This window comes from Anarhichas minor, unplaced genomic scaffold (assembly GCF_050575085.1).
Source record: "Anarhichas minor isolate MPS153535 unplaced genomic scaffold, ASM5057508v1 ptg000067l, whole genome shotgun sequence".
NCBI classification, from domain to species: Eukaryota; Metazoa; Chordata; class Actinopteri; order Perciformes; family Anarhichadidae; genus Anarhichas; species Anarhichas minor.
This window is the reverse complement of record NW_027466513.1, coordinates 2918851-3050000: the sequence shown is the minus strand read 5'-3', so window position 1 is coordinate 3050000 and position 131150 is coordinate 2918851. Positions and strand designations below refer to the sequence as shown.

The window sequence follows — 131150 nt, the reverse complement described above, 5'->3', positions numbered from 1 at the left end:
ACAATCTGATCTATACATTTATATTTTACTCTGATATAATAAATCATATACCCCATATATAAAAATATTAAGAAGTTACCCTTGAAAGGGTAATTAGCATAATAACTTAAAAAGGTTAACCCAATATGATGTACCTACAATGCAGAGAACGTAACAGAAAACTCACCCTCATTCCTCCTCGTTTGTCTCTGCGCAGACTGATGGCCTCTCTCGCTTTGTCTCTGTCTGCTTGTGTCACTACTGGATTCACCACATTCGTCTCCTTTGGTATCACCCCTCGTTTACGAAGCTCAATCTGGGGGAATATTCAGTTATAGAGTCGCTTCACATGAGATAAAACAGGATGACTGTTAGAAAGGAATAGTTCATACAACACCTTTGATGAATCCTGCCCCTGGCTGAAAATGGTGGGCACCGCGTCCTCCCTCAGAAACTGTTTGCCGTTGTAGTCCCTGAAGCAGTCGGCCCTGAAGTGCTCCGAGCAGAGGCATGTGTTGGCGGTCGGGTTGAAGTTCTTCATCCCCAGGCTGTTTACCCATTTGCCGGCGAGCTGAGGTTTGCTGAGGGGGAACCTTACGCACAGAAGAGAGAGGAGATGGTTTCTAACCAGGATGCATGATTACAATCACACTTCTTAACACAACAGTGAACAGCCTGATGGGAAACCAAAGAAGATGAAAACCAACACGTGTTAAACGCTGTGTATTTTCTGTGTATTGGTGCGTGGCAGTAAACATAGTGCAATAGTAAAAGACATAACTTAAAAATATGATACAATAAAACTTGATAAACAAATTAAGAGTATGTTTAAAACAAGTATGTTATTATGTATATATATTTATTTGTCTTGGTCTAGATGTTTTCCACATCTATAAATTGACTGAGAAAGCTCTTTGTAACCATGTAAATAGAACAAAGCATATCGTCAGGCTAGTTTAAGACTTAAGAACACGTGGTACAATTCAGTAGAGCTGCAACATGCGATCTTATGTGTTATTTGTATTTTCCTAAATAAATTAAACTTGATTTGTGGTAAGACTGTTATCTGCTAACCTATATATATATATATATATATTTGCATACGCACATTATAACGTAACTATGCATTTAAGCCGAATTTAGCCAAAAGATAAAATGCGTTTTAAAATAAACACGTTTGAGTTCAGTTAGCGTTAGCTCGGAGTGTTATAACATCGAGGAACAACTTGTTTTAATGTGTCCTGAAAGAGGAGATATCGTCACTTAAAGTAACGTAAACGCAACGTTATTCGTGTCGGTTATTTTGTTCACTTTAAATGAAGCTAAAATGAAAACGTTGGTGAAAAACGTACCTGTAAAATCGGATTTCCGACCCTTTGACAAACTTATTGTTGCACCCTATAGCAGCACAGATGACCGGCATGGCGTCGTTTTTTGACGAAACTGTGCAATAATGCAGTCTCAAAAAATAAACAATGCAGAAAGAAACGCGACGGTGAAAAAAGTAGTGGTTTGTTGCTGTGTTCTGTCCAACTTCTTCTTCGGCGAAGATAAAAATGTACTTCCGCTTCCACTTCCGGTTCTTTCTCTGAAGATTCCGCCCTCGAGCGGCGGCTCAGGAGAAAACGCGTTAAGCTGCTTCTTCTTCTTCTTCTTCTTCTTCTTCTTCTTCTTCTTCTTCTTCTTCTTCTTCTTCTTCTTCTTCTTCTTCTTCTTCTTCTTCTTTTGTTTTTAATGGCGGTTGGCAAACAACTTTTAGGTGCATTACCGCCACCCACTAATCTGGAGTGTGGACTAAGGAAAGTAATTCTCTAATACGAAAACCAAACAAACAAACACAAAATAAAACAAAATAAAATAAAACAAAACAAAATAAAATAAATATAATTCTCAAATTCTATTCACTAGTCTTGTTGACTCCAAAAACTCCAAAAGAGGCTTCCAACACTCTTCACCAAAGCTTTTCTTTAATATATCAATTATATTCTCCTCTCCCATCTCTCTTAGACCACTTTTTAATACTTCTCTCTCTGCCTCGTACCTCTGACATGACACTAAAATATGGTCCACAGTTTCCTCTTCATCACAAAATTCACACATTCCATTATTCTGTTTTCCAATAACACAGAGGGAACTGTTAAGACCAGTATGTCCATTCCTTAATATTGTCATTACCCTCTCCTCTTTTCTATTTCGTCCACTAGGACCTGCACTCCCAACCAATGGTTTATTTTTAAACAGATATCGTCCTTTGCTCCCTTTATTCCATTCAGTCTGCCATATCTTTTTGATTTGTCCCTTAATCACCACTTACTGTCCCTTCTGACTTACTTATATTTACATTAACAATATTTTTCCCACTCTTCAAAGCCTTTTTTGCTGCTTTATCCGCCTTCTCATTGCCATCGACTCCAACATGGGCAGGGACCCACACAAATTGAACCGCTATCCGCATTTGATGGATTCTGAATAGTGCTTTCATACAGTAAATCCTCTCTGCATCTGGAGTGGCAAAATTTCAAACTCGTCAGTACTGCACATGAATCTGATGCAATCACCACTCTCTCTGGCCTGACGTCCTCTACCCACTGCAAGGCAATAACTATGGCCATCATCTCACATGCCGCTTTAAGCTGCTGCGAGTAGAGAAATGTATAAATCTCAAACGATGGATTTTTTTTAATTGGTCAATGTCGGTGGTTGTAGAAACTGGCATATTTGCTCTTTGAGGTTAGATACTGACATTAATATTACGAGACATTTTTCTCTGTTGTACATGTGCTGAACATATCTCTAGACACATACTGCCTGTGCTCGATCAGGTAAAAGAGAAATACTACATGTAAGATGCTTCACCAGTAGCTGTTTGCTTTTGTGCGTGTTTCTCTGTTTCACAAGAAGGTGGAGTGACGGCCACATGCTCCGCCAGGAGAATTGTATTTTAAATATGAGCTTTAAAATGTAGCATTCTGGTGTACTTTGAGAAGAAAATTAAGTAATAAGACATTTACTTTAAGCAAAAAAACTAATTTATGATTCAGTTATTAATCAGTATTTCAGCTCTATTATTATTAACCTTTATTATCATTTTCAAAAGTTTTAGTCATATAAAAACAAAGATAGCAAGAGTAGCGAGAACCATCGCCTGTACAAAATAAAGTGATTAGTCTTCATTGAACCCTGCTACTGTATGGCTTCATATTAACTTCCACTGTTACTGTAAAGCTGTTAGAATTGTGGCCTATCTTCTATTTGCAATTAATATGCATTCGATCCAGTTCAATTATTTAAATTAAAATGATAATCTACTCTGGCTAAGGTAGAATCAGAATCAGAATCAGAACCGTTTATTGCCATGGCATGTTGAACATACAAGGAATTTGACATGATGGGAGGTGCATAACATTTAACAACAATCAACAACAATCAACAGTGCAAAGTAGAAACATATTAAAATTTACAGAAAAATATAAAATAAAGTAAAATATAAAATAAAGTGCACAAACGAACAGATAACAGCACTATAAACAAGTGAGATGTAAGTGTAGTGTAAAAGTGTTGAGTGTAATAGAAGGGATGTGCAGGGGAGTGACCGGTAGGAAATTGTCCTGGGGATGACAGAGTCAGTGGGGGACCCGGGCTCTGTTAATGAGCCCGACTGCGGACGGGAAGAAACGGTTCATGTGTCATGAGGTCTTGGTCCTGATGGACCTCAGCCTCCTACCAGATGGAAGGGGCACAAACAGTTTGTGTCCAGGGTGAGAGGGGTCGGCTACAATCCTTCTTGCTCGCTTCAGGGTTCTTGAAGTGAACAGGTCCTGGAGGGACGGCAGATTGCAGCCAATCACCCTCTCGGCAGAGCGAATGATGCGCTGCAGCCTGCCCTTGTCCTTTGCAGTGGCTACGGCGTACCAGACCGTGATGGAGGAGCAGAGGATGGACTCAATGATGGTAGTGTAGAAGTGCACCATCATTGTCTTTGGCAGGTTGAATTTCTTCAGCTGCCTCAGGAAGTACATCCTCTGCTGAGCCTTCATGGTGATGGAGCTGATGTTAAGCTCCAACTTGAGGTCCTGGGTTATGATGGAGCCCAGGAAGCGGAAGGACTCCACAGCTTCAACGGGGGAGTCACACACAGTGATAGGGGCTGGTGGGGCTGCATTCTTCCGGAAATCCACAACCATCTCCACTGTCTTTAGAGCGTTGAGCTCTAAGTTGTTCAAACCGCACCAGGTCACCAGATGGTCAGTCGCCCACCTGTAAGCGGACTCATCCCCACCAGAGATGAGTCCAATGAGGGGGGGTGTCATCCGCGAACTTCAGGAGCTTGACGGACTGGTGACTGGAGGTGCAGCTGTTGGTGTACAGGGAGAAGAGCAGAGGGGAAAGAACGCAGCCTTGGGGGGAACTGGTGCTGATGGCCCGAGAGGCTGAGACGTGCTTTCCCAGCTTGACGTGCTGCTTCCTGTCAGACAGGACGTCTGTGGTCCACTTGCAGGTGTAGACGGGCACGTGCAGCTGGGAGAGCTTGTCGTGCAGCAAAGACGGGATGATGGTGTTGAAGGCAGAGCTGAAGTCCACAAACAGGATCCTGGCGTAGGTTCCTGGGGAGTCCAGATGCTGGAGGATGAAATGAAGGGCCAAGTTGACTGCGTCGTCTACAGACCTGTTGGCTCTGTAGGCGAACTGCAGGGGGTCCAGGAGTGGGTCAGTGAGGGTTTTTAGGTGGGACAGGACCAGGCGTTCAAAAGACTGTCAAAGCGACAGTAGAACTCGTTCAGCTCGTCTGCCAGGCGGAGGTCATTCATGGAGTGGGGGGCTCTTGGCTTGTAGTTGGCTTGTAGTTTATCAAGAGTAAAATAATAGCTGTGATCTATACACACCTCTGCATTAGCAACCCGCTGAAATGAAGGTACAGGCGCCTTAACCCTCTCATTACTTCAGGGCCCTTGGGAGCAACTGCACATGGGACTGTTGGGACTGTTTGTTCACTGTAATAACCACAGCCAGTGTACTGTGCCTGGCAGTGTGATGAGAGAGCATGTGAGCCCTTGTTGCTGTAGTTTATCTCCTTGGAGCAGAGGCTGCATTTAGCATACCCTGCCTTATCAATGTATTTAAAATACTGTGACAGCGGGAAGCTGTACTGCTCTCCCTTCACGTCTGTTTAGACCTCCACCTTTATCCAGGCCCAGCTCCACTCACATCTCAGCCCTGCGTCAAGCTGCGCTACACAAACAGCCTCCTCTTCCTGAAGCTCTTTGACCTCATCATCTCATCAGTATCTGGGCCTCATGTTTCGTGGTCATAAAAGTTAACACCACGATATCGCCTCATTCTACTTTGTTTAAAAAAACAAAAAAACAAAAAACCTGAAACCAGATCTCTCTGCAAAGTTTGACTTTGATAAAGTGAAGCAGAACAAAATTAGAGAGGTTTTAGTACAGAGAGGCCAGGCGAGGATGGGCATCATGTGTGCCATTTGAATTTTCTCTTGGACCAAACTATATATATTTCACTTGTATATTACTAATGGTGTTCAATACATCCAAATACATATTTTCCCCATTAAAAAAAAACAACCACACAAACCAACTGAATGTTTCATCCAAATGGAAGAGATTTAATTTGAGCAAACTGTAAACATTTGTTACAATACAAACTGTAAAAACAAAAAGGTAAAACCAACAAACTATTTACATCATTTAGGTCTTGTGGCTGAAGGCCTTTGTCTGGGTGGGGTCTGCTGAGCCTTCAGCAAACTCCAGCATCAGTCGGTCGTACTCGGCAGTGTTCCTTTTTTTTGTCGTTTTCCTCGTCCTCTTATGGGTCACTGAGGTGATGTGACCACATGACACGGGACCGCTTTGAGTCCATTTTGTGGTCACTTCACCTCACCATCATTTAGGTCTTGTGGCTGAAGGCCTTTGTCTGCAGCGCATAGTGAACACAGCTGGAAGGATCATTGGTGCCTCACTCCCCATATATATATATATATATATATATATATATATATATATATATATATATATATATATATATATATATATATATATATATATATATATATATATATATATATATATATATATATATATATATATATATATATATATATATATATATATATATATATATATATATATATATATATATATATATATATATATATATATATATATATATATATATATATATATATATATATATATATATATATATATATATATATATATATATATATATATATATATATATATATATATATATATATATATATATATATATATATATATATATATATATGACACCGGCTCACCCGCAAAGTGACCATGATTGTGCGCACCTCTCACACAGTCTCTTCAGCCTCCTGCCCTCTGGGAGAAGATACCGGAGCCTCCGTGCTCGCACCACCAGACTTTCAAACAGCTTCGTCCACCAGGCTGTTAGGAAGCTGAACTCTCTCCCTCCTCTCTTTTAAGACTCCCCATGTCTGACTGCTGCTAAATACAGAATGATAGTGTTTCTAAATGTTTTTTTAATCTATTTGCACTTTATTATCTGTATTCACTTTATATGTTGGACTGGAGAGAAACGTTTTTTCAACTTGTATGTTCAGTACATAGTGAGAAATTGACAATAAAGCTGACTTTGACTTTTGTCTGGGTGGGGTCCATCTATCAGGAAGTTAATGTCCATCGTGCCACAGCTGGAAGCAGTTCTTTTTGGAGGTGAGGCAGAGAGGAACCTTACACTTCCTGCAACAAGTGGATGTCTTCACCCTCTGCATTCCAGTATCCTGGCACCTCTTGCAATACTTCCTGACCCTTGTATCCTCACTGTCGAAAAACATGGGCATGCAAGTGGTGGAGGGGGAGGAGGTGGTGGTGGTGGAGGGGGGTGCTGAGCCTTTAGCAAACTCCAGCATCTCCTTGGCCAACTGCTCCCTGAAGGCCTTGTGGGTGAAGGGCTCCGTCTGGGTGGGGTCCTGCCTCAACTTGAACAGCTCCTTGTGCAAAAGATAACTGTTCACAACAGCGATGTCCACAAAGTGGTAAAAAAAAGTCATGTACCACGTCATCGTCTTGTGGCGGACGCTGTAAAATTCGACCAGTGCATCGCACAAATCCATACCACCAATGTTGTGATTGTAGTCCACGATGCAGTCCGGAACTGGTATAGACTTGTTCTGCCACACCCCAGCCTCCTTCACCTTTCTCCTCACCGTCTGTCCACTGTAGGCCTGATGCACTGTGGAACACATCATTACCTCTCTCCTGTCCATCCACTTCACGAAGAGGAGTTTGCCACTCCGGATCCAACGCATGTCCCCCCTCTCAGCCTTTTTGGGCAGGTCGTTGGTCTGGGTCTTAGGGAAGCCAGTTCGATTTTTCCTGATGGTCCCACAACAGCCAATGTTCTTTTTGGACAGATCGGTGAAGAGCGCAGGGCTTGTGTAGAAATCGTCTGTGTACAACAAGTAGCCGCCGCCGAGGAGAGGAAAAGGCAAAAGGTCCATCACTGCTGAGTAACTCACACTGTGGCCTGTGGCGGACTCACTTTTGCCTGTGTGGACAAAGAAATTCCATGTATAGCCAATCGACGTATCCGACAGCACAAACAGTTTGTAACCCCACTTTGTGAGCTTGTCCTTCATGCTGGCTGCTTGGCTTAAGACCATCCGCTCATCAATGGACAGATTCTGATGCGGCTGGAAATTGGCTTTGCAGGCGTTCGCAATCTCTGTGTAGAGCGGCTTGATCTTGAACAGGTGGTCGTACTCGGCAGTGTTCCTTTTTTTGTCGTTTTCCTCGTCCTCTTTTGGGTCACTGAGGTGAAGTGACCACAAAATGGACTCAAAGCGGTCCCGTGTCATGTGGTCACCGGGGAACTGGAAGTTGTACGGCCATTTCTTCCTCCAGTAATCTGACCTGTGGTGGACCGTCACAAAGCCAGTGAAAAGGATGACGGCGAGGAACGTGTAGAAGTCCTTCATCGTGAGCACTTCCCAGGTGAATTTTTTCCCAGCTTGCCTTCTTTTGGCAGCGTTGGCATTTGTGTTGTCAATGATTTTTTGGACAACATTTGCAGGGAAAAAAAGCTGGAAGAGGCCGATAGGAGACCATGCTGTGGTGGCATCACATGTGGGGCCTGGGATCCTGGCCGGCATGAACTTGGCAGGGTCAGGTTTGATGCACTTCTCCTCTCTGTCATGCCACCTGTCGTCATCATCGTAGTAGTCATCCTCCTCCTCCTCCTCCTCCTTCACTGTAGAAGCCAACCTACTTTTTACACGCTTGGTAGCTGGAGCAGAAGTTCTCAGAGAGGGGCGTCCTCTCTTCCGCCGAGTGGTCGGGGGAGGTGCTGCTGGGTCCGACTGAGGTGCTAACGACTGGGTGTGTAGAGGCGTGGGGGGAGGAGATGCTTCTGGGCCTGGCTGAGGGTGTGAAGGTTCTGGAGCCGATTGTGGACTTGTTGGCCGTGGGGCACTTGAAGGTTCTGGGACTCTGGCAAGAGGTTCCTCGTCATCCTCATCACTGTAAACCCAAATGTGGAAGAAAAATAAATATATGCATTCAGTGGTCTGGTTCTGAAATTGTAATATATGTAAACATAAATGCAATAAACTTGGCACACACACACACACAGCTAGATAGATATAGAATTCGACACCAATAAATCGATAAATATAACATTTACAAGACAATCCATACCTTTCCGATGATGGAAGACGGTAATCCGATTCACTACTGGTGTCGTGTGTTTTTTCGGGATGCACCAGATCCTCGTCATCCGACGATGAATCACTCAGACAAAGGAGGTTCCCAGGGTCGTCCTCCAGTATTTTCAGGATTTCCACCGGAGTGAACTTTTTCTTTGGTCCTTGTTCCGACATCTTTCACAAAATAAATTTCAACAAAGTTTCTTTGGTCCTTGTTCCGACATCTTTCACAAAATAAATTTCAACAAAGTAGGGAAAAAACAACCGTAAAAGTTAGACACACAATGTTAAAACAAGTGGATGCTGTGCGTTATAGGTCCCAGTGCTCAATAGCGATTTTCGTCTCGCAGGCTGCTTATAAATATGCACGACTATATCTCTGCAACGGATTGGTCGATCTGAGTGAATGATACCCCATTTGAATCAAATTTGTAGCTGGATTTGATGTATATATCCGGAATCTGTGGAGTGTCTGCTTTCTTTTAAGATATCGTGTGTGTATTGTACCACAGCGGTAGAGCTAGATGTGTGGCGAGTGAGTTTACTAGGCGGCGCTATATGGATTTTGATATTTAGTAATTAATTTAGTTGGCGTTTGGAGCATGTAAAGACGGCTTACATATTATTGTAGCACAGGTTCTACCGCTTAATCTGATGTGCAACATTATTATATTCGTTTGTGGTATCACCCCTCGTTTACGAAGATCAATCTGGGGGAATATTCAGTTATAGAATAGCTTCACATGAGATAAAACAGGATGACTGTTAGAAAGGAATAGTTTATACAACACCTTTGATGAATCCTGCCCATGGCTGAAAATGGTGGGTACCGCATCCACCCTCAGAAACTTTTTGCCGTTGAGGTCCCTGAAGCAATCGGCCCTGAAGTGCTCCGAGCAGAGGCATGTGTGGGCGGTCGGGATGAAGTTCTTCACCCCCATGCTGTTTACCCATTCACAGGTGAGCTGAGGTTTTTTGAGGGGGAACCTTACGCACAGAAGAGAGGAGATGGTTTCTAACCAGGATGCATGATTACAATCACACTTCTTAACACAACAGTGAACAGCCTGATGGGAAACCAAAGAAGATGAAAACCAACACGTGTTAAACGCTGTGTATTTTCTTGCACCAAGACACAGCCGTGGGGAGGGAAAACTAGGCTTTATCAGAGATTAGAAACGTTATATTGCCAGTAGTCAAGGTACTAGTTCTGCAAAGACTAATGTGTATAACGTAGTTACATATAGAAGGAATTTGGCTTGGTGATTGGTGCGTGACAGTAAACAATAGTAAAAGACATAACTTAAAAATATGATACAATAAAACTTGATAAACAAATTAAGAGTATGTTTAAATTATCTAAAGTATCTATAAATTGACTGAGAAAGCTCTTTGTAACCATGTAAATAGAACAAAGCATATCGTCAGGCTAGTTTAAGACTTAAGAACACGTGGTACAATTCAGTAGAGCCGCAACATGCGATCTTATGCGTTATTTGTATTTTCCTGAATAAATTAAACTCGTTCATTTGTGGTAAGACTGTTATCTGCTAACCTATATATATATATATTTGCATACGCACATTATAACGTAACTATGCATTTAAGCCGAATTTAGCCAAACGATAAAGTGCGTTTTAAAATAAACACGTTTGAGGTCAGTTAGCGTTAGCTCGGAGTGTTAGCTAGTTATAACATCGAGGAACAACTTGTTTTAATGTGTCCTGAAAGAGGAGATGTCGTCACTTAAAGTAGCGTAAACGCAACGTTATTCGTGTTGGTTATTTTGTTCACTTTAAATGAAGCTAAAATGAAAAGGTTGGTGAAAAACGTACCTGTAAAATCGGAATTCCGACCCTTTGACAAACGTATTGTTGCACCCTATAGCAGCACAGATGACCGGCATGGCGTCGTTTTTTGCCGAAACTGTGCAATAATGCAGTCTCAAAAAATAAACAATGCAGAAAGAAACGCCACGGTGAAAAAAGTGGCGGTTTGTGTTCTGTCCAACTTCTTCTTCTTCTTCTTATTTGTGTCCAACTTCTTCTTCGGCGAAGATAAAAATGTACTTCCGCTACCAACTTCCGGTTCTTTCTCCGAAGATCCGCCCAAGAGCGTCGTTTCAGGAGAAAAAGAGGTGTGGCTGCGAAGAACTGTGAGCGTTATATATTTCAGAGCTTTAAACAATATCATAGATGAAACTACCCAACCTATGGCGATAATAATCCAATAATATAATATGTAAGAATAATGACAGGGACCATTCTTTATTTATTATATCGTTGGATAGCTCACATCTGCAGAGTTAGATTTACCCTATTTGCCTCCAAAATGAAGTGGAGTAGAAGTATAAAGTACCATAAAATGGAAATACACAAGTAAAGTACAGGTACCTCAAAATTGTACTTAAGTATAGTAACGTTAATTGAGTAAAATTAAGCAATTACATTCCTGCACTGCCAGCTACCTGCAAGACTAAACACTGGGCCCTTAACCCATATGAAACAAAATCAGTTTCCTGTTGCACGAGCCCCTTCTCTTGAGCCGCTGGATATATACGTTAACTACGCTGGCTGGCTAGCGAGCTAACATGCTAGCTCCCGTTGTCAGAGCCGCTGTCAACAGCCACAAACGGACGGAGTAGCACACCCGCAACTAACAAGTAATTGCAAATCGCGGAGTCTCCGGCAAGTTAATCAATGTTGCCCCTTCAGTCGGTAGCCATTAGCGCGATATTAAGTTAGCTAAGCTAACGTTTGCTAGGTAAGTTAGCTGTTAAACTTGTTTAAATGGTGTTCCTTTTTGAGTGCGGGGGTGTTTGGCTAACGGCCTTGTTTTGGATTTGACTTTGAAGCTAATCTCACTTTAACATCCACTTGTACGGTTTATACATCAGCAATGTTTGAAGGCTAACCCGGTAACGTTACGTTTGATTGTTGTTGCCGTTAGCTAGCTTATTGTTTGTTTGTTTGTCGGTTAGCTTTCATTACGACTGGTTTATCTCTCTCTCTCTCTATATATATATATATATAATGTTAGCACCAAGTCTGTGGCCTAAACTACAAGCTAGTATCGGCAGTGTCAATTTAAAACTTTGCCAAATGTGTTTATAAGTTGCGACATGCTGGTTCAAGTGTTTAGTTACATAACACGATTGCGAAATGAGCGACCACTAGCTTAAATAAGTAGCCACCGAGGCTAACTGTAAATTAGCTAGTTTGGCCCAGACTGTGTGTTTGGTTTTTACATCTTGTTGCAGCGTATGTTTGTCCCTGGTCCACCTACACGGGTGGTTTCACTTATTTAGTCTAAATAGTCCTCTGTGTTGGCGTGTATTTTTTCACCTGTTGTCAGTGCAGTTTGATTTAATCATTTTTTTAGTAGTGTGGTCACTTCCCATAGTTCCCAGCACAGCTCCTCCCAGTGTTAACCTGAGCAGAGTCTCCAGTCAGAAGAAGTGAAATCATCTGGGTGGGTCTGCAAGACCTTTAAATAACTGAGTGCACTTCTTCTTCTTCCATCACTATGTTTGTGGGAACTTTGACTCGTTCTGAAACCTGTGACTCCTGAAAACACTGACTCTTTGCTTTCACACCAAGTAGTTGCTGAGCAAGGTTGTCCATTTTTTACTTTAGGGTAACATCTGTTGGTCCTTTTTTGAGAATTTTTAGAAAGGGACATTTCCCACTCAGTCATGCTGTCTGTACTTGTACACTGATGCTTGGTTTTTACTGCATTTATGAACACAGCTTTCTCACAATCACTCTGTAACCCGCCAACATGGATCTGACGGTGACAATGTTGACAGTGCCAAAGTTAAATGTTAAAATCGGTTATTTATTCCAACCTGGAGTCCTAAACTCAAAGGCAATCTGTAAAAACATCTGGAAGACTCAGAAAACCATCACACATTCTCATTTGAGGAGCTGGAACCAGTCCTTTTTGCTGTGGATTGAGTAATTGTTTCAGCAATTGTTGCTAAATCATCTGAACTTTGTCTTTATATTTACATTTGCTTGTGTAATAAGTTATCTATTTTGGGGTGTCGGCAAGATCGTGGCACATAAATGTAGTTGAATTATACAAACTTAGGTTTGACTCGTTAAGATAGAACTAGTAAGATTAAAAACTGCTTCTCTCTCTTAAGCTAGATGCTAAAATGTAATATTTGACTTTAGAAGATTATTAATATTATGAGTAAACCAGGTGCATTAGGAGTGTTGTGGCATTTTGTAACATACTGTACATGTAGACCATATACTGTACAGAACATGTCAGTGACGACTGTATGAGTAATAACACGAGGTTGAGAAAAGGTGTTGGATATTTAAGGGGTTTGGGTATAATTCAGTGCTTTATTGACTTGGTTGGTGCGTTCATTTCATTTCCAGCTCTCCAGGAAAACATGCTCATGGACAAAGGTGACTGGCTGATAAGATGCAGGGGACATTGGACTTGTACAGAGAGATCAGCGTGGAGATGACACGGGGTTATAGGCAGAGTAGATTTATGACCAAAGAATGTGAATTCACCCAATAAAACTCGATACCTTTAGAGCGCCGGACCTATTGTGTCTGTGAAACGGACTCCAGAGGTTGTTTTAAGAGAAATCAAAACAGCTTTGACTTATGATCCGCTACGCTGACATGACTTTTTGATGTATTGATTTGTGGTTTGTCTATGTCTGAATATTGGATTTGTTCTAAATCTCGCTAAATGTTTTATTGTTTTGGTAAGAAAGGCTTTGAATGGTATCAACCTTTGCTTCGGGGATCACAATGTTTAATTTTAAAACAACTGGAAAAAAGATGTGGTCATCTTTGGGAGGCTGTTTGAGTAAAACGGGCTGTTTAAAATGTTCAAAGGCGGGGGAAAAAAGTGTGGAGCACCACAGCTCTGTGGGGATTTAAGAGCATCGCAAATGACCAATAGTAACCTCTGGTGTTCCCGCTCTCGCCCTCCCTCCCTTCTCTGTTTTCCCTCCTGTCTCCCATTGGGCACTGCAGAAAGGGACTCATCTTCTTCCCTACTCATTGTCTTCAAGATATCGAGTCATTACATTTCCGCCCAATAAGTCACGGGGGTTTTGGCATCCTCGAGGCTCATCGGGCAAAGCGAGTCCTCCATCAGCGCGGGAGTATCGACAGCCTGAGGTTGAGGACTCTGCTGGGCGGGATGGATCGACGATAAGTAAGACGTCAACTTCAGAGGTAAGGTCAGTCCAACGCTCTGCTTGTCACAGAGTCACCGTCGCAAATTAGTTTGAGCCTAATGAGGCGTGGTATCACAATGTTGTCCTGTAGATTGTGTGTTATCTGGAGCAAAGGGGCTTCTAATAGGCTGTTTTTTTATATGTAAATGTATAGGCTGTTATTGAAAAATCCTGGTAGAATTTCGATCTTTCTTTGCAGCAAATTTGTGACATTTCTGCGTCATGCTGATATTGATATTTTAAAGGCAAACATAGTTAAGGATGCAAAGATTTGTCTTTTTCAGTCCCAATAGTGATACCTGATCTTTGGGTATCGATCAGATGTTTAATCAATACGCTGTGTAAGGAAACATCAGGCTTGACTTCAACATTGCTTTCCTAACTTTGTAAAACAAATGATAGATATAGATTAATAGAATTTTATTTATTCTTGATATAATAAATCGTACAGCAGCAAAAAATAGGAATTACATTCTAAGTTTAAACCTTTTTAATTCAGCAACAGATTGGTCTCAACCGCTTCACTGCTTTGCTGTAGTTTTATCAGCGAGGCTTTGAAAATGACTTTCGTCTCCGCTATCGTGGCCTCTTCATGTGTTGTGTTTTTATTGTAGGTAATAGAGACATTCATCATATTGTGTCATATCTAATCACAGTTCATTTACTTTCTTTTGTCTGTCTAGTGGTGACTTTGATTTCATGATTTTTGTTGCGACTGTCCCGAGTTATCTCACCGGCAACTTTTTCTTCTAATACTTTTACTTTAATACTAAGTTTCAGATATCGCTACCAGACTTTTGAGTTCCACAGTTGACGGAGCAGTTGGCATATTTAAATTGTTAGTAATTAGAGAGATTTTGGGTAAATCATATCTCGTATATTTGTGACGAAGAAGTGACATCACAAACGGTTGCGTAATACAAAGTTTGTTGTTGGTTCCCTCTGCGTCTATCCGTCTCACATGAAACGAGTGGGACCACGCGCAAGAAGCTCATTAGGTGACAGTCGTAGTGATGGACGGACATTAGCAGACCACATTACGTCGTGCATTTTGAAGGCTAAATTCTAATAGATGGATTAATTACCTCCTGCATCCCTGAACTCATTCGTAGTCTGTCGGATTACAGACATTTAGGAAGACAAGGTAAGAAGAAACAAGTCTGTTTAGTAGAACGTTTCAGACGGTCTAAGTGTTTTTAATACTTTATATTTAATTAGCATTTAGTACAAAAGTGGTGTCCAGCAGAGGCAGCAGGACCTCTCACACACAGTCTCAACATCTTTTCTTCTATGCTGTTTACGTTGTTTTGTACAATATATTTGGCTGATATCTGCCCTAAAACATTAAAACCTTCTTTAAAGTTGTATTTATTGCAGGATTTCTGTATCAGAATGCATCATTTTTAATTAGCTTGACCTGATAAACTGGCAATGAAGTTGTCATAACAAGTAAAGCATTTCTATTATATCACATAATCATTTTTATTTGTCTTTATTTTTAAACTGGGGTTTCCGTCTCGCAGGCTGGTTAAGAATAGCCAGGAATCCTGCCTGTGTGTGTGTGTGTTTTGCTGACTCAGTTTCCTGAAATGCACCCGTATGGTGCACATGACTAACTTTCATTTCTGCTTCTGCAGCCAGTCGGCTTTCATGTACACGCATCCTAGATCTCAGTTGATTGTAAGACTTGATATCTGAGCTCTGTCTAAGAACTGCGTTGTGCTGTTTAACCTCATGTTACGTGATGTAATATACCTACATCTGTTCTGGATGTATGCATACAGTGTCAGGAGGTTCACATTCCTTCCCTGTTTATCACCCTTTAATACGCATGTCTATACTTGCCATCATAACTCAGTATGATTGTTCCTTTTGTTGCACAGGTGCACGTTGATTTCGTAATGACAAGCTGCTGTGCAGAAGATGTCCACGCTGTCTGTGACTGATATCCCAGATGTTGGTCATGGTAAGAGGAACCACTTCTCTATCAGGTGTGTGTGTGTGTGTGTGTGTGTGTGTGTGTGAGACCGACCGACCGACCGACCAAACCGGACGGGCTTCAGTTTGTGGTGTATGCTGTAAGGAAGGCTATCCAGCCTGTTTGTTTTTTTTTTAAGAATATTTTTATTCTATCTCTCTGTTATCTATTATGTTGTCCACCTAAAACGATTTATAGCACAACAAAGACCACGCATGGGTGTCTTAAACGCATCCATATGTGAGAGGAATGCTTTGATTTCTCAAGCCTTTCAAACAAAAGAGCACTTTCAGCAGAAATTCATGACTATAAGCTCCACAAAAGTAGTGTTTACCCCGTGAGTATTGCATTATATCGTATGCGTGTTGTGTTGTTTCCCAGCTTTTGGCTCATGAACGTTTGTTTTGGACACCTGTCCCTGTTGAGTTACAGTTTTTTGAATGTGTTTGTGTGTCCTCCGTCAGATGAGAGGAAGGTGTTTGTCGGGACCTCTGAGCTGCAGCTGGACTGCATGGTTGAGGAGAGCGACCGAAGTGGCGCAATGAAGCAGGACGGCCCGCTGTCGCTGGCTGACCTCTCCCCGCCAGAAGACCTCCCCGCCCCCCCCCCACAACGGCCTGCCGCTGACTGACATGAGAAGCCCTCTGCCGGTAGAGCCGAGCGACATTAAGCCGGAACCATCGGCAGGCGACACACCTGGCAGCTTAGGTGAGAGAAAAGTGCTCACGGATGAAATGTTTCTTTCCACAACCGACATTAAATCCGGCCGCCGGGATTGAAAAGCATTGTTTTCTTCAGACAATCACCAAAACACAGTTCATCACAGTCAGTGGCTTTAATAGAACAACGTAATTTCTGTCAGATTTTCATCTTTCCGACTGTCCTTGAACACATCATGTGTGACTAACGCTTCCGTCAGAAAAAGCAGCCAAAATTAAGCTTAAAAATGTCTCATTTAACATCTCGCCCCAAATAAACCGTTTGTAGTAACCAGATCCTGTAAGAAGGGTTAAAGGTTGTAAAAATGTGAATAGCTCAATATCCATAAAGCACATAGAGCCGCCATTCTCTTCCATTTAATTCTTTGATAAATGTGTCGTACTGCACAAAAGACATTTCTGAGTTCTCTCTCCTTCTAGCCGTGATGATTCTGTTTCCATAGAGGTTTTAACTTAAGACCACAGAAAGAGAAAATGTGACCGGAGCAGGAAAAAAAAACGCCCCGAAACTGCTTTGGGGTGTAGAGGGTCAACGAAATATCACACATCCTTTTTTGTGGGAGTGTCCAGTTTCATATGTGGAAAAACAGGTAGTCACTACCATCAATCATCATTTAGGGACAGCTGGACACCACTGCATGTGTCAGCATTCTGAAAATGAAAACAGAAGAAAAAGCTACATTTGACTTTTGGTTAAATGCTGATCATTGAACCGGTGGGACAGCTTCCACAGACGAGACTCGGCAGTATTTCTTTCTGTTGACTTGCTCATATTTTGGCCCTTTGTAATGCTACAGTTGTACTTATTATCTGTTGGGTTATTGTAGTTCCATTTCTTTTGAATCTCTTTAAAAGAATCTTAATTGCAGATTTTCAAATGAATTTGAATATTTACACAATTAGTATTAGTTGGTCAGATACACCTGAACAACGTAATGCGGTCCTATCTATCAGCCCTTATTCTTATTTTTATTAAACTTATGCATCTTAATATGGGGGTGAACAAAATATATTTTTATTAATGAACTTTAAGTATATTATCTATTGAATGTTTTGTGTTGAGGGTTGTCTGTAGCTGATCTGTGCTTTGATTGGACGCCTGGAACAACTTATCTGTTCCTCATTCAAATAAGAGAAGACGAGCAGACGCTGCCGATGCTCCGAATAGCCCTCCGTGTAAACGCTGCTGCCTCAGAGAGTTGTGACTGAACTAGTTGTAGGTTCCTAACATGGTCTGTCACCTCTTATTCTACTGTGCAGATGGTCAGCCGGTGAAGAGAAAGAAGGGCCCCGCGCCCAAGATGCTGGGCAACGAGGTGTGCAGCGTGTGCGGCGACAAGGCCTCCGGTTTCCACTACAACGTGCTGAGCTGCGAGGGCTGCAAGGGCTTCTTTCGACGCAGCGTCATCAAAAGCGCCCAGTACACCTGCAAGAACAACGGCCGCTGCGAGATGGACATGTACATGCGGCGCAAGTGCCAGCAGTGCCGCCTGCGCAAGTGTCGGGAGGCGGGCATGCTGGAGCAGTGTGAGTGTGGAGAGAATTCAGACTCTCACTGCATCGTAGCCCCGAGTGTAAAAAAAGGAACTTCCCGTTAACTCCTCTTTTCACCTGCAGGTGTGCTCTCCGAGGAACAAATCCGACTGAAGAAGATGAAGAAGCACCACGAGGACGAAACGGCCCGCACGTCCACGGTGGTCACGCCGACGCCGCCGCAGGAAATGGTCTCGCTGGCTCCACAGCAGCAGGAGATGATCGAGAAGCTGGTGGCCATGCAGAAGCAGTGCAACAAGAGGTCGTTCCTCGACCGACCGAAAGTGACCGTGAGTGAGCGCCACAGAGGAGACATCGAGGAGCGTGTTTTGATCGTTTTTATTGCTCCAACTAATTGCTGAATTCTGTCAGCCTACTTGGAGACGAGGCCAAAGAAATCAAACATGAAAACCTTAAGAATGAAGGTTGTGCCCTGAAACTAGCAAGAGTACGCTAGATTTAAAAAAAGCATCCAAAAGAAAACCCAGCCCAGTGTTGCCAACTCTTTTCTAACTAAGTAGCTAGCAGCACTAGCTCCAAAAGTTGCCAAATATAGCATGAAAAATGCCAACTCAAAACTGACAGACTGTCCCTTCAGGCCTCCAAAGCCACTCCCCCAAAATCATCAATATGAATTGTAAAAGTGTAGTATTGAGCGTGAACAATGGACATGACTATTGTTTGCTGTTAGCAGCTTGTGGAAGATTCCGGCAATGAGTGCAGAGGCAGAATGTGCACAGCAGGGTAGCTAATGATTGGACAGGCTTTTTTTCTTTTTGTTTGTCAAAGCAAACGATTGATGTAATTTGCATTTCAACAAAAATATAAAGAATGTTTTTAAAAGATTATCAACAGTGCCTTTTAAGAGGCTGGACCTATGAAGAACTTTGTACTCTTGTACACAATTTAATCATAAACTTGTAGGTTGTATAGATAAAGGATGAGATAGGAGTTAGGATTTTAACATCCTAACATTAGGATTAGACTTTATTTATATTTGACAAAATGTTGTTTCTAGAGCAGCAAAGTCACTATATAGAGTCTGTAATAGATCACTAGAATCAAAACTAAAGTCAATAAAATATATCATATTCCTGAGTGAAGATTATAAATAATAAACACAGACATCCGTCCTTCCTCCTGTCTCTGATGTGTAGAGGGGGGGTGGGTGGGTTTGTCTCAGACAGCAGCAACTTGAAACTTGACACAGACTTGAAACAGAACTTGGTTCGTAACAATCGGCTATTAGCCGAGCTAGCATGCTGTGCTGTAAACATAGACTGCAGAATAAAGTATCACTTTCTACATGTTGACATGTTGATGCTGGTTGAACAGATGTATTGATAAAGTATCGGCCGGTACCCAGAGAGTCAGGGACGTCTGTCTTCAATTTCTGGTAAAACCGGACTTGATTTGAGCATCTCTGCAATCCAGGTTAAACCTGAACTATGTGTGTGTGTGTGTCTGTGGGAAGTGTTTACGCCGTGCTAACTAAATCATATATACATGTTTTTTGTTTTTTTTGTGTGAATCTGACAGCCGTGGCCACAGAGTCAGGACCCGCAGAACCGAGAAGTGCGTCAGCAGCGGTTCGCCCACTTCACCGAGCTCGCGATCATGTCGGTCCAGGAGATCGTGGACTTCGCTAAGCAGCTTCCTGGTTTCCTGGAGCTCACGAGGGAGGACCAGATCGCTCTGCTGAAGACGTCAACCATTGAGGTTTGTCTTCACTTACCGTGCGAAATGCAGGAACTTGAACAACGGCCTTATTTATAAATATGTTTGTATGGTCTTTAATTGCAGTTTCAGCAGGCAATATGCAAAATAAGTTCATACTACATTTCGGAATCGATAGCACTGATGGACATTCTACTCCTCAGCAATGCTGTTTGGAAAGCTTCGTTGCTTCCTGCATGATTTTGACAATATCAAATATCCGTTTGTCTTATTTTATCTGTGTGTTAATATTCCACTCTGTCTGTCTCAGATCATGCTGCTGGAGACATCTCGGCGGTACAACCCTGCTATTGATAGCATTACGTTCCTGAAGGACTTCAGCTACAATAAGGAAGATTTCGCCAAAGCAGGTGCATTCACTTGTTTCTGCCCGTCAGAGGTTTATGAAATATGAACATCTGGAAGCACTTGATTGCCTGTATTTCACCTGTCTTATGTGCTGTTTAAATTTAGCCAAGTTCAAATGTTTTATATTCAAAGTGTCCCTAAACTATTGAAACAACTATTCAGCCACCATCGGATATTAAATACAACATATGAAACTCCTAAATACTGTTTGTAGCTTTGACAATAATATATGTTTAATACAGCAAAAGAAATGCGTTTACTTCTTTAAAGTGACTTCTAGTGTCCTTGTTCTTCCTCTCACCTCCTCAGGGCTTCAGTTTGAGTTCATCAACCCCATCTTTGAGTTCTCTAAAGGAATGAACGACCTGCATCTGGACGAGGCAGAATATGCGCTGCTCATTGCCATCAACATCTTTTCTGCAGGTCAGAATTCCTAAACTACACAAACATGCAGTGAATCCTCAAAGTGAGAATGTATTTAGAGTAAAACAACCCTCCTTGTCAAGTCTTTAAGGGTGTTCACTGTCGCATTATCATAAAGTATGAACCGCATTTTACCAAAACAGTCCGTAACAGAAGTGTCTGTCTGGTTTAAAAACTCTGTTCAGATCGGCCAAATGTGCAGGATCACGATCTGGTGGAGCGGCTGCAGCAACCCTACGTGGACGCGCTGCGCTCTTACATCATGATCAAGAGACCAAATGTGAGTTTACGTAACCTCTTCTCTTGTGACCGACGGTGCGTCAGCATAACCTGGTTGTCGTCACCATGGAAGGCACATTGGGTCAGGGCCGGGGGGGTTGAAGCGTTACCAGATCAGTTGTTTGCTTCATGAAAAAGGCCGTTTGGAGAAACGGTTCTACTGTAATGCAGCTATTAGGTGGAAGTGACTTAACTGAAAACAGAGCTACAGGCCAGCATTAAGTCATTCCTGCTGAGGTGATGTTTTTAAACCTGTTTTGATGGTTCCCTCAGGATCATTTGATGTTTCCCCGCATGCTGATGAAGCTGGTGAGCCTCCGTACGCTGAGCAGCGTGCACTCGGAGCAGGTCTTTGCCCTTCGCCTCCAGGACAAGAAGCTTCCCCCGCTGCTCTCTGAAATCTGGGACGTCAACGAGTGACATGACCCCCCCCCCCCCCCCGATGTCACGCTCTCTTTGAGGCCCGAGACGAACGCGGCATTCCAGCAGGAACACTGACTCCTCTCTGCCCGTGTGGTCGGGGATCGGTTATAGCAGTGAGATTGTTTGGTTTTTCTCTCGTGGGAGGAAGAGGAGGAGGAAGAGGAGGAGAGCATCGTCGCCCCTTTGCTCTCAGACAGACTGCTAAATGTTTTTTTGTGTTCACGAGGAGAAACATGAACACCTAGTTGTCTTTGAGCCTTTTTGTTGTCTTTACGTTCGTGTAGATGCTGACATGATTATGGCGATATTAAATACCAGCATAATGAGGCTCTTTAGCCAGTTTGATTTAATATCTGTTGAAAGTTCTATACACATCCTCTCACGGTTATAATCTGAGCAGGTGTTGGCTCCAACGTCAGGATCACAGCTGCACAGTCAGGTGAAATAGGAATAGATATATTTTATTTTTTTGCAGTCGTGCAATAGGTGGACATGGATGCAGAGTTGAGCAAACACACACACACACACACGGTGCTGTTCACTTTGTTGATGTTGGGTATAGTGGTAGGCCATCTGGTTGGTAGTGTGCACGTGATATGGCAGCAGATAGTCTGTGTTCCTGTTCAGAAGCTTGGTGTAGTGCTCAGGTAAAGTGATGTGAAGTCCACCTCTGGGAGTTGGAGGCTTCTTTGATTCCCATTTGAATACTTTAGTGCATAAGGGGGGGGCCCTTTTGGTCATTTATAAACACCCATTAACTTTCATGTAAATTGTATATTTATTATATAGAGCACACACACAGGTTGTACAATCACATACATAAAACTCTTTAGACTGTGCCCTCATTAAGAGGACACTGACGATGAGACTAAATCCTTCTTTCACACAGAGCACCGGAACCGTGAGATCGGTGATACTAACAAGTCTTAAACGTTGGTTAAAAACAGGACGTCACGCTACCATCTCTGTGACCCTCCAAATATATAAGAAATCCATCCTGACGGTTGTATTTATGAATCAAAACAGAAAGAATCGCCTCTATTATCACCTTATTTGTCATTAACGTGTATGTGAGATGTACTTTTTATTCATTTCATTGCAAAGCAGTTTATATTTAGATATTTTTTTTCAGGTTTTTTTTTCACCACTAGCATTTTAAAGGTGTGCGAAATGTATCGACAACATCCACATAGCTTGAGCAGGATGTAGAGGACGGAACAGCCTTTTATTTTTGATAATAGACCGCGTGAATGACACTGAGGGGAACGATCGGGATCTGAAGTATCGTACTGAACACAAACCGCTTTAACTGCTCAGATTTAGGGGGAAAAAAACATACCAAAATCTCTATTAACGGGGAGCAGAGAACAGTGGATGAGTAGAAACATTACAATATTGAGTTATAATAAAGTCTATAACTACAGAGATGTAGGTGTTCGTACTCGTGCTGTGTTTCTCGATGCGTTCTCCTGTTGGGAGTGTGAACTTGAAATGCTTAACGGATGATAAAGAAATGTCGACGCAAATTCATAATTGTGAAGTTTATTTATTTTTAGGGCTGAAAACCAGACGACATAATGCTTGAAGTAGCTTCATGAGCGGTCTGTGCAGTTCCAGGTGTCAGCGTTTAAAATGTCACCCAAAGAAAATCAAGCATTATACTGTATTTTATACAATAAATTATACAATTTAGTTTGGTTTTTTAATTCATAAAGTTGCATTTAACAGCCAACCTTTTTACAGCCGAAGTGGAACATTAATTGAAATGTAAATAGACACAAGAGCTACTCCACTATAATAACAGCCAGGCGTAGTTTTGATTTCATCCCAATTAATTGTGTTTTGATCATTTTAATTTCTATCTTCTTTTCTTTCTCTCTTCATCCAAGAATATGTCTGTATTACATATTTTTGTTTGATTTAACGACCTTTTGTGGATCTCACAAATGGTCTAATCATTCAATTTTTTTTATTGCCAATTAAAATTTTAAATAATTTCTCCACAGCAGACGTTTAGTCTTTCAAACCCAGTCTTAGGAATACTGCGGCACTGCTAATGCAACTTTAATAACGGTCACAGCATAAATTGTTGAGTGAACACTAACGGCCTTGGTTGTGTTTAAGAAAGAGATTTTAATTTTATTTACTGCTTCCTTGTGCATCAGCGTCTCTGATCTCTGACGAAACACCCGGTGAGCTTCACCGGTTGGTTGGTTGAATGAACACAAAGGACGTTTTTCTTCCTCATTCTTTATTGTATTAACAGCGGTCACAGAAACAATAGTAACCAGAGCGTTCGTCCTTCCTCTTCCTAAACGGATGGAGGAAAAAAAAAAAAGGCTGACAAAAGGCTTCTGTTTATAAAAAGGCAACACGAGGAGCTCAGGTTTCATTCCCGTCTTCAGCTGTGTGGGAAATCATTTGCCTGAATTAAAAGTCGAGCTTGATTCTAGTAAAGATCACGCAGAAGAGTTTCCGGAGGCTGGACGGCGTAACAGACATTTTGTGACCGTGTATTATATCGAGACACTTTTTAATTATTTCATTACTTTTTATTGACACTCAATAAATGATTTTGTTATAGATTTTCTTACATCCCTCTAACCCTTAAATAATGTATTTAATTGTGGGTTTTTTGTTGTGACGGGTCAATCAATATGAAAAGAAGCAGAATAATCAGAGTGCAGCATTTTGAGACCATAAGTGATTGTTTTTTGTCATTTCTTTTGGGTTTCTTTTTAAATTAAATGCGTTTTTGTTCTGCTTGCAGGTTATCTCTAGCCAAACACTCACCATTAAGTTGAACAAAAAGGATCTTCTGTATTATTGGGGTGAATTTTTCCACCGTATGAATCCCAGGTCTCCTGACCGTGGAATCATTTAGTCATTTCTGTGATCAAACAAGCAAAAACAAAAGCCCGCCTCTTTCTTTCGTGAGTGTTCATGTTCTGTTAAATCTGTCGGTATCAAAGGTTAATGGTTCTGTATATACTGTAATTGTCATCTCTGATCTCATTTACGTCCCGTCTTCAAAGGGTGACACTGTAAACATTGTTGATGTATAGAAATGCAAACCTATTTTAATACTCGTAACTCATGAAGACCTTCTGTTTTGTATGTACAGTATAAATTAAAGCTATGCTGTAGTGCTGATGTCTTTGGTTTTATTGACGTGTTGATGCTCAGGGACTCAAATCAGACCTCAGTGATTGTCCACATGTACTCAGATTTATTTAGTATTTAAACGGGACACCATCCTGTCTCACTTTATTTGCTATTTTTTATTTGTCCGTAACTCAAGAATTGATATGCTAATTTGAGATTTTTATGTCACTAGATGACATAGGGGCCCTATTTTATATAATTATTTGGAATTTTAACCAATTTTTTATGGATGGTGTACGAAATTTGTATACCAGTGTCTCAAAACCGATACCAGTATAAATATAGCTAGTAATATTTAATTCAACAGCTCAGGGCCCCAAAAAAGCTTTGCAAAACTGTTTTTACTGATTAGTAGTCTGCATTCTTTTCAATTTTTTTGTTAGGTTTGTTTTTCTTCCACGCCAAAACATTACCAGAGTTCCCATTTAGGGTTGTGTGGTGCAATAGAAAGAGTTTGAGATTTAGGGGGATTTTAATTTTAAAAATATTTTAGGATCAGGAAAAACACATTTTATGGTCCCTTTACCAAAATAATACCAGTATCTTTTAGATTATAGATTCAACTGTATTTACGTTGCACAGTACAAATTCTGAGACAGCAACAACATGCAGTTTTGCATCTAACCAAAGTGCAATGTACATATATGTTATGAGTATTTTATTATTACTGTTGTATTTTGGGGGGGGGGGGGGGGGGTTCCTGTTGTGATGTGAGGGTCCTGGGACAGAGGATGTTGGATGAGCACAGATTGTAAAACCCTCTGAGGCAAATTTGTAATTTTGGCGATACAAAATCAATTGAATTGAAACATATAGTGGCAAAATAAATAACAATAAACAGTGAGGGGATATGACTATGCTTGATGGCAGTATGAACAAAAATCTAAAGTTTTAAAGTGATATTAATTGTCATGAATTGAAGTTAATAATTTAAGTTTGTGGGGTTTTATCCGACCCTTTTAGGCGATAAAAACACCTTAAAATACAGTAAAACTGTCCAGACTGATTATCGAGTGAAGCTACAAACACCGCGGTCACTCCCCGTGGAGAGACAGAGAGAGCATTCAGTGGGTTTCGTTAGGTCTCAATATGCGGAACTCCCTGCAGACCGACGATGATGAGGAGGAGGATGTTGTGAAGGAGGCAGGTCTGTGACTGACACACACACTTCGCATCACTTATTTACGCAGCCAGCCCGTTAGAGGAAGTCGCCACCTCTTTTGCAGCCGACATTTCCAACGTTACACCGATGATCTAAAGAAAAGCAAGAAGGCTGAATCCCCCTCTTCTCCCCCCTCTGTGACCGCGGAGGGGTTCCCATCCCACCCAGGTCATCATCATCAGCTGCTGGTCTTTTATTTTTGCAGCGAAACGTTAGCAGCTAACCGGCTAATGCTAGCAGGAGGTAAGGATGCCCTCACTCAACGTCTCTGCTATTTAACGTTAACACAATTCAATACATTTGCGGCTACTGCTTTATGATGTCACCACCGTTGTTGTTGTTTATTTTTTACTTTTGACAGGCTTTTATTGTACGAGATAAGTCGCTCAAGCTACTGTTAGCAGCTAACGTCAGTTAGCGTTAGCTGCTAACAGTAGCTTGAGCTAGTTTAGCTAATCCACCCGTGACGTAGAAAACCCGTTAAGCTAGCTAGCAGAGTGGAGGTGATAGGATGCATCTTTAGGGGTGAACATGTAGGACGAGCTGAAGGCCTGACAGCTCGTCAGATACACACGCATATAAAATACATGATAACAAGCGTTACAGCATCGCTCTCTGCAGTTGTGTCATTTTATACACGATGACGAAACCAGCGTCGGACACGAAACACGACTGATGAGATGAGGCCAGTTGATTTAAATCGGAAATGCATTGAATGACCACGACGTTGGAGTAAATCCAGAGGTTGTTAATGATGTCAGTGAAACGAATAGGGAGGAACTACGCTATTGAATGAATGCACCTATATATCATCCTGGTGCTAAATATATATGTAATTCTTAATGTAATTCTTTATTAACACAGGTAACTGTTAGTCTAAATGAGAAGGGGACCTGTGTAAAATATATTTATAAAATAGTACAAAAAAAAAGTACAGTTGAAGCACAGATTCACAGATTTTGCAGTAACAACATATATAAATATATATATTGCTATTCATTGATGTGTGTTAAAGAGGACCATGCCACCTTTTTCTATAAGGTGCATTGGTGAGTGACCTTTCGGTTTTGGGAGAAGCATGCTTACACAATATCACCACAATCGAGCGATGTCATATGCATTCTGAATTTTAACATGCATTCAGGTCAAAAATATGAGAGAGGTCTATTTTAGTACCAAATACTCAGATAGACGGAGTTTAAGCTGCCGTAGGTGTTGGATACTAGCTTTATATTTCTGATTCTAATACATGTAAAAACGGTACATAAAGTAAATAAAGCTAAGTAATGTGCTAAAAACAAATGTACACAATACTATACGTGTAAACATGTTTTAAACAGATCAAAGGGGATAACAGTCGGTGTCTTAAATATAACTGGTTAACAGTAAGGTGGAATTAAAAACAACAGCGAGGGTCATAGACAATAAAACAATGACAAATGGGAGGAATACATCATCTATCGTGCGATGGTTTGTTAGCTGTGGGATTTTTAAAGTCGTGGGAAGACAAAAGTATCGCTGTATTACTAATAAAAACAAGGTAGGCATGTCATTACTGTTATGTAATGCACACCTCCATGTAACTCAAAGTAAAAGTTTGCCATTCTCACTTTCATGTGACACACTTGCACGATAGCACATGACTCCAATATTGACATGTACTCCTGGTAACCTGTGGGAAAACAGAACGGCACAAGTGCCAAACACAGGGTTCACAAGCCAGACGAGGTCTAAGAAAGTCTTTCAGGCATTTTTTTTATGACAGATTGATATGTATGAGAGAGGAGAGCAGGCCTGGAGAGATCCAGACTCATTATGTTTCTAACCAGTTTTATTGACAGGGGACCAAATAGTTCTTATATCTGCTCAATCAGCTGTGGAACGTTCTACGACTGGATCAATAAGGAAAGCGTTGTAATCTAAAAGTGAGAACGCGAGGATCGATGCTTTCTTAAGCCACACTTCATCTCTCCCTCGTCTGTGTGTCCTCTCCATCGCTACGTACCGCTGATGGCTGTGACCGTCAGTGAATCATATCCATCTCTCTGCTTACATAAGCGGACCTCACTCATCTGTTGTGTTCACCTCCATCGTTATCTTTCATTTGAATATTACGCCGTGCTGCGCTGATTCTTTTATCCCTTATGTATTGTTTTTATTAGAGAGAGAGAGAGAGAGAATACCGAGCTCGTCCATTAAATACAATCAGTGAAGTGGCGTGTAGTCCACCCGCCCTCATCGAAAAATACTGCTGTGGTTCTGGACGAGTCTGCCTCCTTTCTGCTCTGCTGCTTCATAAAATAGCCATTTTGGCTTTGCTCCCGGAAGCGTTTGCGTTGCCAGACCCGCACGTTGATTCATTGTCCTGATGGTTTGTGCGAGATAAAGAGGGTTAGATCTGGATTCTGCCCTCGCTGCTGGAGTACATCGTGTTGACGGAGTTATCTCCCCTTTTGCTGTGACGAGGGTTCAGGTTGTTACTCCAGTATCGGGCAGATACTGACTCAAATAGCTGGATCGGGTATCGGTGACAACGGAGCCGAGCTATTCAGTTCTATGTCTGTATACATTCAAGGTAACCTCGTACCACGGTCCGTAGGATATCTTACTAAAAGTTACTCCTCGTTTTTCGTGCAACAAGCGTCAATTTCCGCTCGTTTCATGCAATCAGTCTTTCCTGAATAAACTTCTGTTTTCAGAGGGAACTCGTATTTAGGCTACAAAACTACTTAGTTAGGTTCAGGAAAAGATCGTTGTTTAGGTTAAAATACCCACGTAAGTGTACTGAAGTACACAAGTTATGTGACAGAAACATCAGCGTTGAATTTTAGTTTCACGCGGGGAACAAACCGCGGTACATTTATATTTATTTGTTATATTATAGGAAACAAATGTTTAAGTGAAGCCTGGTGTTTCCTTACATTTAAATGTATCCCAGTCTCTTCCACGCAGTGAGAGTAAAGCACACAGCGTATTAATTAAACATCTGATCGGTGCTCTATATCGGCCGACACCTAAAGCCCAGGTTTCTGTATCGGGACTGAACAAGTCGTATCGGTTCATCCGTGCTCGAGAAGATAAAGATAGAATAGTGTGAAGAACAAGTGTTTCAACACCACGTATGTTCTCTCTCTGAGCGGATCTACTTATTCATGGCAGTGACGGTTTACTTTGGTCTTCTCGTTCATTTACATGCAAATGCAAGTATCATGGTGTCGGGCGGGCAGTGTATTTGAATATTTACTCTAAATGTGACGAGAGCTGACATTAAGCTGACTCAGCCAGACGTAGTTCAGCTTATGAGTCTTCTTATGGCCCCGCACACATCAGATACTGCTGCGTTACTCATTCATGATCCTAAAGCTGCTGTGTTTTTTTGGGGTCTATTCTGTAATTAAGTAACATTTTGACCATTTTACCATCATCCATTAAGAGTGTAGTTCACTTCTGTATTATGTCCCTCTGTGAATGGCTCCCCTACTCTCAAGTGGAGCTATTAGACATAATTAGACCCATAATGCATCTGGAGGCCTCTGTGATAAAGTCCCCCCCCTCCCCCCTAATGGACACAGGCTGCTGGGGTTAATGACGCCCTGATACAGGACGTGTGACTGCAGCGTGCAGTCCGTACGTCTTTGTGTTGCATGAACGTCACGTGAAATGTGACTATTTATGTTCATGTAATACTACAAAGAGCTCATGCTCCGGTGCGAGTGGGTCTCCATGCTTTTGTTGAGCACACAAAATGTCAAAACTTTAATTTATAATCGCCAGCGCAGCCTCAGCCTGAAAGAGGCACAAAGAACAGAATCCTACCAAACGAGGTGCTGATGCAACAGCTTCTATAACGGCTGAAATCTGCACAAATTCCATTTTTAATAGTTATTTATTGCACTTATTTGTGTGTTTTATGCCATAAGTATGAATCCTCAAGTCTTTCTAGTAATGGTCTTTTTGATTTGAATGAATTCACAGATCAGTAAATAAAGTTATGCTTGAAGTGCAGACTTTAGTTTGACCGATGTCTTCACCTTTTCTTTTGTAGTAGAAAACACGCTCCAGTCGGTTAAATTATGCATCCATTAGCTTATCAGTGCAGGGATAACAACCTTTATGTGACAGTGAGACGCTGCTCTGGGGACCGTGTTTGCGTTTCAGGGTGGAGTTTCTGAATGTGGCGTTTGTTTGGCCTCCGATAAAAGGCTGTTGGGCGTGGCGTGACACGACACAAAGTAGATCCTGTCACTCATCACACGTGTGTTACAGTTGCTACTGTGGGCTTATCCCTGCTGTCAGATATGTTTTAACACCAAGTACAATATAATAATGTACATGCGTTTAAAGCATGAAGAGTTGGCAGCTTCGGTGCTCGTCCCTCAGAATGACAAAGCACGGGCTTTCTTTGTAGAGCTGCCATTTTATAACGTTTTAATAATCATGCTGCGAGAAATCTGTTGTGGGAGAGACAGACTGACTGGAGTCTCAATAAGACTCGGTGGTTCTTTGTAATGAAAATGACATTGTTGTGCTCTTTCATGCTGTTTATATCGCTGTGGATGGTAGTTAACTAACAGACGTAGATGCAGATGAAGCAGTTCTCCCTCGTTTGTGGGTGTGGCAAGTTCCTTATTCATATCAGTAACATGTCACACTATTGCAGCTAACAACATCACATGACATATCTGTGGCAATGTGAAAACAGTGTGTCTGTAAATAGAAAAAAGTCTTAAACTGAATATAATCCCTCCCTTGTTTTAAACGGAGAGCATTGTCCTCGCATGTAGAGCTCATCCAGAGCAGCGCTCTATGAGACCATCACCGGTGTTGTTGTAACTCTGTTTGACTAAAGAACAGCTCACTTGTGATCATGTGCTGTCAGCGAAGCAACAGGAATATTGTTTTTGATTGTGTAATGTTGTCAGGGAAGTTGAGATGACGTGAAAAAGTCCTTTTTAACCCTTTTTAGATTACATTCTCGGTCATGTTGTTCACATATCTAACAATATATGCAGAAAAAATACAAGAAAATCTATTCCTCTGTATTTCTTATATCAAATCCAATCATCTTTTCTTCCAGTGAAGTGAAATATGAACGGTGCATACGGAAGCTAGCACCGACCACTTTCAACCAGTAATATCATCGTGGTCCATCCATCAGTGGTGTGGAGCCACAGTCCTCTGTAGCTCCGGTTCGGGCTACATTACTGTTCACGAGGACAGAGCTCACAACGAGGAAACATTGTGATCTTTTATACTCTGTGCGGGTTTCTCCTCGCGGCAAACCGACATTCTCAAAGTTCCTCAAGGTTCATCCATGTAGTTAATAAATGTTGGATGTGCACAGACAGGTGAAAAGCTGCCCCGCAAAAAAACCCCGCTAAGGGCCGTGTGTGATGGTGTCAATTTGGCCGCGGGGACACCCACAACCCTCGCGGAATGCGGCAAGCATAAATCGCACCTATGCCCGCCCACTTTTTATCGGTCCAATCAAATGCAAAGGATCTGATTTTAAGTCTCTTGTAGCTCAAATATTCTGTTTCCCTTGTAAATATGTCAAAGTACAGATTAAGAGTGGGAGTCTCCAGAGGCCCCACGATATGGTATTGTAAAGTGAAATGTAGATGTGACATTTACAGCAGAGGTGCGATGCTGTTAGTAGGCAAGAAAACATCTCGCAGTATTATAACCGTCCGTTATGTTCCAGGGCTTTTTATTCAAACCATCAACTGTCATTGGTGGCGTAAAAGTAGTAGTATTTGTTCAGGGAAAGTGGGAACTACTGCAAACATGAGTAGAATATTAAGGCACACGACTTATTTTATAGTCCTCGACGTTCAAAAAGAAAGTCGGACTATAAACCTATGATGCCACAGTTAGCCTAATTGTGCAGCGGTGCTGGGGACCAGATTTCTTCACATAACGTTCCACGTTGTTTCTCATTGGTTTACATTCCGGTGTTTGTTTAATTGTGTTCATTGAAACGTGAAAGTAGACTTGTTCCAACATCGATGCCAGTGTCAGAAATGCCTCTGAAGGCTAAAATTGTATCTGACCATCTTTACTAGAGTTAATTTGTTCCCCACATCTTCTTCTAGTGTTACAGGTTTGTCTTCTTTTGAACCGTCACGATGATATTCAAGGAGCTGCGTTTCAACTGTACACCTGAACTCTCCCAGCTGTGATGGAAAAGCACCAGTGACTCGAGAGGAAAACATAAATCTTGGATGCCGTGACGTACGGGACGTGGTCAGTCCAAGATGGAGAAAAAGAAAATGTGCCCTCGCCTTCTGGACTACTTGGTGGTGGTCGGAGCGAGGTAAGAAACCTCATCCCACTTCTACAAGCAGTTTTGGTTTAAAGGAATATCCGAGTCAACTTAGTCATGAGGGAGGCTGTAAATGTTGCTTTGAGAAACAGCGTTTAGTGATGAAATATCTGTCGTCGAGTGGTGTCCTAGCGTATGATGGGCAGACAAACTGGACTTTCTGGTAGTTGAATCATCTTCTACCTGTAGCCTGCAGTGACTCATAAACGCTTCACCAACATGCCTCTTGCACTGTTTTTGTTTGTTTTGGGAAAGGCCAGTTTGTTCTAACTTCTAGAAGTTTTTGCTCTGGAGTCGATGCAGCAGTAGCACGCGTAGGGAAGGATAGTAGCACAGCAGCCACAAAGGGGAAAAGGATGGTTCACAGGAACACAGTGAACCTGTACTGGATCATTTAGGGTTTTTAAGTGTTATGCTTATGGGAAATTTGAGGGTTGTTGTGTGATATGGGTGAGGGTTGTTGTGTGATATGGGTGAGGGTTGTTGTGTGATATGGGTGAGGGTTGTTGTGTGATATGGGTGAGGGTTGTTGTGTGATATGGGTGAGGGTTGTTGTGTGATATGGGTGAGGGTTGTTGTGTGATATGGGTGAGGGTTGTTGTGATATGGGTGAGGGTTGTTGTGATATGGGTGAGGGTTGTTGTGTGATATGGGTGAGGGTTGTTGTGTGATATGGGTGAGGGTTGTTGTGTGATATGGGTGAGGGTTGTTGTGTGATATGGGTGAGGGTTGTTGTGTGATATGGGTGAGGGTTGTTGTGTGATATGGGTGAGGGTTGTTGTGTGATATGGGTGAGGGTTGTTGTGATATGGGTGAGGGTTGTTGTGATATGGGTGAGGGTTGTTGTGATATGGGTGAGGGTTGTTGTGATATGGGTGAGGGTTGTTGTTGTGATATGGGTGAGGGTTGTTGTGTGATATGGGTGAGGGTTGTTGTGTGATATGGGTGAGGGTTGTTGTGTGATATGGGTGAGGGTTGTTGTGTGATATGGGTGAGGGTTGTTGTGTGATATGGGTGAGGGTTGTTGTGTGATATGGGTGAGGGTTGTTGTGTGATATGGGTGAGGGTTGTTGTGTGATATGGGTGAGGGTTGTTGTGTGATATGGGTGAGGGTTGTTGTGTGATATGGGTGAGGGTTGTTGTGATATGGGTGAGGGTTGTTGTGATATGGGTGAGGGTTGTTGTGTGATATGGGTGAGGGTTGTTGTGTGATATGGGTGAGGGTTGTTGTGTGATATGGGTGAGGGTTGTTGTGTGATATGGGTGAGGGTTGTTGTGTGATATGGGTGAGGGTTGTTGTGTGATATGGGTGAGGGTTGTTGTGTGATATGGGTGAGGGTTGTTGTGTGATATGGGTGAGGGTTGTTGTGATATGGGTGAGGGTTGTTGTGTGATATGGGTGAGGGTTGTTGTTGTGATATGGGTGAGGGTTGTTGTGTGATATGGGTGAGGGTTGTTGTGATATGGGTGAGGGTTGTTGTGTGATATGGGTGAGGGTTGTTGTTGTGATATGGGTGAGGGTTGTTGTGTGATATGGGTGAGGGTTGTTGTGTGATATGGGTGAGGGTTGTTGTTGTGATATGGGTGAGGGTTGTTGTTGTGATATGGGTGAGGGTTGTTGTGATATGGGTGAGGGTTGTTGTGTGATATGGGTGAGGGTTGTTGTTGTGATATGGGTGAGGGTTGTTGTTGTGATATGGGTGAGGGTTGTTGTGATATGGGTGAGGGTTGTTGTGATATGGGTGAGGGTTGTTGTGGGATTGCGTTGTGCTATCGACTGATCAAATTCATGACCATTTCAAGTTAAATTCAATACGGTTGTTATACATGAGGGGTAATGGATGTGCAGACACATCAGATATGAGTTGTTAAAATGCACAGGAAACAAAATTGACCCTTTGCTAAGTCCCACACTCTCAAACGCAGAACATGAACAGTATTCTAACAGGATATGAAATAAAGAATCCGTTTAGAGAAAGAGCTTTTTGTTAACGAGTAAAATCCTTTTTAGTTTAACCAGAAAAAACTGCTAAATACACAAGACTCCAATGACAAAAACAGTAGTTTTACCGTGTTGTAAAACACACTTGACAAAACAAATGTTTCTCCATCTCCCCTCCAGGCAACCAAGCAGTGACAGTGTGGCCCAGACTCCTCAGCTCCTCCGCCGCTACCCGCTGGAGGACCACCACGACTTCCCGCTCCCACCCGACGTGGTGTTTTTCTGCCAACCAGAAGGCTGCCTGAGCATCCGCCAGCGACGGGTCAGCCTCCGCGACGACTCCTCGTTTGTTTTCACGCTGACGGACAAGGACTCGGGAATCACCCGCTACGGAATCTGCGTCAACTTCTACCGCTCCTTTCAGCGAGGGCACCACCGCGCCCGCGGCGACAAGAGCGGCCACGCGGAGACGGCGGCGCAGGCGACCGAGACCGCCAGCGATGGGTCCGACGGCAGCAGCGGCGGAGGAGGCCCCGCCTCCGGGCTGTCGGCGCCTAACAATGCCGAGTCGGCACCTCCGCCCGCCTCCGGGGAAGAGAGCGGACAACCGGGTGCCGAGCCGAACGCCGGCAAGTCGCCGCAGCACAGGCGAAGCGCTGCCAAGATGGCCGCCAGGAACCGCAACAGCACGCTGACCTCCCTGTGCATACTCAGCCACTACCCCTTCTTCTCCACCTTTAGGGAATGCTTGTACATTCTGAAGAGGCTGGTGGACTGCTGCAGTCAGAGGCTAACTCTGCGAGCCGGGCTCCCTCGCACCACCCAGAGGTGAGGCTTAAGATGGCATCTTTACGCGTCTTTGTCGCTTTGTCGTATTTTTCTTTCTGTGTACCATTCCACCCTGGTGCACATTAAAACATACCCTGCTTCTAAATATTTTTGGTGTAACGGTGGCTCAATCAAAACAAAACTGTCCACTAGAACTAGCTAAATCTGGTTGGTTGATGTGAAAATCCTGACCACATTCATGCTCGCCAGATGAAGAACGCTTATTGCTTTTGACATTGCTTCAGGCCAGGTGTCGGCTCATTATCAGGCAGATTGCCACGAGTTCATTCATATTACCATAGAACCTTTTGCTTTTAATGAAACCATGGCATTTTCTCTCACACCATCAGTTTTTTAAGTCCTTAAATTTGACTTGATTTGACTGAACCTCTAGAGGGCTGGGGGCGGTAAGTCTTTGCCCTTCATAAATCTGTACATGCACACAAAATAGGGTTGAACGGCATGCTTCAAACCGCAAAGAAATAGGTAAATACGGCTCATGCTTGATAATCTGTCTTCATCATCTGTAAACTGTTGAATAGCATCATTACATTCATGCCGACATGGCAAATTATTTTGCTTGATACAGTCGCTTAAAATCGTCTTGGCTTCACTTTACTGTCTCAAACCTAAAACGTTAACGATTTGTTGCTTCTACAGTGTTCCCGCTGATGTTTTCTGCAATTCCTACTGCCCCCCCCCCCCCCCCCCCCCCCATCTGCTCCTCTCATTGTCCACCTGTTATGTGTCTGTTTGTGTTGCACAATTAATTAATACCAGGGCTTTTGTCTTTGGCACCATGCAGTTTTGCGGGCCATCTGCAGCTCGTGTCATGTTTTCTCAGTGCGCTCTATGCTATCATCACACTCCACCTCCGTGATAAATAATGCCAAGCAAAACATACACAGTGCATTTAACAGGTTTTATCATATAGCAAATCATATCTCATCCAGTGCTGTAGGTTCAGCTGAGGTACGGAGACACTTTCTAAGAATAATAGAAGAACCTGCATTCAGCCCGGTGTTTAGCTCATTCGACGAGATAACCAAAGAGTGGATCATTTTGTTTGGTGATCTTTCTTCTTAATTAACCAGCCGTGTTGATTGATTCTTATTTGCTTCATGCTGCAGAAAGTACCCACAGCTGTGCGCTGTGTTTTGTCGTGGCATTGTGTTGTGATGTCGTACTTGCAGTGCGCTCTTAGTTATCATGGGTGACACAACAGATTGCAGTTTAGGAGCAGCAAAGTGTTAATTAGGCTGTCACTTCACACTGGCTTTGGTCATCCAAAGTGTTTTCTATTTATTTATAGCTGTTTAACCAGCACAGCAAGGGATTCTAGTGATGAGTCTAATGCACAGATAATTTCATATCTGCATCATGCTGCAGCCGATATCATCAATATAGATTTCTCGAAAAAAAAAGGCTGTTAAAGCCATAGGCAGAACAGGACTGTGAACCTTTCCCCCCCCCCGACATGGTTGGTTGAAAAGTATCGTGGCGATGACAGAGAGGCAGGAGAGCCGTTGCATAATGGCTGCGAGCGCGCTCTATGCTATGGCGGCTCTGACAGATTGAGGTCTCTGGCTGCCTTTGGGTAGCAGCTGCAGTTGGTGGGAGGGCTCCAAAGGACTAATGATTTATCTCCCTCCTTACCACACACACACACACACACTGAGCATACACCCTAGAGAGGGTTTAATGACACCGTGTGTGTAGAATGGAGGGTTTGCACATCAATATTTCGGCGATTGCTTAAGAGCCTCTCTTGTGTTTTCGATCTCATTTGCTCGTTATATTAGTGATTTGGTCGGTGTTTGCGGAGGCCTCGCCGAAGCTGTTTGCTGCTGTGAAATGAGCAAATGATTTAGTTTAATCTGTTTTTAATCCTAAAAATCACTGTTTACTGACATCAATACATGTTCTTTATTAAGCGTAACAGATGTTGCATGTTGTTGACATTTTTTTGATTATGGAAATGGGAGTCACCGTATATATTAGGGCGGTGTATTGGCCATAATTTGGCAATATGATACGTATCATACAGGGGCTTTGATTCAATATATTGCGATGATCGATCATTTTAGGAAAACTGTCATAGTATTAAAAATAAAAGTATAGTTTTTATGCAATCAGACCAGTGAGATTTGCATTTTCAAAAGTTCCTGTAACATCCATTTTGACACCCTGTCTACGTCCTTCTCAGGGACACCATGTGGCGGGTGTTCACCGGGGCGCTGTCGGTGGAGGAGAAAGGCAGCCAGCTGCTGGCGGACCTGCGGGAGATTGAATCCTGGGTGTACCGGTTGCTTCGCTCACCGGTACCAGTGGCCGGTCAGAGGCGCGTGGATGTGGAAGTCCTGCCCCATGAACTCAAACGGGCGCTCACCTTCGCCCTGCCGGACAACTCTCGCTTCTCCATGATCGACTTCCCCTTGCACCTGCCGTTAGAGCTGCTGGGCGTGGACTCCTGTCTTCAGGTCCTCAGCTGTATCATGCTAGAGCACAAGGTAAGGACCGGCACAGCGAGGGATCCACCCCGAAACACTGGATCTAAGCAGGAACCGATTCTAAATAAGGAGCATTGATAAGGTCCGGTTCTGCTATCGGTACTTTAGAGGTTACAAAGTGAGATCTCTAACGATACCTTGTGCTAAGCACAGCAGTGAGTCCAGGGTGCAGACGGTCTCTAATCAGTTGGGTCCGTCTCTTTGTCTTCATCTATATTTATTATTGCCAGGAGGAGATGTGTGGTTGCCTTCTGCTGCTACCAAAACACCAGTGGGATTTTATTTAAGACTGACCTGATTGTTCCACGGAGTAAGGACAAGCAAAGCTATATTTAGCGTGTTGTGATTGGTCGGGGGCTTCTTCTGCTTCATGTCCACCTCCTGAGAAATATCCTGAGTGACCGTCATCAGACATTTCACTGCAGGGCGGACAAGGCATGATGGGTAAAAAGACACTGCACGACTGAGAGGAAAGACTCTTGTTCCTCGTCTCTCCTATCTTTAATACCAGAAGCGTTAGCAGGGATGTAACAGAAGTCCCTGTTTGGCTGGTGCTCTGTTGTTGCTGTTGGTTTTACGGTGACATTGATACGCAGCCTCATTTGTAACTATTCCAAATCTAAACCTAAGCTTCAGTCACCGCTGGTTAAATCCTGGAGGATTTCACTGCTCTTTTCTTTCTCTGTGTTTCTCAAATACAGAATATATCTGGGCCACCGGACCTAAATGGATGCTCCCTCACCCAAAATATATATATATTTTTATATTGTCCCAGGCGTCCTTGTGGAAATTGAGCATAACATTCAGATTGATTGAAAAGTCTTCCTGAATGGGGTCGACCACCGCGAATACGTTCTCTACCTGTATGTAACGCTGCCATCTTGTATTCATCCATTTAGGCTTCTTTTGAAGGTGAATTCAATGCATCATTAAATTCAGTCTGGCCGAACTAAAGTGCAGCCTGGAAGCTTTTAGAGCGACTTCTCTTTCAAGCACTTTGTGCTGCCAAATGAATTTTTCATAAAAGCTCAGTTTTCAATGTTTGCCGTTATGAAGCCAAGGCAAAATTGAGGTGTTCACACCTTTTTTAGCTTACATATCAGAAAAGGAAATATGGATGTATCACCAGAGACTAAGACAACAAGGTATCAGTGTGTCTGTTTAAATAAGTGTTTCTCTTTCCTTCCTCAGGTCATTCTTCAGTCCAGAGACTACAATGCTTTGTCTATGAGCGTCATGGCCTTTGTTGCCATGATCTACCCTCTGGAATACATGTTTCCCGTCATCCCCTTACTTCCAACATGCATGGCCTCTGCCGAGCAGGTAAAACTTAAATATAATATATATATATATATATATATACATTTCTAGTAAGGTGATATTAAAGTGTGCAGGTTTCAATTGACCCTTGGCTAAGCCCCGCCCCTCGCTGCTACTCTGTCAAGCTGTCAGAACTACGTTACCATCGAGCCCACACTGTCACTAACTGCACTACCTGTATAAATGATCACATTTTTGGATAAATTAAAAAGCGATTGCAGAGAGAAGCAGACAAAAGGGTCGACAATCTGTTTGAAGGAAATATTCAGGATTTTAAACTGTTTCAGCAGAGAGAACAAGTTAAAAAGATAAAGATAGAAGCTAAAGTCTACTGATGACAGTGTAAAAGTGAATATCGAGACGGAAGACAATGAAAATAAGTAACAGTGTTCCTGTAAAGCAGGGTTGGTCTTTATTCACTGTTACAAACAGTACATTCCGTATACCTTTGTTAGCTAGCATAGCATAGAGCTGCTAAGGCTAATTAAGTGCTAACGTACTCTGCTAATGTTAGCTCCTCAGGTTTTTACGTAGAAACGTATATCTCCTTCCAACCTCTCTGCTTAACGAGTGTCACTACTACACAGCTTTCGACCATCACTAGCTCCTAATGCACGACACCAGCCTGAACACGAAGAACATCTTGAAACCGTTGCATGAGAATCTATGGAGCAGAGCCGGACAGTTTAAAGTCTGTCCTGAGCTGGCCGATGCTACGCTACGATTAGCCAGGCTGCGTTCGAAGGCGGGACTTAACGAAGGGTCAATTGCAAATGCTCTCATTCGTGGCGACATCAAGTCGTGGCCGACTGGTGTGTTTTGTCCCCGCAGCTTCTTCTTGCCCCGACTCCCTACATCATCGGTGTACCAGCCAGCTTCTTCCTCTACAAAGCTGATTTCAAGATGCCAGACGATTTGTGGCTGGTGGACCTTGACAGCAGCAAGGTCGGTGCATCAACATTCTGCTCCACCCTTCTGATCCTGTTTTGAATGATTAAGCAGATGATTTATTTGTTCCTCTACAGGTTATAGCACCAACCAATGCAGAGATTCTACCACCTCTTCCAGAGCCTGAAGCAGGCGAGCTTAAGAAACATCTGAAACAGGTACTGCATGTGATTAGTGTCATTCCTCTTTAATTGTGATCAGTGTGGCAGCCGGCGCTCAGCACAAACCCAGTGCCTCTACTGGCACATAAGAAACCATATGAACCCAGGTGCTGCTCTGGAGCCGACCTTTCAATGCTGTTAACCGATTGCTTGTATAAATGTAAAACTTCTGTTTCAGCAGTGTGAAGAGTAGGGGCTTCCTTCTCCAACACAGGTGTATGTATTGTAGATGAGTGTGAGAGCATTTGAAATGGGATTTGTGGTGCACTAACGTGAACAAATGTGTTTTTTTTCCTGTTTTCTTTGCATGCTCTAGCTCTTGGAGGTAAAATCAGATTCTAGGACCCCACTACCCAAGCTAAACCTTTAGTGCTGCTAGTAACTAACTTACCCCTCTAACCCGGTTATCTAACACAACATCAGAACCTGGATCTGATTCATGGGAACACCTCACTTTTACGTACCTTTAATGGGTTAGTTTGTTTGTGTTGTTGTGTGGATTTGGTGATACCAAACTAACCCTTTAAAACTATTGATCCGTACCTCACACAACTTCAAAGTATCTGAACTGTCCCCTTTTATTTCACACCTTCAGTGAATACAACCAACACAGACCTTTCCTCAACCATCCTCGCAGACACGCATTTAGTTTTGTATGCCTTGAATCAGAGCCGGTTCGTTGGCAGTGTGTGTGTGTGTGTGTGTGATTAGCAGCTCCCTCCCATGTGTGTGTGTGGATGTGTGACTGAGAAGCTGGTGTGTAGGAGTGCGCAAAGCCTCAGTTTAGCAGTTGTATATTTGGAAACGAGAAACATAACAACATTAATATCTGTGATTGGCGAAAATGTCGCTGAAGATGGTTTAAGCGATTATCTGAAGACTGTGATGCCAAAGCAGAATGTTGCTCGTGTGAGAGTCACTAAAAATACTTGCACACTGGATAAAAAATAAATTGGTCCTAACGAGCGACTCATTTATTTTACTTTGACAAACATGGTGGTCGTGTTGTTTCAGCCCTGGATTTTTGTTTCTGAGCAGTAAGACGTTATTCAGGCTTTTATTTTATGCTTTATTGTGCAAGTATTTCATCTCTGTTTCTGAAAAGATCTGCTGTTTTCGTATCTGTCATCACCACTCCATTGTGACCACTGGTTTGTCCCAGCTGGTCACCATGGATGGCCTCCATGTGTCCTTTAGTGGCTTTTTTCTGTAGGTGAAGTCTGGTTTTTGGTCACATTTGTGCTTGTCTGTGTTCCTCACTGTCTTTCATGGTAAGCATTAAAAAACCCACATCTCTTCTCTCCTCATATTGCTCTTCCTCTCTTGGCTTTCACTCACTCTCTCTCGCTCTTACTGGCCGTCCATCACTTTCTCAAAACAAACCCAAATGTATATTTTCTTATCTCCTTTCTTCAGTAAATAAATGATGAAAGAAACGGCAAGTCGTATCTCTCTTTGCACAAAACAAATCACAAACATCGTCAGCAAGTTCGACCTATTTGGGTGTCGCCAGAATATGCTTATTTGCCGTCAGCGAAAAGCAGACGAATGGGGAAGTGCTGTTGAAAGGAGACTAAGAAAAGAAAAGGGAAAGGGCCATTGTTGTGACCGTTCCCGTCATGTGCCGTTCCAGTGTCAGTTCCAAGTTGTCATCCCAGGCCTTCATGTGACTCTCCTCGCATCTCTCTTATCCCCTTCCTAGTGTCTGGTTAGGTTGACCGTGATCACCCAAAAGCAGATCTTCTCCTCTGAAAATAAGGTTACTCATTTCTCCTCCTGTGGAATGTGTAATGCCCCTGCACGGAAATCTTCTCTCTCACATTATTTTGCTTGCGACTACAACTCGTCTCCTACTCTCAGGAGACGTGAATAAACTGCATAATCACAGAATGTTGCGGACCGGTTTTTTATTTCTAACACACTGCTTAGCTCTGGCTTGAGCATGACTGAATGTGCGTGCATCTATCTTGGCATCAGTGAGTGTTCTTCGTAAACCAAAACAAGATATGATGAAGCTAACCCACTTTGACGGAGTTTTAACATTCATGCAGACCCGGCCACTAAATGTTCCATAATGCTAAGCTAAACATTTGACCCTCGAGTCTGCAGCAGTTTCCCTCAAAGCAAACCCATGCATATTGACTCCCTTCCTCTCAGACGTGACACACCCACCAGAGGCATCAACATGCACACAACCGATCCCTCAGCTGCTGTTTGTAATGAGTCGAGACAAACTGTGAAAGCAGTAATACAATAATAATAGGGGGGGAGGGGTTAACTATTTAGATCTATTTTATTTTATCCCATTAGCTACATTTTCCATTTTAAGTCCCCATTCCAGTAGTCAGCAGGGCTGTCCCGAATACCATTTAGAGTTTTGGAAGTAATCAACAGCAAATATTTAGTAGACGGAACGGACTTGTGTCGTTAAAGCGGCACAGTGCTCTGTCACCACTCGGAGACATGCATTTTTTTAACGTGTCATTTTTTTGACGAGTGCGGGCGATGCACACACTCCTCTCCTCATCCCGGTGTGAGAGTGTAGACCTCAAAGTCCCCACAGTGTTGTTTGTATTTTTATTTTTTAATTCTACAATTACATTATTTTTTTCTCCAAAAGGTTTGGTGTGTTTTATGCATTTTTCTAATCCTGAGGGGTAAAACAAAAAAACAAAGTCTGAATACCAAAATTTTAAACCGAATAGCTTCCCAACTAACGGATATTCGGGTCCAGCCCTAATGCTCACTCACTTTGGCCCAAATTCTTTTCCCTCAAAAGAGAGGGCAAATATTCATATAAAGTCCCATTAAGTGTAAGAAATTGCTATTTTAACTAAATGTTGATGCCAATCGTGGGAGTGGTCCATCACAGCGCTGTGCGTTTTTTAAAAATTGTCTTTAATCCACTGCTGTGTTTTTAACGTGTGTCCGTGTCACCTGTTCTAGGCCTTGGCCAGTATGAGTTTGAACACACAACCCATCCTGAACCTGGAGAAGTTCCAGGAAGGTCACGAGATGCCTCTGCTCCCACCGGGACGAGATAAAGCCTCTCCGTCCTCCACCGAGTTCAACCCTCTGATCTACGGCAATGACGTTGATTCTGTGGATGTAGCCACCAGGCAAGCTATGAACGTTCCTCTCTGTCCTTTTATGGTGCGAGGAATAAAAACAAGGGAGAGAAAATGATTCACGAATTATTAGATGGAATTTCAGGGCCGATAACCGATAATTATCTTTTCGTTATCGCTGATAACGATTCAATAACCAATTAAATAATCTTACAAATGCAAGAATGTGAAGAGGATAGGTTCTAATTTTTTGTTTCTTTTTGTAAAACCCCAATATGTAGAAACCTCTCACCATCCCTACAATACAAAATACATTCATTTATTGTGAACTTGTTTGTAATTACAGTCTAATTAACTCCAGACTTGTGCTCCTTACTGTCGAGCATGTAGAGGCTACAAAAACATTAAAATACCTGAAACCTAATTATTGTAGCCGCTGCTCTGAAGTCGCTGCCTGCTCTGTGTGGAGCTCAGCCTCATAGAGGCAAAAGTCATCACACAAAACACCGTTTTAATTCTGCAGCCGGGACGTAATAATCGGCTGATATTCTATTATGGGAACAATAATAATTGTATTTTCTTACTTACCTGTCAATATATCAGCCACCAATATATCGTGCAATCCTAATTATATTTTGCATATTTACGATAAAAAAAAAAAGCCAAACTAACTTTCTTTTACAGGGTCGCCATGGTTCGGTTCTTCAACTCCCCAAATGTTCTCCAGGGGTTCCAGATGCACACTCGCACCTTGCGCCTCTTCCCCCGGCCCGTGGTGGCCTTTCAGTGTACTTCTTTTCTGGCGTCTCGGCCGCGGCGCTCTTGCTTTGCAGATAAACTGTCTCACACCCAGGCGGTGGAGTTCTATGGAGAATGGGCTCTGAATCCCACCAACCTCGCCTTTCAGAGGATACACAACAGTAAGGCTCATTTATGGTGACGGTGCTCCGTGTCTTTGTTCCGTTAAAGTCGGTGTTTTTGAACTTAATACTCTACACACTTCTGTTTTCAGATGTGTTTGACCCCTCCTTAATCGGAGACAAGCCCAAGTGGTATGCGCACCAGTTACAGCCAGTGCTCTACCGAGTGTACGATGGAAGCTCCCAGCTGGTGGAAGCCATGGCTGGTCCATTGGAGGATGAGGGCAACGAGTCTGACCCCACCGACAGGTAAAGCTTTGTTTGTACGAGCACACATGCGCTTATGCTCAGCGCGCTGTTTGTTGCATTATTACTACTGGACTACTTTATGGCCTTTATACAAGCATCGTAAAGAAAGAAGTCAAGTATAGAATGCATTATGAAGAAAGACTAGATGAATATCGGGTGAACAATATGATTTGCCTGCAAAATATTTACTCAAATGTAGATTTTTAAGACCTCTGGTTTCTACAGCATTAAAAAACAAATTGTCCGTCTTTGTAAAATCACATGCTGATAGTGATTTCATCAGTGAACTATTGTGACAGTCACGTCTGAAAGGTTACAAAAACTTAGACGTTTACGACCAAGTACTTCGACCACTTGCAGGGTCTTTGCGTTAGCCGCGATTACGTAATACTCTGGCGCACGCATCTCGCGCCGGCTTCCCTACGGCGAGTATAAACGACCCGTAAGAAACCGCAAGATGCTTTCCTATTTTTCATATACATTTGTTGCAGTGGCAGTGACAGCGAGGCATACGACGACTCCAGCTCGTCCTACTCCTCACTTGGAGACCTTGTGAGTGAGATGATCCAAGGTGACATCCAGGGAGACACTCCAAGTAAGTTGTTGTTTCATCACAAGTTCTGCGTTGACCATATTCATACCGTCCCTTTTTTAATGTTTGACTTTGATGTCTCAGGCTTGGACCCGCCTACCCACGCTGCACTGGGAGACGCTAGCGAGGTCGAGTTTCAAGACCTCCCCGACTTCGGGGACGGCCAGGGCTCCGAGGGTCCACCGAGTGGGGACTTGCCTACCGAACCCTCTGATGGACAACCTCTTCGCTCAAGCTCCAGCACAACTGCAAGCTCAAGTCCCAGCACGGTCATCCAGGGAGTCAACCAAGTGGGTGATCTGTCCAATTTATGAATTGAGCTATATACTTAATTGTCCATAATTCCCATTGATCTGTGTGCTCATTTTTTTTTCCAGGAGCAAGGGGAAGCACCTGAAATTGAAGCATCAGCAGGTGCCGCTTTACAGAACCCAGTCTCCGGGTTGGGCGGTCCGCCGTTCCACAGACCCGCGGTCGACGCCGGCCTGGCGGACCACGCCAACAAAAAGCAAGAGTACGACAACCCGTACTTTGAGCCTCAGTATGGCTTCCCCTCAGAGGATGACCCCGATGCAGAAGAGCAAGTGGAGTCATACACCCCTCGATTCAACCAGAACCTCAATGGCAACAAGTGTGTTAAGCTTGTTCATCACTTGAATGAATGCAGTATCATCATTCAAATGGGCTCTCTGACCGACCATGCAATGTTTCTCTGTCAACACCCAGCATGTCAGAACCCCTACCTACATTCATGGTGGTCTTTGAATCTGTGGCGGTGTGATGTGGCGTGAATGCTTGAGAGTTTCCCATAATGTCCGGTTGTGAATGTCCTGGTGTCTTTGACGCGCGGTAATGTCTTTTGGTCATTTTTCTTCAGGGCACAGCGTCCTCTACGTCCCTGCAGCCTGAGGCTCCCCGGAGAATCCGACGGGGAGGGAGACTCCCGGAACAGCTCGCCAAACTCCACCATTTCCAACAACAGCAATGACGGATTTGGAGGACTCATGTCGTTTGCCAGTAAGAATGTTTTCAGCCAAGTATAAAACATGGAAGGTGGGCTGATTCCTGTGGGCGATGATGAAATGAAGCAGCATAACCAAGGGCGTACAGCTTAGAGTTTAGTGCGATGCAGAGCTACAGAGGACTGTCTACTCCACTCACACCTCCCTCACCTGTTGTTACATCAGGAGGAGGAGGACGAGGGAAATGCACATCAACTCCAACAGTCATTTTGCGTCATGCAGCGGACGTTCATCTGCATGCGTCAACGTTTCCCTTGAATTAATTAGATCTCAGCCACATTGTTTTGGAAATGAAAACAAAGTTCTTGCCCACATCTCTTCCTGTCTCCCTCCATATTGCTCTGTTAGCTACTAACATGCACAAACAGTGAAGTGCGTTTTTATTAGAGCGATGCGGCGATTTAGATTTGAAAGCCTGGAGGGGGGAAAAACTGGGATTTTCATCAATTTAACATCCATAAACATAAATAAACAATGAAAACAGGGACACAGGATTAAAGCTGGTAAAATGCATTTTTCATTTCACTGAGTCTTTAAAGACCCAACACCCAGCTTGAGCTTGAACACACCCCCTCACAAATTCAGAAAGGCCATTAAATCCACAGTGTACAGTGGGTGTAGTTGCCTTCATGAGAGAGAACATAATGTTGCCTTGTCATGCAATTTTCTCTGTGCTTCTGCCAACACTCGCCGCTCGTACAGTGTTGTTCACGACCGCTGCAGGCAGCTGTTTTTAACACAAAAAGGAGAGTAAATGTTGCACTTTAAGTTCATCAAGTGACCAGAACGACTGGTTGGTTGAGGTATAGAACCGTGAGGCAGTAATTCTAGTGTATTACAGATTTGTACATTTACATATTTTTAGGGTTAGTTGCGTCTTGTTCAGATTGCTTAATCACTGAGTCATGATGACAATGAGGGTAAACATATTCTCCAAATTGTATGTGAAGGGTAAATAATGTTAATTAGGATACTTTTGGTATTGCATTTGAATAGTATTCCTCTTCTCTGACTATATATTTTTAACACTCCCTCGACAGGCAATCTTTACAAGAACCACGGCACCAGTTTCAGTCTGTCCAATCTGGCTCTCCCCAACAAGGCTGCGAGGGAGAAAACGCCGTTCCCCAGTTTAAAAGGTATGACGACACAAACCCGACCGCTCTCACGTCTGTTCAAGTTCCTCACGAAATTCTCGTTTCTGTCATATTCTTGTTCAGTTTTCTAAGGTATTGAGAAACTTTATAATAAAATGTTTTGTGTAGGACATAAAGGTACAGTAGGAAGAGTTGACAAAGTTGAAGAATGAGTCAATAACAAATGTAGTATTTATCGTTAACATTTGCATTTTTCTGACCCACTCATTTAATAATCATTCCATCACTGGCTTCATGTTTGCAGTCATGTACCTATTAATTAATAACACATTATTATGCTTTTTTTTACCATTGAACTTTAGATTACACTTTAAATACTAGGATTTTAAGATACTACACTTCTAAATAATTAATATAATGATCATAAATACCTTTATGGCCATTGCTTATCTACTAAAAATAATCCATAATTTATGTAAACTTGTCAATATGAAACAGTATAATTATTTTATTCAGCAATTGAATTATTATTATTTTTAAATTTTTGTCCTTTTCTGTCTTTTTGTTTTCAATTATTTTTCTAAATTACTTTTTTTGGGTAAAAGAATATTTCAATTTTGATGTTGAGGAGGAAATGGAGCAAGCAGGTTTGTAGATCTGTTTTCATAGCTTGACTTTCTTCCCGCTGGATTGCCAAACGGATATGGCACTATTTTAAAGGAGAATATTGAGGACTTATAAAAACAAAGTTTTTCTCTCACGATTAATAGGAAAATCCACTCAAAAGCAGACTTGATGTTGCCACAGTTTGTTCCTAATTTGAAGAGATGTTCAACTATTTCTCATGTGCAGTTTTTCTCATTAATTTGCCTTTTTTTCTCCTTCACCACCAGCTGAGAGTGTAGAATGTGTTCAAGCATTGGTACAAATGTGCACACTGGTAGCATTTGGAAGCAGATGAATGTGGCGAGGCAGGTCTCAGTCTTTTACCAAGCGAACAACGAAAGAGTAAGGAAGGGTAAACAATCCAAAACAACTGCAGGATATATGGTTTTAAGGACTCAGATGTTGATACATCAGATAAATGAATGGAAACCTAAACATAACAAAATAAATCCAACTACAGTCACATCTTTTTATCAAGGAGAGAAGGATTTTGTAGACAAATCTGTCATGCTTTGCTAAAGTTACAGGGACTGAAATTGCACTTGGGAACAGAATAATTTAACTGGTTAGTATTTATGATTTATTTTTTGGGTGATGAAGGGTTTAAGATGCTAATACGAATTCTGTTGAGGCTGGATTTTCACTTTAATTGAGAGAAAAACCAGGTGAAGCATGGTAATCTAACTCAATAGCTCCACTCCAAGTGGAATAGCTGCCATAGCAAATGTTCCGCCCCTTTGATTATGATGTGTTTTGTCTTTGTCGTTCAGATGACCCTGACAGCCCGGGTATGTCATGTCTGGTGTGATAGTCTTCTTGTAGCCCCCTGACTAGGAATCTCCTGATCCTTGACGTGACCTATACCTATCTTACACCCTGTTCCTCAGCATAGGACTAAGATAGAAGATCCTGTTCATGTCTTTCTTGTTTATCCGTGTGTCTTCCCCTTCTGTTCCTTTGACATTCTGCTTTGTGTGACTGTGGGAGTCTTTTTGATGCACACATACACTGTACATACAGTATATATCGTCCAAAGATTTCTTTTCTGACTGCAAACATATTGGTGTGGCATCTGCACATCCTTACTACTGTAAGAAGGATGCTCAGTCCGTTTTGAACTGCATTAACCTAATTAATGTTTCTGTGTAGTTTTCCAATGACGTTCACAGAATGGTCTCTCGGTGCCCCCTGACTCGCGTGTTTTTCCTTGCTTGCTTGTGTGGTGACTCCCATTTTTGAGTGTTTCCATCCCCTTTTGAGGTCACTCACTAATTTAACAAAAAGCTGTTGACGATCCCAGGTTTCCTAATCTCGTATTTTACTGTGTATCTTGATTATCTTTTGTGTTTTTGTTCTAAAAACAAGATTCCTGTCTGACACCATGGACAAATTCCACAGTAACGAATCCATCCATTGCTCTAGACTTACATTTTCACAGTTGAACAGGGCTGTTCAGCATTACATCACATGGTTCAGGCCACTGATGTGTATGTACAACAAAGTATGAGCTACACATAACTCATACTTGGTGCTGTACATGTTGAATGTGTTGGCCATAGACATAGAATAGGAGGAGAACGGATATTTAACTTTTAAAATGGCGATTGCTGTTAGTTTTCATGGTGACAACACACGTCAGTGGGGCTGTGAAGCGTTGTTGCTGGCTAGTTAGCTAGGTAGCTTCTCCTTCTCTAGAGTGAATAGGGGTGAGGCGGAGGGACCGTTAGACCCACCACGGATGCTGGTCTCCAGCACGATGTTCACGTCATTTTCTGTAACCAGTGTAGCATCAAAGCACGGTGGAATTAGCCAGCTAGCTAACTAGCCTGCTTGCTAACTTGCCAATTCCACCGTGCTTTAATGCTACACTGGCTACAGAAAATGAGCCGAACAAAGTTGTTACTTATCTGGTGATAGCAATGTGCTTTACTAAGCTGTGGCAACGAGTGTGGATGAAGCAGTAAGTTGTTAAATTTGACTCGTTCACTCTGTATCTCTACGCTCCGTAATCTTATGTCGTTGCTGCAAAACCTCACCTCAGTTAGTCTGCCGTAAGTCGGTTTAGTTTATACGGAAGTTAGCCCACTACAACAATTGCAATGGCAACGGTGCACATAAAAATGGCCGCCACGCTGACCATCCTACTACGTTGACTTGAATGGGAATGTCCGTACTACTCCTATTTTATTTCTATGGTGTTGCCAAACACATGGTCAACTTATCGAACACTTTCAGCGTTGATACCATCATCGGCACATATTGTCGTTTTCTCTTTTCTGTCTGTCCTTCTCCTTTTCTTATTTTCTTTGTTTTGGCGCCATGTTGAGTCTGCATGTGTGTTGTGTTATGGGTTGATGTTCAGACTGGTTGTGTCTGGGCCGGTGTCGCTCTCTCTGTCCACCTTTTGTCGTGGCACTAATTCTGGGTTCTGTGTGCAGTATTTGGGCTAAATTCTCTTATGGAGATAATTACAGAGGCTGGCCCGGGGAGCGGAGAAGGTGGGTTTTGCCCTTTTTAATTGAGTGAGCTGCATGCTTCTCCAAGCCAGTCAACTACATCTCCCAGCATCCCCTTCTGTCTACTCTCATTTCAGTCACCGTGTGTTTTCACGCCGCCATTCATATAGTGACTGCTCCCCTTCCTCAGACTAACTATTTCACTCCACCGTATGTTCGTGTATTTATTGAACTAGTCTTATCACGGGAACGTTTCAAAGGACATCCGTAATCACAGGAAAAAGTAAAACAATACACCATGCAGGGAAAAACCACAGGGAAGCAAATGAAGCGCAAGACAGCGAACAGGATGTTGAGATGCAGAATAAGAACACAATGAGCTAAGATAATCGACCAGCATGCATTGTTCCTCGTTGTTTTTCTTGTCCTTTATGCTCCCACAGAGGACAAGCGGGGGTTGGGCCCAATCGTGCTGTAATTGTGCTGTACACAACGAGCAGTCACGACGTTCACATTATGCAAGTTTTAAACCTAACTGGTGAACATCTTTATTGTTAGTGCGCTATATTCAGGCTTTTGCCCGGCGTGATGCCGGTTGTCTAGATGTTTGTCATGAAAACGCCAACCTGGTAGATGAGTTATGGTTGTGTCAACATTACAAACGTCTTATAAGGCACACTGTTGCAGAGCATTTTGTGTGTTTCCTTTGAGTTGTCCGGTGGAGTTGGGAGGGAACTGAAGCCGTCACTGTTAGTCAGAGCTAACAGAACTCTTAATTTGAGTAAATTAACTATTTTGAATTTCCAATGTTATTTCTCTATTTTCAAAACAAAACTTCACTTGTACTCTGAGGTTTGTAATGTTTTGTTTTTTGTTAGATAGGGTATAAAATGTGGATAACTTTAATAAACCACATAACTAGTCAGATGGCTCGCAGCAGACAACAATTGAAGACCTTGTGCAACAACAATAGTCACATGGAGTGCTGCAGGAATGAGTCCTAAAACTCATCTAGCCACTAGATTTAAAAACGGGATATGAATACAATCAATCAACTGATAAATAAAAAGCAAGCGATGCACCTAAACACGGGACCAGTAATACATGCAGTACATATGAAATAAGACCTCAAAGTTTCACAGTCTTGGGCTTAAGTGTCCAATGGAGCATCTTTGCTTCCTAAACTGTGTGGTTGCACATCAAGACCCATCTGACCAAACAAACAAACACCAAAACTAGTTATCCAGTCCTCATCTGTGATGGCAGCACACCCATCGGTGGTGCTGCCGTCATCTTAAAATTAATTATGACAATCCCATGAGTAAATCTTCAATCGACTCATAAAGTAGGCCACCCTAGATAGAAAACTCACCTCCAGCTCACATAATGATTTCATGTCTCCCTGAAGGCTTTCTCAGGTGTTTCTTTTCTTGTTCGTGCAGGTTTCCAATTAGGTTTGTGTTTTAAATGCTTACCTGTCCATCACACACTTTGCTGTTGTGTCTGCACCACTGAAAGTGTGCAGAGCTGATGATACTCAATAACAGAAGTGCGTAGGTGTTAGTCCAGAAGATACCTTCATTATTGGGGGACCATCCACACGGATATTTGGTGTCACAGCCAGTACGATATAAAGAAGATTGAATGAAGAATGGGATCAAAACATTCTGAATGGTACATGTTCAGATCCCCATAGATGAGTGATATTTCTGAAGTATTTTACGTATTTTTTTCTTTATGAATGTAACTTGAGTGACTGACTGAGGGGTTTATTATTATAATTTTCCACCCGGCCGGGTCAAATCCAGCCTAAAATCCGTCCGGTGTTGATGCTAGAGTGACACTTTGTCTGTAAGCTGATGTGTTAGTGCGGATGAATTGAAGTTTTTGCTGGTCCAGACTTGGGATTCAGATCAGCTTCGCTACGAACTCTGCCTTGTTACTCCGGTCGACAGATCATTTGACCCCCGAGGGTGAGCATCAATTAAAACAGCCTCAAAGTGTCCTCCATTAATAAACCACTGGGCTCTTCTAACTAAAGTTAAAAAGCTGCAGACCGACCAGCAAAGAATATTGATGAAAACCTTCAGAGACTTCTGTTTGTTACCAAGAAACTTTTTCATTTATCCTGAGTTATGTCTGGCCACATTCATATTGGACAAAATCCATAACCCTCCTCCTGCAGTAATGTTGACTCATAAAGAGCCTTTGGGGCCGGTGCGCCGCTTCTACTGCGATCACTTTATGATTTCTTCTCAAACAGCGAAGCTTTATTGGCTTTCAAACAAAAACATGCTGAAAAATTCCACTTGTGCAATCAAAGTATTGGTATTGGGAATAAAACCTAATTTCTTGTCCCCATGTCACTCCAGCAGTAATAACAAACAATAGATCCCCGCTGTCACATAAAAGGGACAATAAACAGGCCTGTAATGACAGATGTCAGATCAGACAATCTTCCTGTCCGCTGCATGTAGGAGTGTGCTCCTCCCTCATCCTTTCATGCCGTAGAAACACAATCAGCCAGTGACTGAAAGCAGAAAGTGTGAGCTCAACTTCCCCTCAGATCTCTCTTTTTATGTCTGTGGAGCTCAGGACCAAATGAACCTATCACAGTGTGGGGCTGTAGATATATGCTGGAGCTTGATGCTCTTGATCCTGCAACATTTTGCATACGATTTTTGGGTTACAAATCTAATGGTGTGATGATAGCACACGTACTTAATGTATTGTTGTACATGTTCCCTAGAGCTTTGACTTAACCTAAACCCACATAGGCCTGACCATATGACTTCCAGCCTGGTCGTATGGATACATTCCTACCAGGTCGGTTGACGTTCAGTCTAAGAGGGCTTATTAATCACTTTAACGGTCAACATTCGGAGGATTCTGGTCGGCTGTCTTGTCGTTACAAACTGTAGTGAGCTTGTTTTGATATTACTCGTGTAGTATTTCATGCGATGTGTAATATATCTTTGATTCAAAACTGAACTTTTCTGCAGAGCAGTCGCCATCTTGTCTGCATCGTCCAGCTTTCTGTGGCTTCATGTTCGTCCTTTTTTCTTCTTCTTACGCTCCGTTTATAGTGGACATGCAAAAATGAATGCTGCCTTTCTCTCAGTTTGTCAACATCGTGTGGCCGTCTTTCTTTTAATAAATGTAAAATATATAAGACCAACCAGGGATCTGTGTTTACGCTGTAGACGGTATATAAGAAGTGGACGCAGCCGCCTCGGTTTGTGGACTACTGTTTTGAAGCCTTGAGTTCGGCATTTTGAACGTCGCCATCTTGGTTTTTGGTTGTTGCTATCTTGTGTTTTTGCAACCAGAAATTACAATTAGCTAAATACAACTAAATGTTGAACAACTAAATCTTCAACAAGACATTTTTAGGCGACCAAAAATGTTGCAGTTAACATCATGAAGTGTAAACACACTGTGGAGGGGTTAAAGCTGTTAGACAAAAAAACAACTCCTCACAGACAACACGGTGGTAACAACCTGTCAATCGCAGTAGCCCCGCCCTAAATCATACTCTGCTTTATGGTCTGTTTGACTCTAAATGGACCATAAGTTACTAAATGAACATCATGCTGTATTGAAGAAGACTTGAAACTAGAGATTGAGACCATAAACTCATGTTTACAATGTTTACTGAGGTAATAAATCAAGAGAGAAGTAGTCATTTTCTCAGAGACTAATGTGAAAAATCGACGGTGTCTCTAAAGTAGAAAGAACGAGAGTCTTCTGCAACAAGATACGCCGCTCATTAATAAGCAGCTTCAATAAATGCTGCAGTGGTTTGGACTCAAGTCTGGGTCGAGTCTCATATGTATTCATTTGAGCCAATTGAGCGAGTAAAAATAAATCGACTAAATGTTTTGAGCCTCTTTAATCATCACAATATAACGCCAAAAGGATTGACCCAACCCCGGCTAGTGGTTCACTCTTCAGCATCGCGCGGCGTTGCTTTAGTGTAAAACGAGTCACCTCGTGACGTTGGAGTGCAGCTCATTTTCCTTGCCATCCTCTCATCTCTTTATTTTCTTTCATGCATGATGTCACTGATATAGTACACACTATCCTCCCTCTGACCTCACATCTCTATGCCGCTAATGTGTGATGCCAGCACCAAGAGCACCATTTGGACTCCCGTGCGTGCGCGTGTGTGTGTGTGTGTGTGTGTGTGTGTGTGTGTGTGTGTGTGCGCGCACCATGTCCCTGTTTGATTTGTCCTTCACCTCCTTTGTTGTAATAATAGACTCTTGCAGCTCCCGTAATGTGTCTGTTCTGCAGTAGATAACCTTCAGTAGAGTCCTCCTCACACAGTGATGTAAACTTTGATGTGGTAGCTTTAAAAAAACAAAAAGACTATTTTAAAAGTTGGTTCCTGTCCTGGTTTACTGTTCCTGGTGAGCTAGTGCCTTTGTGTGTGTGTGTGTGTGTGTGTGTGTGTGTGTGTGTCCACGTCTCTTCTTCTGTGTGATCTTCTGTCTAGTGACCTTGTTGTAGTCATTTTGGTTATCTGGCTCCGTGGTGTTCAGGAACCTCATTGTTGTGGTTCTTGTTCCAGGCGCTCGTGCACCTCGAGCACTTGTGGACCAGAAGTCTTCTGTCATCAAGCACAGTCCAACAGTGAAGAGGGAGTCTCCCTCTCCTCAGGGCCGAGTCAACAACACGAGGTAACGTCTTCAAAGATCGGAGCATATTGTCACATCGTGTCTTTCAAGCCACATCTGTTGAATGCGACCGCTATTTTTTTACTTTTGTTTTGATTCAGCGAGAACCAGCAGTTCTTGAAGGAAGTGGTGCAGAGCGTTCTGGATGGTCAGGGAGTCGGCTGGCTCAACATGAAAAAAGTGCGCCGCCTGCTGGAGAACGAGCAGCTTCGCGTCTTCGTGCTGAGTAAGCTGAACCGAGCCATCCAGTCGGAGGAAGACGCCAGACAGGAGATCATCCGGGATGTGGTGCGTGCTGTTGCCCTCCAAAACGTGAAACTTAACTCAAGAAAGTGTCATATCAACTCTTGTTGTCTTGTTGAAATCACTGTTTCGTGTTCAGGAGGTGAGCAGAAAGGTGTACAAAGGCATGCTGGACATCTTGAAGTGCACAGTTTCCAGTCTGGAGCACTCTTACACCAACGCAGGCCTCGGAGGAATGGCCAGTGTCTTCAGCTTACTGGAAATAGCACGCACACATTATCAAACCAAAGGTACGTCCCACACGCAGGTTAGCACCGTTCTTGCTGGATTGTGTTATTTATGCTAAGTAGATAACTGAAAGTCTGTCAGCCCTGTGCTATTAACACTTGTCCATGTCTTTGCTGTGTCTTTACATTAAGCCGTAAGCTGCTAGATTCACTAAAACATTGTAATTGTAAAGTTTAGATCTCATCTTTTGTTTCCTTCTTTGTCTGAAGCTGTTAATCCTCTCCCAGTTTAAACCTCCTCATATCTTCTTTCTCTTTAACGGTGATGAACTCTTGTCTCCGGCCCCGTTCAATTTGGTAAATTGGTAGACCCAGAAAAACGCAAGCGAAGCCCCACAGACAGTGCCGGCAGCCCGGGGAGTAAAGAGAGTCCTTCTGGTCGCATGGAGGCCGCCGGAACTCAGGGCCTCCTGAATGTTCCTCACCTGCAGCTGCCGCACCCCGCGACGGGCAAAGGAGCGCGCCATTTTGATACGCGGAGTCTGAACGAGGAGAACTTTATTGTCTCGATTGGTGTGTACACCACTCCGGCCCCGGTTGCATGTGCACTGTGAGATCCCCCACCCCCCACCCAAGCTCATCAACCTTAATACTAGTCCGTCCCCCCCCCCCCCCCCCAACCGTTTCAAAGAACGATCCCTTCACTTGTCCCCGACAGATTGTGACAGGATATTCCACACACTTTGACCTGAAATACTGGAGATAATCACTGGACTTACCCTGTGTCTGGTAACGATTTTCAAACTGAAAAAGAATATTTGAAAATGAGAATCTAAATTTTGAATTTGGCCCTGGTTAAAATACATGAAGTAGGCTTGTGAAGTGTGTGTAATATGTCCCTGTTTTTCCAGCCTGGACTGCGTGTGTTTGTCTCCCCTTCCCTGAAACATCTGTGCCCCTGTTTGCCTCCTCTCTGGACTTCTGTTGTCGGCCTCTTAGCACCTTGAATGCATGTCTTTTGTTTTGGTCTTCCAATACCTAAATCTGCAGTAGCGGACGAAGGGAAAAACCAGAGGTATGTGCATCGATAAAAGTCGGTGCTCGTCTGTGCCTTTACTGCAGGTTTCTGCGAGGCGTGCTGTAGAGAAACGGCAGCTCCCTTTGCTCTCGGCATGGAGGGTGGAAGCAACACTCCCCAGTAAACAGTCCCAGTTTTCCCCAATTTTCTATTGGTTCGAACCAACCGACTTAGAAAGTCCGTAATCATCTCTTTACCACTTAATTTCCTGAGAATGATTCTGGGTCTGTATACAGGGGACACTTTGAGTCGACCACCCTGACACCTCTCCTGCCCGCACCCCTTCTCTTCCTGTTAGAAAGTTGCACCTTCAATTCTACAGTTTGCTGTGAGACTTGCATCCCGGCTTCTGCAACTGCTCCATTTCACCCGCTGGCTAGTCGGCCTCTCAAACCCCCCCCCCCCCCCCCCCGCCCCGCCCCCCCCCCCCCCATCCCACGCTCTTTTCCGAATCAAACATCTCCTGCTCGCTCGCCCTTTTTGCTCTGGAGAGCCAGACAAATGCTGTGGGTGGCCTGCGATCAGAGCCGCAGCTCATCCTGACGTCACTGTGTGGCTCTCCAGGACTTTGGGCCGGGAGCTCTGGGTGTGTTGTAATGTTACCGTAGTAGCTGTTGCACACGGTGGATCCAACTTGACAGCGAAATCCTTTTTCATTTTGTCCAGATTGAAGCACAGCTACATGCAAACATTACAAAACGCCTCCATTCAACAATGACAGATCCTCAGTGCTTACTTTGTTTTTGTTTTGATTTTAATGCTCATCCCCCATACATGCCTTTTCAACCAGCTCTCTGACTCTCTCTCTGTCTTTCTCTCCTTGCTTGCAATGCATCTTGGGTAGAATTGTGGAGCAAGCACCAGGATAAGCAAAAAGCTATGGAAAAACCACAGAGTAAGAGACTTTTCACACACGAAAGAATAAATAAAAGATTAAGCTGTTGACCTTTTTCCACCCCGTTCTCTCCACCTTTTCAAACTCACCAGTGTCTTTACCCATGAATAAATAATAAGGCTCCTAATAACAATGTGTGACTGGATAGCAGATCAAATATAGGCTTGGATTGGATTCATTCTGTTCGATAAATAAGATGTGGATCGGGGTAACTTCAGCCGAGACTCTGATGTTCTAGCTCTGTACCTACTGCTCATGACTCTGGGTTTCTGATAATGCAGTATAGTTGGTATCCTCGAGTGGTATTAAATCTGCTGTATTTTAATTGAGGGTCACATCATTTAGCGCTGTGAGAAATGAAACCCTTGTTCTCGCTCATGTTGTGTTTAATCCAGACTTGGTGTGTTTGGTTCTTTTTTTCCCTTTACGGTTCTTCCAGAAGGATTCATTACAGTATGGGCTAGTTTTACTATTACACAGTTTGTAATGATCTCAGCTTTGTTAACCGAATAGATGGTGCAAGGTATTTATTAACTCTTATTTGTCACTGCCAACCGTTTTTAGTTCCATGCATTATTTAATTCTATATCATTTTAAAATAACAATACTGATATGGATATCTGTCTCAGGGTCTAGGGCTGAACAATTAGTCAACATTTTATCAAAATAGCAAAATGCCGTCCTGCAATTTTCAAATGTGCACCATTTAAATTTAAATATTGTCGCATTGCAGAGATGATCTACTCGTTATATTCTTTGTTTGGTACAGATCCCCACAAAAATCACTTTCCCTCTAATATCGCAAATCATATATTATATTAATATTAGTCAAAATAATTGCAATTCGATTTTGTTTTTCTAAAGTTGTTGACTTATGTGAATTTTAATATTTAAGTCGAGCTCAAGAAATATTAAATTTTATTTTCCAGTGGGTTTATTTATTTATTTTTTTTCATGAGCAGAAATAATCACCTGCTGCCCCTTTTTCCGCACTTTTAACTTGTTTTTTTCCAGTCTCAAGTGGCTGTAAGTTGTGTATTTACACACATTATTTCACAGCTGTTAGCACACTTATTTAATTAATTCATGGTTTACAAAAGTTAAGTGTCACAAAAACCAGGAAGTGTAACGATCGACTCGTCAGCACGTCTGCATCTCCCGAGGTGATGCATAACGTACAAACAGAACACGTCTCCGTTTCCGTCCACCAGTTTGTCTGCATGCCTAACTGCTTGTGTCTGATGGTTGTTTTTGTTGTAACTTGGGCCACATCTGCAGCATTGACTTGAGAATTAATGTCGCGCTCTTGCAGTTTTTTGTTTTCATTTGTAATTTTTTTTTCCAGCGCTCTCTGCTTGTAACCTCCCTGTCTGACCTTTAAACCCTTCATCTGTTGCTGCTCAGTTGTATAGAGAAAGTTGTGATAACATTTGAATAAAACGTGTTTTCATACCTCTTTTTAGATTAGATGTATTATAGTCACTGTATTTTAGCTAGTGGCAGCTTCAGGCTCTGAGTCTTTGCATTTAAAATCAGTTGACACACGTGAATAAGGCAGTTTATGCTTCGCTGTGTAATGCCGTGTTTAAACGGAAGCTTTGGCACTTCAGATGGACGTAGCGTCAGTGTTGCTGTGCTGTGGTGGCTTTGAGTGAGGCGACTCTCGGTAAGGTAAGAAGATGATGTCGTCCCCGTTCATGAAGTCGTGCTGATAGTCGTGGTCTGTCCTTCAGGGTCCGACGGAGCGAAGCAGCAGCGCCCCCAGGTGACCGACGCCGAGGAGAAGAAATCCCAGATCAGCGCTGACAGTGGCCTCGGTGTCACGTCTGGATCTCAGGTCTGTTCCTGGAGCATTTCAGTGTGACAACTTGTTGCTGAATTATATGTCTGCATGTAAGACCTTTGTAAAATAACTGGATGTGATTCACCACATGTGCAGCACATGTTTACTGTCTTTACACTAAAGTATACCGATGTATCCTCACCTTTTCTCTTTTTTTTTTTTTCTTCATCCCTTCGGGTTGGCAGAAGAGTGACACGGAGTCGGTAACGAGCTCGGAGCCACCGATCCTGACGAGAAGCACCAGCCAGGACTCTGAGGCCAGCACAGTGGTAGGGCACGGCCAACTCGGATGTTACGCACTTTGTGCTGCACTTCTATCTATTCCAGCTGCACTGAACCTCACAATACCAGCTGCAGATTACAGGACGATGTTTTAGGTCCAAACCGTTTTAAGCTTATTTTGTCCTTTTCCCTTTAAAAACTGTGAATAAATTGATCGATTGTAGGTTACGGATTATTGCTTATATCGCCATATGAAATGCTTAAACTCTACTGACCAGCTAGTAATACTAATACCAAATATATTAATAATAGTGACAGTAATAATAACTTTATTTATAAAGCACTTTTCAACCGGAAGCACAAAGTGCTTTCCAGATTAAAAAATGAAATTCACAAAAGAACTTCAGTGAAGGGCAGGAGATCCAGCTGATGGAGAATAATACTATATCATTTTTTTAATTAAAAGCTGCTTTTATACCAAACCTTCTGCACCTGAAACGTCGCTCATGTATTGTTCTTACACCTTATGTCATATGTTCTAGATAAGCAACAGCTCTGGAGAGACTCTGGGTGCTGACAGTGACCTGAGCAGCACAGCTGGAGACGGCCTCGGGGGGAGGAACACTGCTCATCTAACTCAGTCCAGAGGGACTCTCTCTGACAGCGAGATCGAAACCAATCCAGCCACCAGCTCTGTTTTTGTAAGTTTAAAAGTCACTATAAGTAGATTCAACTTTTCTTACTTTGAACATAAGACAATTTTATTATGAACGTATTCGATTTGAGCTTTGAGATGGAGTCGATCGGATTCCAGGGTTCCCATGCGCACTAGAAAAACTGGACGATAGCGGACTAGTTTTCCACCTTTTAAAACAAAACACATGAACATGAGAGAAAGAGTTCAATACCCTTTCTGGAATCACAATCATTTTCTTTTGCCAAGAATGCTCAAATGGTGGTTTACTGGTTGAATGAGCAACATTTGTTCAAATTTCAAAACACTCAAAGTGAACCTCGGCCTCAGAAAAATCACATCCCTCTTCAACTTATCTCTGCCGGACGTAAAACCATCAAGCTCAATATCAATTCTACACTCCTTCTATGTCAACTGTCTGGTGCTGCTCTGATCAAAACAGATGCGTTAATACTCAAAATACGTGAGCCTGTGTATTTTTTGGGGGTCATTGTTCTAGCTGTTAGTTCACAAACGTGACAAACCGTGTCCTGTTCCCACAGGGAAAGCCTCACACTCTGAAGCCAAGTGCAAAAGATCACGCGCTTGCGATGGCGAAGGGGCCGCCTGCTCAGCCCGTGGAGGACATCAGCATGAGGATCTACCTTTGTGAAGGCCTGCTGGGTATGTTGAGCTACAGCTCCTCCTCTAGTTCAAGCACGAGTCGAGCAGCTGACATTTATTCTGATCATTCAAGAAAACCTTTCCTTCCTGTGTTCTTAAAAGCACTGCTTCACTAACACTATCTAAGGTACTTCCTCTAGTGCAAAGTTTCTAAGTGTTTAATTTCTTTTACTACTACTTGTGCAAGCTCTGGCTTTGTCACTGAACTATTACGAATAAATGTTATTTTTAAGAGAAAAAACAAACGGAAGTGAGACGTGTGATGACCTAGAAGTGGTGTAATTATTATTATTTATTATGGAACGGTGAACAAAGCATCTATGAAGGTGGAAGGTTATACCCTGATGTTTGTGTGCTGATGTTGCATAATGTAACTTTACACAGAGATGAGTTAACACTACTGATTGAAGAGGGAAGTTGTATTTATTCACTGAATCAGTTTATTGTCAAGTATGTTACACAAACAAGGAATTTGACTTGGTGATTGGTGCATGACAATAAACATAAAAGACATCATTTAAAAATAGAAAATATGAAGATATACAATAAAATATGACAAACAAACAAAGAGTATATTAAGACAAGTATGTTATTAAAGTAACACGTGTGTATTTAAAGAGTAGAGTTGTGAAAATGTGTGTAACTGTTGTCTGAGAGGTTTAAATGCAGTTGGACACAGCTGGCAGAGATCTGCACAAAACACAAATGAATTAGTTTGACTCAAGTTAAACTACAGTCTTTAACTTAACTTCTATATTACAGTTGAACAGATCGTTAACATACATCAGCACAAAGCTAGAGGCTATAAAGCACTCGGTAGCCGGAGTACATGAGTGTCTTTGTTCGTCCTGGTCTCCGTTCCTGGGACGTGGTTCTGGGCTCTCTCTGCTCTTGTTTTTGCCATTAAACCCACTCACCTCTTGGCCTAACCCCCTCCTGCTCTCGCTGCTTCTCTTCCCTCCTGCTGCGCCTCCTGGGAAACTCTTCCAGGCCGCGATAAGAGCTCCGTTTGGGATCAACTTGAGGATGCTGCCATGGAAACCTTTTCTCTAAGTAGGGCTAATCTCTTGCCTTTGCCCTTTTTTCCGTGTGTGTGTGTGTGTGTGTGTGTGTGTGTGGGTGTGGGGGAGGGGTGTATCCATTGTTCATGCAGGCTGGCTCGGTGTTTAATCTTTGCTGTGATATCATGGTGGTTTGTCCTGTCTGTCGTCTGTTGGTGAGCGGCAGATCAGTGTTTCTCTGAGCATGAGATGAAAGTGGAGAATAGAAACACTTCCCTCAGAGGGAGATCAAAGAGAGATTTCCACGTTAACTTTTAACATTCATTTAAATTCCTGCTCACCTATGTTCTCACACAGTCTTCTAACTAACCCTCACATTGTATTTAAAAATAAGTTTTCAAAATGATAAATCGTTTCCTCAGTCCATATTAACTTGTGATATCTGGGAGATTACAAAGAGCAGCGCTTAGAGGCGTCGTTAGACTAGGTTTCGTGAGACCTGTTGGTTGAGAGCCTCGTTGCGGACGTCCCTGCTGCACCGTGTTCTACTCCAGCAGAGTGTGTAACCGACACTACGACTACAACAGAGGTGTTCCGATACGGATTTTGATGAACCAGCGTATTGGCCAATACCGAATACCGATCTAATTCCAGTGCGTTAAAAAACTATTAAACTGGACACATGATTCCCTCACTAATATCTATTTTATGTTGCTGTGAAAACATATCTATTTATTCAAGTTTCTCACCAAAAACTACAATTTACAAGACAGCATTTGAACACATCACGATCACATTATATATCTACCTTCACCTAATACAAATTTTTACTGAATGGAGCTCGATTAACTCATGTTCACAATGTTTACTGAAGTAATGAATCAAGAGAGAAGTAGTCATTTTCTCATAGACTTCTATACAACCAGAGGAGTCGCCCCCTGCTGGACATTAGTGAGAATGCAGGTTTTGAGAGACTTGCCGCCTGGTTTCACGTATTGTTGTTCCTATGAAGCGTAAATTAGCTGATAAATGATACCTTTATATCGGATTGGTGCATTGATTCACGTACACGTTGATACCCGATCCAGCATGTTGGGTTGTATCTGGTACTGGTATCAGTAACGTAGCAACTTTAGTTATTTTATGTAATTGGTCTAATTGACGCTTATTGTTGTTTTCGTGTGTGTGTGTGTGTGTGTGTGTGTGTGTGTGTGTGTGTGTGTGTGTGTGTGTGTGTGTGTGTGTGTGTGTGTGTGTGTGTGTGTGTGTGTGTGTGTGTGTGTGTGTGTGTGTGTGTGTGTGTGTGTGTGTGTGTGTGTGTGCGTGTGCAGTATAAGAGCCTTGAACTCAGTATTTCTTTTAATAGATATGTATTTATATCAAAGAACGTATGTATGCTTGTGGCTGCATCCTATGTGGATGAAATGTTTGTAGCCACATGTGTTGTGTCTTGGTGTGATCAGGTAAGGAGCGCTCCACACTGTGGGACCAGCTGCAGTTCTGGGAGGACGCCTACCTGGATGCCGTGATGTTGGAGCGTGAGGGGATGGGAATGGACCAGGGACCCCAGGAGATGATCGAAAGGTTCAAAATGGGCGGACTTCTTATTCGATATGTCTACATATATATGTTCCCCCCCACAGATACTAGATAACTTTGTCATGATGTTTGAAACCTGGACCAATCTTTGTTTTATGTGTCATCACAGATACTTGTCTCTAGGCGATCACGACCGCAAGCGTCTGGAGGATGATGAGGACAGACTTCTGGCGACTCTGCTGCACAACATGATTGCGTTCATGCTAATGCTGAAAGTACGGAGGCCTGTTTGAAGAAAGTAAAGCTATGGTTGAACTGACATTCTTTTGCCTCCAGATATCTCAAGTTTTTTTTGTTTTATTTAGTTGAACAAAAACGACATCAAGAAGAAGGTGAGGCGTCTGATGGGGAAGTCCCACATTGGCCTCACATACAGCCAAGAGATCAATGAGACACTGGACAAACTGGCCAACATGGTGAATATCTGCCCCTCCCTTTTCTTTTTTTAATTCAGCTAGTTCATCTTCTATTCGCCCTATTTCTACTGAAGAATACATTTGTTTCTAGAACGGCCGCGAGCTGTCCATCAGGCCCAGTGGAAGCCGTCACATCAAGAAGCAAACGTTCGTTGTGCACGCTGGCACCGACACCACGGGAGACATCTTCTTCATGGAGGTACGACGAGCCTGTAATTCCTGATACGCCAACAGGAGCTCATGGACGTAGTAAACGCTTTCCTTAATGTTGCATGTGGAGAGCATCTCATGTCACTAACGTTGCTCATCACTGCTTCAGGTGTGCGATGACTGCATAGTCCTGCGCAGCAACATCGGCACCGTCTACGAGCGCTGGTGGTACGAGAAGCTCATCAACATGACTTACTGCCCCAAGACTAAAGTGCTGTGTCTCTGGAGACGCAACGGCCAGGAGACGCAGCTCAACAAGTTCTATACCAAAAAGGTCAGAACAGGGCTTCTCTCGGCATCCTGTACTTGTTTAAATCTTTACTTCAGAAGAACATCTGTTAGGAAGTTAAATAACTTTCCCTTTCTGCATTCTAGTGTCGCGAACTCTACTACTGTGTTAAAGACAGTATGGAAAGAGCTGCAGCGAGACAGCAAAGCATTAAACCAGGTGAGTCTCTTTCTTTAACTTCCTTTTTTGACAACTAGTCTTTTCTCTGGGATAGAATATGCACATTGTTTGATTGACTTGAGAAGGGGTGAAACGTTTCACACATATTGGTTTTGGGATCGCAGGTAAAAAGACATCATTTCTTAAGAAAAATAATATTGACAAAACTTGGATATTCTCTGTGATTATAGTTTTTATTTTTTACAAGAAGAAACTCCAAATTTACAGGAAAACATCTTGAACATACTCTCGGATTAAAGTCTAAAATGTTATGGGGAAAAACATTGGAAAAGCGGTTATTTTTTAGTCATAGAATCGCTTTAATTGGCAAGCGGTGTCGTCTGGTATGATGCAGCTGTTGCAAATTTATAACTTTATAATTGCATGAAATATTAATTTACCACGTTAATCTCTGAATTTTCAACATTTAGGTTGTACATTTATGAGAGAGAAAAACTTGGGAGTTTTTTTTCCTCTGAATATTACAATGACCCTAATACTATGTCATGAAGATGTCGTCATGTATTGAACTATTTTGGAGTCTGTTTAAGACGTGAAAATATAAATTCCCATTGAGTATAAACTAAAACATTCCTGTTCCAGGCTCCAGCAGCGTGTAATGTTTTTTTTTATTCAGTCATCCTGCTGAGAAGTTATTTTCGGGGGATTTATTATCTTCAGTCGCGTTAAACTCGGGTGTTGTTTCAGGTCCTGAGCTGGGCGGAGAGTTTCCCGTCCAGGACATGAAGACTGGTGAAGGTGGACTGCTGCAAGTCACGCTGGAAGGAATCAACCTTAAATTCATGCACAGCCAGGTAAGAGGCTCACGCCACAGCAGAGAAGCTGCTTCTCATCTCTCACACGGGCATGGAAATATTCAAAGAAATCACTCATGATGGCAAAGAGTTCATCCTGTCCTTCTGTCCACCAGTTTGCCTCATTTCCTTTCATCTCGTGACGTCTTCCTCTATCGACGTTAAAAATAAAGCCTCGTCAAAAAGTTAGCGATGGCTGACAACGTGTTTGATTGGCGTTTACTCCGACTGCTTTCCCTTTAGAGGAAGAACTCCTTTGTGCTTTCGGTTTTTTTTGTGTGTGTGTGTGTGCGTGTGCGCGTGTGTGTGTGTATTCGTATGCATGCGTTCCCCAAAAAACAATATTAACACATCCCTCCACACACGTTTCTTTTTTGACATCCGTGGTGCTCAAACCTCATTGTTCATTTACTGTGTGGGAGGAGAATAAGTGTTAATGTGTGTTGTGCATCAGTGGGTGACCTTAAACAAAGACTTTTCATTAATAATTGGCTATTTAAATAGCAACTTTCACACTCTAAGTTTGGACCCTTGAACATCGTCATGTGTTGTCTTCACGCCTGCGCAGGTAGTCGTAGTCGGGGTTCGTATCTCTCCTCAGCTGTGTTAGTGTGTAGCTGTGTTTGAACAATGTCCTGCAGTAGAATAGTGTGACGAACAAAGACCAGGGACACTTCATACATGTTGAGCATCCTAAAGAACAATGAAACAAAAGACTGAGGTGATCTTTAAACCCATTCCTCAACAATAAAAGGGATTTTTAGGGTCGGTTCACCCAAATTAAAAAAAAGAAACAAAAGACGTCTTCTTCACCTCCGGTGGCATCTTATCCACGCAGACAGTTTTTCCGACTTTACTTTTCTGGTTCACTCGCGGCGGCTCTCATAGAACATCTATGGCCGCAGCTGTTTTTCCGTGAAGAAGCTCTAAAACTGACTTTACACCACCCGAACAGAACCAAAGGGCAGACAGACGCAGTGAACACAGCGGAGCATTGAGCAGCTAGAGACTCGGATATTTCCCTCAGTGGGTGGAGAACAACAACGGAGCTAAAAGGAATGTGAATATTGGACTTAAACTCATCTTGAGGACAGAAACGTGATTCCAAATGAACGGTAATGTTGCTCAGCACTGTCTGCTAGATGTCAGTGTTGTGTTTTACAGCTTGATTCTGCAGGTTTAAATATAATGTTTCATTGCTGTGAGCATCACAAATACAAAAACCCAAACTTTCTGCGTGGCCACGTGATCCCCTGTGTTTCTATAATTCGGGTGAACTGACCCTTTAGCTCGGATCTACGCCGAGTCACTGTTTTCCTCGCTGCTTCTGCTGTTTCTACCTCGGGCTCAAGATTCTTTCATTTATCATACAAGCTTAATACAATTAACCTTAAAGACATGAGTTTCTCAAAAGACGCTCCATGTAGAGCAGCACATTTCTACAATACATGAGTTGTGAGTTTTTGCAGGTCAGCTCATTCAACTTTATGCTTTTTGATCTATATATATATATATATATATATATATATATATATATATATATATATATATATATATATATATATATATATATATATATATAAATTAAAAAAAATATATAACGTGAGTGAGTATTGGGTCGGGGCCCGGGATTGGCCCTCAGTTATCTGTGCTGCTGTGCGAGCTAGTGGTGTTGGTGCCAGCCCTTGTTGCTGGAGGAGGAGGCATGGAGGGCTCTGGGGGACTGAGATGTTTAAAGTCCAGGAAACCAAAGGTGAATGCAGCTCTCAGCACCTTAGTCAAACCTCTAGTCCTCTTCTTTTTTTTCTTCTTCTTCTTTCCCCCCCCCCCCTATTTTTTGGGGGCTGATTCCTCTTGTGACGTTTTTTATTTATTATTTTCCTTTTCATATTGGCTCTGGTAACTTGTTAGTGAGACCATTGATCCCAACCCGTACGAGGCTCCCGTGCGTAGCGCCCTCTCGGAGTGTCGTGGAGTGTTTGTGCTCTTCTGTCCGATAATAATCCAAACCATTTCTCTCCCATGCTCTCTCCCCCTGCAAGGAGCGGAAGGTACACAACCTCTGCTGTGTTTGCTTATTAGCAGTTCCATCTTATTGGGTTCCTTGTTTTTCTTTCTCTTTTTCTTTGTTACTGTTGTAGCTCTGTGGCAAATCTAATTTTGTGTCCTTGTCTACATTTTTATATGGAACTTCCATGTATGCATCATATGGGCCATAATGCATCTCTCAGCATAGAAATAAATGTTTTTTTTAAACTACCGCTGCTGTTTACACCCAAACTAATAACTATAAATGTGCCAGTTGTTATGAAACGAGTCATGTTGAATTAGTGCTGAGCAGACTAAATGCATCTCTCCTCATTTACCCGTCGCCCATGTATGCGTTTGATCATGGAAACCTCTCATAGTGTGCTTTTCTTTTCTTTGGTTAGCCGTTAAAAGCTTGCACTCCATGTGTAGTTGTTTTGAGTTGACCTTTCACACCGAATAAAACAAGTTGAACATGTTAATTTGTTAAATATGAAGTGTTAACTTTTCATCCAGTGTTGTTGAGTTAATAATGTTCTGTCTTGTTTTGTTTGTGTTTTTGTTTGATTTTTAGGTTTTCATAGAGCTGAGTCACATTAAAAAGTGCAATACAGTGAAGGGAGTCTTTGTCCTGGAGGAATTTGGTAATTACACCACCTATTGATTCTAGGCCTGTACTCGGCACGGCAGTAACTCAGCTTCATGGCAAATGTATTGACGAGGGCTAATAAGGGCTTCGCTAAATTGGATACTCGCTCACCTCGAGGAACACTGACACTCTGATGTCTGCAGGTGATTATGTGAGCGATGGATTCTTCACAGGGTGCGGTGTTCTTTCAGTCGCATGGAGCCTCAGAGTTTAGAGTTCAGAAATAGGGACGATGCTCCAAGTCTGTGCAGCGTAACACACAAAGTCTAGCTCTTTTATTTGACAACAACTTGTAGAAACTAAACGAAGAGGTTCCATAATAAGAAGTAATGTCAGTTCTTAGAGGTAGATGTATAACTTTGTTTAATGATTAAAAGTAATACAAAAAACAGAATCTCTTTTTAAATAATATGTCGAAATAGTCTAAAATATAAACTTGTGATCAAATCATTTTAGTCCTGTGCTTCTAATGTCGGCACATAACGTGTTAGCTTCAAGATAAAGATGGAGATTAAAGGTTAGATGAGATATTTCTTATATTGTTAATTTCTATGAATATACATCTTATTCCTCTGTGCCATGGAGCTTCATTGTTATCCAAAAAACAATCAATGTAGTTGTTTTTGAGTCTAACATGCACCGTCCTGCTGCTGTAAATATGTATTAATCCACGGCTGAAAATAGTCCCCAACAAATGCACTATTTACTCCCAGTTTGAGTGATAGTTGCTTAAAACCACGATGCCCAGCTGTTTTAGAATATGTAATAACACATTTATCACTTGTTTTTAAAGATGTACATGTTTTTTTTCTCTGGGCGTGGGGGGATCTTGTAAACTAAAAGGAGGCGGAGCCACCTGATCTATTCACAGGTGATTTGTCTCATGTACTACTGTGAGGATACAGTGACAGTTTGAGCAAATATGACACAAAGCGTTTTTTATTTAAGTTACTAACTGCAGCTTTAAGCCAAGAAGAAGTAGTTCTTTCAGCACTTAAACTCTTTTTGTTGCCTTGAACCCCAAAAACACAGGATTTATCTAAATTTACAGTGAAAAAAAAATACTTCCTTTACTATAAAATATACGTTTTTAGGTGTTAATACGTCAACAAACGGCCCGTTCCACAATGCAAAAGACATGTTTAAAAAATTACAGTGATTTAAAGCAAACCGTATCTAAGGCCCACATCGTCAACAACTTTACTTATGGAGAGGAGCAGAAGGGTTTCGCACCATAGCTCAGGCTGCTTTTATGTCTTTAAAAGAGTCTTTACATTTATAACGGGTCAGAAAGGATGACTTACAGTGTGACAGTGACATGTTACGAGACGCTGAGAGCCAGGCTGGGTTACTGTCGTGTCTCTGTGCTGCTTTTGTAATGTTGCCCTCATCTTTGCCACTATGAAAACCTTCATTCTCCAGCAGGTAAAGTGTTGTCACCTTTCTCCTTTTCTTACCCAAACTTAACTCTGTGCTGAATATGTCCTCACTCCAATCCTTTTCATTGATTTCGTTCTCTTTCTTTGGTTCCTGTGTTATGAGTTTTCCCTCTGCGTCCTTCATCACTCGCTGTTCATTTTGGGAGATCAAGCCCAGACTCCCAGCACTCATTCTCGTGATAGTCTGCCTCTGAATCTCAGGAAGTGGAGATCTTTGGTGGGACTGTTTGTTTGTGATTCAACACCCCCCCCCCCCCCCCCCCCCCATCTGTCCAGACCTCAGCCTTCTCATCTCTGCTATGGGTTCACAGTTACTAATGAAAAGTCGATCTGTCCTGTGGGCAGTGACGCGGCCCTGGGTCAAAGGATTGTGTCCTCTTGTAGCTGCTTCCCTGTGATGTCTTTCGACTTTCTGTTCTTTGGGGGGGAGGAGGTTGTCCTTCTTCTTCACTTCTGAAACTTTACAATCTTTGCCGTCTCTTGTTATAAGACATTTTGTGTTTTTTATTTGACCATTTTGTGGGCCGTGAACGTCTCACCCAACAGTCACAAGTTCAAATGTAATACTGCCCGTAAAAGCAAAGTTCTATCATTACGCTAGACATGGACCGTAATCAATAACATGGATTCAGCAGCAGTGGACAAGCCGCTCTCACCTCCCCTGACTATCAATCGATGACTCCTGACTGTTGTGGTGGACTCTTCTTGGCCCACATACCATTTTACACCTTGTTGGAAGTCCACCCCTGTAACCCCCCCCCTCCCTAAATCTCTCAAGCATGAACTCATTTAGGTTCCTGCTGCCTTTGAATTCTTTGTTTTGTCTCTTGCACCGGCGTAGTTCCTGAAACTAAAGAAGTGGTGATCCACAAGTACAAGACCCCCATGGTGAGTCCTCACTACTTCTGTCAGAGTCGATACTATTTACCAGAGCACCGGTCACCAGGTGTGCACTGCAGAAATGTGCCTTTTGACATTTTAATCTGTAAACACGCCTGCTGTGGAGGTGCACTCTCATTCAGGCTCCCTTTGGGACCACTAACAGGAATTTAAGTCTGAAAAGTGATGCTATAATCTCAGTGGAACCACTTAAACCTAACTTTATAATGTGTGAAGTTAATCACCAAGAGTGCAGCAATTCAACTCCCTCTGGTGATTAAAGGATTAAAGCACCTTCTAAGAGTTTGGCCCTGTAGTCGCCTTACTCGGTGTTATGACCCCACTTTATCTTCCAGTATGTTGGGGCGCGTTCACACCAAAAGTAGCACTGATTAGAAGAACTCAACGTCTATTTGCACCCGGGTGAGAACGGGAGTCACACGGCAGCTATTTAGACCCTGCCAAGTTGAATATGCTACTTAATTAGGCAATAGTACGCTAGCTGAAAAGATTTAGGAGTAATAAAAGTAGAAGAAGTATGACGATAAAGTATGTTTATGGATTAGGTTGTGGTGCATTAAGGACTTTCACCCAGGAGACCAGGGTCTGGTTTAGACAACACGACTGCTTTAAGTTTAGACAACACAACTACACGACTGCTTTAAGTTTAGACAACACAACTACACGACTGTTTTAAGTTTAGACAACACAACTACACGACTGCTTTAAGTTTAGACAACACAACTACACGACTGCTTTAAGTTTAGACAACACAACTACACGACTGTTTTAAGTTTAGACAACACAACTACACGACTGTTTTAAGTTTAGACAACACAACTACACGACTGCTTTAAGTTTAGACAACACAACTACACGACTGCTTTAAGTTTAGACAACACAACTACACGACTGCTTTAAGTTTAGACAACACAACTACACGACTGCTTTAAGTTTAGACAACACAACTACACGACTGCTTTAAGTTTAGACAACACAACTACACGACTGCTTTAAGTTTAGACAACACAACTACACGACTGCTTTAAGTTTAGACAACACAACTACACGACTGCTTTAAGTTTAGACAACACAACTACACGACTGCTTTAAGTTTAGACAACACAACTACACGACTGCTTTAAGTTTAGACAACACAACTACACGACTGCTTTAAGTTTAGACAACACAACTACACGACTGCTTTAAGTTTAGACAACACAACTACACGACTGTTTTAAGTTTAGACAACACAACTACACGACTGTTTTAAGTTTAGACAACACAACTACACGACTGCTTTAAGTTTAGACAACACAACTACACGACTGCTTTAAGTTTAGACAACACAACTACACGACTGTTTTAAGTTTAGACAACACAACTACACGACTGCTTTAAGTTTAGACAACACAACTACACGACTGTTTTAAGTTTAGACAACACAACTACACGACTGCTTTAAGTTTAGACAACACAACTACACGACTGCTTTAAGTTTAGACAACACAACTACACGACTGTTTTAAGTTTAGACAACACAACTACACGACTGCTTTAAGTTTAGACAACACAACTACACGACTGTTTTAAGTTTAGACAACACAACTACACGACTGTTTTAAGTTTAGACAACACAACTACACGACTGCTTTAAGTTTAGACAACACAACTACACGACTGCTTTAAGTTTAGACAACACGACTGCTTTAAGTTTAGACAACACGACTGCTTTAAGTTTAGACAACACGACTGCTTTAAGTTTAGACAACACGACTGCTTTAAGTTTAGACAACACGACTGCTTTAAGTTTAGACAACACGACTGCTTTAAGTTTAGGCAACACGACTGCTTTAAGTTTAGACAACACGACTGCTTTAAGTTTAGACAACACGACTGCTTTAAGTTTAGGCAACACGACTGCTTTAAGTTTAGACAACACGACTGCTTTAAGTTTAGACAACACAACTACACGACTGCTTTAAGTTTAGGCAACACGACTGCTTTAAGTTTAGACAACACGACTGCTTTAAGTTTAGGCAACACGACTGCTTTAAGTTTAGACAACACGACTGCTTTAAGTTTAGACTACACGACTGCTTTAAGTTTAGACAACACGACTGCTTTAAGTTTAGACAACACGACTGCTTTAAGTTTAGACAACACGACTGCTTTAAGTTTAGACAACACGACTGCTTTAAGTTTAGACAACACGACTGCTTTAAGTTTAGACAACACGACTGCTTTAAGTTTAGACAACACGACTGCTTTAAGTTTAGACAACACGACTGCTTTAAGTTTAGACAACACGACTGCTTTAAGTTTAGGCAACACGACTGCTTTAAGTTTAGACAACACGACTGCTTTAAGTTTAGACAACACGACTGCTTTAAGTTTAGACAACACGACTGCTTTAAGTTTAGACAACACGACTGCTTTAAGTTTAGACAACACGACTGCTTTAAGTTTAGGCAACACGACTGCTTTAAGTTTAGGCAACACGACTGCTTTAAGTTTAGACAACACGACTGCTTTAAGTTTAGGCAACACGACTGCTTTAAGTTTAGGCAACACGACTGCTTTAAGTTTAGGCAACACGACTGCTTTAAGTTTAGACAACACGACTGCTTTAAGTTTAGACAACACAACTACACGACTGCTTTAAGTTTAGACAACACGACTGCTTTAAGTTTAGACAACACGACTGCTTTAAGTTTAGGCAACACGACTGCTTTAAGTTTAGACAACACGACTGCTTTAAGTTTAGACAACACAACTACACGACTGCTTTAAGTTTAGACAACACGACTGCTTTAAGTTTAGACAACACGACTGCTTTAAGTTTAGGCAACACGACTGCTTTAAGTTTAGACAACACGACTGCTTTAAGTTTAGACAACACAACTACACGACTGCTTTAAGTTTAGACAACACGACTGCTTTAAGTTTAGACAACACGACTGCTTTAAGTTTAGACAACACGACTGCTTTAAGTTTAGACAACACGACTGCTTTAAGTTTAGACAACACGACTGCTTTAAGTTTAGACAACACGACTGCTTTAAGTTTAGACAACACGACTGCTTTAAGTTTAGGCAACACGACTGCTTTAAGTTTAGACAACACGACTGCTTTAAGTTTAGACAACACGACTGCTTTAAGTTTAGACAACACGACTGCTTTAAGTTTAGACAACACGACTGCTTTAAGTTTAGACAACACGACTGCTTTAAGTTTAGGCAACACGACTGCTTTAAGTTTAGGCAACACGACTGCTTTAAGTTTAGACAACACGACTGCTTTAAGTTTAGGCAACACGACTGCTTTAAGTTTAGGCAACACGACTGCTTTAAGTTTAGGCAACACGACTGCTGAAGAAATATTCAGTCGTGAGCACTAACTAGAGCTAATGAGTGTCGATTACAGTGACATTACAACACGCTTGTTAATCAGTATTTAACCTGATGGTTTGTTTCATAGAACCATCCGACAAGCCGTCGTTGGAAGAAGGCGGGCTCTTTTCTAACAATACTGTACACAGATGTTACATCACATCTGGCTCGTTATCATCCTCATCGTTTATTTTGTCCCTTCTGCAGGCACATCAGATCTGTTACTCCGTCCTCTGCCTTTTCTCCTACGTGGCGGCAGTGAAGGGGAAGGAGGGGGAAGGAAAACCCAAGATTCTGTCACCGAGACCCCTTCCTAGCTAGTCTACCCCCCCCCCCCCCCCCCCCTCCTCCCCCACCGCCCGTCCTCGTGCCTCTCTACTTGAAACGGCATCTCAGCTCTATAAACCAGAGACTTCTGACAATCCCTAAATCTAATCTAAGCACACGATTCCTGCTCCCTCCTCTTGTGTGTATATACAGGCCTCAGACCCCTTTTTAGACCCGGTCGTGTAGACGTGTTTAGTCTGTGATGTTGTGTAAATACTCCCGACTCCTCATCGCTGTCAAACCAACTAGCTAAATGTTTGCCTGCTCCTCAACGCGGCTCCAAGCGGTTCGCCTCAGTGTGAAAGTCTTCTGTTGTTCCTGCTGCCAACACCCAACTGATGGGAGATGTGAGGCATCGCCCCCGAGGCACAGAGTGCATGCAGGTCCCGTGCACAGCCTTGACATTCACTACAGAGAACCCCCCCCGTCCCGCCCCCGCCCCCCCCGTCCCCATTTGACTGTGAGAGTTATTGTGTGATATGTGGTTACTGTAAAGTTCCAGTCTGTCCCAAGTTCAAACTGGCATGCACATCCAGAGACCCTCTTGTACCGCAGGTCGTCCCGCGCTGTGCTGGAGCACCGCATGTGAACGCTTCTTAAAAGTGTTTGAACCCCGAAATGTGAGTGTTCTCCGATGTGTTCTCCGATGTGTTCTCCGATGTGTTCTCTTGCTCTAGATCGGCTCGCCGGGCTGAATTACTGTTCTAGTTCTACTGTAAGGTTTCTCGTCTGTGGTCTGCTGTTATCAATTGCATGTTACTATGAGGATGACAAAATAAATATTATATATATTTCTATATATAGTATTTATTTAATATATAAATATATTGACTGTACATTTCTCTGGAAAAAAAAAATGTTACAAATTGTTGATTTGCTAGATGTGCAATACTTAATAAGTAGTTAGCCATTGCCAGAGCCATGTTTTCTTGAGTTCACTGGCTTCCACAGGGTGAAGAATGTAAGAGTTTTGTTTTCTATCGTACGTGTTGGTCCAAGTGAATACGATGACATCAGTTTGACTGTTTTTAAAGTTTGTCTTTTAAAGGAACATCAACAAATCACATGGAAGAGAGAACAGCTGCTGTCTGTGGTGCAAACTTTGGAGCATTTTATATTTTCTTTACACTCTGGGCCACACCCCCAATCAGTGATGTCACCAGGTGTTTTATAAGCAACAGCAGGTGGTGGAGACGCTGTAGTAAACGTCACAGAGGGTGCAGTACCTCTTACATTAGAACTCAGCCTGCAAGCCATTTAAATGCGTCTTTGATCGTCCGAGTAGTTTGTTGGTACACGACGTTTAAAGATCCAAGTCGTCGTCCGTTCGCTGAAATTGAGATGAAAGAGAAATTATAAGCGAGCGTCATTCTGTGTTTAAAACAGGTTGGCAAGGTTTTTTTTTTTACCCCGATTTCCAGGTACAAGGTCACATGTTGTGATGGCCTTTGTTATAAATATTGACTTGTCTTTTGCCGTGCCTCTGTTGACCTGTAACTGGAAGTTATAAACGTGTTATTAACCAGTTATAAAGACTGAATGACATAAAAAAATAATCCGTTCATGTTTAAGAGAAGCAGAAGTAAAATCAAAAAAACACAGGCAGTCAAAACATGTGACCCTCTGTTCTGGAAATTTAAATATAATTAAAGCCACTTGTAGAAAGTGACATCATGCTACAATCGATATTATGGATTAATAGGTTGGTCATAAAATTAAAAGAAATCGTAAAAAATACCCTCACTCTAAGATGATTTATTGAAATTTGGTTTTGTCTGACCAACAAAAACTAAAGTAATTAAATTAACTATCATAGAAAATGCACATTTGAGAAGCTGAAAAAAAAATATATAAGATTAAATCTTGGACACAAAATGATAAAATAAATTCCCCAAAACAACTTGGTGTGACACTGTCATGGTCAGACTTTGGCGTGAACTCGATAAAGCAGCCAAATATAAAAACACCTGTTTTAACTTCACAGACTGAATCGAGCCAAAAGTCTAAAATCCTCCAAACTCACAGCAGCTGTGTTCCGTCCTGTGATCCTTCAGACGCGTTGACTCCGAACACATCGAGTCTTAATGTGGGTTCTGTTCCGTGATCGTAGAGAACAGTTGAATCTGGTCCGGTAACTTTCACAGTGAGTGTGTGTGTGTGTGTGTGTGTGTCCATGTGGTGAACAGTTTCTCCAGATCAGCAATATATGGGTACAGCTATATCACTGGAAGATGTTTTTTTTGACTCTGACATGCTTGTATTTTTAGTGATTTAACTGTGCAAAGGAAAATAATCAGTCAAATATTCAGAAGATGCTGTTCCACTAATGAATATATATATATATATATTATATAAATGAGACCAAACTGGATCTGTAACATTGGTTCTGAATGGGACGCAGCTCTTCCTGCTTGAGTTAAACAATTTTTTTTTTTAAACTGGAGTATTACAACTCATCTCTGTCATTGTACTAGCCGGCTGCTGTAACCAGAGGGAATACATGAGTAGAGGTGCCAGGTGTAAGTATTCCAGTATTTGAGAAAAAAGAAGAAAGAAAAAAAAAAGTATTTATAGAATATGTACAGCTTTGGCAATATAATAAAGTTATCGCAAATAAAGCTCTGCCGAGTTCGTCTTTTTATCAAAGAAAAACGAGGTGAAACGATGTCCGAGTCGTATTGAACATCTGGACGACCAATAACATGTTGAGACTGTTTTGTGACACTTTTTTTTTTTTTTCATGCATCCGAGTATAACCTTTATTATGTCGTACTATCTGATGCATTTAATGACTTTTTATGACGTACTATACTTCGTTATACGTCATTAAAAGTAATAAAAACGAAAAGACTTCAGACTTATCTGACATACCATACTGTGTAGTATACTATGACTTTTTTTATGACATACTATGACTTTATTACTTTTTTTGACGTACTATATTATGACTTTTTGGTTCGGTTCGATCCCCGGCTCCGCTAGTCCATGTTGACGTGTCCTTGGGCAAGACACTCAACCCCAAATTGCTCCCGCAGGCTGTTCCTGCGGTGTGTGAATGTTAAAATGTTAGTTAGTCCTGATAGACAGGTGGCACATGCAATGGTAGCCTCTGGCATCAGTGTGTGAATGGGTGAATGATGACATGTAGTGTTGAAGCACTTTGAGTAGTCGGATGACTAGAAAAGCGCTTTTCAAGTCCATTTCCATATACTGTGACATTTTTACTACTTTTCATGACATTTTTATGACTTTCATGATATACTGCGCCATGTTATACTATGACTGTTTTATGGCATGTCTTTGCATGGCATACTATATTATGTAATTTTATATCTTTTTTAACATCTTTTATGACATGCTGTTGTCACGGTCCACCTGTTTCCCATCCACTCACCCGCTACCCTGCAGAATATGAACCCCGGCTCAACACTTCAGTCTGCGCCTGCTTGTTCAGTTCGCCAACGTTGTAACGCTACAGCTATGTTCTAGTTTAAGTCGGTTAAATCCTCGGGGTTCATGACCTGTGTACGATCACATTGTTTTCTCCACCTTCCTCCCCCGGCGCCTCTCCAGTCTGCTACCCAGCCGAGAGCTCATCTCCCTCTGCCTGACCAACTCCACAAACGTCACAGGATCAACTCGCTTCTCAACTTGTTTTTACATTTTTAGACACATGAGAGCGGAGGATTTGTTTTTAAATGTTTTATTCAATGTACAAAATGCAAAAGCAAAGCCTTAAGCAGCCCCGGAGGCTAGATGAATACCATCATCTCATCACTGGTAGGCATGTCTGTGTTTTGGGGATTGTTCATCCATGTTAGGTTACATAGAAATATGTCAGTAAATTAGCAAAACTACAGAATAAATCGATCACAAAGCGTCCGTATCTACACTCGAGCACACTGTGCTGTTTAATTACATCATAAAAACATGTTCATGGGTATTTAAAGGATCAGTCTACTTATACAAGAGTTTTTTTTGATTACTCAATCCAGGTAACCATGCAGGTTGTCTTGCATCTTGGATGCTCGGGATACCTTTGTCTGAATCTTCCTGCTTCTCTGGATGCAGGTTTACAGGATCATCCAGAGAAGCGTGGCATCATTTCTGGAAAGACGAGTGAAAACGTCCACTCGTTATCAGCTAAGATATTTATATTTCTGGATAAACTAACGTGTTTTACACGGTTTACTGGTCTTAAAAAGATTCAGATTAAATCTGCAAAATCCGGAAATGCCGAAGCTCAAAACCTCAGCGGATAAAAGAAAAAGTTTCTGTGTGGCCCGAAGCCACCGAGGTTAATTAGAAAGCACACGTCTTCATCATTTGAAGCTGCAGATGCGTCACACTGCCACTTCTAGTACAGCTACTGTAGCTCAAGGCTGCATCTCCACAGAGTGAAGGGAAAGTCAAGGACACCATCCTTTGTTTTAGGCACACGACTGAACAGGAGAGGTAGCGAGATACTCTAGCAAAGACATCTACAGTAAGGGCACTCCCTCCTCCATCACGTTCTATACAGTAATAGTCACAGTGAGCAATAAGGTCAGACAATTGTAATTTGTAGGATAAATGAGTGATTTTAAGGTGGCCAGGTTGTCTTCAGACAAATATTCAACCAGAGAACTGGGAATGATCAATTTCTTAAAAAATATATAAACTGCACAATGTCTTTATAATAATGTGACACTCAGGAAAATGTATAAAACCTCGAAGTTAAATTTAAGCGTATAAAGCTGATTAGTCACTCGTCACTATGACTGAATCCAAAAGCACCTTTCAAACTTAAAAGAAAGGTGTTTTTATTATCTTTGCATTGAATCGTTGAATCTGTGTTACATGTTTGAAACTTTATATGTTGGAAAGCGTCCCTAGCTCTAAAATCATTTTGTAATTCATTTATGATTTGATGCTTTGCTACCTCAGAATCAGATTCTTTAGTATCTTCACCCTTTTTACCGTTTTGAGAGCAACATTCAGCTTAACTCTCAGTTTAAAGAAAAGAAAGGTTTGTCCGTGTTCCCGGAGCTCAAATGTTTCCGTGGACCGAGCTGCGGAGGATCCGGAGGCGAGACATGACTTCGTCCCAGTCCATGTAGGCGCCCTCGAGGTGCCGCGACCTGTCCGGCCGGCTCCTGTAGGTCCTCCGGCCGTGCAGCAGACGCCAGTTATCGAAGGTCAGCACGTCACCTGCAACACGACAGCACCAACACATCAGTCACGAAGGAGTGAGGTGTGTTTCATCTCATCCTGATTTCAGTGTGGAATGGAGTTTGTTAATGGAGAAATGCTTCTGTAACCTATTCGCTACACGAGTCACAAAACATGACAAAGAACACAACAAAAGCAGAAGTACATCCCTGTGCATCTTTTTTAAATGCAAACAAAACAATTTCCTGGTTAATTTGACCGTCACGTAAAAATAAATTTTAAAAAGCCGGCAGGTCGGGGGTTTATTCAGAAAAACAAGTTTCAACACCGTCGCCGTCAGATGCCGTTGGACGAGTTGTTCTAACAGGTTTGTTTGAAGGATCTCAGGGAGGCTTGAACCCCGCGTCGCCCCGCTATCACTCCTCCATCTCTGTCCTCTTGATGCTGCAGACTCTTTGCAGGGCAGTGATTATTCAGAGAGGGCTACACCACTCTCGAGGTCATTAGATTTGGTCCACAGTGACAGAGGGGACACTGACCGTCTGATGACAAAGATGTTGTTGCACGTCACCGTACCAGACCAGGATCCGTTTACTGAGTATCTACGACTAGGAGAGCTTTTTGTTGTTATGTTGCATGGGGAGGGTTTAGAGAGTTGCACACTGACCTGGAATCAATTTGTAGGTGACCATGTTCTCTCCTCGGTTTATGATATCCACATAGGCCCTCAGCGCTCTGTAGAAGGGCTGAACCTGATGCACGGGGAGGTCCAGCACCGAATCTCTGGTGGCGTTGTTGTAGTTTATCCTCACGACTCGGCCGGCGGCATCAACTCTGCTCAGAGAGGAGGAGGATGTCAAACCAACACATCGCACATTAATAAAGAAAGTAATCAATAGATTCATCAATGTGTTCCATGTCTGTGACCCAGAAAGGAGTTTTATTCACTGGACACATTAATTAAATATGAACTGATCTCGTCGGCTTCTTTAATTCTTCAGGTAAAGTATGTGGACAGATGGTTGTTCAAACAATATACTGTATATATTGTTACACAGTTTTGGTTTTGCCACATTGAGAATATTTGGACATAATTCTGAACAGCAGATGGCAGTGTCTCATTTCAAATCACTCCACCGCATCGATTTTTTTTTTTTTTTTTTTTTTAATGCACTTCTTTTAGACTCTTGCAAGGCCTTGAACACAGAGATAGTGTGTGTGTGTGTGTGTGTGTGTGTGTGTGTGTGTGTACACGTGAGAATGAAGCAGGTGATCTGACAGCCCGTCTTACTCGATGATGCACTTCTTGGCCTGCAGCATGAACTCGCAGTAGTCGACCCCCATGTCGGTGAAGTCCACGTGGGCCGAGGTGAGCGTCCCGAAGGCCTCCGGGTCTTCTCTCTGCAGCAGCTCGGCCATGTGGAAGCCGTCCACCATCTCGCTCTCCCCTCCTTCCTCAGCATCGCTGATGCAATGCAGCAACTGCACCTACAACACACACACGCCGCGCAAATGCTCCTTTATTTACAACTCTGAGGGCATAAAAGCCGAAACGCCAGCAGTCAAAACAAACCTGAAAGCAGCACATGAATGCATAAGTGACACCGTATCTGTTTAGTGTCGTTTAATGCTCTTTAGAGAGCGTATAAGTCAGATTTTACTCACTCCGGGTGCAAAGTGCAGTGCAGGGTAGTCTGTGTGGGGACTGAGCTTTCCTGAAGTGTAGGCTACATTGTTTGCCATGTGTTTGTCCTGGACCTGCCATGTGTGCCTGAAGACAAAGATAACATTCATTAATAAACTCCTAGTTCATTATTCAACTTTGGCTTTAGAAGATAAGCAGCAACCATTAGGCTGCGCGGAGGAGAAGAGGAGGGGATGATGAGAGGACATGAACTTAGCGGGAGCGTCACAGGACTGTAGTCCCTGAAGTAGACACTTCATTGAGACGCGGCAGCAGTCGAAGCTCTAATGAGGTAAAGTTATCTTCTCCGTTGCGTTCGCACGCCTCGTTTGGATGCCCGACTCGTAAAATGGTCTGGTTTCTGCGATGGCAGGCCTTCAGCTTCGGTCTGCAGTGACTTGACTTCCAGCAGTGTGAGCTCATGCGCTGGCAGAGGGTCGGCTTTACGCTCCAAACCTCTGTTCTGACTGAGTGCACCAGGTAATTCCTCCGGCTTAAAAGGAAAAGAAAAAGAAGCTGGAATGCTCTTGGGTTGTTTTCCCCGGTCTCTGTCTTCAAGTAATCAGCTCTGCAGTAAGTCAAAGTGATGAACTCTGGTGTGATGAAAGACAGACGCTCTGTAATCTTCACCATGGAAACCAGATCAATCAACGCTACAGAAAACGGACCATAACGTTAACGTGGTTAAGTGACAATCTGAGAACATCTTTCATCAAAATATCCAACTCGTTTCCTGCTTCTCTGGAGAAGGCTTGTAAATAAAAGGTCTTTTGTATTACATATTTTTTGCTAATAACGCTCTCTGAGCTCCGCTCCAGCTGAAATATGATCGGTGGAAAATGTAGCTGTTCAGGATTTCGTGGGGAGTCGATGGACGGACAGTCACGGGGTCTCACCCGTAGAACGTCAGCCGGAGATAGCCGATCCTCTCGGCGAGTCTGGCCACTACGCCTTGCTCCGCCGGCGCCCCCTTCAGGTGGACGACGCCAACGCGGCGCAGGGCCAAGAGCCAGTCCAGCGCGGCCTTGTCGTCGCGGAGGACCTCCTGGTAGTCGGCCGTGGGAACGCGCAGTTTGGAGTCCCAATAATAACGCTCTGAAACGAGAAAGAGGACATGGAAGAAACGTCACTTCATCTTAGTGGAGAGGTACATACAGGGGGAGGGGGGGGGGGGGGGGGTCGAGTGTCTGCAAAGCACCAACATGAGACATCAGTGTGTCTTTGTCCGGGTCTGTAGCTGCTCTGCATCACTTTTTTTTTTCTTTTCCACACAATACTGGTTATAAACTGTTAGCTTCTCGTGGAGTGAGAAGCTGCATGTTCTCCTTTAAACGCACATTTACTCCAACATTAACAAATCCCAACAACTGTTTCATTCAGCAAAGCATGTCGGCAGGTTTTAGCATCATGATTTAAAGCCACATTCAGAAATCACAACTACAGGTTTGGATTGACAAAGATACTGAATGTTTTCCACTGAAGACATTGTGTCCAGGGACCAGAGCCATCCGGGTGTGCAGCAGGAGTGAGCTCCAGCAGAGCGAGCGTGCCCATAACCTGAGATTTCCACACGTCACTACTTTTAGGAAACATTCTTTTCCCCGAGATGACGGAAAGAAAGTTGAATAATGTGCGGTGAGAGCTGTCTGGCGTGCTGAGGGCAAAATAAATCAAGCACACACACTTTCTATCGCTTTAAACATGATGAACGCGTGTGGCAGATGTTAACTAAATATTGAGAAAAAAGAAACAGTTTTGTATTTTGTCGCAAAAAGAGCAAACAATTCATTCATAACTCAATTGTTGGTCCCCTGTCTCTTTCATTTGAGACGTGCCAATGCATACGATAGCGTGCTCACTTCAAGACGAACAGCTCGCTGAGAAAATAAAATAACAAATCAGCCGGTCTCCGTCAGACAGACAGAAGTGGAAAGAAACCCTCCCACTGCTCTCCACCCAGCTGGCTCGACTCCCTTTTTCCATGCAGTCCGTCTCCAGTGACTTCCACAGAAACAGCTGCTAAGTGCATCGCAGGAGGAGGAGGAAGGGTTCAGGTGAGGAGCTTGTGTACCTCCCTGATGTTTGTGTCTCTTTTCAGTACCAAACAACTTCAAGAAGAAAACCCTCCAAACGGCTGCGTCACAGACGCACTGCAGCCAGCAGCAGATGGAGGACACACAGCAAAGGAGAGCTCGCACAACTTCACGCATAATTAATCATCCCCAAGTGTCTGAAACGTCGAAAGACGTCGAAAGACGTCGAAAGACGTTTGTCACAAACGATCAGCTTCTGGCCGCACAGTTCACAGGGAACCCCCCCTCGGCTTGGGGAATCAGAAACTGGAGAAAAGGTCAAGCCTGAATGTTACAATTGCTCTTGTGAAACTGGATCCGGGTGGGGGTTTTCTTTTGGGTGTCCCCCGTGACAAAGTGTCCACGCTGCTGGTCGCTGGCGGCGGTGTGCACACACATCAGCTGAGTCTCATTCTGAACACGCTCGCTGCTGCGGAGCGAGTTCACACCGAGGTCTGGCCGGCTTGAGCCGAGCATGAGAGCTTTGCACGGATATCTGTCTTCTTGTCTTGTAAGCGGCTCGTCGCGTGCGTTTGTTAAAATAGAAAAGGCGAATCACTAAATCTGAGATGTGAAGGATCACAAGGAATTTTACTGTCAGAAGAGATTAAAGAACAAATAAAGAGTCTTGTCGCCCGGACTGCTGTAGATACACATCTGGTCAAATGTAGAGCCGACAAAACAGAGCTTTGATGCTTGAGAAGTACATTTATTTAAATAATAATTCAGTGTTTAGTGGACCTTTGAGACCTTTGAAGTCTTGTTGGTTGTTGAAAGCTTCTGTTCTGTCGTGATTTTACAAGCTTTTTATTTTCTTATTGCTGCAGCATCGTACGTGTCATTTGATGTTGTTTTGTCTGCTTTTTATACTTGTTAAAATGCTTATGTGTTAATGCATTAGTGGTAATAATCCAGTGATGTAATATATATGAATAAAAACTCTAAAAGGGCCATTCTAATGAGATCTCTTACATATGACATTTAATCGATGTTGTGTTTTACATAAAAGCGCTGTTAATGAATTTATAATCACCGTTCTCTCAGCCACAGCAGGCTCTATAAAGCTCCACACACACACGCACACACGCACACACACACACACACACACACACACACACACACACACACACACACACACACACACACACACACAGAGTTAGCTGCTCGCTAACACAGTGGAGCATTTAGCAGCTGAAGAGCCAGAGATTCCCCTCAGGAGTTGGTGGAGACCAAAGAGAGTTATTACATTATCGCAATTCAAATATTGTAGATTTACATTCACCAAGTGGCCGAAACACGACTCCTTATGAAAGATAATGTTGCTCCGTGACTGCTGGACGTGTCAATGTTTAGTTTACAGCTTGCTTCTTATTGCAGGTTGAAGTTCATTTTGTGTAAAATCACTGCTGGTAGGGACACCTCTGACCTCTGACAGCCTGACGAGATAGTATATGTGCATGACCCCTCTCCTGCCCCCCCCCCCGTCTGCTCCAGTGGCTTTTCCAGATGAGGAAACCCGAAGCCGCGGCTCCTGCTGCCGTCATGGGAGTCTGGGCTTCTCCCCTCCACTGTGCTCTGTTGAAGCTCGCTCTCCTCTGCAGCTGGGAGCGCCTTCAAAAAGCTCCGTTTCAATCACCGCAGTTATCCAGAGAGCTGTTGTTTTGACTTGGTTAAGTTTTATCACAGAGCTCAGATCAGCTCCCTACAGTCAGTCTGTGGGCCTCAGCGGAGGCCTCAGAGCCACATCGGCAGGAAATTTGCTTTTTTGTTTTGCTTCAAGAATGAACTTTACAAATTAGTTTCAAGCTGCTGTTTATACTAAAAGCACATTTCAGACACAGTCCTGAAATAAAGTAAGATTGACTCAACCTGATTGGTTACATTACATCACCGTAAAAATACTTTAGACTGTTTCCATTTCATGCTGTTCTATATTGATGTTGTACTTTTTACGCCACTACATTTATTAGACAGCTGCAGTTACTTGTTACTTTACAAATGAAGATTTCATCCATAAATCATATGATAATCTGATAAAATATGACGTATTTTTAAAGATTAAACCACCAAACTGTAGCTGTATGACATGCATATGTAAACTGCAATGTTCCTCAGTAATAAATATCCAAATTTATGACACTCACAGAGAGCTATTCGTCTACATTATGAATACTTTTACTTTTATAAGTGACTGTTTCAATGCAGGAGTTTGACCTGAAACTGTTCTTATCTCGCAGTCTTTTCTGTACTTAAGTAACCGACCCGACTACTTCCTCCACCGCTAAATAACGACACTTTTGACGGACTTCCTCCTTGATCACAAAGCAGTAAATCCTTAAGTGGGTTCCAGCTCTGTTGATGCACGTGTTGAGGGAACACAGAGGACTTAAAGCAGGTTGTTGGTGTTTTTACCCCCAACTCAGCTTGTTAACAGCAAGAACAAAGTCTGCTTAATGAATACTGATTAGTGTTCTTGCAGCCGTGACATTACCATACGGCCAACATGTTGCCTTCATTAGTCTTAATCTGTTACACAACTTGCTGAACTAAATTAGTCTGCCGAACTCAGAGCAACTACATTACTTGTTTAAGGAGGGAATAGCAACAACGTGTTATATATATATATATATATATATATATATATATATATATATATATATATATATATATATATATATATATATATATATATATATATATATATATATATATATATATATATATATATATATATATATATATATATATATATATATATATATATATCTCTGTCTATTCAATGATTCTTTCCCCCGATTAACAGTTAAAATGTGCTTATGACAAAAATATTTACTTCAAAACTTTTTTTAAAGTAACTAAAGAAAAGCTTTAGTGGTAAAAAAGAAAACATTTCTGTCTTTGATCGCCTTCATAAAAGTTTAAATTGTGAGAAGTTGACATTTGAAAAATAAAAGAGAAACTGTGCTCCTAGTTATATTCCATTCAACAATTAGCATGTGTGTTTACCCAGTGTGCATAATGCGTGTGTGTGTGTGTCAATGCAGCTGCAAGAAAACTCCCTCCACCCAGTCAATAAACACCTTTATCTGTGAAACATACCTGGATGACAGAGCAGCCAACCTCTGCACTCACAGTACGGAGGAGACAGAGTGAGCAGTGTTTTCTCACTGGACACACACACACACACACACACACACACACACACCCCCCCTTTAGCCTTCCCCAAATTCTACTGAGCCTTGTAGTTTGTCAAACGTTGTCCCTTTGGCCAACTTCTACTCGATGCTTTCAGTATTATTCAAAGCCGGAGGTCTGGCTGAGCAGAGGAACGAAAAATCTAAATCATTATAATCACCCAGCTTTCTATGCAGTCTGGTGTAAAGGTGTTGAGATGACAAAGAGAGAGGATTTAACCCAAATATAGTTGATCCGTGAAGGATACAGGAATATACTGTGAAAAAAATAACTGTGTGTGTGTGTGAAAAACAGTGCTATTTGTTGAAAGGAGGCCTAATTTCCCTGGAAAAAGACATCTGATATGTGGAGGCTTTAGCCGACCACCGGTATGTTGGACAGATCTGAGTCTAGCAGCGCTTCACGATGAGAAAAGCTCATTTAGACGAATGAACGCTTACAGTTTAGATTCCTCAAATTCCATTGATAACACGCCACACGCACACGCACACGCACACGCACACGCACACGCACATGTAAGCACATGTTCGGAAAAGACGGTTAAGCTGAAGCTGTAAATGATGTGTGACCGGACCGTCAGGTTTTGGAAAACAGTTTTTTTCCACGGATGGACCTCCGCCGCTTTGAGTCACAGGTATGTGCAGATATACACGTGCTTTGCAAATCACTGACAAATGCATGCAAGTAGCAAAGTAGTGTGAGAGACGACTATGAAGCAGAATGCAGAACTTGATCTAAAAAAAAAAAGAAATAAAAATAAAGATTTAAGTTAAAAAAATTGAATAAGAACGTCATGGCATAAAAATGCAAACCGGCTCACAGTTGAATGTCTTCTCCAACCAGTCGTGATGTAGTTTACGTCCATGTCTGTCCAAAATGTCATCACTTCATCGTTTTATCTTATTAGATATTTGTGCGAAAATGTCATAATTAGCATATCAATTCCTGATTCATGGCCAAGAATCAGAGTGACCTTTGACCACCAAATTCTAATCAGTTCATCATCATGTTTCTGAGATATGGAGAACGGGATGTATGGACGCATCTGAAAACCTAAAAAAATTAACTTTAAACTGACTAAAAGCCGGCCTAAAATTCAAAGATACATTCAAAGATACCAGCATGCACCACTCACAGAAGGTCCTTCGGCAGACACAGGTGTGCAGTCCGCTCTGTTCACACGACACCGGGTGTCCGAGTAGGCAGAAGTATCGACACGCGCAAACTGCTCGTGGTCATAAACGTTCATCCACAAAGAGAAATTCAAAAGATCCTCGTGATAACGCGTCACTGACCTCCATGGCTAAGTGGATGTGGACAGTAGGATTTGAGTTTAATGGTTTGGAACATTCGAGCTAAAAGCTGCAAGACAAAATGTTTTCACCACGCACCTGAAAAACAATAAAAGCTTCTTCCAAAGTACGACTCTCTATAGATTCATAGGTAAATCTGTACAGAAACATGCAACGAGAGTAAGCCCTTGAGAACGGGAGCGATGTTTGCGCTTCCTCTGGTCCTCAGGCAGTAGAGCGCTGGATCAACTTGATCTGATTTATGACAGATTGAGGTATTACACTTGTCAGGGTCTGCTATAGATCATCTGTCTTGGTTGGTATCTAAATGTATTACCTACTGCAGCAAATAGTGCCACAGTGTCCTATAAAGTACACTGCTGGGGAACATTCGCCACCTCGTATTTAGGGCACGCGTGACCTATGTGAGACCGACTTCACAGGGATTCTCACAATGCTCCGATTGGTTAGGACCAGATAGTTGAGAGCAGGGAGGTATTTATTCTAACGCTGAAGATTAGATATTTTTCATGTTTTTTGGCTGCGACTAGTAAAAGGAGCTGTGTTTTTTTTGGCAGGTCAGAGGAAGATGTAACAGGAGCAGCTGTTGCAGTGAGAGAAATCTCATCGCACCTTCAGTGTCGTCATTCTGTCAATCTCTTAACACATTACCCGTTAATTCATTTCATGAAGTCCTTTCGGAGCTTCGTAAGATTTTACATACTTTGTATTCTGAAACTCTTGGACTAAACTACACCGTGAGGAGCCACAGACTGTCAAACTCCTGTGTCAAAGGTCAAGAATGAACTCTCTAGAATGTTATCATTGAATCTGTTATTATCGTACTGTTTACTTTTTACTGATGGCTTCATATGACAGCAACAGTATTGATCAATACAAGTGTTTAAGCACCAGGGAAAGGAAATTAAGAACAAAAGAAGGTCCGCTTCCACACTCCCCCCCCCCCCCTACTTCCAGCCCTCTTTCTCGGACCACACCCATCTTCAAACTCAGCCTTCATTATGAGCTCGACTAAACACACCTTTAAAGTTTCGTGATGCCAAATCAGGCATGAAGGCATAAACCCTCAACCTTCATTTTGATATCGACTACACACCGGTTAAGCTTCCCGACTGCTCGGGTTGGAACGCTTTCGCGATGACAAAATCTTTCTACAGATAAACACACACAGACTCAACAAGTAGAAACAATAGCAGTGTTGCTGTTAATAAGAAGGATAAAATAAACTTTATTAAATCGTCTTATCAGAAACACGGAGCACAATTTGAGTTTGTGTTCTGCTACTAAAATACAAAATTAGCAATCTACTAGAGGGCCATGAGGTACAAAAACCTTCTGCAAATGAGTGAAGTAAACAGGCTTTGACCTGCAGAGCAGCAAGAAATGGGAAAGGGAGGCCAAAGAAGGCCGGGCGGTGGTACTTACCCCCATTAGCACAACTTGCTGCAGTTATTCTAAGTGATCACAGCAAATGACTCAACTTGTCGCGGAAATGCCATTATGCCCCATTGAGGATCAGCGATTCAAACAGTTTACTCATCAGAGAAGGCTAGAAGACGGACTCCTTTTACAAACTACCGATGTGAGCTGGTGGGTGAGTGTGTGAGAAATGGCTGGGAGCTGTGTGTTTGGGCATATTTCTACAAATTCTGAAACTCCATTTAACCTGTTTCACATCCCTCTTTTAAATACCAGTCACATGAAATTAGTCATGATTCCCTCCCCGACTAAATAAACATGACAAGCGCAAAATGGGAGGCCCCGAGACGATGACACGATTCAAATATGAAAAGCATCTGGCAGGCGTATCTGACTGGTGAAAGGGAGAGTCGTTGAAGATAAGGTCGTGAGGGGCGCAGCGTAGCTGTCAGACGAAAAGCTTGTATGTCCAAAACTGTTATTTTTCAGGAAATATGACAAACTGTGTTAATAATTGTACACTGCATCGTCAAAGTTGTGCACTGTGTCCTATATGGTCAGATACTTGCATGTGTCATCATATTAGCAATATTTGACCCAAGCGACAACCATTTGTTCTTAAAAGTGAAGCCAATGCTTAAGTGCCCTAAACCTGCATTCTCTCTAGTGTCCATCAGGGGGCGACTCCTCTGGTTGTATAGAAGTCTATGAGAGGATGACTCTACTTCTCTCTTGATTTATTCCCTCAGTAAACATTGTAAACATGAGTTTATGGTCTCAATCTCTAGTTTCAAGTCTTCTTCAATACAGGATGATGTTCATTTAGTAGATTATGGTCCATTTAGACTCAAACAGAGCATAAAGCAGGGGATGCTTTAGGGCGGGGCTAATGTGATTGACAGGTCACTCCCACAGCATTGTCAGTGTTTTCGATTTAACCCCCGTCACAGTGTGTTATCAGTTCATGGAAGTTCATTCTAACATTCTGGTCACCGAAAAATGTCTCTTATTCAGCGTTCTGTTGTCCTTAGTTCTACCCTCTCGTGTCACTTTGGGTTGCAAAAAAACAAGATGGCGACGGCCAAAATGCTGACCTCGAGGCTTCAAAAACAGAAGTCCACAAACCAATGGGTGATCTCACGGTGACTACGTCCACTGCTTATATGTCCGTCAATGATTAGAACGGGCACTCAGCCGCTGAGGTCCCTTTGCTAGCTAGCTGCGCTAGTCTCCTCAGCAAAAACTTTCATCTCAGATTGTTAACACTAGAGCTGGATGATGAATGGGTACACTGCACAGTTTTAACTGAGCATGGAGTTCCGTGGCTCTCGGTCGAAGCCGCAAGCCGCTTTCACCCCACGCCTTTCCAAGCCGACCCAGAGCCAGCGGTCAGGGCGCCGCATAGAGGAAATGTGGCTCAGGGGGGCCAGCCAGCACTGGGGAGAGGTCTCATGAGGAGATCCTCCCACACCGAGCAGCCGTCTTCTGACCCGCCTAGTTGAATCCCCCCAAAATTCCTGCCAATCCAAGTAGCGGATGTTGAGAGATTTAACAGGATATACATATATATATATATATATATATATATATATATATATATATATATATACATATATATATATATATATATATATATATATATATACATATATATATATATATATATATATATATATATATATATATATATATATATATATATATATATATATATATATATATATATATATATATATATATATATATACACATATATATATATATATATATATATATACACATATATATATATATATATATATATATATATATATATATATATATATATATATATATATATATATATATATATATATATATATACACATATATATATATATATATATATATATACACATATATATATATATACACATATATATATATATATATATATATATATATATATATATATACACATATATATATATATATATATATATATATATATATATATATATATACACACATATATATATATATATATATATATATATATATATATATATATATATATATATATATATATATATATATATATATATATATATATATATATATATATATATATATATATATATATATATATACACATATATATATATATATATATATATATATATACGACAAGTAAGGGCATCCCTTCAAGTTACTACAGTTCATCCCGAGGGTAACATAAAGGTTTGAATCAAAATTTATGGAAATCTGTCCAGTAGTGAATGGACATTTCCGACCGACAGACGCGTCGTTATCAATTCACACTGCTTTTTCTTGGCAAGACCCGCCCTGCGCAGCATTCGAGGGCTAGGATTGGCCGGGCATCCATGCTCGCCGAGGTACCGGATAGTTGATTCGTTCAGGTCCCATACCCGTTAACCAATGGTCTATCCTGACCCTTACTACTGGAGGTTGATGCCTGATCTTAACCTCGACCCAACAGACATTGCCAGCCCTGGAGCCATGCCACTACCTTGACGAAAAACAACAACAACCATGCGGGGGACTGAACTGGCTTCCTGTAGTTCATGCCCTTTGAAAATAAAACGATACCCGAATGAAGGCAGGCCCAAAGAAGAGGCAGCCCGACTGTCTAACAATATGTTCTTTTGCAAAAAAAAACGTAAAAAACCCAGCAAAGCTACCAAACATCTTCTAAATTGCTAAAAATATCGTGTCCAAACAATAACAACTGTATATTGGGATATTAGAGACTGTCTGTAAGAGCTCCTCCGTCTCAAACACCAGGCAGTTTGAGGTTACATTCCTGGTTACACACACCTACATGCTCGGGGATTTGTTCGTTCCCAAGGAAGGAAACACTGACAACGGTGAGCTTGTGTTTGGTAAGAACATGCAGACCTGTTCTTGACCCTGACTCTTGAATCAGTTTTCCATATGGCAGAAGCATTAGGGGGTCTGAATGAGACTCGCATGTATACCGATGTCAGCCTTTAAGAAGCTTCGCTGCTTTATCGCTGTTCACATGCAACCACATGTGCAAGGACAATAAACTAGAGATGTTAACAAATCACATGTGCATCCAATACGCTACAGCAGACATTTGAAAATAAAAGGAGGAACTGAAGAACTGACTGGAAAGTCATTTAAAAGTAAAATCTTCTGTCTGAGAATGATGGAAAACACGTTCTATATTTGTGTGTAATACAGATTTAAAAGTTTTCAATATCATGAAATAAGTGTCCTTGAATAGTACCATTTCCATGTCTCACTCCAATAATAGCTGCCGCTGAGCTACATACTGCGGTTTGAGTTACACGACTCCATAGAAACGGTAAAAGCAGAAGAAAAAAACATTAGCTCGGCCATGAAAGCGGGAGGCTGAATAATACCCCCAGAGCTCCAATTTTCATATTGACCTCGCAGTGTCCCACGTGCGCTTCACTTTCACCGTTGAGAGTGCTTTAACAGGCATACTCGGGCCTGTAACATCTAGGTGCACGGCATGAAAAAGGAAACAGAAATTCAAACTGTGGACTACGCTTCAGTTAGTTTACGTCACGGAGAAGTAAAGAGCGAGAACAGGAGCCAAAATCCTCCCAAGTGAACGTTCATCATCCATCTTTTTTTGAGAAAGTAGAACTTTTTCCGGGTATTTTTTTCGGTGCAAGGAATTTTAGGCAGGAGGAAATAATTAAACCCAGACAGAGAGAGTGTGTGTGTGTCTGTGTGTGTGTGCAACATCATCTTGTATTGTGTTTTGGTGTTTGAGCTTCTTCGTCTTCCAGGAGCACTCCTGGCTCCGATAATCTACTCCATATAATGACTATCTGTCTGTAAATTCTCATGAGGGGGATCTGTTTACCCTTCAACATGAATGGAAAGGTTCTGCAACACACACACACACACACACACACACACACACACACACACACACACACACACACACTAGTCTAATCAGTCTGGAATCGAGCAGGAGCCACTCAGCCCTGTGGGTCCTTCAGGACCACGTGTGTGTGTGTGTGTGTGTGTGTGTACACAATCCCGACTACAGTCCATCCCCCGCGCCGCTGAAACGCTGCTACCTTGTTCCACGGCTTAATTTTCTCCTCTGCTGTCTGGCAGACTGTAAAATGTACTGGGTCATTGTAAATGTGCTGTAAAATGAGTTCTCTTTCCAGTATTTAGAAGAAGAAAAAAAAAAAAAACTTCCTCCTTAACAACCCTGTTATGGTACCGAGTAAGAAAATGTGCGGAAAGGAGAGTTTTTTTCTATTACTTTGGCCGTCTCTTTTTTAAATTTATTATAAATTTGCAACCAAAAGTGACACGAGACGATAGAGCTAGTTACAACAGAGCGCTGAATAAAACATTTTTAGGCAACCAAAATGTTACAATTAACTTTCGTCAACTGAAAACACGGACAACTCCCAGACCGGACGAAGCAACCTGTCAATCACGAGTGTATCCAGAGTGAAATATAATGTTCATAACTGTGAAAGTATGACCGTATGGAAAGTGTTGTGCGTGGCGAGCTTCAACGGCCTGCTTGTTTGTTTTTCATGTAATGAAATTACTGTTCTCAGAAATGCCGTAAATCATGAGTGTTTGTTCATCCTGTTAATTCTAAGACAGCTGCGTTGTGATTTATGGCCTCCTATAAAAACCATCTATTTGATCGATAACAGGGTAATCAATTAGAAAGTATTAATTCGTTTCAGACCAGTGCAGTCCAATCAGTACAGGCCCCTTTGTCAGCAGTCTGAATGCATTATGTGTATTAATTTTTAATTTATAAGTACAGCACCACTGTCTTACCACTTACACATTATAAATACATTTGGGGGGAGATGAGTGATTTCCAGCTAGCAGCAGCTATACCTACATTTAGGGTGTGGTCCTCAATTCATTCCCTTACATGAAATTCTAAAATGCCGACTCATGCTTTCAAATTCAGATGGACAAAATAAAAAGCTGGACTCACCGTTGAGGAAAAGCTCTTCTTTTAATGCTTGTCTGGCAGCAGCAGAGAAGCAGCGTTTCTTCAGCCACTCTGCGTCAAACACACTGGTGTGCTGGTCAGGCCACGCAATGGACACCTGCTGAGAGACATGAACGCTTATTGATCCCGATTGAACCCTTCGCTAAGCCCCGCCCCTCGCTGCTACTCCGTCAAGCTGTCGGAGCTACCATGGAGCCCACACTGTCACTAACTGCACTCCATGAAGTATTGACGATTTTCTTGGAAAAAGTGATTTTTAGAGAGAAGCAGACAGAAGGGTCTAATATAAGGATATATCCAGGATGTCTAACTGATTCAGCAGCCAACACAAGTTTAAAAAACAATGCTAGCAGCAGCAAGCAGTGTGAAATAAAGTTTTACTGATGATCGTTGTCCACTAATATTCAGTAAAATATGCGATCAGGACGTCGGCATTTATGCTTTTCTAGTCGCCGATCTCTGATAATGTTACATCGTACACAAACAGTCTGTGTTTAAATTGAGAGGACGATGGCAGCATCGCTAACGGCCAACGAACGAAGGTTGCGTTCAGTTACATTATGATGCGTTCAGGCTCTGTTCAGTGACAATGAGTATTGGGCGAAGGTAAATTATAACGTTGTCATGATGTGTTCACGTGAAATCTCGTAAAATGCAGTGTTGGTGAGAAACTTTAATAAATCCAGTTGTTTGAAGGAGATGTTTTCACAACAAAATAAATATATATTAGAGATGAATTATGACCTGTTAAACTTCCTAACACGCGCTCCATACATCTTATAATACATCATTAAAACTACTGAAGACAAGATTTGTTTATTTCCTAATCATTTGAATTGTGTCTTATATGAGAAAAAAACCCTATAAATGACTATAACAAAGGATATCATTTAGGATGTTTGATGGTTTACAGACTTCATTTACGTATATATATGTGTATATTTAGTGTACCTTCAGTAGCTAGCCTAGCATAGAAGTGCTAACGTAAGTTAATGATATGCTAACACACTCGGCTAATGTTAGCTCCACAGGTTTCTACGTAGGAAGATAATAATTTAGAAATGTATATCTCCTTCTAACCTCTCCGAGTATCACTGTTACACAACATTTAACCATGACGAGCTGAGAAATTCACAAAACCAGCCTGACAATGAAGAAAATCTGAAAACATCAAATGAAAAGATTGGATTCGTATGTCCACCATCTGCTGTTTCTAAACTGTTTGTTTTGGCCCATGCAGCTATCTAATCTTCTCTATAGCCACAAGCCAGCGTGAAGACATTAACACATGTTTACTATAATACTCGATCAGCGAGTGAATCTTGATACAGGAAACATAATTACATACATTTCTTGTCGACATAAGCAAATGGCACACAGTAGCTTGGCAGCACTATCGTGTCAAAGCAATCCGTTTATAGCCGTGTCCCACTTCAGGGACCTCTGAAGGATGCAGCATTCAAGAGCTGGTTGATTTGGAGGACTTGAAGGTCAGAATGAACGTGTGCTTCTGCCGAAATGAGATTGTCTAACCTCGCAGTTCATCAACAGGCAGTTGCCCTCAAACAGTCAAACCAAAGTGTAAATGCCATTAGTCAACTGGAACAAGTTTCATGAAACTTTTACACAACGTTAAATAAAAACAAGATGCAAGAGGAGGAACAGCCGTTGATTCTTCCATTTGAGAAGATGGAAGTCAAATGTTTGACATTATTTCTTGGAAAGTGACCTAAACTGCTAATAAGACGATCAAAATATTTGCTGATTAATTTGCTGTTGATGAATTAAGTGATTTATCAACTCTCATGTCAATAAATCTTGACCGTAGAGAGTCAAACCCGTAGAAGTAGAACAGGAGTAGAACGCTGATTGAACAGTTTTCTGTGGTTATTTGACCACTATGTAACACAACTTCACTCATTCACTCTGTCTCTACGCTTCTTAACCTCACTACTCTACTGCTCGCTTAAGTCTTTTCTGCAAAAACTCACCTCAGGGTTTGATATAGAACGTCGTACTGAGCACGTGAACCCTGACGAACGAGTCTGATAATGGCGCGGCCTACCTTGTTGTCGTTGGTGACCTCAACGACGTCGACTCCAGTGTGGATGTCAAGATCAGACATCAACAGGTTCCGGGCCTGAGCGGAGTCCAGCGTACACAGCGGACACTGGCAGTTGTCTCTCAGCCAGGTGAACGGATACAGACTGTGGCCTCCATCCTCCCACTCCACCTCCATCATCCGCTTCTCATCCAGAGCCCGGACGTTCCTCACTGAGTGTTGAGCCAGAGGGAGGGAGGCAGACCCCAGCGTCTGCTGCCTGCGAAGCTGCATTGAAGTCAGGCAGGAGGGTAGTGGACTTGCAGCCCGTCCTGGTCTACGACAAGCCCTCAGAGCCTGGCAGGCCGTCGCAGAGGTGCTCCTCTGCAGGGCGGGCAGGGCGAGACGTGAAAATGTACTCATCCACATTTCAGCCAACTAGGTCTCCAGATCAGAGAGGGCCTCCAACACTGCAGTTAATGAGAAAGGAAGGCCATAAAATGAAAGAAGGGAGAGACAGCGAGTGCGATTACTGCGTCACTCAGGTGTCAGGACAGCGGCAAGGGAGCGGCACTCGTTCAGCACCCGTCAAGAAGCTGCCGAGCTGAGAGGGCGGAGCCACATTTACTGGGAGCACCCATTGTTGTTACATGTCAGCTGAGCCACCTCTGTACACATCCTTAAAAGTGTAACCATGTTGTAGTTATTTAAGTATGATTTCGCTGGTTTTGAAACAAAAAGGAATAAAATACATAATAAAATGAAGTAAATTAACTAAAAAAGGCTGGTATATTATAAATATTAAGGTATATATTATGAAGTGGAATGTAGTAGTAGCAAAACAATATTCCGTTTTGTACAGCAGTATTGCATATTGTAATTATTAAGTCTACAAATAGGCCTACATTAGGCCCACACTATCTATCTGTCTGTCTGTCGGTCAGTACTCGCCGCTGTCCTGACAGACGCTTGGCCACAGACTTGTGGCACAAGGAGGATCTCGGCCTTTCTGGAGAAAGGGGTGTATAATAAAACAACTGTATCAAGTTACCAACATCAGGAGTAACCTATTAAAGGTAAATGTACTTATGTCACAGTTCTCAGCAAATAAATTGTCTGTGTGGCATATAATTAAATTTAACTAATGTGAAAAAGGTTAAATAATGCAGCAGTTTGTGACTTTAATTCTAACACCCCATTTAAGAAGCAACGTTTTGGCTTTGAACAAAACCAAAATCATTGGGTACAGTTGAAAATGTGAGCTTTCTCACAGGGGCTTTGGGAAGTTGTGACCGGAGTATTTTTCGTACATAAGTCTGGTCTGCTGACTGTGTGCTGGTAAGATCTGGACAAAGCTGCTGTGCAAAACAGGAGCATTATTTTAAGAAACACATATTCAAAGTGTGCTGTGATCAGTAATCCTGCACCTGTGTACGGATTTGTTGAGCCATGTGGCTTATAGTAGCCCCCAAAAATGATGAAAACTAAAACTAGGGCTGCAACTGACTGCATAAATAAACTGGTCTACAGTTTGCTGTGTTTTTTTTTTTCTTAAATCAGAAAAAGTGATGTCATCATATGTCTGACCAACAGTCCAAAACCCAAATATATTCCAAGTCACTATAATACTGAGACGAGGAAAAGCTGTAAATACTCACATTTCTGTAGTATTTTAAACCCAATACATGGTCTAGCTTCGCTTCGTCTTAAAGTGTGCTTGTTTGCACAGGTGTTGAGCTAAATGTAGCAGCCTCTAGTGACGTATATCGTTAAAAAGAACCCTTTCATTCCAGTTTCCTTAAAACTACCAACACAGCTATTTACGATGTGACGTCACAGATTGGCACACAAACATGACGTTACATCCATTAAAAACCAAAACAGAGACACAAGAGCCAAGTTAACCCGGAGTGTAGTTCACTTGTTACATCGAGGTGCTGACAACATCTTCACTGATAAATAAACAGTCGTTTCGTTTCAAACTGCGACCGGAAATCACATAAAAGAAGTAGGCGAAGAAGAAGAAGAGTAGCTTTCTAAAGCAGGAGCTAACCTGCTAGCTTAAGCTAGTTGACGCATGCGCTGTACATGTATATATATATATATATATATAGCTTATATTTATCACACTTTCAGTTTCAAAGCTAACAAGAGAGGCTAACCTTCCGCCACAGTTGGGTTTACCGGCTTTTTAACGTTCGTGTATTAAAGTGGCATCAAAAAGCCGTCAAAGTGTTTTAACGTTACCTGTGTTTATATATATTTTGGGTTCCTCTTCCCCACGAGCGTCGCCACTGATGCCGCTGTCTGGACCAGTGTGTGTGTGTGTGTGTGAGAGAGAGAGAGGAAGTAGGTGAAAGGTTGATCCTACGAGGATGACATAATCACCGCGAGACCGTTGCTGTATTGTTCACTCCTACGCCAACACTGGTGTGTTAATAAACAAGTAGTGATCAAGTACTGCTACAATGGCAGCTTATCTAGGAGGACAACATTTTAGCCTTGACGCAATTGAGGATAACATTTGTTAAATAGCGTTAAAACACAAGGAACATGTGAGTTGAACAATAACCCCAATCCTGAATAAGAAAGACATCGACCTGCTGGTGGTTCTAGATGAGAAAGGCATTACCAAAATCATTGGTTTATCCTCTGGGGACCTTGAATTGGCTTTTTTTTTTAGCAAGCAAATGGAACATTCACACCATATTCGGTGGATGAAAGAAAGAGAGAGAACTTATAATTACAGTAAAGCTGATATGACATGAATCTTTAAAATGTAATGCCCATGTAATAGAACAAAATGTCTCCTGGATCAAGTCAAAAGTTCATCGCCATCCATCCAATAGTTGTTGACATATTTCAGTCATGGACAATATTATGGAGATCAATGTCTGTTATTTATCTGGCGTGACATTCGCTGGCGTGAGGAGGAATGTAAGGATTTGCTGCTTTAGTTTGTCATATATGACAGTAAGCTGAATATGTTTGGGTTTTGGTCTGATTGTTGAATAAAACAAGGAATTTAAGGCTCTAAGAAAGTATATTTGTAATTTTTCATTATTTTCTCACATTGCTAAATTAATAAAGAAACTCATCTGCACATTAATCGATACTTTAAAGAATAGTACTTTATTCATAACACAAATTTCCCCTTGGGGATGAATAAAGTACTATTCTTCTCTATTCTATACTAAAAGTAATATAAGTGAAAGTTTTCTGTGTTCGATCGTACCTCTTTCAGTTTTCCTCCACCGGTACCTGGAAAGATGACGAGTGGATGTGCAGAACCTTCTTCTACCCCTGCTAACATCTGAGCAGAGGTTTTATCATCTTAACTTTGCAATTATTAACCCGACTCACCGTCACCCAAGATGCAATGGGAGTTGCAGCTGACGTCTGCACGCATTCAATAACAACGCTGATAAAGCAAACAGTCAACTTTCATGTAATCCTGGAGAGAGAGAGAGAGAGAGAGAGAGAGAGAGAGAGAGAGAGAGAGAGAGAGAGAGAGAGAGAGAGAGAGAGAGAGAGAGAGAGAGAGAGAGAGAGTAAGTAAAACATAAATGCAAATATCATTGCTGGAATCGAGTATATTAATGTATTTTCACTTTATTTATTTTTTGTAGCAGAATAAAAGAGACGTGATCAACGCTGAAAACCTGTGTCTGATTTTATATGTTTATCATTTGTCAATACTTCTGTCTGGGATACTGGCTGTACCCTTGAGAAGGTACACAATGTTCTACCAACCGGTAAATGATACTAAAACTGCCATCGCCAATTAAAAGGATCCAACAAAGGTTAGCCTTCTTTTGATTAGGTGTTAAAATAATAATTTAAAAAAATACAATGTAGGCTAAAGGTTTTACATGTGTTTCATGTATCTTTTGTGTTGCCTCATCGTTAACGCAATCAGTGGGCTCAAAAGTCGAAACCCTCACACTGCACTTTGCAATGTTACATGATATACAGCGTTTGGCACTTTTCTTCAATACAGTGCGGAGTCGGGGATACTCGTGACGTTTTAAAGCCCTTTGACTCAGTTGCATTCGTGACCTTTTAAAGGCCGAAGTACTAAATAACGTCATCTTGATTGTAAGGTGCACCACCGCCACCATCAACACGACTTCCTTACATCTCTGCTTGTTGTAAATACCAACAACCGGTCTTCTTTCCTTCAAAGCACCCACAGGACGGCTGTCCGTATAATGTACAGCAGACCTCAAAGCCTTGTAAAGCAAACATGGAGGAGCACTTTGTCATTATGGAGCATGTGGTAATACAGTGTGCAGTCCCAGTGGTTATAGTGCTACAACCTGAGGGGTCTAACATCACTCCACAGTGACTCTTAGCAAAATAAGGAAACGGTTTAATCTCACTTTTTACGTCATTAGCTCCTAGGGGAGGTCAATAATAGTGGGAAAGACCAAATCATAGCATGTTTATTTAGGAATATCTCATAGATTTGTTCATTTCTGCCATAAAAAAACAAACATGCAACGACACTTCAAACACAAACTGTTTATTTAAGAAGACACAACACAATCCGATTAGTGTTCGACATTGAAGTCCACGAGTGCTGCCTGCAGTCTTATCAGTCAATGTCTTTACATCTCGCCGCACATCTTTAAAAAAAGTTAAACAAGAATAGATGTATGCGGCTCTATTTCAAAACTTTATATAAACAATGAATACATATATGGGTGTTTTTTTTTGTAATAAAGATATTGACACTCACAGTATTTGCTTACTTCTTATAACACACTGTACATTTTCCAAGAGTATACTGCCTGTGCAGAGCAGCACAGTAGAGGCCTCGCATTGTGAAAAAACACGTCACAACCTTTAGCACCGGGACAGTAAAGAATTGTGCTGCTAGCCTATGAAGCAAAAAATAAAATTAAAAATACAACGTAGGTGTCCATATGTAAACATTCTTTGATATTCTCAGAAACATTCAGCGGGATCGTCCCGGCTGCAGAACTCATTTATCCAACTTTTTGGGTGAAAAATAAACCAAGCACATAGCATTCACTCGTGAATACGGACACTGACACACAGGCTGTCCAAATGTGTCCAAAATCTCAAAAACTCACTCCTCACTCTGGATTTTTTATTTTTCTTTGGTCACTGAATGAGTTTTGGGGAAAACCCTTCATCTGACTACAGCAGTGTTATGAAAGCTGACAGTTCCTGTTCTCACTTTAATGATCTGCTGACTCATGTTGGAAGCCGTTGTTTTACACACACACGCACGCACACACACACACATCCACAAACCAGGTGAATTCAATGCACTTACCTAAAATGACCATATACCAAGCAGAGCAGCCATAAAGCCACACAATGTTACTGTTATTTGTGATTGAACTACTATTGTGTGTTTGCATGGTGTGTAAACACCATGACTACAGTGTCTATGAGTGGGCATTATGATGATTTACACAGTCAGATAGTTGACGTACACCGTTTATACCTCGGCAGCTCTTTAATATCTCTGGGAATATTGCAAAATCACTGAGCACGACCACTTTTTTTGGCAGTTGTTAAATGATTATTTTGCATACGATGACGTTCTTTGATTTGTTATGAGTTTAGTTTGCGGGGTCATCCTTTCTAGTTGTTTTATCGTTTAGGAATTTTCTCAGTTAGCTTTCTTTTTTCAGGAAATGTATCACCATATTATCATATAAAAATGTCATTGAAGCGAATGTGAAAGAGGATATTATCCATATTGCCCACTCCTCATTGTCTGTTCATAAAACGTAAGCTGTCAGATACTTACTAAAGTTCAAAACAACACATTTTTCTTTCTTACTACTAGCAGTTCCTATAGCCACAGACATAGCTTTGGTTTATTTCCCCAGGTTTTTATTTGTATTATCCCTCTCAGAGATGCATGCCATTAATCCAATGGACATGCATGGAATTTTGTATCTTCTGGAGCACAACTAAATTTGGAAATATGGACCACATGAGCATAATATCAACTAAAATAATAAAGGTCTTAAACAGAGTCTGGTACATAAGGCCTCTGTAAACAGGACCGTGAGATCGGGTCACAACGAGGGATCCAGTTGATATTGTACTTAAGTAATAAATAACCAGATTACCAAAACACAATTAATATGCAGTGAGTATTGGGGGGCCTTTTTGGGGGCCCCCTGGGGCAGCTGCCTTCTTTCCACTTTTGGTAATCGAGCTTTGGATAAATATCACATGACCTGGACATATTCAAGCAGAACGTATCTGCATGGTAACATACTCTCTACAGCAGTGGATCCCAAACTTTCTTTGTTTTGATTTCTGACCTTTAAAAGTGAAGCAGTGTACCTGCAACCGCTCATCACCGGTTCCTTATGACTACGAGTTGTGTGCAGCGAACATTTTTCCTCACAAAACAGATCAGATTGTTTGATTTGAATACTTGTCAGCAACAACAACAAAAAGGGTGAACTGATTAAATACTCGAGTATTTAAGTAAAATGTATCTATTTAAGTAAAATGTATCTTTTTTGACCCAATGGAGGAAACCAGAGTTGGGAACAACTGGCCCTTTAACTTTCTTATTTTTTTTAAATCCCTGTCTCTGCCTCGTGCTCTCACACACACTCACCTGCAAAAAAAAAAAAATAGTCCTCTACTGTAAAGTGTGGGGACTACTTTCTCTCAAAACTTCATGTATTCGTTCTTCAGTCTGCTCAGCCTCGTGCCGTGGCTGCGGATGATCAGAGACAGCAGCTCTTGCTTGTCCTTCAGTCCCAGAGAAATGTCCACCGTGTCCTTCAGGACGTCCCGCGTGTGCACCACCATGCTCAGGAAGTCGTCGTTGAGCCGGTGCTCCTCCTTCAGCTCGCTCTCCTGGCTCTGCTTGAATTTCACCTCCAGCTCCAGCAGCGACTTCTCCGAGTTTGTGAACGCCTCGCTTATCTGCGCCGTCTCCCTCCGCAGGTACCTCCCGTAGCTGTCCTCCCCGTCCAGGTCGTACGAGATGCTCTTCCCGATGCCCTCCAGCACCCGGGCCGAGTCCTCGATCTGCCGCTTGATGATGGTGAAATCGTCCCGTATCACCGCGTCCTGATCCTCCCCGAGACCGCACTTTCGGTCATCGGTCATCTTGAAAAGCATCTGGCACTTCTCCGGGTCGTCGTTGTCCTCGTAGTCTCCGTCCGGCACGAAGTAGTGATGAAACGTGCCGTTGGACATCTCCGGTTGTAACGGTCCGCGGTAAAAGGCTCCGCACGTCGGCAGCGACAACATCCCGGTGCACAGGAGCAAGTGAAGAAAGGCCATGGTGCTAAACGTTGTCCCAAACACACGCACGAATACCAAATTAACTTTACTTTTAAACGTTATTTCAGTGAAAGTGTCAGCCGGACGGACTATTTAATCCCCAACACAAACATTTCAATCAGGGTTAAACGTCCAAAACTGCGCAGTTAAGTTGAGACTTTGTTGCAGCTTTTTACCTCAATGTCGTCTTTGTCCAAACAGAAAAAAAAAGTGTTTTTTAAAACAGCCTCACTTCTTCTTCTTGTTAACCGAGCCTGCCAGCGTCCATCACTGCCGGTGAAATGTATCAACGTATGAACAGTTAGGTAGCTTATGCTTCCGACTTCGCTCGGTGCCTCGAACGCAACATCTGGAGGTCTCCAGTGCGCTTCGGTTCTTTTTGGCTAATAATACCTCTCTGCTACTCTCAAATTACAGCCTCTCCGTCACTTTAAAAAAAAAAAAGAGCTGCATTCAGTCTGGAGCAGCCGAGCCGTTGGAAGCCTCACTGACTGAGACCAGTGTTGATTCACGTAAACCGTCGCGATGTGGCGCAGCTAGATGGTTGGAGAAGTTATGAGAATAGCCTTTTGAGAAACAAACAAAGTGGCCACGTGAATACATCTTGAAACGCAATCCAGTGCAACGGCTCTGTCATTTCAAAGGGTTTTTATAAAACATAATTTTAGAATGGCCTACCTGACGACATGTGGCACAATATGTGGACGTAGACTTTTATATTAGGCTACATATTTGTTTGAATTATACAAAAAAAGGGTTTTTAATAGTTTTGCTGTAGGTGGACAAAATATTTGAGACACCTTTCAGAACTAAGGAGCACGTTTTTTTACGAGTTGTACTTTAACTAGTACAGTGCAAAAACACACACATATTGTATAATAAAGTGCAGCTGATATATAATAATGCACATCTTAAAAATGACCATAAATGCCTCCGTGACACATTGGAGAAAAAGACAAATGACATCAAAAAGTGCAAGATTTTCTCCCCCTGTTCCTGATACTACACCCATAATTAAGTCATTCAATTATACTTCACTTATTACACTTTTATGTTACTTTAACGCCACTATATTTCATTATATTATAATATTGTTTACATTTTCCTCCTCAGCTAAGGTTACTAGTCACTTTACAGATCATGATTTTACATACAAAACATAAGATCACAAAATATGATGCACCGTTATAGATTAAACTGCTTAACTTTATGGAAACTAGTTCAAATTTGTTCTACCTCAACCTGCTACTGCTGAGCATTTTGACTTGTGATACTTTAACAACACTTTGAGTGTTTTCACAATATTGTATTACCATATTTACTGAAGCAAAGTCTCTGAATACTTCTTCCTCCACTGCCAAAAATATAGCCTGTACAGATTGAGGTTAGTTATTAGTTCTTTACGGACTCTTTCCTCTCCACTTTTCCCCTCCCAACAGTTGAAACACATCAAAGAATACAGTTTAGATTGGATTCAAAAGGTTTTAATTGCTTTTTTTTTTGTAAATCTGCAATCGATCTTTGTTTTATTTAATCATCTAACAGAGCGTAAATCCTGTTGTAAAGCGTATGTCTGGTCTATGTAGCTGGCAGCACACAAGCTGAATTCAGAAGACGTAAAAACATGCTCTCTGAACTTCCTTTAAACACAGTGACCACCTGTTCTTCAGTCGCCCGCTGGCTTCAAATCACAAGTCTAGTTTGGTTGAAAGGAAGTAGAAACACACGTGATGGTCACCTGTTGAGTAATGAGAGTCGAAAAAGCTTTTGTTTGAGTTTAGACCTATACTTTGTCCAGATTCTCCCTTTGATGCACTGATTATAGTTTTACCTTCTTGGGGAAAACAAATAAATAAAAGAAAACAAAGATGAAATATGTTCCAGTATTGAAACAGAATCCCAACAAAGTGTTAAAAGGCAGAAGGCACATTTTAATTTGTTGATCCAAGAAATGCCATTCAATGCTCTTTCCAGTACGCTTAAGCCGCTACAGTCACGAAAAAGCAGTGCCCCAGGGGAGGAATAAATGTGATCTTATATCTCGAGACCCAACATGTTCAAGAGTGATCTAATTTGCTAAAAACCACAATTCCACTCAATGTGCATATTCTTTCCAGTGGAAACGACAAGACGTTACCACCATCACCTTCCTCCGAGGAGTCCTGCTCTCATTTTTCCACTGCATGAGTGATCATTCAGGGTTGTGACCTGCATGAATCAGATCTGGAGCAGAGCAAAACCAGTTTTAAGTGGTAAACCTCTTCAAAAAAAATAGGGTTAGATCTCCGAATAATTCATAAAACACCAAGACAAATTCCTTGGCTATAAATCAGTTTGATTCTGATCAAATAAAATACATAAACAGAGTGACTATGTTACATACGGGGTCTGCAATGTGCACCAGTCTGATTTATGATGTGGAGAAATGCTTTACTGCTCATATAATCTCTGTATCTAAACCTCAATAATAACAATAATTGAAAGAGCATAATTTGACGCCGTCTGTCTCAGTGTCACTGCAGCTCCCACCTCTCTGAGGTTTTTATAATTACACATTACACTTCTCTACTCCAACAGTAATAAGATGCCTCAGCATGTGTGCAACTCCACTTTTATTAGAAACCTGCAGTGCCGACTCCACTGAAAAAATAGAATAAAGAGAGAGAGCGAGAGAATATGCTGTCAGAGATCAGAGTGGCAGCTTGGAGGAGCATTTTGTAACAGTGACTGCCCTGTGACATTATTCTGCAGAGAGAATTTCAATGTGGTGTCAGACAAAAAGATATAAGGGAAATGAAGTCATGGTGGTTTCAGGGTGTGTCACTCTTTTGTGGCACGTTTACATTTACATTAAATCATTTTGAAGAGGAGAACTCCACCTACTCACGCAGGACATTAACGTCGTCGGTTATGCCTCCCTCTTTTTGCATTACAGATAAAACATAAAACAAGTCTTCTGCTGCTGAAGTATTCCCTCAGTTTGGAAATTGGATGAAATTCTGTACAATACATACAAACATTTTACAACTTAATTTGCGATAAAGTGCCTCCAATGTTGAGCTAAATTGACCAAGCTGGGATCGGATCCCAGTTACAAACCTCTGCTCCCCAAACTGAGCTTGACTCAAGAGTGATTCAGCTCAGAGAATGCTTCCTGTGATTCTAAAAAAGAGAGTTTATTTGACTTTTTCTGGGACCAACTGAGGCCGACTTCTGTACTGAACTCTAATACGTTATTGGAAACCTTGTTCATATATGTTTTTCAGAGCATGCTCATTAAAGGATCCACTTGTCGTCACAGTTCTGGTAGGTGTTTGTGTGTCAAACAGCAGAACAGAGAGGCAGAGCAGGCGAAATGAAAGTGGGGTTTACTTGGTTTATGTTCAGTTGGCTGTCGGCAAAAGGTAAACGCGTCCAAATGGGAGCAGCACGAGGATAAAACAGGCAGAGATCAAAACCTACAAACAAGCAGGCAGAAAGGGAGCAGATGGATGAAACACAATGGTGTAATGGCAGTTTAAACAACCTGACAAAGGGCAGGCATACTTAAGTGCCTGATGACAGGGAATGAGGGACAGCTGTGCTGGCAGGTGATGATCCCCTGTATGGAAGCCCATTGCTGCCACTGTGATGAAAATCAAATCTGTATGTCATTATATTGGGAAACTATCACAAAATAATGAGTGTGCGGCTAATAAATGATGAACTTAATCATTGTTTGTGTGTACGAATTACAGCACATTGTTTTTCGTAGGTATAGCTACAAATGCTGGATAAGACCAGCCTGAACTCAGTCATAATCAATCCACCAGTTAAACTGAAGATGATTGTTATTTGTTACTCTAGAGTCATATCATCATTATCACAAGATTGTCTTTTAACAAGACTTTTGGAAATCTAGCAGAGACAACGGCGGCGCATGTAAATGCTGCGGCCGCTAGCTCTCATGAATTTCGCTACATTTTTCTCTTCATTTGTTTTGTTTTTTCCGTGTTTATCACTAATGGCATTTCACAGAATACATTCATCAACATCTGAAAAGGAAGCGTTGGGATTAAGTGCAGCGGACTTTGAGACGATCACCGCTCCACGGCCGACCAACCAGCCAGACCCGTCGGACCCTAACGCCACCAAACTGCCCCAGGGAGGAGAGGCGAGATGGAAGCTAAGCTAACCCAGCTAGGACCTGAGGCTACCCCACTACCCAGCATGCTGCTGGCTGATGTCCGGTCGCAGGAACATAAGATGGATGAAAGCAGCGGGAGGTCGGTGACTGTTGAGCCCACATCTTCACAAAGACCTGGATTCATCGTTCATCCAGGATCAAGCTGCACTTGACGGGCGGACAGCAGGACTCTGGTGGGATGAGAGGAGGTGCAGTCTGTGTTTACATCATGATGCTTGGTGTTGATGGACAATGTCTCCCTGATGTCAAATTTTTAATGTGAAGATGTCGGCCATATTATCTGCCCGGAGAATTGTTTTTTGTTGCTGCCGCTCCGATCCCTGTGATGCAAATAAATAAAAAAATGCACTACAGTATTGTACTACTGTTTCTTGTGAGACACATTTTGTGAAATGTCTTCTGAAAATTCTGCAACACTCAGTTTCACCCAATTTAACATGATCAAAAATATCCTATGAAAATGTTTTGTCACAGTTCAAATAATATATATCCAGACACCATACTTTGCAACGCTCTCCCAAAACCCTCTGGCACTCTGCTCCAAGCCCAAAAAACCCCCGATGACCCAGCGTACCCAGTGACTGGATGGCAGCAGTGACATCATAAATCATGTTGACTTTTAAGAGGCTGTTTGTTCAGCAACTCAGACTGTAAAAATGTAACGCAAAGAGAAATTCCAATATTCATTCTTATCCTTTTTCATTATCGGTGGTTTCTCCTAGTCAGCGAATCTATTGTATTTCCAGACAGATTGTGGGCCAGGGAGGATTTAGATAGTACCGCATGAAGACGGCCAATGCTGAAGATGTATGGTCTTGTCTGCAGAGCCTCAAACTATGTATCTGTAAAAACCAAATGTCCTTTGTATCTGCAGAGTCGACTTTCCTGTCATTTTCTTTGTGTATAAAAGTGTCTCTCTGCGCTGGTGAGTGTGAGGTTCTCCCTTCTTGCAGCTGTAATAAATAGTGTTAGTCTTTTATGTGTCACCGGCAGAATCTGGAGCCGTTCCAGCCTTCAGACAAGGCTTATATAAACTGTAATGCAGAACAAATCATTTACATCATGAGCCATATGTGCAGATGTGTTGGATCATTGTTTTGGATCTCTCAAGGTCTTTTTAGCACTATCCAGTTAGGTGTGGGTGGACTTCTCAGACAGGCAGCAGTTTAAACAATGTCCACAATAAATTTGGCTGCAGAGCACGTACAGTCTTTCCCGCAATCTTTCAGTTCGACTAAGTGGAAATACACTTTGGCAGCAAAAGTGCTGTTTTAACCATGTTAATTGTATTTATTCCATGAGCCAAGGGGGTTTGGTTGTGCCAATTTGGAGGGACCATGTGTCATAGTGAATTGTTTTAAAGGTCTATGCTCCTTGTGTTGGAAAATGCAGGATAGCATTGCAGCAATGGCAGCTTTATATGTGCCGTCACTCCTTTTTTCCCACATAAACCCAGTATAAAAGAGGATAACCGACGCAGAATGACGTTGTTTGTCATTGTAAAGCTTATAGGCTTTCATCTTTCTACCGTTCAAACTTTCATGACACTGAGGCCAGACCGAATTTGACCTATGACCTCCAACGCTGCAATGGACAAATATATGCAAATATGAAAATTCTGAATGCACACAAAGAGCTTTATAATGATGTATAACATGCATAAATAATAATTAGCATGAAGGACACACTTCGGGGGTCTGGTTCATGGACTATCACTGAATAATGTTCGTATGGTTTTATACTGTGTGACTTTTGGGAATCAGAGGAAAGGCAGTAGTAGTTATATCTTAGTATATATATATATATAGTGAGCTCTGTTAGAGTTTGCACACACAGCATATATGCTTTTTTAATGTATTTCCAGTCTTGCGATTCTAATTTTGTTTAACTGTTTGAGTTGAGTTTACTTCTGCCACATTTATTCCGTCCACATTTATTCTTCCCTCCCTTTTCTGTCCCTGTGTCGATCTTCTCCTGCTCCAGCAACCCAGCTAATGAAGTTATTTCTTTTCAGCCTGAGATAATGGGCCAAGAACAAATCCATTTGTCTGCACACTCGATGTCCGTGTCATTACAAAAGACAATATAGGAGTAGTTGGTAATTCAGTTTTACTTGGGAAAATGTTGTAATATATGTGTTTTTTCCCCCCGCTGTGGTTCTACTGTGTGTGTGAGCCTCAGGTCAACCTCTGTCCTGATGTGCTAACGTGGATCCACTTTTGATAGCAATTTCCACACTGGGGATGTTAAAACATGAATTACTGTCCCCGAGAGACGTGCAAAGGATATAAAATGAGAAGTTTCTTGGTTTGTAATTTGGTTTTGCCGTTCATTAGAGTAAATGCACAGTTAAAGCTGTAAACTGTAAACTAAATTATATGACTGTGCTGTGATGACACACTCAATCCTGGTGTTAATATTGACATTTCTTAAATATTAATAAATCTGCATTGCTGAAAATTGCAAAGTAGTCTCTCATAAGTGGAATGACCACGAGGTGTCATTTTTGTCTCGTTTGTGGTCTGATAAACACGAAATCCATCAAATTCAGTGGCCCGTGCCATATCGCTATTTTCCAAGCTACTGTACCGGTCGTATTTGTTGAGGATTTTGTCATACGGAAGTGGGCCTGGTTTCATCTCCTCAATTCAATTTTGCATTGAACTTTATATCAGACCTCGGGGTTGAGTTACACTTTGATTTGAGTGCAGCATAATTAGTTTACATGATTTGTGATCAGACAGATGTGCAGACAGTTCTCCTTGCTTGATGATGCCATTTGTTTTCTCAGCATTGTTCAATTTAACATTCACCGCCAACCACAACCACAAAGTTTTATTGGTTCGAGACAAAAATACTAATGCTCATAATGCGATGACACAAACGTATCTAAACATTTAATTTCAAATCGGTTTAATTCTTTTGACCTTCCAACGTCTGGATCAGCTGAAAAGTTTAACAGCTGAAAAGTTTAACATCTGAGGCATCTTAGAAGAGTTTGTTTTATATTGCTATTCAACATTTTTTTTCTCAATGTCAGATATCTGGATTTTTATTTGAAATCCTAAAAAAAGACTACGAGTGCTGTTGAGTCACTGGAAGTTTCCAAGTCCTCGTCTGTTTCGGATCATGGTCTTCTTCCCTACATCCCCAGCTGTTGATTTTCAGGCTAGCTCACATCCTTTGACTCACTGTGTAAAGACAGTTCTGACAAATAGACGAAGCACAGATTTGAACTGGCACTGTGTCTGCACACGTGTGTGGCTTGATGGATCTCTGAGAAACAGCTGGATTTAGGACAGTTGGTGTTTCGGCATTATTTATGTGGAAACATATGAGAAATTAAATGCATTCAGATTTCAACATTTCTCAGAGAAAATTAAGGTTTCTGTTTGTGGCACTTTCTTTCCAAGAACCATGTAACATTTATTGGCAAAATCCTCAGAAGTCAAATATGATTCACCCCACATGAAAGTGAAATGACACACAGTCACTGGACTTCATTTATATGCTCTTTGCATTACTTATATTATTACATATCTTCTTGACATTAAAGGAAGTATGCCTGTTTGTGCTCTGGCAGAGAATTTGATGTAAAGACTGATGCCAGCCTATTTTATTTAATGTCTATTTAGAAGGGACAATGCACAGGCCTATATCGTAGAAGATTTAGCTAATAGCTCATTTTCATGTGTAGTCCCTGGGCATAGGTTACAGAGATAAAAGATCAGTTGTATCGACCCCTTACACTTGGTGAAAAACTTACAACATAGAAAAAACAACCGAAAAGGTCTGTACAGAAGCAAATAAGTGCATTTCCCAAAACATCAACCATTCTTTGAACACCAGCTTGCCATATCGGCCTCCATTGGCAAGTTAAATATTAATGTTCGTGTACAAGACAAAATGCATGATACTTGGCTGTGAATATTTGATTGAATATTAAATATTTTATATTTCTTTTAAAGAGCAGGCAGGAATTGCTTTGACAGGATTTTGACATAATTGCAATAAATTACTCTGTTTCTTAACAACCGTGAAATCTTAATCATATTATCCTGAAAAAGTTCATAATTGAGAAAAATATTTTTCCTTTAACTTTATTTAATGTTATACCACTCATATTCTGAGTCAGGCACAACACTTCTCCAGTTACATTATGCATTATTATTAATTAAACTTACATTTTCATTACATCCCAATCCACACTTCAGCAGAGCTGCAGTTTTATCTGCGGGTGACATTGGGTTGTTTTTCTTATGATGCAACAGAGAAAATATATCACACCAAAATGAACTGGTTAGCAAACTGAATGAGAACCGGATACATGTTAACAGCTCCAGTGATTCTCAGCAGAGTGCGCAATAAATTCAGTGGGACAACTGCGTTTTACAAAGACAAATCTATTTAATTAACAGAGTTATTCCATCAGCCACTGAAGAGCAAAACCCCTCACAAGCCTCTTCATTAAGAGATGTCGATGCTTGGCTGCAGTGGAAGAAGTCCTGCGTGACTCGTCTTCCTCTGAGTGATCAGAGACATAATTCGGCTTGTATTCTGTCCAACTGTGATTTCAACAATTTTACACAATTACTGCTATAAAAGCCACAACAATGACTGAAGGGACCTTTACTGGAGACTTTTTATTGAAGGAACCTTTAAAGTTAAATTGGTGTAAAATCCCTGGTAGCTAAAAATAATGTATTCATGCTTGTTATTCTAAAGGGAAGCCACTGAAGAATATGTGCGCTGGAATTCTTAATGGAAATATAACTCAGATATATAGGAACACACAAATAGGCAAATTTGTTTCCAAGAATAAAGGCTTGTGAGCAGAATGAGTATATGCTCCAAAGGGAGTAAAACCATTAATGATACAACCTTTTCTAAAAGCACTGCGGGGGACCTGATATGTGACTTCTTTCCATCTCAAACCCACAGTCTGTAACATCGGGAGAACAATAATCACTAAATGATAATGCTTTTCATATGCAGTCGGGGCTGGCATCATTCGGCACATGTCTCATTCAGTAGATAATGACTTCAGGGACTTTGTGGTATTCAAACTCGGGAAGCATAAATAATGCACCGCTTCATTCATAGCACGGGAAATTTGGAGAAAATAAACATACACAGCAGCCAGTTAATTCTGCACCACGCATCTTTTATGATGCAGTTCTGATGAAAACCGTTACCAAGCGAGTCTCAAGAGCCAAATTTGCTGATTGCGGTTTCATGCACACCAGCGGGATTGGCAAGAGTCTAACTTTGCAAAAGTCACTAAGGCGAGTTGTTTTTTTAAGTCAATGTTGAACTGTGCATGTTGGAAATGACACAAGCTATATACGCTTTCGCAGCCGCCTGGTGGCGCTGTGTGATTAGTTTGCCTTTTTTGTTAATGAATAACCATGTCAGTCTCCTGCAGATACTCAGATTTATTCACATATCTGTCGAGGATCTGAAGAGCCAGCAGAGATTTTAGCGTGGACCTGATGGGGAAAGTTCATGTCACTACATTGGGTTGCAGATAGATAATCACAACGGCTGATGTTACTTATGCTGCTGCTGGTGTAAACCTTCCGGTTCTAGCTATTATATATTAGTTTGGGTTGGCTGCATCCTCTGAGATCTCTCACCGGGTTTCTACTGCCAGGTTTCCTTCAAAGTGAAAGAGGCCGCGCACTACAAGCCCATTAGTAGAGAGGCTTTTGTACAGTTGTGCTCAAATTATTTGTGAAATGTTAGCTAAGATAAGACAAGCTGTGAGGCCATTTTTTTGTAATGAGGCCCCTGGATCCTAAAATCCCACCTACTACATGTACAATTCAGAACCACTCCTGTATGTACCAGTTCTTTCATTGCTAATATGCAAAAGAGTATGAAGGACAGCAGCCTGTCCAGGGACTTTCCTCAAAAAGCCAGAGTGACTTCCAAATGTCATCCAGTGAAGAAAGACGTTTAGGCCTGTCCGACTGTCAAATCATTGAGTGTTTGAATGCTCCCTTGCAGATATTTTGAGCCCTTTATGAACACTTTCCATAAGTCCACATTTCTGCAGACTTTGCCTGACGGAATTACCCACAATTCATAGCAATGTGACGTTAAACATGGGGTTACCAGTGGAAGCTGGAGATGTAAAAAAGGTAAACAAAGAGGTTGGCCACATGGGTGTTCATCTCCATGAATGATTGGAGGTGCGTTCAAGGTAATGGTTTAATTCTGCACTAGCTGCTGCAAAGACAACATTAGGTTTAAAGTGTAGTTCATGATTGTTGTTTCACCAAACAAAACTCTCTGGGTTTGGTTAATCTTCGCAGTGATTAATCCCAGTGGAAACGTGATGCCCTCTGCCCTGGGAGGTTAGGAGGTTAATGGAAAATCAAATCTTTGAACCAACACAATTGTTTCAGGCGCTGCCAAGGCTGCATAACCAACCAGACAAAGTGGGCAACCGCCCCAGGGCTCCCGACCCTCGACGGCTCTGAGGGCACCAGGTTCACCGTGTGTCAATTGGTTTGTGGTAATATCATGAATTGCAAATTTGTTCTGGAATATATAAACCATCATTGTACAATACACCCTTCAGGGTGGTTCCTGCATTATTACCCAACGCTGAGTCACGCTTTTAATCCTCTGTTGATTTTGTACTTAAATGGTACATTTATGTTGACTGAATTTACAATAATTTAACCAACACATTGCGAATAATTTGGGACCAGATAAAAGATATCTTAGTAAAAAATAACTGTGTGCACTGCATGTGGGTGCTTGAAGGCTATTCATTGTAAATCAGCTCCGGATTCCCTCTCTAGATTGCTCTCCGACTGTGCAAGGACATGAGAAAAAGAAACAGAGAGAAGCATAAAACAGAAACTATGAGAAGTACCCAACTTAATAAAATTGTGAAGACACAAAGTTGTATTGTCCACCGTGCCCTGTGTTGAGTGGAAGATAGCAATAACAGAGACCGCAGTGCTTTTTCCAAATTGGGAGAAAATGGGTAAAAACAAAGAAAACCACATGGTAGTGTTTCTCATCTTTTAAACAATTGCAAAGCTTGGACTGTTGCTTTCAAGATGTTTGGCATTCGCATCGCTGATGACACACTACATTTTGGACAGAAAAACAAACAAAGCCCCGTAGGTATGACGTATAAGATGACAAACTTAAGAGACAGAGCAGTGATTCAGAATGAAATCAACCACATTGGACGCACACACTCATTAGTATCAACGATACTGCAGGCTGAATATGAGTGTTTTGGAACAACACGCAACCGCCTTTGCAAACAATTAGATTAATCCAAAGCGCTGGGCAGATGGGTATTTTTCCGCAACGTATAAGGTGAAAAATGAAGAGATGAGTCAGAATCTGCAACACATACTGCTGCAAAGAGAAGAGAATAACAATGGGTTTAACTGAGAGATGGTTCATCTCGTCACAGCGGATCAGCCTGGCAGTGTGTTGGGAGAGTTGATACTAACCATAGAATCACTTGGACGGAAACAGAAATGACTCATACACCACATTGCATGGAGGGAATGTGTGTAAATCCCCAAAGCTATACAGTATATGTTCAAATCAGCAGATCAAATCCAAGCCAGATTGCTTTTATTGAGTTGGACGGCTGTAAGTGCACCATGAAACGTGTCTGCATATCGACGTCCTCTGATTCTGCCTGATGGGACAGAAGAATGAAGCTATGGCCTCCAGTGCAGGAGGATACATCTGTATTCCTCATCTAGCCTGCAGCTCTCTGTTTTGGTCTTATTTATTAGCATACTGTGCACACTCAGGCTGTCACCACAGCAACCATTGCAGATAGGTTGATGATGCCTGAGCCCAGCAAATGGACAATCACTTACAGATAACAGTACGAACATGTAGTGTTACACCCACTGAGGTGCAATGAGAGTGTGTGGGCTACCTGAGAAGACAAAAAATGAGTTTTGGGGCAAAACAGCTATCCTGGCTCTGCCCAAATAAAAAATACACCCACCATCCTCTTAACTAACTACTCTCACTGATGTACTTGTTGCATCTTGGTTAGTATATCATTTTCAATATTGTAGCACAAGTTACATTGTTTTGCCAGTAAACCTGGCAAAAAAGATGATCCTGGCCAAATAAAGGTTACATAACAATAATATAGAAAAACAACAACATTTGCCTCAGCAGTTTGGTTTTCACCACGTCTCTTTCAGCAGTGCAATGTCCCACATGTCTGCAAAACTCTGAACACAGGCGGTTGTTATATAGAAAATTCATTTCCAGCTCAAAAGTCCAATAACAATGCTCCAGATCAATAAGACTGTCCCCCGGAGCACACTCCAAATTCCCCATCATTACCCAAAGACTCCGTGGGGAGAACAGTTCACCTGGCGAGTGAACACTGTGTGAGAAAATGAGCCGGAGAATGAAATTCAGCTGGTACTTCGTGTTTCTTTTGCCTCAGAGAAGTTATTTTCCACGTTCAGTTGATGCTTAAACCTGCTCTTTTCCGACGGGGGTTTTGTCCTTCTCACTTCAGGTGGTGACCTCACGAAGCAGTGTCACCATTTAGCTTTAATGGGCTATGTACAGCCAACTGCAAGCCTGGCTTCTGGAGCTGGCTGCTGTTGTTATTTTGTGCACAGTTTACTGTAAAAACAACCAATAGTTCTATTCTTGACCTTGCAAACGGTCTTTCCTAAAGAGCCCTTTAGTAGCTGTTCTGGAGCTTTCAAAACACACAGAACAGCTACTAAACAAATCTTATTGCAAGATTGTTTTGTCAACTGCACTGAGGTAAAAAAAAGTTTAACAGTCAAAACTCTTTTTGCTCAATAAAAATGAGTAGTCCTCACTGGACCCAAACGCAGACAAACGGAATAGGTTCAAGGATTTACTGCTAAAGTACACAGTATGAATATCAATATAGATATTTCGATTGACATTCTGTTGCAAGGGTAACAGCTGCCGCATTAACAAAAATTGCAACAGTAAACACAAATGGGCCCATTTAGTTTGTTAGTTCGAGGCTCAAAAGCGAAGGTACAAGGCACTTTGCAGATTGACTAACTGGGAAGGAGGCAGTGGAAAGGGGCTGAATAAATACCTGCAGGGCTGATGAGGAAAGTGGGAACAGGTGTGTGGTTTGTGTGACGCAGTCAGGTGATGGTTGAAAGGAGGGAAGGGACAAACAAATTCTGGGAAAACTACATCTGCTGATGAAGAATACGGGATATGATTGAAAGCTCTGGTACAGCTATTAAATGGACCTTGAGAATGTTTTGTTTTGAATCCTTGCTTTGTGTTTTTGCTTGCAGGGTTTCCGAGGAACATAAACACCTCCACCACAATGAGGATACGGTTGTGATTAGTTAACACTTTCATCTTGTAGTTTGTCGATGAGTAATGCTTCTTGGAAGTTCTGGCTCAGGGCCCGTCTCTAAAACTGGGTGCATATCACTGTAAAAAATGATCAAACTTGTTTAACTTAAAGTTATTTGTAACCTGGCTGCCATAAAATGTTGCGTTTGGCAAGTTAAGAAACTTTAGTTCCTTAAACTTGGAATAAATAGTTGAGGTGACAAAGGTTAAGCTGACAAAATAGTTCCATCAACTTTATACTTTAAGTTTAACCAACAAGATATTTCAAATTGTACCAACCTTAGTCCTAGTTGAGGCAACATAGAATAACTAGTTAAACCGGCAATCTTGTATTGAATTGTACAAATTGTGATTATAATGCCCCTCGTGATTGATGATGAGTAACATCTTGAAGTCAGCTGTCTGTCTCCTGAACTGAATTAGATCATACAAAAAACCTGACAATAATAACTGTTGGTCTGGTCCCATTATATTTCACTTATTTTCTGGTACAGAATTAACTGTTGGCAAAGAAAACATGACCCGTAACACTCTCAAAGGAATCATTGTCGATAGCCAGTGTTAGTGGAAGGGATGCCATGAGTCAAGTCAGTGCTGAAAGCCCTGAAAGAAGCCACGGCTGCCCTTTAATGAAAGCTTATGGTTTTATTGCCGCGGCGCAGGGGTCTGCACCGTGTAATTACACAAGAACACTTATCAGCCTCAGGAAAAGGTCACAGATGGTGGGAGTCGGTGTGAAGAGCTTAAACTTAAGTGCAACACTTAACTTCTACCTGAAAGATGGTAATTGAGATGAATCCCTGAATTACAACCAAAATCTAATTTAAGATGCGACTTGGAAGAACAAAAGAGATCTTTATGAACTGCTCACATTTGTTCTCTCCGTTGATTAATTGCTGCTTTGAGCCGACTCATTGCCTCTTTACAGCTTGAGGTGACGGTTTAAAAAAATGCTCAGAATCTTTAAGAGAAATGGTTATGCACCAAATCTAAGTGGAATAACTGTCGCGCTACAAATAAAACACTTTGATCAGAGCTGTTTATGCTGTGTGTAGGCCTGCAACACTTTACAACATGCACTGCCACTCAAACAGCACATTGGAGCTGTTGAGTGCCTCTTGGAGCTCTGCCACACGGCCACTTATTTTAGCTTGCTGCGCACGCATGCTTTCCACATGCTGTAAGCAATTTGTGTGGAAGTTGGCAGCGCAGCCGAGGCCAGTGCGGTAATCTTTGGATCGTGCTGCTACATGAATGGTGGCCGGGGCTCTGTGAGTATCCTGACTGTCTGCCTGGGCGCCAGGCCGCAGGAATGGGCCCATCCTCGCCACTGTCTGCCTGGGAACGACACCGTTAATGCCCACATTGTACTTGAGGGAGACAGACATTTCTGCTCCGTGAAAGACTCCACTTTCTCTCATATTATTTTGGTTGAGGATGTGCTTGACACGGCCCTAAAGGGACTCTATGTGGCATTGTTTCTGAAGGCCCATCACCATTTTATGTCCCCTTGGGCTTTGCTTTGCAATATATTTGAGCCAGTTAAAGCTACGTTATGTCCGGACCCCCTTAGTTTCTGTTTCCAACCTGTCAAGCTTTCTGTTCTTGCACGACACATATGCAGTTTACAGTGATGAATTGGCAGATTAACCATCAAAATACTTAATTAAAGTGTGTTTTTTGAAACACACTGTAATTCTTGTAAAAGGTTTTTTTAATATGCGCTTGATAGCTGTATACATGCTAAAATGTTAAAGCCACATGTCCAAGGCAAAACCTCGTTATACTAGCATTAACATATTTTGGTTTTGCAGTGTAGAGCTAGTTAGTTCTTTGGGTATAATAAGGGAAAATGTAAAATCATTCATTCATTCATTCGGTCATTTTGTTCCAACACAACCCTGTTTGGCTGCTTGTGTTTTAGAAAAAGTGTGTTTCACTTTTAATGCTACAAGAGAAACAGCTTTTTTCTTGAGGACTAACTGATGTGTTTGGCAAACGTAACGCTATTTCTGTTAACGTTGGCTTGAGTTGCCTGAGTGTTGAGTAAAATACTGGTGGGAAAACACTACACAGTGGATGTGATCGTTGTGAATGGGGCTTTTTTTTTGAGTTAACGATGTGTTCTTGATTCGTCATTGACTGGTTAGCTGACATGCTAACAGTTGCAGCTTATGTTAGAGCAGACAAACACACTGTCTAATTCTTTCCTTTCACTCTTTCTCTCTATTGTTGTTGGTTTTGGAAAGGCTAGAAAAGACCATCGAAACTCTGTAAATCCAAACTCTTTAACTGTCAAGTAAACTTAACTACCGCTCCGTGCACACGTCTTAAACATGTGGAGGAATCCGAGCTTCAAAGACTTGCTGTGTCTAGTCTAATAAGCTATGATTGGACAATCGCTGTTCAGGGTAAAGGTCAAGGTCAAGGTTAAATGTTAAACACTGACTTCAACATCTGTGTTGCAGCTCTCGAGATTTCTCAGAGCACACTTCAAAATGTGCCCGCACCTTTACAAACTCAAGGTAACCATAAAAAGGAGCATATGACGTAAATATTGTGGTTTTTCCAATTCTGTTCTCCCACAATGAAGAGGTGCTGACGATGCAACTCTTTCCATTTGTCACCAAATGACTCAAGGAGGAAATTAAGCCTTTGAGACATTTCCTGGACGCAGTAAGTAGCCGGGCATGTCAAGAGGACATTTATGGTAAATGATCTAATCAGTGGGCAGATATTCCTTGAAGTGAACATTGAGGTATTGTAGAGGAAGATCAAAGATTACGGCGAGGTTAGCCCGTGGCCGTTTTGTTCCACCTTGCTGTAAATCTACAAAAACTGGCAAGAACTTTAATCCTGCCGGGCTTCTTGTACCTATTAAATGATAATATGGCCTCAAACTTCATGAATATCTTCAACAGGGAAATGTTGCTGGAGGCAAGTAACGGATTTTCCCCCATATCCAAAGCAGTAAATTTCACTGGGAACATGCTGAACCACAGAGTGCCTTTACAATGTTATCATAGTATTTTGGGTTATTTGAACAAACACAGTAAAGGACTAGCTCTGTTTGAGCACCAGCTAAAACATTTTTTTTTGTCCTGGCTTGAGTAGTGTGAAAGGTGTTGCTTTTCCGAAAAAAAAAATGGAATGGTGGTCTTACATGTGTGTTTGGCATAATCCTAACATTTCTGGATATTATTCTATAGTTACTGCATTTTTAAGAAGTTAAACCTCGTGTTTCCCGACACTTGTGTATTTTGAGGTTGTGATCACATGATTTGATATCACACCTGTGATTTGTTCTCCCAATTCACAGGCAAGCCTGATGACGCACATGTACAAAGCTGCATGCAGAAAATTCTTAAATCAACGTAATTTACTTTTAAGTTTGTCCAGAGCCGAGCTCTTTTTTGGTGTGTACCGAGGCCCATAGTCACTTCAGTCTGAAACTTGCTTCGGATCCCTGAAAGTCGCTCTGACAGTGATTGCATTTGGCACAGTGCCTTCTGTCAACATTTGCAGGAGCACCAATCCCACCAATTCTGAATGTACTGCAATAGAACTTTGCATCAACCTTTTTTTTTCATTTTGCAAACCAAACAAATGTGACAGGTATGGAAATAGAATCGGAGTAGAACGTACATTCACATTCAACCATTGTGGCGTGCTAACTTCTGTTATAAACAAAACAGACTTACGGCAAGTTGCGGACTCACTGAGGTGAGGTTTTGCAGTAAAGACTATAACGAGCAGTGGAGTAGTAACGTTAAGAAGTGTAGAGAGACAGAATGAATGAGTAACATTTAACAACTTCATCCTCTTGTCACAGCGTAGGAAAGAATATTGCTATCGCCAGATGAGTGACAACTTTAACGTCTCATTTTCTGTAACCACTGTAGCATAAAAGCATGGCGGAATTAGCAAGCTAGCCAGCTGTATGCTAGTTAGCATCAGCAGGCTGGAGGCAAGCGGCATCGCTGGGTCTAACTGACCGACCACTTCATTCCCCGCCATCCAGAGGACAAGCTAACAAGCTAGCTAGCCAGCCGTCCGTCTTCGGAGCTGCAACAACATTTAAGCTGTTAAATGTGTGTTTTCACTTTAACAACTAGCAACAATCGCCATTTTCATTTTTTTACCCGTCAAAGGACCACAAAAAACAGTTGAAAGTCTATTCTACTCCTGTTCTATTTCGATGGAGACAAGGCTTTTCAAGAAGCAGTTTCTAAGTACAGCCAAGATAAACAGTCCCTTCTCACAGGGAAGAAATGTCTGCACACTGATAGAAAAAAAAAATAGTGGAAGAGGATCTTCAGGTGTAAAAGAAGAATCAATATATTACAGTAGATGTGCAATAATAGGGGACAAAAAAAAAGTGTACATTTCAGTCGTGGGAACATCTTAAGCAGCACAATTTATATACCTCGTAATTGTAACCGCTCTCTGCAAACCAAACGGGAGTGCAGTCAAGAAATGCAAAATGATCTTTACATATTTTTACCAGATTATTTACTGGAAAGAGAAACTGGTTCCTTCTGCTGGAGTTTAACCGTTTTGTTGGACAAAGAGAAAAACCAGACAGTGACGTCTGTGGAGGCTGTGAAAAATCTCTCACGGATTACATCAAGGACCTCCTTCAAGTGAACCATTTCCAGCACAGATTGGACACACAGAGCGTCCAAGAAAAATGTCAAAGCAACAATGGAATCAAATTCAATGAATTCCTTTGTGCATCTTTCAAGATATTTTCTCATAGGTCTGACGATTTGTGTGTGCGATGTGTTGTTTTGTGTGTTTCTCACTGGTTGTGTGTGAGACTGGATTTTAAGGCGGCAGACGTTTTAGCTCATGACTGGATGGTGATGTCATCTCTGTGGAAGGCCGGGTGCTCGAACACCAATTAACTTCCTTTTTTTTCGTCTTGGCATATTCAGTTTCAGTTAGAAAAGTAATTATTGATATTCACATCACTGCAGAGCAAGGTTTATATATTATTTGTAAATTGAAAATATGCCAAAGATTGTGCATCTTTCATGTCCAGCACCTTTTATTTGGTGACAAAATTATTTAAAAAAAAAAAGTATTTAATTATTCAGTATTTTTATCATTAAAAATCATTTAAAGTATCATAAATACCTTTTCTTTGCATGTGATTCTGACCACCTCCCTGTATTTCCTAGAGAGCAGCAGGAATCTTTCACGATTTCAAGGATTTGTGCAGTTTTACCTCACAGCACAGTCATGCTGCAAAACATCCAGCTCCACCAATATGGTTTTATGGAGTCGGGATCTGGGACTTCTGCAGGTCACCGGAGTAAACAGCACACACTCTAACGTTCCCGGAATCATTAAGGGAATCATAACATGCCAAGAGGCATGAAGAGGTGACGCACAAAGAGACAGTGTAGTCACATGTCTGCAGAATCCCAAACACGAACAAACAGGATCTTTGAAGAGGTCTGTTCTTACCAGAGGGCTTCTTACATTATAACAGTGGGATTGTTTTTTTTTGTTTTGTGTTCAGCTCTGTTTACTCCATGCAACGACGTATCCAGCTGTGTTCATGCTCATCTCACTGAAGCAGAACGGACGGCAAGTGTTGAGCATTTTAAGGGTTAAATGAAGGCACCGGCTAAAAAACAATTATCTTTAAGGGCCTGACTGTTGTGAAAACAAGGGGAGATTATTATGTAGCCATGAGATGTACTGCATTCAAGGTAATAATTATACATACAAACATTCATACGTACTAAATATTTCACATCAGCAGTATTTTATCATTCATTCATTCATGCTTCTGTTTTGCCATCAGCGGTTAGTAGCAACCGCTGTTAACAAAGCATCACATTAGCATTTACAATGTAACTGTCATTGTTACATAAATATCGCCAAGTATATTTAAGCCGTCTGATGCCAATATGTTTGCAATGCAACATTCTAAGTAACAGTCAGTGTAATTTTGCTTTATTTAGCTGTACTCTTGTGCTACTGTTGTACTATGTACATGTTTACTTGATTAATTGCCGTGTCGTACTTCCTACGGGGACCGCCCCCCCCCCCCCCAATCTGCAATGCTGAGTCCATTTCTGTTTCCACCTTGTTAGTCTGTGTGTGTGTGTGTTAGTGTCATCATGGCAGAATGGAAAACCTACTGTACCCTTCCCTCAAGAGGCTTTGCCTTTTGTCAGGCCAATTCGTTCTTAATGACTCGCCTGGTTAAACAAAGGTAAGATAAAAATAAATTTAAAAATTAAAATCGGGAATAACCGTGGAAGCAGTACTTTACTGAGCTAAACTTTACAAGTGTGTAGTTGTGATCAAAACGAAGATGGGTGTGGACCGAGCAAGGGGCGCCGGAAGTATAGGAAGTGGCAAACCATTGCCCCCATCGATGATCTTATCACAAGATGGTCTGTCGTTCATCTTTATGGCCGTTTTTCAGCCTGAAGATTGATAGAATTAATTATTAATATATTTGGTCAACTCTACATTAGCTTTCTTTCTGATTTGTAGCCACTATCGTTGAATTTGTTGCTCTTTATCCAAGGCCGTACTCACAGTTGCAAAGCTGTGCAGCATAGCGAGGGCAGAATCACTACTTTTGTCAGGGGAATATTTATAAAATTTGTAAAATGTACTTGTTGTATTGGCTGCTTTAGTACTACAGTCACTTCACCAAAAATCTGCTCTATTTTATTGATGCACAGAGTCCTCTGTGGTGTTGTATATTTCAGCCCTGCTACCTGCAGGTCTGGGCTGTGTATCATAATCCTGTCATTCTGTGTTTCTAGTACTGTGCAGTTCTTTGTGTTCAGTAATTCTGCTTCTCTACATTGTAATTGGACTACACCTGTGTGTCCTGGAACAGTCGTCCCTCCTCTGTTGCTCTTCCTAAAGGTTTTGTCCTATTTATTATCGATCAGGTTTTTGGTCCATAGCCACACCACTGAGCTCTTTCAAAGGTCAGTCTATCATCATCAAGCATCAACAGGCTGTGATCACAGGGGAAGGTGTTGGTTGATGCTGACATCTAGTGGCGGAAAATGCATCCGCATCATCTCATTGCTGCTGGAGGACAAAACAAGAGTAGAGATAAATAAATCAGTAAATAGAATAAACACACAGGGTGAATACAAGGTTACACTGTGATACACTGTTTTCCTACTCCCCCTGAACTGGTCATTCAGTCTCTTGTAATTTTCTTCAAAAATTCTGCCACCTTTACTTGTTTATCCCTTGAGGTACAAAAAGGCCACACTTTGTATTATTCATAGGTCATTTAGTTACTGTGACAGTTCATCAAGAAAATGCTTCATAATTTATTCGACGTTTGCGTGCCTTTGAATCATAATGTGAAATCACTGCTGGCTTAATTAACTCATCGTTTTAAAAAGGGATTACGCATCAAAATAAAAGAACAAATGTGTCATCCTGAAACGTAATTACAGTCTTGAAGTTCCTGGAAGAAATCTCTGTTGACCTTTAGCACACATTATTTTTGATTATGTAAATGTAGCGGAGACACACTGAGGTCCTTTGATCTTCTGCAACAATGAAAATGTCTTTTGCATTTCCAACAGAAAAAGCTCGTGTCAAACTCTCATTCTTGACATTAAAATGTAATCGCAAAACGGCATTCATTGTTCAGCTGTTCTCTTCTGATGAGAGAAAACAAAACAAGTTTACACAGAACAAAAAATCGAATTAAATGAATATATATATATATATATCTATATATTAATTTTTTTGGAGTAAATTTATGATTGGACACTGACGCACACAAAACGTATTTTTTTATTTGTCACATGTTAATAACCTGAAAGCTGCTTGTTCCTGTGATACGTTGCTGTATCCTGATATTCCAGCCTTTTATTATGTCACATCACAACCATAAACGTGACAGAAACCTCTTTCAGTTCTCCGCTTTTGAAAGTCTTTCCGGATGGTGACAACTTAATAACTTCATCTAACTGTCCTGGATGTCTTCTTGATAATTTCTCTTTTTGAATTATGGTCCTGAACGTGTTTTGCCGCCGTCAGTAACAGAACAAAAAAGTCTGTTTGGGAAGAATCTGGTTGGCAGGATAATACAAAGCTATTATCTTTGCTGTTGCCTGTTTGTCCCAAAGGAAAATAAACAAACACCACATAATAACAGAGGTTTTATTTAGCCACTGTCACTCAAACATGTTACAATGTTTATTCATCACCTGGTATGTGTTTTTAATATTTTACATGTAGATACTTGCCTTGATCACATCAGTGTTGTAGTCATCCAAAGCAACAACACGAGCCATAATGTGACGTATTTCTTTGCATCTAAGTCAGCTTCCTTATGACACAAACACAGCCGCCAATGTGAAGGAAATCAGGGTTTTACGTGTGCAAATAAACTGAAAGTGTGAACAGAAACTTCTGCGGTAACTCAGCTGTCACCACACAAATGTCAACATCTTTTATAGGAACAATGGATCAGTGTAAAAGCTCCTCGTTGTGGTTTTACAGCACATTTACTGTACGGTTTGGTCTGAGCCCCTAATTACCTCCTCCAAGGAGGTTATATTTCCAGTTTGGTTTGTTTTTATGTTTGTCAGCAGTATTACGGTAAAACATAGCCCGATTTTCATGAAACTTGGTGGAAAGATGGAGCATTGGCCAAGCAAGAACCCATGGAATTTGGGAGCGGATCCGGATACTTTCCTTAACTTTGTGAGATGGGGTATTTGGTGCGTGGCTAACCATGATCTCAGCGGCCGCAGCTGTTTTTCAGCAGATAAACTCTGCTGTCTGACTGTATGCTACCTGTCCAGCACCAGGCGACACACAAACAGGGTTTCCAACCGGATTTTGTGAGACTTTGGTGGGTGGACCTCCGACCCCTCTCTTTTTTAATGCATCAATCTAGCGCACTAGTCCAAGCAGGTGAAGGAGTCCACCATCTATATCTGCAGGGAGTACGATGCGGCCCTCTGTGTCATTGCAGAACTTCTTTCAGGAATGGCACAGCTAACTTTTTAGACAAAGGATGAATACGGACTTTACTAAAATGAATGTAATAGTTTTTGATCTGTGTTGGTTGCAATGTTCACCAAGGCTTACAATAACATATTCAAAAGACAAAAGTCTTGCTCAATGATGCTATGTGTGATTTGAATAAATATTGGGGTATTCAATTTAGGCTATTGTTTTTCTTTTGTTTTTTTAGTCAAATAACTATTTATACATTAATTTCACATCACTGCGGTGTACATATTCTGACAGCCCAGTTTGTCATGGAAAAAAAAACATGATTGTGCATTAAAGTGTTGAGGTTCTACATCCATTATTACAAAGGGAGACCAGGCAAACTACAAAGAGGAAACAATGTCTTGGACCTGAGAGGAATAAACTCAGTGTGCGCTAGCTGCCCGCCACCAAACGACCGACAAACTCAGCAACTAGCTGGTGAAGAAATTCGACTATGGAGGGATTTTTTTCAGGAGTTGGTGGAGACCAAACCAGAGCTAAAAGGAGAGTAACTCTAGAGTTATTCGACTTTCATTCAGGTGACAAAAACACCACTCCAAATAAACGCACATGCCTTTATAAGGTAAAATCAGGTCAGTGTTTTCAGCTTGTTGTGGAGTTCTTCTTCTCCCTAGCGGCAACAAACAGGCAAACAAACAATGATTGCAGCTTTAATGATAAATGAATTGAATATGAGAAGATGACACAAGTAAACCGAGGTGTTTACACGGCCCTTTCTGCTGTGTTATTAGCGTGAATAATTAAAAGGTCACACAAACGTGTCCTTTGGCTTCACGCAGAGAATGACCTTTCTATTGGCCGCACACCAGCGCTGTTTACATGCACCTTCGGCATCCTGTAACTGAGTCATTTCAGCGTCCATTAATGAACCAGATTATTCTTGTGCCGACCTCGGTGTGCATCTGGCCCCAGACAGAACACCTCACCAGGAAGAGGAGGAAAAGGCATGCAGTCATCAGGTTTGTAATTTGAAGAAATGCTTATCCTGTCCAAGAAGGCTTTTGGGCTGAAATCCAAAATGTGCTTTTGATGCCATAAAATATTTTGCACACATTAAGGAAAATTAATTTGAAAGGTGTAAGATGCTTCTCAGTCCCAGTGACTCAGTTTGTATCACAGTGATTTAGGCGTCTTCATCAGTTTTCTCATGACAGGATGAAAAAATGTGACATATGTTCGAAACTCAAAACTGGTCAGCCTTTTACTGCTAACGACAATAAGTTGGCACGGTTCCTTTTCTACTTTTTTATCTATATTAGAGTCTTCTGCCTCACCACTTTCCACTGTCACTATTACAACAAATATCTTCTGGAAAGATCTTGAAAATGAAAGAAACCTTGTGAGCTGCTTGTCTGATGTTAAAGATAGTCACAAGGAAAAAGAGAGCCAGGAAATCCCAAAATAGGATCATAAAGCCTTCTATGATTATTCATAATGAAAAGTTGATGTATGCATTTTGAGCCTGCGTCCCGTATGAAGGCCATGAGGCTGATATGAATACAGCAAAGTGCATAGAAAACTGTGTTAGAGTGCATTTCTTAAAACCCCTTAAACATCACAGACCTGCTGATGGGCCAGTGAGCAAACACAATTCAACTGCATTGTAACGATAACGCATGCATCATCATCACTGCTTTACAAGAATACTTAAAAACAAGCAATTCAAATGCATGAGACAATAGTAACGGATGCAGAGGCTGTTGGTAAAGTGCGCTAGTCCAGATTTGAGATGACATTTTATGCCTGTAGGCTACTTTGTTCCCTAGTACACCTGTCCAACTGGTTAAATGGTGACACTATAATACTGCAGGCTGTTCTTGAAAGCACCATTTTTTGGCTGCAACGAAACACTGTTCAAACAAATAGAGCTAAATGTGAAAACGTCTCCAGCGAAACCAAATATGTTAGACATGTACATGAAATGAAACGCCTCGAATATTTCTATCTTTTGACAACCTTAAAGGTGCAGTGTGCAGGATTTGGTGAGATCTAGCGGGGAGTTTGCAGATTGCAGCCAACGGAAACTTCTCCCATTTGGCAAGCATGTTGGACGAGAAAGCTTTAAAACAAGGTGAATGTCCCTGTCTAGAGCCAGTGTTCGTCAGTTCTGGGCTAGTGTAGAAAGAATGGTTGCTAGCTGTGTATGTCGACTCATTCTAAGGTAACGAAAACACTACGATTCTTACTTCCAGGTAATTAAACACTAAAGAAAACATACTTATTAATATTATATTCTATTTCAGCCAATAGACCCCTAAATACCATTCCTTTAACCTCTGAGAATCTTCCGATAGCCGCCGAACCCAACCGACATTACTGTCTGCAAGAGGCTGTAGCCGGCTCAGAAAACCCACAAGTCTACCCTTTACTTTTGGGCAAAAACCATGCCGTTTTTTTTTGCATGTAAATGTGTTATTTTCACCTACTATAAAAATATTTGAAAACGTCAAATTTTTGGAATTGCATAAATGTGGTATGACTGGAAAACGGAGACTCTTGCGGATCCTTTGAGCCCAGTTTATTCATGTGTGATGATATTAGCCATTTCATTGTAGTGAGAATTATTTTTTTAACTTGACGTCACTGTATAAACTCACCTTGTTGCGACATCTAGGATAATCACAGCCTCATGAAACTTTACAACCACAAAGTAGAGACAGAGGGCATTCAGAAGAGAGATGCTGACGATGAGGAACAAATGTAATTCATGCAGAAACCTCCAAATATGACATTTTCTACGGTCTTCTTCAAGGTCTTGGTGTCCTAATGTGGTATTTTTGGAGGAAATAAAAAAATTATTATTATTGAGTGGTAAAAAAAGTAAAGTTCCATTTAGCACCAAATCTGTGTAACAAATGGTATCAACCCAACAACAACAACAACAAATGAGACATAATAGAGCATGGAAATAGCCATCATATACTTCCATCATAATGGGATAGGTTCTGGCTATAAAACATTGACACACAGCGCTGAGCTGCATCTCAAATTAATCTTCAGGTTCCCAGCTGTCAGATGATGTACACCACTTCTATGGTGAAAATACTGTTGACCTCTTATCTCCCCCCAAAGATCCCCTGTCCCGCCATGAAAACGACAAAAATGGGTTTATGTTAATCTCTACGTGTTGAAGGTTAAGGCTTTTTTTTAAGGTATTATAAAATGCCAGGCAGTGGTTTAAAAATAACATAAATAAGATTGTGTACAGTGTTGCATCTAAGAGTTAAAGATATCAAGGCAGAGACATTCAGCTTTCTATGCTGCCTTCTGGGTCTCACCGGTTTTCTGCCAAACACAAACCTGAGGAAGATAATTCAACTGTGACAGTGAAGCATCCTCCCCAGACATGCAGGAAATACATCCGCGGACGCACCGACACCTGCACACACAAACACACACACAAAGAGTGTTTTCTAAGAGGGTACCATGAAGGCTTTTTGTGGACTCGCGGCAACATAACAGTTGGACACAGACTGTAACCAAGCCCAGAGAGAACGCTCAAAGCACAGGAATATACGAAGCCACAACCTGGCTCTGTCTGAAAGAAACCCAGCTCGACAACATTTATTTCCATGGCTAACCTGAAGCCGTGTTCTTTCTTTAAAACTATGAGGTTTCTAGATCTAAATCGACACACGTTCCCTGGATTGAGCCCCTCCTGAGAGACGAGGGAATCGGGGATGTGCCAGGTAGCCGCGGTTCAAATGTCAAAACACCTCCAGTGTGATTACATGTTGCTCCCTGAGATGAATGTGTTTAGAGGCAATTTACTGCTAAAATTTCATTTTCACTGACTGAGTCAAAACCCATTAAAACCTCCAGAGGAAACCACACATGGATTTGACTTTACAACTGAGGAAATAAAACGAGAGCAGGCGCAGTGTGAGTTTTTTTCATTACGTCTCTCCAAAGATTTGCAAAGTGATCGTGTTCAGACTGAGTCACAGAACCTCTAGCATACAGGGAAACACTCATCAAATCTAATGTTCATCCGCAGCATCTGAGATGAGCCTCATTTCTATTCTGCACGTGGAACTTTAATTCAACATTACCACTGTGTGATTGCTAAGTAAATTAAAACAACTGTAAACTGCCGGAGAAAAGAGGAAAAAGTTGTGTTTTATGGAAATATCACAGACGCACACAAACATCCTCAGAGCGAGCAGCGTCTCTGTTTGCGCCTAATCAGAGTGAATTAAGCTTAAATACAATAATAGCTCAAAGGATGAGTCATAAGATTCATTTTCACAGTGCACAACCCATTATAGCATTTATGCTGTTACATGTTCCCTCTTGCAGCCATTTCACCAAATTGACTCTGTCTGATAACCACAGCTGCCTCAGATCTGTAAAAAAAAGCTCATCTACGTCCACACATATTAGAAGGTGTTATTGAGATTGGGAGCATTTCCATTGCTTCCCAACGGCTCTCAACATGGTGATGGTTTGCAGCTTACAGTGCTGACAGAGCTAACAGAGTTTATTCTGAAAAGACTATACGCATCTAACGAGTGAAAATAGACGCATGTTGCATGGCTTCGTAGGACAATGCACAATAAATGAGGAGACACTTTTTGTAAGATATCATATGAACCGTAGTATGAGGATATGTTGTTTAACGAGATACCAGAGTGAAAAAATGATATCCCTGAATTCTCAAACTGAGCATATACATATATACGTGTTGTTGAGTGAAGACCTCACAAATATTACATGTTTCCACATCATGATTTTCTAGATTTTCTACTCTACATCATCCGTTTCATTACATGCAGTCTGTTTGATTCTGCATGCGACCACGCAAACAGCAGATTGCTATTCAACATCAAATGGAACTTTTTTTTAAAACATTAATGCACGGATGAATGAGAGAATTCTGTGTCTCGTGTGCGTGAATGAGCAATACATATGAATGAGCAACTGAATGATCCAGATATATTTAAAGGGCAAACCCTATTTCCACCCTCGTTATTCACTCTACAAGTCTTTTTTTTAACGAACCAGGCTCCTGACTGAATTTATTTACGTACACGTATTTACGGTACGTGACGCTCGTTAAATCCTCCAGATGAAAAGGACGCATGCTTCCTTTCATTTATCCCAGAAAACGCACCATCCTTTAGGAAAAGAGAGGCGGTACTGTACGGTCTGATGATTCAATGCTTTTTGTTTTCAGTCCGTCTCTTTTGAATAAAAGCATATTTCACATTGTGTGTTTTGTGAAAACATTTTTATCTGCATGCTGCACATTATTAAGATTTAATTAACAGGTTAAGATGGATTAAATACAAACCTTATTTGTTCATGTTTTACTCTTTACTTTAGCTATTTTAAGTAGCTACAGCTTTCAATTAAATCACACAAATGACTAAAACCAAATATGCAAATATGCTCTCGATCATAAACTTAGTGTGATTGCTGCAAGCAATTTCTGTAGATGGACACATTCCAATTCTCTCACTCAAGTATCATTGACTTTCTGTACCTCATGAGGACTGTTGTACTTTTTGATATCTTAGTTATTGAGGTATGAATATTTGACTGAAATTATTTGTAATCATACTTGATATACAGGTGCCCCATGGAGGTATGCTCAACATGTTCTCATGTATTCAATAGTGCCACCAAGTAGTCGGTTCATTCGTGTTTTATGTCATGAATTCATGAACCGTGAGGCGTAAGGAAAAACAATATTGCACATTTAGTTTTGCTGATTTTGGCTCATATTTCACCTAGTCTTCACCAAACTTTCTAAATTCAGATAGTTTGTTTTTGAGTATTACTTACCGTTTGTTTGTATTTGGCTACCACACTTTTAAAGGCTTGGCGGGATGCATTAAACAGGCCATAACTCTTGCTAT

The 131150-nt window shown here is 41.7% G+C and overlaps 5 protein-coding genes across 29 annotated transcripts in view; 2 read left to right on the top strand and 3 right to left on the bottom strand.

Moving 5' to 3' along the window:
* arl14ep (ADP-ribosylation factor-like 14 effector protein) overlaps positions 1-1744 on the bottom strand; it is a 7410-nt gene extending 5666 nt beyond the window's left edge. For 3 of the 4 annotated variants that reach the window (XR_012947688.1, XR_012947689.1, XM_076078601.1), the window contains exons 1-3: positions 1332-1720; positions 377-572; positions 167-295 (exon numbers count right to left, since the gene is read on the bottom strand). Coding sequence is in view for 2 of the 4 variants with exons in the window: in XM_076078601.1 (XP_075934716.1) it covers positions 167-295; positions 377-572; positions 1332-1402 (396 nt within the window). In the remaining 2 variants the exon portion in view is untranslated. Of the gene's footprint in view, positions 1-166; positions 296-376; positions 573-1331 lie in introns of all 4 variants that reach the window. The other variant, XM_076078602.1, reaches the window with a different exon arrangement.
* A 9768-nt stretch (positions 1745-11512) lies between these two features.
* On the top strand, positions 11513-24506 carry nr1h3 (nuclear receptor subfamily 1, group H, member 3). The gene is given in 12 exon segments (XM_076078588.1): positions 11513-12172; positions 13708-13911; positions 15797-15879; positions 16356-16494; positions 16496-16599; positions 17871-18137; positions 18228-18433; positions 19683-19862; positions 20131-20230; positions 20538-20651; positions 20837-20931; positions 21204-24506. Coding segments are annotated over 10 exon segments (1395 nt in total). The 5' UTR covers positions 11513-12172; positions 13708-13911; positions 15797-15836; the 3' UTR covers positions 21351-24506.
* A 1127-nt stretch (positions 24507-25633) lies between these two features.
* madd (MAP-kinase activating death domain) lies at positions 25634-76149 on the top strand. 21 transcript variants are annotated; one of them, XM_076078735.1, is made up of 36 exons: positions 25634-25923; positions 31776-31996; positions 34128-34775; positions 36982-37285; positions 38477-38608; positions 39437-39550; positions 39631-39711; positions 41417-41473; positions 42661-42833; positions 43467-43702; positions 43795-43951; positions 44440-44546; positions 44628-44833; positions 44921-45057; positions 45421-45560; positions 46606-46704; positions 54358-54466; positions 54565-54751; positions 54846-54996; positions 55303-55506; positions 56856-56906; positions 58640-58743; positions 58935-59018; positions 59514-59672; positions 60208-60328; positions 61319-61381; positions 62793-62913; positions 63038-63143; positions 63234-63344; positions 63436-63543; positions 63664-63828; positions 63930-64002; positions 64711-64817; positions 67420-67489; positions 69775-69821; positions 73412-76149. In XM_076078735.1, exons 2-36 carry the CDS (start codon positions 31938-31940, stop codon positions 73523-73525), a joined length of 4905 nt encoding a protein of 1634 aa, XP_075934850.1. In that variant the 5' UTR covers positions 25634-25923; positions 31776-31937; the 3' UTR covers positions 73526-76149. The 21 variants fall into 21 exon arrangements, with proteins under 21 accessions (XP_075934850.1, XP_075934854.1, XP_075934843.1 ...); XM_076078728.1 differs by having other exon boundaries at positions 25635-25923; positions 44921-45174; positions 58935-59015; XM_076078726.1 differs by having other exon boundaries at positions 25636-25923; positions 44921-45174.
* A 1069-nt stretch (positions 76150-77218) lies between these two features.
* Positions 77219-97808, bottom strand: bbox1 (butyrobetaine (gamma), 2-oxoglutarate dioxygenase (gamma-butyrobetaine hydroxylase) 1). 2 transcript variants are annotated; one of them, XM_076078748.1, is made up of 8 exons: positions 97653-97808; positions 95430-95875; positions 93347-93464; positions 81263-81461; positions 80348-80453; positions 79974-80170; positions 79350-79516; positions 77219-78721 (listed from the first exon to the last, which is right to left on the bottom strand). In XM_076078748.1, the coding sequence occupies exons 2-8, from the start codon at positions 95832-95834 to the stop codon at positions 78561-78563; spliced, it is 1353 nt and encodes a 450-aa protein (XP_075934863.1). In that variant the 5' UTR covers positions 95835-95875; positions 97653-97808; the 3' UTR covers positions 77219-78560. The 2 variants fall into 2 exon arrangements, with proteins under 2 accessions (XP_075934863.1, XP_075934864.1); XM_076078749.1 differs by having other exon boundaries at positions 93347-93461.
* Positions 97809-99914: 2106 nt separating this feature from the next.
* Positions 99915-103477, bottom strand: fibinb (fin bud initiation factor b). The gene has a single exon (XM_076078758.1). It carries the CDS (start codon positions 102699-102701, stop codon positions 102078-102080), a length of 624 nt encoding a protein of 207 aa, XP_075934873.1. The 5' UTR covers positions 102702-103477; the 3' UTR covers positions 99915-102077.
* Between the last annotated feature and the right edge of the window lie 27673 nt (positions 103478-131150).

What these genes read in the sequence shown, in the direction of transcription:
- fibinb (XM_076078758.1), bottom strand. Translation starts at nt 102,701, where the DNA reads ATGGCCTTTCTTCACTTGCTCCTGTGCACCGGGATGTTGTCGCTGCCG.
- bbox1 (XM_076078748.1), bottom strand. Translation starts at nt 95,834, where the DNA reads ATGTGGATGAGTACATTTTCACGTCTCGCCCTGCCCGCCCTGCAGAGG. An exon ending in AGAAGAGCTTTTCCTCAACG is followed by an intron (nt 81,462 to 93,346) that starts GTGAGTCCAGCT and finishes TTCTCGTTTCAG; the next exon opens with AGCGTTATTATTGGGACTCC. An exon ending in CTCCGGCTGACGTTCTACGG is followed by an intron (nt 80,454 to 81,262) that starts GTGAGACCCCGT and finishes CTTTGTCTTCAG; the next exon opens with GCACACATGGCAGGTCCAGG.
- madd (XM_076078726.1), top strand. Translation starts at nt 31,938, where the DNA reads ATGGAGAAAAAGAAAATGTGCCCTCGCCTTCTGGACTACTTGGTGGTG. An exon ending in CTCCCTCGCACCACCCAGAG is followed by an intron (nt 34,776 to 36,981) that starts GTGAGGCTTAAG and finishes CGTCCTTCTCAG; the next exon opens with GGACACCATGTGGCGGGTGT. An exon ending in TTAAGAAACATCTGAAACAG is followed by an intron (nt 39,712 to 41,416) that starts GTACTGCATGTG and finishes TCCCCTTCCTAG; the next exon opens with TGTCTGGTTAGGTTGACCGT.